Below are 144,179 nucleotides of genomic sequence, written 5' to 3'. Positions count from 1 at the left end.
GCCGAAAATGAAACGGAAATTACTATGAGACGTCGATTACATTTAATAAGATTAAATCCTTTCAATACTTTCATAATTAAATAGCTATGAAGAAATTTTTATCAGTTTTAACAGCAATGGCGTCGCTTCAACAATGCAGTTACAAATGGCCAGGGCAACATTTAATTGTCATGTAATTAATTCAATAAAGGGGACAGGGTAGGTGCTTTCTTGCTACTAACAAAAACACATACTGCATTACTTCATTAGATACTGACATATATATTTTGCAAAAATTTAAATACGCTACATATGGTAGAAATAATTTCTTTTATCGACTGTGATCCCTATCTGCGACTTCAGAACCAACCAGGCACAGAAGACAAAGAAGAAGAAGGCCAGAGAAGACAATGAAATCTTTTCTTATACACTACAATACAGAGATAATATTAGTTACAATTCTCGGAGCACGTATAGCAGCTCTATTGTAGTCATATTTCGATAAAAGAATTTACATTACCTTTTTCAATAAGCGACGCTATACACTCTCCTGTTGCTCGAAGCTCTGTCAGCAGATTTTCTTTTAGCTCCTCTATCGTTGCAAATCTTCGTCCTTTAATGGGGTTTTCAACTTTGGAAATAGGAAAGGCCCGCAGAGGCTAAGTCTGGAGAGTACGGAGAATGTGGCAGCACAGTGATTTCGTTTTTTGTGCAATAGTCACGCGTCAACAGTGATGAATGTGCAGGTGGGTTATCGTGAAGCAACACCCATGAATTGTCTCGCAACATTTCAGTCCGTTTCCTTCTTTCTCCAAGGCGTCGCAACACGTTGCTTAACAGTTTGTCCTTGTTGCACAAATTCATGATGTACTAATCCTTCAAAGTCAGTGAAAACTATCAGAATAGTTTTGACATTTGACCTGACCTGGAGAGCTTTGTCTGGTCCTGGAGAACCTTTCCCGATCCACTGTGAAGATTGCCCGCAGCTCGTGGTCGTGCGGTAGCGTTCTCGCTTCCCACGCCCGGGTTCCCGGGTTCGATTCCCGGCGGGGTCAGGGATATTCTCTGCCTCGTGATGGCTGGGTGTTGTGTGATGTCCTTAGGTTAGTTAGGTTTAAGTAGTTCTAAGTTCTAGGGGACTGATGACCATAGATGTTAAGTCCCATAGTGCTCAGAGCCATTTGAACCATTTGAACCACTGTGAAGATTGAACCTTGGTCTCAACATCATAACCGTAGATCCATGTCTAGTCACCAGTTATGGTTCTGTTAAGGAACACGTCGTTCTTATTTTCGCCGTCCAAAAGCTCTTCGCAGATTCCGAGGCGAAAGTCTTTCTCGTCTTGTCTCATGAGCCGTGGGATGATCTTGGCAGTAGCACGATGCATTCCAAAATGCTGTGTCAGGATTTCATGACATGATCCAACTGACGCGTTACATTCTTCGGCAATCTCTCGGACAGTCAGCCGGCCGCTGTGGCCGAGCGGTTCTAGGTGCTTCAGTCCGGAACCGCGCTGTTGCTCCGGTCGCAGGTTTGAATCCTGCCTCGGGCATGGATGTGTGTGATGTCCTTAGGTTAGTCAGGTTTAAGTAGTTCTAAGTCTAATGGACTGATGACCTCAGAGGTTAAGTCCCATAGTGCTTAGAGCCATTTGAACCATTTTTTTCGGACAGTCACTCTTCGATTGGTACGCACAATTTCGTTGACGTTCCCGACATGAGCGTCACCGGTAGACGTCGAAGGGCGCCCTGAACGAGGGTCATCTTTAACTTCCGTCCGGCCATTTTAACCCATTAAGTCTCAAATTAATTTTTTTTAAATTGAATTTTTTATTCCTTAATTATAATGTAGATAGTGTATGAACCACAATAAGTACAAAAATAGTCAAAGAATATTTATACATGCTGATATAATGCCCGTCCTCAAAATAGGACACTGGGATCTAACAGTATCGTATAGCATACTAAACTGTATTCTAGTCTCAACTATTTATTTCTTGTGAAATGGTACAATCCACTTCACACACAGTGTTACACGGCATTTAACACAATATGTTTTTGGTTTCCCGTTGCATTTAGCTCTTACACATCTTCTTTTCGTGCTTCTTTTGTCAATCATATGACCAATTCCATCAAACCTGATGTCTGACACTCTCAACTGACTTGATGGCTATTCCATTGGACGTCCAATATTCGGTCTTCCAGTTCCAGGTATGTAACTGTAACAGTACGTCTGAAATCCAGTAAATCCTGTGCATTTTTCCCATGTACTAGTCTGCAGAAGAGTCAGGCATTTAAGAGGGCCATTTACAGCAAACGTGTAATAGGACCCAGCACTATTTTTTCCCTCTAATTACAGTCGCATATTTTCCAACTAACCAGTCATGGTGGTCAACACCTTCCATGTACGCGTTATACGACTTCAAAACGACAGGTTGTTACACTGGTCTTCTTACTTGCTTGTCTACTGTACCGCATAGCTGCTCCCAAAGGTTCAACTTGGTCAAAATTTGTATCAATTGTAACGCATCTGTTGTCGTGCCATCGAACAAATAAGACTTCACCATTCCTGTCGAACTGGTAGTCATAGTTTCCTCGAACTGTCTTCTTCAGTTCGTTGCTGCTTAGTTGACAGTCACCGACTCGATTCTCCCTGACAGTCCCAGTTGCTCGAAAACCCAAATTTCTCAGATGAATCAGAAGATCTCTACTAGTGAAGAAGTTGTCAAAGTACACACAATGATTCTCGGGTTTTTCAATGCAGTCCAACATGTTTAGGTCTACTCTTGATCCCAATAGTACGTCATCCCTTGCAGTATCTTCTGGATCCTTTCCACAGTATAAATCAAATTTGAAACAGTAGCCACTTGCTCCACAAAGAGACCACAACTTATAGCCAATTCTAATAGGCTTGCCTCGGATAAACTGTCCATCTGGAACTGTATTATTTACTAATGGGTAAGATATTCATAAATATACTTACATAATACACTGTAAATTTCAAAGTAACTTCATATCCTGTAATTTATACATAAAAGAGGGGTCGTCACTTACCTCAGCAACAAAATCTGGTAAAATTACCACGTTCTAAAAAGAAAATACATCAGCAGTAGCAGAGTTTCATATTGGAACGTGCAGCAATACAAATAACTGAATTGATAACACCAAGTCACAGTGTCCTATTTCGAGTACACCAAATTTTATAACAATGGAAAACAATGAATATAACTCCAATTGAGCTAACAATGCAAATAGTTTAAAAGACACATTGTTGACTACAAATTATCGCAAAAAGATCTCTGCCACATATTTCAAATATTACTAAATTGTCGATAAAGTAAATACCTGTAATAACGAAAAGTGTGCCTTAGTATTCAATAATCAATGAATGGTAGGATTTATTGCTTTTAATTTCCTCTAAGCATACATTTGTTATAAAAAGCATCAACAAATGACGTAGAACAGTAATAGATGCAAATTAATAATTTATTGTGTATTTATAAATAAATATGTGCTCTGTCCTCAAAATAGGACACTGGTACTTAATGGGTTAAACCATGTCAGCCATTCGTAACGAGTCCGGCTTAAGCACTCACAACCATAGGCTTCCTGCATCATTTGGTGTGTCTCTGTAAAGGTTCTCTTGAGTTTCACGCAAAATTTAATGCAGACGAGTTGCTCCTCTAACTCTGTCATCTTGTAATACAGCACTGAACAATAGCTAACAGACGTACAACAATGAAACTTTCGGCAGCTACCACATTAAATACAGACATGTGCAGGGATGCAAACCGCATTTCGCTCAAACACACCATTGGCACGAAATTACGAATTTTCTGGAATTTTTTGAACAGACCTCGTATATTGTAGCCATCTTAATTTTATGCTGAGAATAGGCGCCGGTATTGGCGTGCCAGACTGCTGGAACGGTCCCCTTCTGGAGCTCGATAAGAACTGTACGAGGAAGGGGCAGAGAGTAGCTTGGGGACTGCATTTTGGCAAAGTTATGCAAATTATTACATCCGCATTGAATGCAGGACAACACCGAAACCACCTCTGCCCAAAGAAATGGCATAGTTTCCGCCGAACAGCTTGTGTGAAAATTCTGTATCCTAAATTCCAGGAGGCAGCAATTGCCCCCTCTTGTCTCTCCCTTGCGGACGTCTATGAACGGCCGTGTAACATTTTTACATCTACATCCTTAGTCTACAAATCTCTGTGAAGTACATAGCAGAGGGTATTTTCCGTAGTAGCTCGTTCAACTTGCGTATGAAGTGCGAGAAAAATGACTGTTTAACCCCGTGGTGCACGCTTCTTTGGCGTTCTCAATCACTTTAGTAGACACTGGTGCTGTGCCCTGGGAGCATTTGCAGCCTAAGCAGAATAAGCGACAATTAACAGCAGTCCGCTGCAGAGGACATTGCAGGGTAAAGTAGGTAGTTCGTCTAATATTATACATGTACACCGCAGGGTTAAGTAGGTAGATCGTCTAATATTAACGTTGCCGTCCCTATAGCAGCGATACATAGGACTGTAGTAAATTCCACGTTGGTACCTAAACTTTGTGGGGAAGCCTTGGTGGGATACTTTACGTGTGTCTTCAAGTGCCTGCCATTTCCGATTTTTCGGCATTTCTCTGACCATCTGCCAAGGGTGAAACAAACCTGTGTGCATTTCTCCTGCCGCTTCTTTGTCCACCTTAAATATCCCCTGATAACAGGGCAGATTGGGGCTAGTTGTTACATGAAAAAAACTTTTTATATGCGAGTTTTAGGCTAACTGCTCATTGCAACGCGTTTTCTTTCCAGTAGATGGTAGCGCCCGATAGCACAGTTCCTGCCAATCGCTACAGCAGTTAGCAGTAGAAGGTCGCAACATTGTTTCTCTGTCTGTAATTTTTTCTTCGCAGAGTACTTTTTTTAAATAGAAACGCCACCTTTCTGTATATTAGTGCAAGTGCTGTAGCATCTGGAAATCTCAACTTCAGACAAGTAATGAAATGTTTAAAATTTCTCTGCAATTAAAAGTTGACGCTTATTTGTAACCAAATATGAAATTGCGATGTACGGGGGCAATTTGTACAATTTGGTTGGGGACTAGTTGTTACGTGCAACAACCTGCCCCGTGTCACGCGCAGTTTCTTATTCGAGTGGTCTAAGGCGCTGCAGTCATGGACAGTGCGGCTGGTCCCGGCCGAGGTTCGAGTCCTCCCTCGGGCATGGGTGTGTGTGTTTGTCCTTAGGATAATCTAGGTTAAGTAGTGTTTAGGCTTAGGGACTGATGACCTTAGCAGTTAAGTCCCATAAGATTTCACACACATTTGAACATTTGAAGTTTCTTATTATGTATTTTCCTTATGAACGCAACATGAGAAATTACGAAAAGGAGACAGGAGCACAACACGAAAAGAAACATATAGTGAAGCAACAAAGGATGTAATGTCAGATTACCAGTAAATCGTAAGAACAAAACAGACTTTCCTGTAATATTCATCACAAATTACATGTAATTTTATTAGCAACTTAGCCTTTCCGTATGTCTGTGCAAGTGCTCTAACATGTGGAAGTCTTAACTTCAGGTGAGTGATATAATGTTTAACAATTTCTCAACAGTTTAAAACTGATGCTTATCTCCAACCGAATTTGGAATGACGATGTATACGGCAATTTGTTATGTGCAGTTTCTTATTATTTATATTCCTTGTTAAGGCAGCATGAGAAATTACAAAAGGAAGACAAAAGCACAACACGAAAAGAAACATATTGTGAAGCAGCAAAAGATGCAATGCCAGATTGTCATGAATTTGTAAAAACAAAACCGATTTTCTATAATATTGGTCATGAATTACATATAAGAGAATAAACAATAAATTATACAAAACTATGCCATTTTTGGCCACCGTTTAAAAGGCAAGAGGAAGAATAGCTTCATGTTCCCTCTCCTTTCCTCTGCGACTTGGTTTAGTAAATTTGGACGCGTTGCATTTCTAGAAATGATCATCTATGACACTACTGAGCCACGGGTGTTGCGTATCCTGGCACTGCATTACCAAGCACAATCAGAATACTTACGCAGTATCTGCGCAGTTTACATTTATTTGATGGTCGCACTGCACAGAGGAAATAATCCCACTTCTATTAAGGTGGCGACCTTTCGGTACTTTCTTCCACTCAAGAAATTACGAAAATATGCAGAGCAGTGGCGAATATAGAACCCCACCCGCCAACATATGCAGAGAAGTGACAAATATAGACTCCTCTCCCCGCCTTCCTGCCTCCATTCTCCCCCAAAATCTATTCACTGCCCTTAACATCGAACTGAAGAGAAGACTTGATCCAAATCATTGGTGCGCAAAGGAATGGGAGGCAATCCGAGACCAAAAACGTGTCGTTTCCAAATGTATTCGGTGTTCTCGAGAAATGGTTCCAAGTATTGGAATATCACTGCAGAGAACACACCCGCCCGTTTTGCGTTGTGGATCGGCACTTGTTGACAGAGCTCGAGACCAGAGCGACTACTTTTCTTTAATATACACGAGACTACAGCGTTTTCTTGTGCCTTGAGGAACTCCGGCTCGTTGCAAGAATCAGGGCAACATGGACACTCACGCAGATTTAATATTATCCATTACGGACGTGAGGTAACGGTTGTTAAGTTTTTACAACAGTAATTTGTTGCACTCAACCGCATTTCTGCCCTACACACAGCTCAACAGTGCGTCTGATCATCAGGTTAACTTCATGAGCTAAGTCTTACAACATGATAGAGCATTGTCTCTCGAAACGCGTTGCTGAGCTGTGTGTAGGACAAAAATACGATTGAATGCTACCAGTTATTACTGTACTCTCAAAGATGTTTCGTTGTCTGTAGACTTCAGCTTAGGTGTTGGTGGAGTATATGCAAACGAAGAAAGTCTAAGAAAATGAGCAGCACCTGTATATGGCTGTAACGTGGCTGCAATAGACTGAACACATGAGATTCATTTACTATTTAACTGTCAATGCAACACTTGTGTACATGTTCAAGAAAAGTGTCATAACACAATGTCATAAAACACACTGAAAGTTATTTGCAGTAACTTACATTGCAATGTTAAAACTGTGTCGCCAAATAACGTAAAGCCCGTCCTGTGTCACGCTAATTAAGACACAAGCTATAAAGTAACGGAACCGTTAGTGTTCACACATAGAAACGAAATGCTTGATTCATTTGTAATGTCTTACTTGCCGTCACTAGTACAATACAGTATACTATCAAGAATGCAACATACTAGCTCACCGTTTAATTTCTAAAATTTTTGGTACCAGAATTCACTTCTTCAACCATATTACCCCCCCCCCCTGCCTTTTACTCCGCCCTCCAACCAATAAAATTCACAAGTTTCTATTTTTGAAAACGTATAATAATACTCAACAATAAGAAGTCATTTTTTGCAAGGTACTATTCTAAAGTTCAGGTTTTTGAAACATAAGTTCTTATAATTACAACAAGAAAACCACAAGATTTAATATAAACAACAGGTGTTATCGTCTGTCGCTGGGGCACTGTTACTTTGCTCCGTAGTTCTGCTCGATACATATCAGCACGAGTCGGTGGTTTTCGTGACTATGATGTCATGTTTTCAACTGTTGCCAGCTGCAACATTCGAACAGATACCGATATGTACCGATCACAATTTTGGAACGTAGCTCAACTTATCAAACGGTTCAAATGGCTCTGAGCACTATGGGACTTAACATCTGAGGTCATCAGTCCCCTAGAACTTAGAACTACTTAAACCTAACCAACCGGACATCACACACATCCATCCCCGAGGCAGGATTCGAACCTGCGACCGTAGCATTCAACTTATCTTCGGTATACTGTATACACTTAGACACACACACACAAACGCCTCTTCTCACCCCATCAAGCTGGTCAACCATGTCAAGAGACTACACCTTTCTGAAATTGTATCAGAAACTATTGAACGTATTTTAAGTCTGTCTTTGCAGCTTATTTATTTATTTATTTATTGTTCCGTGGGACCAAATTAAGGAGAAGTCTCCATGGTCATGGAACGAGTCAATACATAAAATTATAACACGATATTAGAAACAGATAAAATGAAATATAAAAAAACATATTCAGGTGACAAGTCGTAAGTTTAAATAAAGAAAATCAACAATGTAACACTGGAATTTGCTTAATTTTTTACCTGTTCCAGGAGCTCCTCGACAGAATAGAAGGAGTGAGCCATGAGGAAACTCTTCAGTTTAGACTTAAAAGAGTTTGGGCTACTGCTAAGATTTTTGAGTTCTTGTGGTAGCTTATTGAAAATGGATGCAGCAGAATACTGCACTCCTTTCTGCACAAGAGTCAAGGAAGTGCATTCCACATGCAGATTTGATTTCTGCCTAGTATTAACTGAGTGAAAGCTGCTAACTCTTGGGAATAGGCTAATATTGCTAACAAGAAACGACATTAAAGAAAATATATACTGTGAGGGCAATATCAGAATTCCCAGACTATTGAAAAGGGCCGACAAGAGGTTCTCGAACTTACACCACATATAGCTCGAACAGCCCGTTTTTGAGCCAAAAATACCCTTTTTGAATCAGAAGAATTACCCCAAAAAATAATACCATACGACATAAGCGTATGAAAATATGCGAAGTAGACTACTTTTCGTGTTGAAGTGTCACTTATTTCAGATACTGTTCTAATGGTAAATAAAGCAGCATTTAGTTTCTGAACAAAATCCTGGACATGGGCTTTCCACAACAGCTTACTATCTATCCGAACGCCAAGGAACTTGCACTGTTCCGTCGCGCTTATAATATGCCCATTCTGTCTGATCAAAATATCGGTTCTTGTTGAACTGTGAGTTAGAAACTAAAAACTGAGTCTTACTGTGATTTAGCATCAAATTATTTTCCACAAGCCACGTACTTATTTCATGAACTACATTATTTGATACTGTTTCAATATTACACACAAGATCCTTCACTACCAAGCTGGTGTCATCAGCAAACAGAAATATTTTTGAATCACCTGTAATACTGGAAGGCATATCATTTATATAAATAAGAAACAGCAGTAGCCCCAACACCGACCCTTGGGGAACGCCCCACTTAACAGTGCCCCATTGGGACTGAACATCACTACCACTCTCAATATTGCGGAGAATTACCTTCTGCTTTCTGTTCTTAAAGTAAGAGGCGAACCAATTGTAATCTACTCCCCTTACTCCATAATGGTCCAACTTCTTCAGTAATATTTTGTGGTCAGCACAGTCAAAAGCCTTCGTTAAATCAAAGAAAACACCTAGCGTTCGCAACCTTTTATTTAATCCGTCCAAAACCTCACAGAGAAAAGAGAATATAGCATTTTCAGTTGTTAAACCATTTCTAAAACCAAACTGAACATTTGACAGCAAATTATGTGAATTTAAATGCCCCAGTAACATTGTATATACAACCTTCTAGATAACTTTATCAAACACCGATGGCATAGAAATAGATCTAAAATTGTCAACATTATCAATGTCTCCCTTTTTATAAAGTGGCTTCACTACCGAGTACTTTAATCGGTCAGGAAACCGACCACTCCTAAAGGAAAAGTTACAGATATGGCTAAGAACTGGGCTAACATACATAGAACAATACTTCAGTATTCTGCTAGATACCCCGTCATATCCATGAGAGTTCTTGGTCTTTAGTGATTTAATTATTAACTCAATCTCCCTCTTGTCAGTATCATGGAGGAGCATTTCAGGTAACAGTCTCGGAACACTTTTTTCTAAGAGCGTTATATGATTCCCTGTTGGGACTAGGTTTCTATTTAGTTCACCTGCTATATTCAGAAAGTGATTATTAAATACTGTACATATATGCGACTTATCAGTAACACGGACATTCCCACTACGCACTGATTCTATATTCTCGATCTGTCTCTGCAGACCAGCCACTTCCTTTACGACTGACCATATGGTTTTAATTTTATCCTGAGACTTAGCTATTCTATCTGCATACCACATACTTTTTGCCTTCCTAATAACATTTTAAGCACCTTACAATACTGTTTGTAATGGGCTGCTGCATTTAGATTTTGACTTTTTCTAACGTTTTGATATAATTGCCACTTTGTTCTACGAGATATTCTTATCCCTCTGGTCAGCCACCCAGGCTGCCTGTTTGTGCTAGTACCCTGTTTTGAACGTTATAATGGAAAGCAACTTTCAAAGAGCACGAGAAAAGTCTTGAGAAAAGCATTATATTTATCGTCTACTGTATCAGCGCTATAAACATCTTGCCACTCTTGTTCCTCGATAAGGTTTACAAAGGTCTCTACAGCAACTGGATCAGCTTTCCTAAACAGCTGATGACTATATTTAACACGTGTTGCAGCACAAAAATCTTTTAGAGTTAAAATTTGTGCATCATGATCTGAAAGGTCATTCACCTTTTTGCTAACAGAATGACCTTCTAGTAATGAGGAATGAACAAAAACGTTGTCTACGATTGTTCTACTGTTCCCTTGCACTCTCGTTGGAAAGAATACGGTTTGCATAAGATTATATGAATTAAGGAGGTCTACCAGCATCCTCTTCCTTGCATAATCACTTATACAATTAATATTGAAGTCACCACAAATAACTAACTTTTTGTATTTCCTATAAAGTGAACCAAGAACCTCCTCTAGCTTTAGCAAAAATGTTGTGAAATCGGAGTCTGGGGATCTATAAATAACAACAGTTAGAAGTTTAGCTCCATTAAATTTAAACACACCCACACAACATTCAAACACCTTTTCAGTGCAGAACATCGAAACATCAATTGACTCAAATGGGATGCCGTTTTTCACATACATGGCTACTCCCCCACACCGCAAAGAGCTCCTCGAAAAGCTGCCAGCCAACCTGTATCCTGGTAAAGGAAGCCTCTGAATTATCTCCTTATTTAAGAAGTGTTCAGATATACCAATAATTTCAGAGTCAACATCTATAAGCAGTTCACTAACTTTGTCTCTAATACCTTGTATATTTTGATGAAATATACTAATTCCCTCATTACTCGGATACCTAAGCTTTGTCAAAAGTGGTTCCTTTGTTATAGAGACTTCCCTTAAGCAGGAATACCTATCAGCTGACTTCAATCTAAAAAAGATGCAGCTCTAACACCCACTACTGCAGGAATTTTCCCATGAGTGACCCCACCAACTCCACCTATGCTGTCACCTGTAAGCTTTGCCAACCTCCCCTTCCCATACCTGTTGAGGTGCAGGCCATGTCTAGTGAAACCCGTCCTGCTGATAGACCATCTGTCATCAGCGCACCCCCAAGTCTCATGTTATTACGCCTGACGGCTGTATTAAGATGAGGCCGACCGAGAAAATGCGTATTTTTATCACCAAATGCGTTTTGTTTTATTGAAATAAAGCATTATCAGTGGTCTGTGAAACTTTTATACGTTCTGGCTCGCTTTTTTCTTCTAAAAACAGTTCACTACATTAGATGTTGAAGCTACTTACTATATATTATGCCCGATTTTCGTTCACATCAGGAAACGGTGCCTGCTTGAATGTTTATGAAGTGTTCCCTCGTTCGGAAATGTTGTTAGTTTTTGTAACACTTTGTTCCACAGCTGGGATACTGTCTAGAAATATTTCAATCATCTCTTTGTATGCCCTATTTTTTATATTCTTGTTTCTGTAATATCCATGGGTGTTTCCCGGTACAGTTGTATAAGTTTTTCAAAGTGGTCATTTTTACTATACTTGTAGCAACTAATACTTGCTGCAGCGTGAACACCACACATTCATAAACGGCTAATTTCGAGTATCACCTATATTACTCTTCTTGCGATGTTAAAATTTGCTTCTGTTGTCAGAACAAAGTGAATTTTAGACAGTGCCATCTCGCGACTCGTAATGAAGTTGCGAATGCGCCAGAATCCCGAAATAGTGGTTTATTAAACAAGTAACTGAGGACAAAGCAGGTACAAAGCTTATGAAAGAGTACATTCTCGGTATAAACATAAATGTGTAATTTCTTTACTTCCCTTGTTGCAAAGCAACACCAATCCTCGTTTCACCACCCACCGCAAAAAAATATATTATTCCATTGCAGAAGTCTGCTATTACTCGTATATCGCGGTAGATGAGAAAATTCCGCTTGTCTACCATATGGCAAAATACTCTTCTGTCATTTGCCAGCACCTCATTTCGATATCTCAAACTGTTTCTGATGTATGAGTATTTCATTTTAGTTATAATGCTGGCGTGCGCAATCGCAGATGAGTGTGATACATAACATCAATTTTCTCGAGCCCGGTGATAGATAGAGATCTCCTCCCGCGTCTAAAGAAAAATTCAATATGTTAGCTAAATTCAATAGGAAGCAATTACATGGTCTAATACACTGAGGTGACAAAAGTGATATGCACATATACAGATGGTGGTAGTATCGTGTATTAAAGGAGCAGTGCTTGTACAGGTTTCCGACGTGACTATGGCCGCACGACGCGTATTAACAGACTTTGAACGCAGAATGATATCTGGAGCCAGACGCATGGGAAATTCCATTTTGGAAATCGTTAGGGAATTGAGTATACCAAGACCCACAGTGTCAAGAGTGTGCCGAGAATAACCTTAACGACCGAGAGATATAGCATATGCGTAGACTTATCAGTGATAACAGACAAGCAGCACTGCGTAAAATAACCCCAGAAATCAATGTCGGACGTACGACGAACGTATGCGATAGGACAGTGCGGCGAAGCGTGACGTTAATGGGCTATGGCAGCAGACGACCGACTCAAGTGCCTTCGCTAACAGTACGGCATGGCCCGAAGCGCCTCACCTGGGCTTCTGACCGTATCGGTTCGACCCTAGACGACTCTATGGACTGGTCAAATGAGTCCCGATTTCAGTTCGTAAGAGCTGACAGTGGGGTTCGAGTGTAGCGCAGACACCACGAAGCCGTAACCCGTCAACAAGACACTGTTAAATCTGGTGATGGTTCCATAATGGTGTGGGCTGTGTTTATATACACTCATGCTCATAAATTAAGGATAATGCTGATACATAATGAAACAACGTTCTGGTGGGCGGTTTGTGGATTTAAATCACCTCGGGGTATGAGCATGCGGTGCATTTGAACTGCGGTCGTCGCACGGTGGCGCTGGCAGCAGTCCACATACGCAGAGGTGTGTTGGTGCATGTCAGACTACGGTGCAGCGAGTAAGTGTGCAGATGTTTTCAGACGTGCTAACGGTGACTGTGTGTTGAAAATGGCTCAAAGAACACATATTGATGACGCTGTGAGGGGTAGAATATAGGGCGAATGGAGGCTGGTCAAATACAGCAGATCGCAGCACGGGCCCTCCGTGTGCCACAAAGTGTGATCTCATGGCAACGATTCCAGCAGACAGGAAACGTGTCCAGCCGCTACATTACGGGACGTCCACAGTGTACAACACCACAAGAAGACCAATATCTCACCATCAGTGCCCGCATACGGCCACGGAGTACTGCAGGTAGCCTTGCTCAGGACCTTACCGCACCCACTGGAACAGTTGTCTCCAGACACACAGTCTACAGACGACTGCAGAGACGTAGTTTATTCGCCCGGAGACCTCCAAGGTGCATTCCACTGACCCCTGGTCACAGGAGAGCCCGTAAAGCCTGATGTTAAGAACACAGTACATGGTCAATGGAACAATGCTCCCAGGTTATGTTCACGAACGAGTGCAGGTATAGTCTGAACAGTGATTATCGCCAGGTTTTCATCTGGCGTGAGCCAGGAACCACATACCAACCCCTCAATTTCCTTGAAAGGGACCTGTATGGAGGTCGTGGTTTGATGGTGTGGGGTGGGATTATGTTTGGTGCACGTACACCCCTGCATGTCTTTGACAGAGGAACTGTAACAGGTCAGGTTTATCGGGACGTTATTTTGCACCACTATGTCCGCCTTTTCAGGGGTGTAGTGGGTCTCACCTTCCTCCTGATTGATAATAACGCACGGCCCCACCGAGCTGCCATAGTGGAGGAGTGCCTTGAAACAGAAGATATCAGGCGAATGGAGTGGCCTGCCTGTTCTCCAGACCTAAACTCCATCGAGCACGTCTGGGATGCTCTCGGTCGACGTATCGCTGCACGTCTTCAAACCCCTAGGACACTTCAGGAGCTCCGACAGGCACTGGTGCAAGAATGGGAGGCTATACCCCAACAGCTGCTCGACCACCTGTTCCATAGTATGCCAACTCATTGAGCGGCCTGTGTACGTGTGCATGGTGATCATATCCCATATTGATGTCGGGGTACATGTTCAGGAAACAGTGGCGTTTGGTAGCCAATGTGTTTCGGGACGGTTTTCTCAAGTTATCACCAATACCGTGGACTTACAGATCTGTCTCGTGTGTGTTCCCCATGTGCCTATGCTATTAGCGCCAGTTTTGTACAGTGCCACGTTATGTGGCACCACATTCTGCAATTATCCTTGATTTATGAGCATTTATGAGCAGGACTGAGTCCTCTGGTCAAACTGAACCAATCGTTGACTGGAAATGGTTATATTTGGATACTTGGAGACCCTCAGACATTAATGGCCGTCATGATTCCAAACAACGATGGAATTTTTATGGATTACACTGCGCCACGTCACTGGACCACAGCTGTCCTTGAGTGGTATGAAGAACATTCTGGACAATGCGAGAGAATGATTTGGCCACCCACCTGATACATAATGAAACAACGTCCTGGTGGGCGGTTTGTGGATTTAAATCACCTCGGGGTATGAGCATGCGGTGCATTTGAACTGCGGTCGTCGCACGGTGGCGCTGGCAGTAGTCCACATACGCAGAGGTGTGTTGGTGCATGTCAGACTACGGTGCAGCGAGTAAGTGTGATATGCATCCCAACGAACATTTATGGGACATAATCGAGAGGTCAGCTCATGCACAAAATCCGATACCAGCAAGACTTTAACAATGTCGGACGGCTGTAGAGGCAACATGGGTCAATTTTTATGCAGGGGACTTCCAACGACTTGTTGAGTCCATGCAGCGCTGAAAAATGGTTCAAATGGCTCTAAGTACTATGGGACTGAACAAAAAATGGTTCAAATGGCTCTGAGCACTATGGGACTCAACTCCTGTGGTCATAAGTCCCCTGGAACTTAGAACTACTTAAACCTAACTAACCTAAGGACATCACACACATCCATGCCCGAGGCAGGATTCGAACCTGCGACCGTAGCGGTCGTGCGGTTCCAGACTGTAGCGCCTTTAACCGCTCGGCCACTTCGGCCGGCAGGGACTGAACATCTGAGGTCATCAGTCCCCTAGACTTAGAACTACTTAAACCTAACTATCCTAAGGACACCACACACATCCATGCCCGAGGCAGGATTCGAACCTGCGACAGTAGCAGCAGCGCGTTTCCGGACTGAAGCGCCTAGAACAGCTCGGCCACAGCGGCCGGCTGCAACGTCGGGCAAAAGCAGGTGCGACACGATATTAGGAGGTATCCCATAACTTTTGTCCCCTCAGTTTACGCATCAAACGCAAATTCGTAGCGACCCTGTTTTTCATTGCAAACTTTTCGAATTTTACGCAGTGTGTTATTGATATGCGAAATATCACTGTAACCATGAGCATTAGTGAAATGATAAGCACTTCATCGTGAAGCTTGAAAGGCGGCTACACTGAGCAACAGCGCCAGAGATCGCGCTAGAGAGTATTGTTCCGCCGCCTCCACTGGCAGTGATTATTGAGAACTCATAGTGGGCAGTGCTTTGGGAGAACTCGTGGTAGTCAGTGCTGAGATGTCGTAGTGAGTAGTGTTTGTTGAGATGAGCTAGTAGGCAGTGCTTGCTGAGATGTGATACTAAAAAGTTCTTGTTGAGATGTGATAGTAGCGAGTCGGTGTGGAGAGATTGTAATGTCTAGAGTGCCTTTCATCAATATAAATTAAGGTAACAAACTACTTTTCTTTTCTTTCTCATTATTTCAATGTCCTGAATAATGCGTAATTACAGGTTCAGTCAACAAAGCATCTGGCTTGTGTTCTTGTATTAGAGTGTAATTCTGGTTTTCTTGAGTAATTATGGTATTTCTATTTTCTTTAATTAATTCAGTATAAATGATATTTAAAATTTCTTGTGTTGTTGAAGAAGAACCGTGCCAGATGCGTACGTTGAGTCATACTTCCACACACAGAACAGTTACACTTGTGCTTTGGTTTCGTAGGTTTTATAGTTGCTGGGGACTTAATTAATTAATTGTGTTAATGAAAATTTCCATTTCATTCTTTGTTGTTGTTCTATGCAGTCAGATTGCGTAATAATACTAGTCAGGGCCAACCGTTACGAGACTTCGTAACCGAACAGACAGCTACTGAATCAAAAAACTAAAATTATTTTCATTACATTTAATTAAGCCCCCATGCACGTGGCGACCACTGCTTCGGATCGTCCCTTGGAATTTTTCTGATTGTAAAAATAGTAGACAGTAGTATTGTTGTAGTAATTTGTAGTTTAGTAATTGTAGTCTATATTGCATGTGTAGATTTGGTAATTAGCATTCTTCTAATGGTATTTTTCAAAATTTAATTTTTATTGCCTTGTATACGCGTTTGACGATTTAGTGCAATTATTTCAATTGTTCGTTAATCGTGTTTGAGGGAAACATTTCGTGTGAATGGTATTGTTGGAGATAAAGTGTCATTGTGGGTAATTTTCATATAGTGACGAGTTTTGTATTTGTAAATGATTACGCGATCGATGAAAAAGGCAAAAATGATGGATAGTCAGAATGACGAAATTGTTGACATGGCGAGCTCGCCAACACAGGAGAACAGTATGTTGAATAATGAAGTGGAAAACAATGTAATAAGTCGGGAAAATAGTCCGGAACCATTTCAAAATTTTTCTCAATCAGGAAATTCACAGAATACGAGATTAACGATAGAAGATTCTGAAATAGTATCGAACACAGATAGCTTTACAGCTATGACGAATGAAACTGGTTTTGCGGGAAATGTTAGGGGCGAAAGGAATTTCGAACAAGTTAATACGGAGCAGTTGATGGGTGTAATATTAAATTTGGCATCTGAATTTAAAACACAGATGGGAACAATGGAGCAGTTACGATCTAAATTAAAAACAGATAGGGAAACAATGGAGCAGTTACGATCTGAATTAAAAACAGATAGGGGAACAATGGAGCAGTTTCGATCTGAATTTAAAACAGAGATAGGAACAATTAAAACAGAGATGGGAACTTTGGGATCTGAATTAAAAACTGATATGGGAACAATGGAAACACAGTTTAGATCTGAATTAAAAACACAGATGGGGACAATGGAAACACGGTTAGACTCACGAATAGGGACATGTTTCAAAAACATGAAAGATGAATTTAAGAAAGAAATCAGAGAAGAAGTACAACCGATTTTGAATTCTCACAATAATAGATTAATTGCAGTAGAGATTAGACAAAGGGAACAGGATAGAGAACAGGAGGAGAGAGATCGCGTGATAGTACAGAAATTTTCAGAGTTAAATGTACAATGTGCACACGATAAGGAAGAAATATTTGAGAGAATCGAGGAATCCGTACCAAATGACAGAATAAATAATCTAACACAACAATATGAACAGTTAACTACCAAATGTGTCAACACTGAAACCCGAGTCGCGACACTTACGGAAGACGTAAATAAACAGAGAGAAAAAATAGGTGACTTATCGGAAAGAGTTGAGGAAATTTCAGATAAATTGACAAATCTTAGTTTACATGGGGACAGAGATTCGGATGATACAGCTCCATTACCATTTGCAGAAACCGAAGAGTACCAGAACATAAATAAGCATGTTGAAAATCAGGGAAAATTTAATGAACGCGTTAAAAGGGAAGTTGAGGCATTACGAAAGCAAGTCAAACAAATTGAAGGCGAAATCGTAGGAAAAGACAGCAGAAGAAATTTAGAATCACAGATAGCAGAGGGCTTTGAAGAAGATAATTTGTTTCATTTACGGGACGCAACAACAGAGCGCCAGGCGCGCGAACTTGACAATAATCGACATTCAAACTGGGACAGACGTGGTAGGTCTTTGTCGCCACGAGGCGAAAACTTTGACTATAAACACTTTTTGACTGTTCGGAAATTTAAGATCTTCCGCAATTCTAAGAATGACATACGTCCATGTTCATGGTTGGATCGATTTACGTGCGCACTTCCGCCAGATTTGCCACTGAGTCACAAACTGAAATTTATGTGCAGTTATTTAAGTCCTCAGGGGATTCACTACACTAAGTGAATATGTGTCGTAGCGTTCACAGGGCCCCGAGCTGTAGTGGTGCTATTTCCCTTTTAGTTTTCTGCACCGCTGCCTACTCTTTCACTATTCTTTGCATCTATAAAAAACAATTCTTCTACTATCCATCTATCTAGACAATAGGTAAAGAATAACCGGATTTGACTGTTTTACCCAAAAGTGACTTTGGAAATTACCGTTTGGACTTATTATATTTTCTGCAGCATTCATTCGTAGTTTAAATGAAATTTTACCTGTTTATCTTCGTTACAATATTACTTCATATGTTGACGACATTCTTATTGCTAAACGTTCTTGGAGTGAGCACAACAAAAATTTGGATTCATTATTACGTATTTTTGCACGAGTTGGCATGACAGTGAACTTGGAAAAATCTGAATTTGGTCGTTCTCAGGTGAAATTTCTCGGTCACATTATTTCTACAGAAGGTATTCTTCCTGATCCAGAAAAACTAGACGCTATTCGTAATTATGCTGTTCCTACCACAAAACGTGATGTTCGTAGTTTCCTTGGTGTCTGTAATTTTCTTAGACGCTTTGTTAGATTGGACAATTTGGCCACACCTCGTTTATGTGAACTATCTGGAAAGAAATCTAATTGGTGTTGGGATGAGGAAGCTCAATCAGAATTTGAACAACTTCGTGATGCTTTAGCTGCTGCTCCACTTCTTTCACATCCGTATCTATCTAAAGATTTTTGTTTGGCGACGGACTCATCATACAAAGGCCTAGGTGCACATTTATTTCAAGAGATAGAAGAAAACGGCGTTGTAGTACAGAAGACTATTGCATTTGGAAGTCGTGTTCTCTCTAAATCCGAAAAGAATTATTCGATTACGGAACTTGAAGCTTTGGCTGTTGTTTGGGCTTTCACAAAATTTCGCACATTTTTGTTTGGTAGACATACTAAGGTTTACACTGATCATCGAGCTTTGGAATTTCTTATGTCGACAAAATTAACTCATGGCAGATTGTCACGATGGGCGTTGTACCTACAGGAATTTGATTTTAGTATTGTTTACATACAGGGATCTTCAAATATTGTTGCTGATGCTTTATCACGTGCACCTATGGGTTTGAAACAAAGTGCTGAAGAGGACTGCAAAGAAAACCATTATTGTTTGATGTACATTCAAGGTGTTGCGTTTGAGAACTTTATTTCATCTTCGCTCCAGGACATCGCTAAGGAGCAAAATAAGGATCCAATCTGGAAGGACATTAAGGAGAATTGGAGGAGAAAGGAAAGCGTTGCGATCAGACAGTATTATTTAGTTCGCAATGATATTCTTTTCAAACGAAAATCGGTCGACAACTCTGTTTGGTTAGTTTGTATTCCTGATGAGTGGGTCAATAAATTGATTTGGTACACACATTTCAGTTATGCACATTTTGGTCCCAGAAAATGCTTTCATAAATTACGAGAAAATTGCCACTTCAGTAATATGGAAAAACGTATTCGATCTGTTCTTGCCAAATGCAAATTATGTCAACAGGCAACGTTAAAATTTTTGTGGAATGACATACTTTTGAGAAACCAACAGTTATACGTAAACAGGTGGAGAATGCAAGGATACCGCGCCGTGTTCCGGCGGCGGCAGATACTCAAAGCAACAGTGAAGTCTGCGCGCCGCAAAAGGCAGTCGTTGACCGCAAACAATTACTTCATACGTCACGCGCCTACAGCTGATCGAGCGCACAGTGTGAATGCACTGACAGCCGTAAACAAATACACAGTCTAATTTTTCCGACTAAATTCTGTATAAAGCTATGGTGACTTTATAAATTATGTTATTAACGTTCAGTATTTTTCAGGATACGGTTGTGTAAAATATTTAAGACCTTTAGGTAAATTCTGTGCGTGTCCGACGTTAAGACGACTTGCTATGGAGAAAATTTCAGGAAGAAAGTAATTTCGAAGAAAAAAAAGTAATAAACTAAAAAGGGTAACTATTAATTGAGTTTATTTTTCAGGTAACATATTTCCACTTAGGTACGTACTTTAGACGTAATTTGCTGCTTGCGATTACGTGACTCATACTTTGTGCTAAATTTCATGTTCTATGAATTTACTTGTGAAGCGACGTGCTTGTGTACATTTACTGATTTTGACAATGTATTATTAATGAACAGTGTTATTACTTGCGTATATTATGCATCGCATGGCTGCTATGCTTTTTCACTGATGTCATATTTTTTTATTATGTGCCTGTTGTGTTTATTTATTTAAATTATAATTGTCACCTGATTAATTGTGCTGACTGTAGTTAGGTATGTAGGTTATACTTTGTGATTTATCTGCTTGCGCCTTCATGTTTACTTATTAAGATTACATATGAACATTTATTTGCTTATGCTGAATGATGCTAATGACTTGTTTATTACGTAAGATATATGTTTGCTGCTGTGCGTATGGATTGCATATTTACACACTTCTGTTTTGTTGTCATAACTACTCTTTAATTTAGAATATAGAAATGCTGATATACTGTGTACGAACATAGAGTTTAGGTTACACTGTGGTATTAATTATAGATTGTTTGCTTGGCAGAGCCTCGTTGTAGGGATTGTGCTGCATCCACTTGTTGACATTCTGTTCTCTACTGGTATATTTACTCGCTATTGCATGTTTTGATTACGTTCAGTGCCTTATATTTTTAAGATAAGAAAATGAAATGCTATAATTCGACGAACGACATTAGTACGAGAAACTTCATAGAAGTCACATGAGCTGGAGGTTTTATGGAAGCTGTATAAATTTATGCTAATAGGAAGGAAGATAACGACATGACATACCAACACTAGGTTTAGACCATCGACAGTTATTACACTGCATTTTTCGTGAGTAATTGAAATAGGAAGTGACACTTGACACAAGAAATACTCCACATGTTTGCTTCTGCCATGATTTTTGAAGTGGTGTACACACTGAAATATCACGATCATTAACACTTCGTAATCGTACTTAATTACTGAGAGTTATTCGAACTAAGTCTGTTAGAGGTCATGTATGCATTTCTTTTATTTAATGATGGACAAGGAACCAAAATGTATCTTATAATTTATAATGAGTAGAAAATTTGGGTCAGATGGATTACACAGAGGTTGTGTGTGGACACTGTGTCTTCGGATTGTATGGGATGCTGAACTGAAGTTGCACTAGGATTTTGTCTGTACTTGTTCGAGGAGACTGACTAGAGGAAAGAGTTGTTATGGAAGTGAAATGATATTGGTGCTGAGGTTTATATGTATCGACGTATTATTGAGGTATTGAGATTATGTGAAGTTGATGATTATTGGAGTTTCGTGGACAAGAGGTAAGGTAAATGAGGTATTATTGAAGTATTGAGATTATGTAATGCTGATGATTATTGGAGTTTGGTGGATAAGAGGTGAAGTAAGTGAGGAGCATATTTTTTTCGTTGGTCTATATGGAACAAGGAGGATAAAGATGGCAGACTAGAACACTAAAGTAGCAGGAAGATTGTCTACAAACACACTTTGTTAAATCACTAAGCAGTATATACTTTTTTTTGGAGAGAGGAAGTAATTGCATATCTTGGCACACTGACAGTTGTTCAGCAACCGTACATTTTGATCTGGCTTGGCAAACATTGGTCTTCACATGATGACTATGACGTTGACTAACTATTATTGACTGTTATACATTGCTGCCACTACTACTTGATACACATGATGAACATAAAATTTTGACAGAATTGCATTTACACAGTTAACACTATTCAACTACACAGTAGCACTAAATGTGGATGAAAGATGAGTGAGTGTGTTTTGTGTGTTTTCCTTTTATAATCCCAGAGAAGTGATCCCAACCTATCTCCTAAATATTATTTTACTTGTTGTTGTGGCTTGCACTGACACCCATAAATATTATAGGTTTACTGGCATTTGTGTATTGTAATAGTTAATAGGACAATTATCTGATATCATTTGTGTGTTTGTTATGATTTGTTTGTTTAGTGTAAAAGCATTGTATGTGTATTCAAACTATTGTTCATGCCTGAACTGTCTGATTAGTGATGGTGCTGCACTTTTCAACATGGTGGATGCCACCTGGACATGTTTAATTTCTGCTGATGAACTGTGTGATTAGTGATAGGGAATATTATGAACTGTTATTTGCACTTTTTCTACATGATTGGTGCCACTAGGACATGTTTAATTTCTGCTGATGAACAGTGTGATTAGTGATAGTGAATTTTATGGACTGCGGTCAGCAGCTGGTCAACATTACTGGGTGCCACTGATGGACTGCTTCTACCGAAATGGTGTTACTTGTTGATGTCTGCACCTGCTCAACATTGCTGGGTGCCACTGATGGACTGCTTCTACTGAAAAGATGTCACCTGTTGCTGTGTGCACCTGCTCAACATTGCTGGTGCCACTAATGGAACTGCTTATACTGAAATGGTGTTACTTGTTGATGTCTGCACCTGCTCAACATTGCTGGGTGCCACTGGTGGACTGCTTCTACTGAAAAGATGTCACCTGTTGATGTCTGCACCTGCTCAACATTGCTGGGTGCCACTAATGGAACTGCTTATACTGAAATGGTGCTACTTGTTGGTGTCTGCACCTATTTAACATTGCTGGGTGCCACTGATGGACTGCTTCTACTGAAAAGATGTCACCTGTTGATATCTGCACCTATTCAACACTGCTGGTGCCACTGATGGAACTGTTTATACTGAAATGGTGTTACTTGTTGGTGTTGGCACCTGCTCAACATTGCTGGTGCCACTAATGGAACTGCTTATACTGAAATGGTGTTACTTGTTGGTGTCTGCACCTATTCAACATTACTGGGTGCCACTGATGGACTGTTTCTACTGAAAAAATGTCACTTGTTGGTTTTTGCACCTGTTGACCATTGCTGGGTGCTACTGCTGGAACTGTCAACTACTTGTTTCTTGGGCTATGGAAAGCGTTTATGTGAATATTTGTATAAACTGATTTTTTGTGTATTACTGTTTGTGAAAAGTTATGAGACTCTTACCTGCACATATTCGTCATTGCTGACGCTATTGATTGAACTGTTTAACCACATAATACTTGTGTAAACTGTTATGTAAAGGCACATGTATGAAAGAATTTGTATTGCTTACTGTATTTTATATATTAGGTTATTGAAAGGTCAGTGCAAAGCCAAAATTTTATCTAGTTATATGATATTTACGCATTAATATTATCTTTTATTTTTGTCTGTATTTTTTTGAAGAATTTGGTGGTATTTTCACCACCAATGCTGGCAAAAATACCATCAAATTCTAGCCGTGGAGGAAGGGCATATGAAAGGTGGCTACACTGAGCCACAGCGCCAGAGATCGCGCTAGAGAGTATTGTTCCGCCGCCTCCACTGGCAGTGATTATTGAGAACTCATAGTGGGCAGTGCTTTGGGAGAACTCGTGGTAGTCAGTGCTGAGATGTCGTAGTGAGTAGTGTTTGTTGAGATGAGCTAGTAGGCAGTGCTTGCTGAGATGTGATACTAAAAAGTTCTTGTTGAGATGTGATAGTAGCGAGTCGGTGTGGAGAGATTGTAATGTCTAGAGTGCCTTTCATCAATATAAATTAAGGTAACAAACTACTTTTCTTTTCTTTCTCATTATTTCAATGTCCTGAATAATGCGTAATTACAGGTTCAGTCAACAAAGCATCTGGCTTGTGTTCTTGTATTAGAGTGTAATTCTGGTTTTCTTGAGTAATTATGGTATTTCTATTTTCTTTAATTAATTCAGTATAAATGATATTTAAAATTTCTTGTGTTGTTGAAGAAGAACCGTGCCAGATGCGTACGTTGAGTCATACTTCCACACACAGAACAGTTACACTTGTGCTTTGGTTTCGTAGGTTTTATAGTTGCTGGGGACTTAATTAATTAATTGTGTTAATGAAAATTTCCATTTCATTCTTTGTTGTTGTTCTATGCAGTCAGATTGCGTAATAATACTAGTCAGGGCCAACCGTTACGAGACTTCGTAACCGAACAGACAGCTACTGAATCAAAAAATTAAAATTATTTTCATTACATTTAATTAAGCCCCCATGCAAGCTGACACATAACGCTACAACTGACGTGAAAAACAATTTTTTTTCTACCGAACAGTTTCTTTTAAAATCGTTTGAGAAGGTTGAGGGGTAGCCGACGTGAGCGCGTCGTTATGCTGGAGTTGCGCGTCGGCCACCTGCTCGCCGAAAACTAACTGACTTGGCTGAACGATGCCCATCATTAAAATCCACCCGTGTATGTACTTGCTGAAATGCCGGATCGGCAGTTCCCAGAACTGAGGGTAAGGGTCTGAAGGTCGTTCTCCACTAACGCACTGGCGATGATTGTGGGTATTCAAGAATCAACCTAGAATATCCGTGGCCGGTCGTGGAAATCCGCTCGTTTATGGCCAGCTATTTATCACGTTCACTAGGGCCGGTGCAGCAGCAAATCGTAGTCACGCTGCGGTTTAATACGCGTTTACTATTTCCTCCTCCGGTGCCGGTATGTTTCATTGAGTTAAAAAAGCCTGGGAGCCGCTGGACCACCATACCAGCCGACATTAAGTCCTGTACTAACATCTTTAATGAATCTTCATATGCGTCTATTTCAGTAAGAACCATCTTTTCGCGTAGGGGCACTCTACAAAGGACTGCACAGCTTATTTCTGTTTTCAGATCGATGTAAAAATGATACACTGAACTGGTATTTACGCTGAGATTCCAGTAATTAGTACGCTTAAGCCCGCCCGGCTAGCCGCGTGGTCTAACGCGCATTTTCCCGGGCGGGAAGACTTGCCGGTCGCCGGCACGATTCCGCCCGGCGAATTATTGTCGAGGTCCGGTGTGCCGGCCAGCCTGTGGATGGTTTTTAAGACGGTTTTCCATCTACCTCGGCGAATGCGGGCTGGTTCCCCTTACTCCGCCTCAGTTACACTGTATCGGCGATTGCTGCGGGAACACCGTTTCCACGTACGTGTACACCATAATTATTCTACCACGCAGACATTTCGGCTTACACTCATCTGGTATGAGACGTTCCCGGTGGGGGTCCACTGGGGGCCAAACTGCACGATAACCCTGGGGCGGCGGTGGGATGGGTGGACTGCTGTGGCCTGTTCTGGGGTTGTGAACCATTGAGGGCTCCGGCGGGACGAAGCCTCGCCGTCGTTTCTAGGCCACACATACATAGGAGGACAATGGAATGTAGTCGAATTAAGTCGGGTGATGCTGAGGGAATTAGATTAGGAAATGAGACACTTAGAGTAGTAAAGGAGTTTTGCTATTTGGGGAGCAAAATAAATGATGATGGTCGAAGTAGAGAGCATATAACATGTAGATTGGTGATGGTAAGGAAAGCGTTTCTGAAGAAGAGAAATTTGATAACATCGAGTGTCAGGAAGTCGTTTCTGAAAGTTTATGTGTGGAGTGTAGCCATGTATGGAAGTGAAACTGTAAGTAGGCTGTTTAGGTTTTTTTATTGGTAACGCCACCTCTGTATGAAAATCACTGGCTGTGCTGTGTGCAGTCTGTGACTGCTTTGCATTGTTGTAATACTCGCCACTGTAGTGTTAGGCAGCTGGCTGTGAACAGCGCGTAGCGTTGCGCAGTTGGAGGTGAGCCGCCAGCAGTGGTGGATGTGGGGAGAGAGATGGCGGAGTTTTGTAATTTGTCATGAACTGCTATATATATGATGATATCAAGGTAAATACATTGTTTGTTCTCTATTAATATCTTTCATTTGCTAACTATCCCTATCAGTAGTTAGTGCCTTCCATAGTTTGAATCTTTTATTTAGCTGGCAGTAGTGGCGCTCGCTGTATTGCAGTAGCTTGAGCAGCGAAGATTTTTGTGAGGTAAGTGATTTGTGAAAGGTATAGTTTAATGTTAGTCAGGGCCATTCTTTTGTAGGGAATTTTGAAATTAAGATTGCGTTGCGCTAAAAAAACTGTGTGTCAGTATAAGCACAATCGTATGTATAAATAGATAAAAGGGGAAGTTTCAAAACATGTACGACAAATAGTTTGGACAAGAAGAGAATAGAAGCTTTCGAAATGCGTTGCTACAGAAGAATGCTGAAGATTAGATGGGTAGATCACATAACTAATGAGGAGGTATTGAGTAGAATTGGGGAGAAGAGGCACAACTTGACTAAAAGAAAGGATAGGTAGGTTGGACATGTTCTGAGGCATCGAGGGACCATCAATTTAGTATTGGAGGCCAGCGTGGAGGGTAAAAATCGTAGATGGAGACCAAGAGATGAATACACTAAACAAATTCAGAAGGATGTAGGTTGCATTAGGTACTGGGAGATGAAGAAGCTTGCACAGGACAGAGTAGCATGGAGAGCTGCATCACACCAGTCTCGGGACTGAAGACCAGAACAACAACAACAACATACATACATACAACTAGTATGCTTACCCTATCCTTCAAATACACATGCTGCAGAATCATGTATTAGCTACGAAAATTTTTAACAGTCATATATAAAAAACTTACGCTCTATAAACCTAATGTATATTACACATTAAAGGAGTACACTAACATTGTTGTACAGGATACCAGAAGATGATCAGAAGACATAAACCAATAGTATACATGCACCGGTGACAGAGGTCATTGGATAGCAATACGTAAATACATAAGTGGCGATAGTAAGACGTGCACAGGGTACAAAAGGGCAGAGCTTTCATTTGTACTTGGGTGATTCATGTGAAAAGGTTTCTGACATGTTTATGGCAGCACGACGGGAATTAACAGACTTTGAATGCGGTTTGGTAGTTGGAACTAGATGGTTGGGACATTCCATTTTGTAAATCGTTAGGAAACATATTATTCGGAGAGCCACAGTGTCAAGAGTGTGCCGAGAATACCAAGTTTGAGGCATTACCTCTCGGCCATGGACAATGCAGTGGCTGACGGCCTTCACGTAACGACCGAGAACAGCAACATTTGCGTACTAACAGAAAAGTAGCACTACGTGAAATAACCGCTGAAATCAATGTGGGATGTACGAAAACGTATCCGTTAGGACAGTGCGACGAAATGTGGCGTTAATGGGCTATAACAGCAGATGACCGAGTGAGGGCCTTTGCCAACAGCGCGACATCACCTGCAGCTCCTCCTCTAAACTCGTAACTATATCACTTTGACCCTAGGCACCGGAAAACCGTAGCCGGTCCACATGAGTCCCAATTTCAGTTGCTAAGAGCTGATGATAGGGTTCGAGTATGGGGCTGATCCCACGAAGCCCAGGACCTAATTTGTCAAGAAGTCATCGTGCAAGCTGATAACGGTGTGAGGCTGTGTTTATATGGACCATTGATTGGGAAAGGTTATGTACGGTTACTCGGAGAGCAATTGCAGCCATTCATGGACGTCATGTTCCCAAAAAAAAATGGAATTTTTATGGATGACAATGCGCCATGGCACTGGGCCACGACTGTTCGCGATTGGTTTGATGAACATTCTGGACAGTTCGAGAGAATGATTTGGCCACCCAGATCGCCAGTCACGTGATCCATCGAACATTTATGGGACATAATCGAGAGGTCAGTTTGCGCACAAAATCCTGAACGGCAACACTTTCGCAGTTACGGACATTTATAGAGGCTGCATGGCTTAGTATTTCTGCAGGAGAGTTTCAACGACTTCTTGAGTCCATGCCAAGTCGAGTTGCGGCACTATGAAAAGGTGGTCCGACATGACATTAGGAGCTATCCCATGACTTTTGTTACTTCAGTGTAAATAATGATGTTACCAGCAGCTCTTGGTTGTTTTAAAAGATAGCCTCTTTTTTCGAGTGCTGTTTCTGGCTGCACGCTTAAAAGTTCTGTGTAGTCGTATTGTATCTGTTTTCATTGGGGCCTGGTCTCGTAAAAAAGTTCTTAGTTCAGGGTTGCGTATTCCTTTCCGTTTACCCCACGCCTAGTGAAGATCACACATGTGTTTGCTTCTGTTTATCTCACTCTGAGGCCACAAAATGGAGATAATGAACTAAAAAGCAAAGAATCACTTTGGTAAAAAAATTTTTACTTCTGCAATTTTTATTATTCCCTTCGTAATGTTCGATCGCTAATTACTTGACATGGTGCTGCATTTACTGACAGCAGCAACTGTAATCAATTGTCAGTAACAAGTCACAACACCCGTCTCTGGTCTCTGTCAGATATGATTTTTTTACGACCACTTTTCTTACGACATGTTATTTGGTTGAAAGCGATACCGCAATCCTTGTAGACACGTTGGTCTCTCAGCACTATACATACATAAATCGGGCAACTTCGTTCCCTGTTACTCACAGGCATGTCCAACTTCCTTTTTGCCATCGTCACGCCCCTACGTCAACACATCTTTCAGCAACGATTCCATATCAATGGCTGGCATTTGCACAACTATATGGCCGCATTCCTGGTAAGATGGAAACAAATTTTCACGTGTGGTACAATGCTTTTAACCGCGTTATGGATTGAGCAGTATTTTACGTGCAGACGACGTTGTTACTTTTTAAAATTTTGTAAACTGAAAAAACAGCACAACAGTTGCTTAACCCAAAATATTTTGTACACGACCGGTTCCAGAACGCTTAAAGTTACATAATCTGGTGTAAAAGATAAAAACACTTAACTATCTGAGGCTATACTCCCCTCAATGTTGTCATGTAACCAAACATTTCGTGTCAAAAGGATAAAAGAGACATAAATTCCATTCGAACCGTTTCCCTGTGCTGCATGACTGGTAACACAAATAGGAAAAGACGTTCTTATTGTGTGACAGGATAATTTATAAAGGGGCTATACTCTTAAGAAATATAGCAGAAGAATATGGACTGAAAATTTCCCCACATAAATCAAAAGCAATGGCGTGTTATGAAAAAAAACGAGATGATCCAAAATTGAGAAAAATGGCAAAATATTGGAGAGGGAATCAATCTTTAACTAACTTAGATGTGAAATATCGCCAACGGTAGATCGTGACATAGAAACAATACTTCGTAAATTTTATACATATAATAAAAGAATATGTATAATATAAATAATATATAATATAATATAATATGTGTGGCTCAATTTACAGAACTCCGAAAAACAGAAAGGAGACTATGCTGAAGCTTTATAAGGCAACAGCGGTACGAAATTTCTCAGGGCAGTTAAAAGCAAACTACGAAACACAGAAACAAGATAAGGGGTACAGATCTGCGATTTGGGAAGAAAAATTAAAAATTATAAAGTGAACTAGTGTAACCATTTAGAAAGAATGCAGCAAAACCGCCTGCCCAGAATCGCCTTGAACTAGACAGCGATGTGTCTTTCGGACGTCGCAGGACGAGATTTTTCCGGTACAAGTTGTGCGGCTTACTCCACAAAATGAAGATGATGATGATGGTGACTGGCACATACGCACCACTTGAATGCCACGACTTACTTCAGCTGTTGAAGGTCATGTGAATGCCTCACGGTCGTACACCATCTGCAACACTCCAAAGTATGTCCTCTTTTGAGTGAGTGACTGGTATTTTTTCCGGTGACGTCATCGAAGTACTGCGTCGACATGGTTCTGTAGCTTCGACTCTTCAGCCTTGCCGTTGCCCGCGCTGACTCACGCTGCATGCAAGGCAGGGGAAGTACTGTTCCGTATTGTTTGTGCTGAGCAAATCAGCGAGCACTACGGAGAACATCCCCACCACTAGGTTGGCGTGTGGCGAATAAAGGAGCGCGAACAGAACTGTCTGCATTGAGTACATGTCGTCAGTCGGCAAGATGCGCATTCTCAAGGCGGTGAGCGGCTCACAGAAACATGGATCCGTTGAGATCCAGCAGGATGGTGGCAAGTACACACAGTAGTTTAATAGTCAGCCGGGCTTGGCGAGTGTTATAAGCATTGTTTACACCTAAACACAAGCGAATGAGCATTCGCTTGTGCTTGTGAAGGGCGGGAATGGGTGTCACAGTTTCTTACTTTCTCTTCCGCTGCCCCCACCCCCGTCTTAATATAGTATCTTGTTTCCCCACTTTTTAACATACCTTAGCTGCTTTAGATTTTAATAATAAAAACAACATAACAAGTAACATTTTAATACAATGGTCAAAATAAATGTCGCACTTCTCTGAAACTTTAATATCGAACGTTGCGATGCAGAAATGCGTTACGATATCTACATTGGTTTGTTTTGTAATGCAAGTCTAGCAGAAACAGTTCATGTTTCTATCGTGAGGGAGCAGTATGTGCAGTCTATGGTAACCATTTCACCTGTAAAGATTGTAGTACTTTGAGCTACGTGTAATCAAGAGGCCGGCCGGAGTTGTCGTGCGGTTCTAGGCGCTTCAGTCTGGAACCGCGCGACCGCTACGGTCGCCATTTGAACCATTTTTTTTGTAATCAGGAGATTTGTGTTGCTTCGGGATGGTTCGGAGAACAATAACGTACGGTCAGGGGCACCGTTTAGTCACTCTAACGGAGGAGAGAATGAGACAGATGGATGTTGCAGAAAATCTTCATATGAGTCAGTCGGACAAGTTTCTAGCGACCTCAGTTAAGGATCTTCAAGTGGCCGCAGATGAAAAACAACAGGAGTGCAGGACCGATATCTGCGTATAGCGGCAGGCACAAACCTACAATACAACGCAACGCGTCTACGACGACAGTTACAAACAGCTATAGGAGTGTAGGTGTCAACTAACAAGGGGAGGCCGCCAATTGTGAAATTCAGATTCAATTCATACTGCGTATAATAAAAGCTCATGGCCAGAGGTGTAATGTGGCAAAGCACCAAGATGCACTTCTCAGCCGTTGTCGAGAAAATCGACAGTTAAAATAAACCGTTGCGGTGAAATACTCTCTACGATTAATAGTTTTTTACAGCGTCGTGGCGCAGCGGTAAGCGCTCGGGTTCGTAATCCGAAGGTCGCCGGATCGAATCTCGCGCCATGAAACATATTTTTATTATTATTTTTTTTTGTAATTCATATATATATATATATATATATATATATATATATATATATATATATATACAAACTATTAATGAATTGCTTATGCATGTTGGTGAAGGCGGATCGCCTCCATTTTTCCGTTTGTTTAACAGGGTGTACCAAAGCTCTCACGTCCGCACTGATTTTCGACGATAAGTTGCGCTAGGGACCGCATCTACCTTCTTTCGAAGTTAGCAGGCAACTACGCTGTTATGCGGCGGCTCGTTTCGGCCCATTCAACATATGTCCTTCAAGTGTAACGAGCGAGTAACGGAGTTTATGTTTCATACCTGCCACAGCAAATTTGTGTTCGTGGGGTCTCTATTCTAACTCGAACGTTTGACTTACGCTATACGTATTCGTTTCGGAACATCGTTTCTACGTCTTCCGTTAACTATACGTGGTTAACATTATGAAGACAATTAATAACATTTGTAAAATACAACTTTGTTTGCGGAAAACATAATGATGTTCGAAGTCGCCAGTTTTTCCACGACAAACGACTTTCAACAACTTATTATATGAATAATTGTTGCAACTGATTACCGGGAATTTTATATATATATATATATATATATATATATATATATATATATATATATATATATATGTGTGTGTGTGTGTGTGTGTGTGTGTGTGTGTGTGTGTGTGTACACACGCATTTGAATTACAAAAAACAAATACTAAAAAAAAAAATTGCATGGCGCGAGATTCGATCCGGCGACCTTCGGATTACGAACCCGAGCGCTTACCACTGCGCCACGACGCTGTAGAAAGTTATAAATCGTAGAGAGTATTTCACCGCAACGGTTTATTTTAACTGTCGATTTTCTCGACAACGGCTGAGAAGTGCATCTTGGTGCTTTGTCACATCACACCTCTGGCCATGAGCTTTTATTATGCGCAGTATGATTCGAATCTGAATTTCACAATTGGCGGCCTCCCCTTGTAAGACGATACGAAATAAGATCCATGAGCTGGGATTGCGTGCCAGAAGACCCCTCCAAGCTCCTCCTCTAAATGGGTTTCGGTGAAGCACTCGTGTATCATGGGCACAAAGTCACTCTTTGTGTTCTAGGCAGCAGTGGGGCACACGCTCTTTTCTGTTGACACCCGTTTCGGTCTGCGCGCTGACAATACTGATACTTGTGCCTGGAGGCAACGAGAACAACGTTTACAATCTAACTGTATCGCAGACCGCCGCCCTTATAATGGCGATTCCGTCATGTTTTGGTGTGGAATCGTGTGTGGCCGCAGACAGCCCATGTGCCAACACATTGGAGGATGACTGGGTAAAGTAACGGGACGACATCTTTCCACGCATTGTGGCCCCATTTGAGCTACACATTGGAGCGTGATTCAAGCTGATGGATGACTACGCACGCCCCAGTCGTCACAGTCTTGTGAACGTTTCCCTAGAGGAGCATATACTCAGTTGGATGGAAAGGCTTCCATATTCAATGAATTGGATGCAACGGCTTCCATATTCTCCAGATCTCAGCTGCATTGAGAATGCATTGGCCATGTTAAACGAGCGGTTTGCAATCGTCCTGTCCCACCACAGACCTTACAGGGCATCAAAGAGGCCGATATGGAGGAATGGGTCAATATCCCACAGGCTTCTCTGAACAGTTTGGTAAGGAGTTTGCCTAAACTGCATTCCAAAGTCTCTCCAATTACGAGGAGGGTCGATTGGTCCAAGAACAATGTGACAGTGAAAAGAAACGGTAGTGTTTGTAGTGGAATCTTTTGTGAGGTTTTGTTTTTCTTTTTTGTTGGTGTTTACCAAGCTGATATGTGTCTATCTTCTTAGTTTTTCTTTTCTTATGTCTGTACTTGGCAGAACAAAATCAGTTTTGTTTCCTGTTATATCGATGATTGACACTAACGGAATATGCAACATTTATTTTAACCACTGTATTGTAATAATAATTTGTTTAGTTTTGTGCTTAACACATCACTTCAATTAATAGATCTAAAAGATAAGCTTTTTTAGTGAATGTATAAGTAAGCTTTTTTAAAAAAAAATCTCACGAGATAAAATAAATAAAAACTCTAAGAAGATCAAAATATATAGTATTGAGAATCGGAGGGTGCAACAGAAACCTTTACAAAGTCTACGTGAGTGGCCCAGACAGCATCCCAGAGTGCCCCAGAGAGCTAAAACACCAAGAAGAATCGCTTCTCGGCTTTTGGCAAGATCAATGAATAGAAGTACATATGAAATAATAAACACAATAAATATACACGATATAAATAGAAGAAGGCGCTACACATTACCAGTATTTCACTTAGCAGTGCGATTATGAACACCAGTCTGCAATCTATAACTATGCGAGCATGTGAAAGGCAGGACTGCTGTTTCTTTTAGTTGTTCCCATCTACGGCTAGTGTTTCTTCTATTGTTCCCTTGCAGTAGGGCCTGTCCGTTTCTGTTGCCGCACTCAACTCCTTGTGGTTTTGCCAGTTCTACCTGTAAACTCAAGGACAGTATCCGATTTGTTGTTGGTAGCACGTGCGGACAGCCTGTGAGTGAATGACCGCCTTTACTCAGCTGGAACGCTCTCTGTGGCCGGTCAGCCCGCTTGTGATCATCCACAATTTCTTGTAGCACAGTGGGCGATCATGACGCCTATGACACGTGCCCCATTGCCCTTGGCCGTGAGCAGTCATTTGCACTGGGTGGCTGGAAGGGGGGGGGGGGAGAGGAGCGGGAAGGAAGACAACACGAGAGGACGAGCGCACGCTGCCTATTCTGAAAACGCTGCCGTTTTTTTTTCTTTTTTCGGTAGTGATCGGCGCATTGGTGTCACCTTTATACGGGCCAGATACACAGTCCAACCACATTAACGTGACCGCTAGACTTGGCCACTGTTTCTATGTTTCGATACAGTGTATCGATACGTGGAACTGTTTCAGTGTTTCGGAACGGCTGTGGTTCACTGTTTCGAAACAGTGGTGTTTCATTCCGCCCCTGTCACGGATAACCGCATCAGATTCGATCTCGAGCCAGACACAGAAACTGTATCGTTGTTTCAAAATAAGGCTGTTTCAGTCCACCTGCGCTTGGAACGGACTAATTGTATCGAAACAGTGATGTTTCATTCCGCTCTGTGTCGTACGAGATTCGGGCTCGGCACAGATACTGAAACACAACATAACACTTAATGAAACACTTTCAAGAGTGGCGAAATATTTTTGACAAGCAACAGAATGAAGCTTAAGATATCCGAAAATAAAGCTTCGTTTCTAGCTGACTGTCCTATTACGAAATGGCGTAGCATCTGCTTTATAAACACTAACCGAACAATAAAACAACGCATACTCTTCACATTCAAAATAGTAAATATGTGAAAATCATTCGATTAAATTACACTTTTTTTATAACATACGCTTCTCTTTTCATGTACAGTAATCGTATTAAGAAACGCAAGTAAACCTACAACATTTTGAATAAAAAAAGGCGTAGAGTGACAATTATTAGACATATACATAAACTTGATCTAGGTATAATTGCAAGCAATCTGTTTAACATATTACTGATAGTGTAGAGGTGAACGGGAAGGGCTGGGAAACATGGTGAGTTTATAGTAACGGTTCGAAACACCTTGAAAGAAAATTTTTTTCTGTTATATTTTGTTATTTATTCGAATTATTTGGCGTTATTTGTGAGTCTATAGTCACTGTGCGTATTATCCACAATGATTCCCTTTGTGTGCATGGAAATTAGCAGGATGGGTATATTACCCATACTAACGGAATGTGGGAATCCCAGTAGCATATCCGTTGTTTCTGCAGTTTGCTCCTACCTCCAGTTCCGTTCGTGGTGGTTCATCTGTCTTCAGCTATGGCTGTCCTCAGCCAATTGAAAAGTATGTAAGTCACACAACACGAAAGCAGCGCATTTGCTGCAGGAAATACGAAACTACCAAGACGCTCAAGTGATAGTTTAATACTTTCTGTGAAATGATTAGTGCTCTCGCACCTCATTTGTGTTTATATGGACATACTTATACAGTAGACATTCAAGATGATAAAATGTGTAGGTTTATTAGACTACAAAACACAAACTGTTTCACTGTTTCGAAACAGCGTATCGAAACATTACATTGTACTGTTTCATTTGTTTCGAAACAGTTAAGTGTTTCAGTTTGCCCATCTCTAGTGACCGCCTCCATGTTCAACGTCAACGTGCAGTAACCACACACAGACGGCAGATGGCAGCACTAATAGTGGACGGTATAAAAACTGTCGGGGGACTTGGAAAACAGTACAGTCGTTGTCGTAAGGCGAAAACGGAGCGATTTATCTGACGTCCACAATCATTGGGTTTCGGGCCAAGGGTGGAAACATTTCGGAAGCAGCTAAGTTTGTAAATTGTTCGCGTGCCACTGTGGCTGAAGTACACCGTGCATGGCAAAATGGCGCTGGCGCCGAGGTAACTGTGGTGCACCACGGGCCATAGATGACAGCGGTGAAGGACGGCTGCGGAAATGTGTACGGGCAAATAGGCGAGCAACTGTTGAGCAGCTGACCGCACAGTTGAATCAAGGGGCTACCAGCGGTGTCTCCATAACGACCGTTCAGCGAACGTTGCTGCGTTTGGGCATCTGCAGCAGGCGCCTGGTTCATGCAACCCATGCTGACTGCTGTTCCTAGGCGGCGAAGGGTGGAATCTGCACATCAGTACCGAAACTGGAAGTCCGCCTAAAGGCGACAGGTGGTCTTTTCAGATGAATCACTTTTTATGCTGTAGTGGATGGTGATTCGGATTCTCCACCAGTCTTGAATCTTGATTGGAGGGCAGGTCAGAAATATTCAGGCTATACACTTCGATTTTACCACAGAAAGAAAATGGTTGTTAGATTGCATTTTACCTCACAATGGTAACTGTTCAGAGGCGGGACATATGAGACAGGCTACTGTGGTAGTAAAAATGATCACGCTTAGTTTGCAGTTAGAATTGAATTCAAACAAAAATCCACATTGAACCTGAATCTGCGATTTGTTACTTGTTGAATTTCCTTTTATGATGAAACCAGGCGCAGATATCACTGTAGGAGAGCGATTTGTTGGGTGATGGCGGACTACGTTGACATGCAGTACAATGCTACGAATACGTCGCTGTGTACAGCAAGAATAACCGGACTTCAGGCATAAAATGATTTAGATTGCAGGTTCTAATAGAAAGAATGCAAGCATTCGTGTGATAGCACGTAATTGTCGCATCAACAGACTCGCTTCTCAGCGGAATTAAGCTGCCGAAAAATTAAAATTAAGTATACACATATACTTAGTGATGTTCAATAACATAACTCATTTTAACCCGGTATTGATATTATTGTTCGCAGCTAGCCAAAGTGGCTTTCTTACGTTCAAAGAGACAGAAGAAAGGGTATGTAGCAAGAAGCACTCTAAGAGGGCCTCCTTTTTCATATAAATAAAAGAACAACGTAATAATTCCATCGACTCTAACATACTGAGTCATACTGATTTACATATTTCCCTGCATGCTGCTTAATTACACGACAAAATTGACCGTGTTATAATTAGATCGCGGATTTTAGATAAAAACCTATTTTGTTCCTGAGTTCCTATTTGCATAAAAATTTGTACTTATGCATTTCATGACTATTTACACTTAATAGCGTTAATTCTATAGGACCTAAAAAAGCCTATTTCGACGTTAGTGCCTATTTCGGCTTAATATCCTAAAAAGTGCCTATTTCATCATATAAGACAGTGGCTCCAAGTTTTTCCGCACTATACGACAGATGGAAAAAAAAAATATATTTTCTGCCCAGCGTGCAGCAAGGTGGCTTGTTGATATGCGCTCATGCTTCGTATTTGCCTAACACTTCGATTTTTTTTTAATTTTTTTTATATCGCTATCCCTGTTAATACCAAATACTCTTTATAGGTGTTTTATTATTCATATGTAAAAAATAGATCACGGATCTTTAGGTTAAAACCAATTTTTTTCCTAAGCTCCAATTTGCATGTAACTTGGTACTTATCCGTTTCATGACTAACTAAACTGTCCGCAGCTCGTGGTCGTGCGGTAGTGTTCTCGCTTCCCGCGCCCGGGTTCCCGAGTTCGATACCCGGCGGTGTCAAGGATTTTCTCTGCCCGTGGTCGTGCGGTAGTGTTCTCGCTTCCCGCGCCCGGGTTCCCGGGTTCGATACCCGGCGGGGTCAAGGATTTTCTCTGCCTCGTGATGACTGGGTGCTGTGTGATGTCCTTAGGTTAGTTAGGTTTAAGTAGTTCTAAGTTCTAGGGTACTGATGACCATAGATGTTAAGTCCCATAGTGCTCAGAGCCATTTGAACCACTAACTAAACTGAATACCGTTAGTTCTATAGGACCTAAAATTGCGTATTTCGACGTTGACGCATAATTTTGCCTATTTCGGCATCAAAATCCTAAAAAGTACCTATTTCGTTAATCTGACATAGAGTTCTTGTGTTTTCAAAGATTAGAAAAAGGAAGTAAACTTAGGGCTTTACGTCTCGTCGAAGGCGAAGGTCGTTAGAGGCTGTTTACAATTCCTTTGCTTGCCTTACTGCCAACAGCACTCGGCACGGTTGAATGGTCATCCATCCAAGTACGCGCGGTGAGCGAATGGGAACCGGTCAAAGATTTGAGTTACACATTAGAACCGAACGTGGGAGTACTAAATATATTTGAAAATATTTAGTTCGTAGGATTCTGGCCAGCTGTGTATTTTCGCAAAGAAACGGTTTCATAGGCCTTAAGCTGGGCACGGATTAAAAAATCACAATGTTAATCGTAGACGCCCTCTATAGCTAAATTACTGCCCTTCGCGCATTTTCTCGCTGCTGTCTACAGGCAGTCCTATCAAACTACTCTGTTTCGTGAAAGGTATTATACGTGAATTTTCCGGTTCGAAAAGTAATTTGCCAGTAGTGAGACGTTTTGATCTGAAGCACCGGTAGATTCCATTCTCTTGTTCAGAAGGGGCGGCCATCTGTCAGGTGCCGTATGCCCAGCAACGAGTACGGTACTTCCCCTACCGCTCCCATGCACCGCAGTAAAAGGAAAAAAAAAAAAGACAGGTCATCGTTCACATTTTCCCAGCGAAAACAAATCAGTACATTGTGTAGCGATCGACGTGTTAAGTGTTACTGATGTTCTAAGTGCAAAATAAATTCTAGTTTCTGTGTGAGAATACTACGCCATGCCGAAAACAGCTAGTTCAAAGCCTACTCATATAAGGCAGTGGCTGCAAGATTTTCCGCATTATACAGCAGATGGGAAAATTATTTTCTGCCAAGCATTCAACAAGGAGGTTAGTTGATGTTTTTCTTAGATTTCTTATTTTCCTGTCACTTAGGATTCTTTTTTATCGCCATCCTTTAGTAATACGAAATATTCTTTATATGCGATTCTAAACTGCATTTCCCTTTCTCTCGTATTATGTTTCGAGGGTTAAGAAATCTCATTTAACTCAGCATTCAGATGGAATCGCACATAAAGCTAATGTTGAACGAAAGTCAAAATTGAAGCAAACTCTTTTAACCAATAAATCTGCTGAATCCTCCGAAAAAACAAGTTCTGCAGTGATTTGTGTCATGCACTTGTGGCAGCAAACATCCCCTTTCGGAAACTAGAAAACCCTATTTTCAGAGGTTTTCTTGAGAAGTACTGCCATCAGTCTATTCCAGCACAGTCAACTTTATGTAAGAATTATGTGGATTCAGCTTACAATGCTGCATTGCACAGAATCCTAGAAGACGTTGCAGAATCTTGTATATGGATTTCTGTGGATGAAACTACTGACAGTCTTGGCCGTTACATTGCAAACCTGATTATTGGCAAGCTAGATCCAGATGCTCCATCCAGGGCTCATTTGATTTACTCAAAACAGCTTGCAAAAACTAACCAACAAACAATAGCACAGTTTGTGAACAATGGGCTTAAGGTGCTATACCCAAACCGAGTGGATGAGAGAGAATAAGTTGCTTCTGGCCGTCACTGATGCTGCTGCATATACGATTGCAGCGTTTCAACTATTAGAAGTATTCTACCCATTGATGCTGCACGTAACTTGGTAGTGCATGGGATCAACCGCATAGGAGAGCAAGTAAGGCTACAATTTCCTAAAGTAAATAAAGTAATATCTATGGTGAAGAAATTTTTTGTTAAGGCACCATCAAGAATACAGGCATTCAAAGAACAGCTTCCAGAAGTCCCATTGCCGCCAGAGCCTGTTGTCACCCGCTGGCGCACGTGGCTGATAGCAGCAGAATACTATAGTACGCATCTCTCAGCTGTCCAGAAGGTGGTTGAAAATATACCGGAGGATGCTGCATCCGTAACTGCAGCAATGGAGTTACTCAAAGATTCTTCTTTAAAACGGGACTTATCTTACATTGGGGCCCACTACACATTTATGGCAAGAATAATTTCACAATTAGAAGGCTCAGGGAGACCTATCTACGACAATGTTTCTTTGCTTGAAGAAGTCAAAATGAAAATTAATGAAGCGCCAGGTGAAGTAGGGGAAAAAGTATGGGCAAAAATGCAAACGGTTTTGCAGAAGAATACTGGCCTGAAGGAGTTGTGTGCAGCTGCCGACATACTTGGTGAAAAATCCAGCAGTCCTGACTGCAGCATTCCTGTCCAACATGTGCCGAAAATGAAGTACGCCCCTGTCACATCTGTTGATGTAGAACGTTCTTTTTCAGCGTATAAATTGATTCTGACTGACAAGCGCCACAGTTTTTCACTAGAAAACCTAGAAAAGATTTTGGTTATTTATTGTGAAGCCAACTATGGTCAGAATATGTGAAACTACGAATGTATTAATTAAACCATTGCCACATCTTTTTTACGGAGATCTTTATCTTGCAGGAACTCAAAAATATGTTCAACATTAATGTTGTAGATTGCTGCGCTCTGTAACTGTGTAAATATTCATTCTCCTTGTTTTAATGACTAATAAGATGTTCATACTGTCAACACTGTGTATTTTAATTTATTTTTATTTTCTCTGCTTCATTTTTTTAGAGCCTATTTTAGGTTTTATACAGCCTAAATGAACTATTGAAGGAGCCTATTTTCGGTGCCTAAAACACACTTTTTTATGACCTAAAAATCCGTGGTCTAGTTATAATGCTCCGGCCGGAGGTTGCTTTGGGCGAGGCGCTGCCACAGTCGAAAACGTGTCACGTGGAGTCGGCCACTGACGCGAGAGTGCCTGAGAATGCCGGCCACACACTTGCATCAATGTCACTAGAACACTGAAGATTTAGATACGCGCCATTGATTAGTAGACTGTTTGACGTTGCCCTTATTATGTTTTGGATTCTAATTGCTCCCTGAACTGTTTATGTCGACTTTGCTACACTCTGGACTTTGTTTTTGGCTAGCCGTGAACCCCTTTGTCATTGCACTCAGTAACAGCCTGTTTGTTTAATCGATCAAGTGTGAGTGATCATAAACTGTGCTCCAACTACGTAGAGCAGGACAGAACAGTGGCGATGAAGACTTGAGTGCCGTGCAGCTATCCCACTGGGTCCCGAATTTATAAAGTTTTGGCTGCAGCAGTTAACTGCTGCAACAGCCGCAACAGCTTCAGCAACAGCAAGAAACACTGTGGGATGCCAGCAACATCAACTACTGCAGTCACAGCAGCAGCACACGAAAAGCAGTGGGAATTCCAGCACCGACAACAGAAACTGCTGTTACAGCTACTCAAAACCAATAACAGTCTGCAGCTGCAGCTTCATCACCTCCCCCTCCGCCATTCACTTACATCGGCGAGGCAAAGACAAATCAAATAACTGACTCAGGACGTCAGAGAGCGCTCTTACAGCCTTCCAGTCATACACTGTACCAAGTGATGCGAAAACTACGCCTATTCTCAGATACTTGTAGTTACAGCTTTTCTGCTGTTTATGGTTTGCTGATCGACTATTACAATCACCAAAAGCACGTAATTGCATCTATGTTCAAATTTAATCAAAATGTTAAGGAACCTAGGCAGCGCTATGCAGCATCAGTTGACTCGTTGGATTGGTCTTTGGTGTGACGTCATAAGCGCGTGACTGCGTGTGAGATCGCTCGCTAAGTTTTCATCTATTTTTAGGTTTCAGATATATATTTTAACTGTTTTTGTGATAATATTTACTATATAAGTGACTTATTAGTGGTTTCTTCATTCACCTCTGCATTTCTTGTGTTGTGGCCTGATATTTGTGAGTGTTTCGTATCGAGCAACTTAACCTCTTACCCGTGTTTACATTCCGCGCTGACCAGTTGCAGCTGTAGCGGCGCATCGAAAGCTAAGTACTAATTAATTGTTTGTGTATAGTAGTTTATTTAGGAACTTTAGTAGTCTTCAACCGGTGTTCTTGGTGTTTTCCGGTGAAATAACTTCAGAAGAAATTTTTGCGAACTACTTTCAGTTTCGTTACTGTCATTAGACGTTTGATTTTCTTTCTGTGTTAGTATTTTGTTATATTCTCATTTGTTGTTGATTAATACTGTCAATAATAGTAGTTACTTCCCTTGTAGAGCAAGTTTGTGATTATTGTAGCCAGTTTTTAACATCTTATTGTAGTAGCGGAACTTAGATAAAGTTGTTTTCTTGTTTCAATAATTGTAAAATTTTACCATGAGTGAGAAGTGTGGGCTTTGCCGTAGGTTCGTGAGCAGTGGATTGCGGTGTGAGACTTGTTCGAAGTATTTTCACTGGGGGGAATGCAGTGGGGAAGCCAGTGGGCATTCTGGTGAGATCCTCTCCTGGAACTGCAGGTTATGTAGCAAGAGTAAGTTGATAGAGGAGCAGGAGCGTAAGATCTGTGCCCTTCAGGTGCAGTTGAAAAACGCACAGGAGGAGCTAGATAGGATGAGGAGGGAGAAGGGGGTTGGGGAATGGGAGCTGGCTGTTGGCAAGAGATCTGCTAGGAGAAGGAGATTTTCAGATAGTTTTACTATTGGTGTTTGTAATAGATATGACCAACTGTCGGAGTCTAGTGGAGAGGAATCTCTAGTAGCTGTAGATGTAGGAAGTATGCAGCAGACCTCAGCAGTTACGGTGGCTAGGACAGTTGCAAAGTCTAAGAGAAAGAAGAAGGTTCTGCTGTTAGGTAGTTCTCATGGTAGAGGTGTAGGCCAGCAGTTGCAGGAAGTTTTGGGGAGTGAGTACCAAGTCACCAGCATTGTAAAGCCTAATGCAGGATTGGCTCAGGTGACTTTCAACATAGGGGGGTTATGTAGGGATTTTACTAAAGACGATCAGGTAGTGATTGTGGGTGGGGCTGGTAATAGTATTGATAGGGATGAGGAGTATGACATAGATGGTGACCTGGAAAAGATAGCCACTCAGACTGGCAACACGAATGTGCATTTCGTGGAACTGTTTCAGCGTCACGATCGGCCTCATCTTAATACAGCCGTCAGGCGTAATAACAAGAGACTTGGGGGTGCGCTGATGACAGAAGGCATGAGTCACATTTCAGTGGTGTCGGTGGAGTCTATCAGCAGGACGGGTTTCACTAGACATGGCCTGCACCTCAACAGGTATGGGAAGGGGAGGTTGGCAAAACTTATAGGTGACAGCATAGGTGGGGGTGGTGGGATCACTCATGGGAAAATTCCGGTAGTTGTGGGTGTTAGAGCAGTACCTTTTTTAGATTGAAGTCAGCTGATAGGTATTCCTGCTTAAGGGAAGTCTCTCTAACAAAGAAACCACTTTCTACAAAGCTTGGGAATCCGATTAATGAGGGAATTAGTATATTTCATCAAAATATACAAGGTATTAGAGATAAAGTTAGTGAACTGCTTATAGATGTTGACTCTGAAATTATTGGTATATCTGAACACTTCTTAAATAAGGAGATAATTCAGAGGCTTCCTTTACCAGGATACAGGCTGGCTGGCAGCTTTTCTAGGAGCTCTTTGCGGTGTGGGGGAGTAGCCATGTATGTGAAAAACGGTATCCCATTTGAGTCAATTGATGTTTCAAAGTACTGCACTAAAAAGGTGTTTGAATGTTGTGCAGGTGTGGTTAAATTTAGTGGAGCTAAACTTCTTACTGTTGTTATTTATAGATCCCCAGACTCCGATTTCACAACATTTTTGCTAAAGCTAGAGGAGGTTCTTGGTTCACTTTATAGGAAATACAAAAAGTTAGTTATATGTGGTGACTTCAATATTAATTGTATAAGTGATTGTGCAAGGAAAAGGATGCTGGTAGACCTCCTTAATTCATATAATCTTATGCAAACCGTATTCTTTCCAACGAGAGTGCAAGGGAACAGTAGAATAACCATAGACAATATTTTTGTTCATTCCTCATTATTAGAAGGGCATTCTGTTAGCAAAAAGGTGAATGGCCTTTCAGATCATGATGCACAAATTTAAGTCTAAAAGATTTTTGTGCTGCAACACATGTTAAATATAGCTACCAACTTTTTAGGAAAGCTGATCCAGTTGCTGTACAGACTTTTGTAAACCTTATCAAGGAACAAGGGTGGCAAGATGTTTATAGTGCTGATACAGTAGACGATAAATATAATGCTTTCCTCAAGACTTTTCTCGTGCTCTTTGAAAGTTGCTTTCCGTTAGAACGTTCAAAACAGGGTACTAGCACAAACAGGCAGCCTGGGTGGCTGACTAAAGGGATAAGAATATCTTCTAGAACAAAGTGGCAATTATATCAAAACGTTAGAAATAGTCACAATCTAAATGCAGCAGCCCATTACAAACAGTATTGTAAGGTGCTTAAAAAAGTTATTAGGAAGGCAAAAAGTATGTGGTATGCAGATAGAATAGCTAAGTCTCAGGATAAAATTAAAACCATATGGTCAGTCGTAAAGGAAGTGGCTGGTCTGCAGAGACAGATCGAGAATATAGAATCAGTGCGTAGTGGGGATGTCCGTGTTACTGATAAGTCGCATATATGTACAGTACTTAATAATCACTTTCTGAATACAGCAGGTGAACTAAATAGAAACCTAGTCCCAACAGGGAATCATATAGCGCTCTTAGAAAAAAGTGTTCCGAGACTGTTACCTGAAATGCTCCTCCATGATACTGACAAGAGGGAGATTGAGTTAATAATTAAATCACTAAAGACCAAGAACTCTCATGGATACGACGGGGTATCTAGCAGAATACTGAAGTATTGTTCCACGTATGTTAGCTCAGTACTTAGCCATATCTGTAACTTTTCCTTTAGGAGTGGTCGGTTTCCTGACCGATTAAAGTACTCGGTAGTGAAGCCACTTTATAAAAAGGGAGACAGGGATAATGTTGACAATTATAGACCTATTTCTATGCCATCGGTGTTTGCTAAAGTTATCGAGAGGGTTGTATATACAAGGTTACTGCAGCATTTAAATTCACATAATTTGCTGCCAAATGTACAGTTTGGTTTTAGAAATGGCTTAACAACTGAAAATGCTATAGTCTCTTTTCTCTGTGAGGTTCTGGACGGATTAAATAAAAGGTTGCGAACGTTAGGTGTTTTCTTTGATTTAACGAAGGCTTTTGACTGTGTTCACCACAAAATATTACTGCAGAAGTTGGAACATTATGGAGTAAGGGGAGTAGCTTACAATTGGTTCGCCTCCTACTTTAAGAACAGAAAGCAGAAGGTAATCCTCCGCAATATTGAGAGTGGTAATGATGTTCAGTCCCAATGGGGCACTGTTAAATGGGGCGGTCCCCAAGGGTCGGTGCGGGGGCCACTGCTGTTCCTTATTTATATAAATGATATGCCTTCTAGTATTACAGGTGATTCAAAAATATTTCTGTTTGCTGATGACACCACCTTGGTAGTGAAGGATCTCGTGTGTAATATCGAAACATTATCAAATAATGTAGTTCATGATATAAGTTCGTGGCTTGTGGAAAATAATTTGATGCTAAATCACAGTAAGACTCAGTTTTTACAGTTTCTAACTCACAATTCAACAAGAACTGACATTTTAATCAGACAGAGTGGGCATGTTGTAAGCGAGACGGAACAGTTCAAGTTCCTAGGCGTATGGATAGATAGTAAGCTGTTGTGGAAAGCCCATGTTCAGGATCTTGTTCAGAAACTAAATGCCGCTTTATTTACCATTAGAACAGTATCCGAAATAAGTGACATTTCAACACGAAAAGTAGTATACTTCGCATATTTTCATACGCTTATGTCATATGGTATTATTTTTTGGGGTAATTCTTCTGATTCAAAACGGGTATTTTTGGCTCAAAAACGGGCTGTTCGAGCTATGTATGGTGTAAGTTCGAAAACCTCTTGTCGACCCCTATTCAATAGTCTGGGAATTTTGACATTGCCCTCACAGTATGTATTTTCTTTAATGTCGTTTGTTGTTAGCAATATTAGCTTATTCCCAAGAGTTAGCAGCTTTCACTCAGTTAATACTAGGCAGAAATCAAATCTGCATGTGGAATGCACTTCCTTGACTCTTGTGCAGAAAGGAGTGCAGTATTCTGCTGCATCCATTTTCAATAAGCTACCACAAGAACTCAAAAACCTTAGCAGTAGCCCAAACACTTTTAAGTCTAAACTGAAGAGTTTCCTCATGGCTCACTCCTTCTATTCTATCGAGGAGCTCCTGGAAGAGCTAAAAAATTAAGCAAATTTCAGTGTTACATTCTTGATTTTCTTTATTTAAACTAACGACTTGTCGCCTGAATATGTTTCTTATATTTCATTTCATCTGTTTCTACAATCGTGTTATAATTTCATGTATTGACTCGTTCCATGACCATGGAGACTTCTCCTAAATGTGGTCCCACGGAACAATAAATAAATAAATAAATAAATAAATCAGTTGCTGACTTGCTAAGCTTAGCTCGCTAGTGTGATTTTTCCGGCAAACAATGCGGTGCATCGTGTGTGGAGTCGTTAATTCTATGTTATTGTATGTCTCGCTTCTGATAGAGAAGTTTGTGCGAAGACTTTAGACTCATTTGATTCAAACAGGAGCAGCCGGCCTCTGTGACCGAGCGGTTCTAGGCGCTTCAGTCCGGAACCGCGCTGCTGCTGGGGTCGCAGGTTCGAATCCTGCTTCGGGCATGGATGTGTGTGTGATGTCCTTAGGTTAGTTAGGTTTAAGTAGTTCTAAGTCTAGGGGACTGATGACCTCAGATGTTAAGTCCCATAGTGCTTAGGGCCATTATTATTATTCAAACATGAGCGATGTGCTAAAAATTCCCAAAGCTCACGAAGTAACGGCATCAGCACCAGCTATAATTCAAGATACTTCTGGTATCGACTTTCTTAGCAGTAACAGTAGTCGCCGTTCTGTTCTGCGATCAACTGATGAATTCCAGTCAGCGCCAACATCCGATTTACAGAGCACCCGTTCGTCCGGTAGTCCGACGACTCGGGATTCAGTAGTGCAGTAGTTACTGATCGTCCGCACTCATTGTTGGTAGATGCGCAAAAACAGAAGCGCTTTATTCGTCATTGGCGTGTCTTAATGCGAGGAGAGGCTGAGGCAGCAGTTTCCTCACTGTCGTTGTTAAGGGGTCCCTGAAAAGTTCGTGCCGTCAAATCATGTCCAGGTTGCGCTCCACGGCATCAGTGACGTCACTGCGGTTTCTGTGACGTCACCTTTTCTCATGCAAGGCCAACAAGATTTACGGGCTGTGTAACGAACTTGTGACGTCACACTAGTCGGCTTGTCCGCCACACTTCGCGAACGCTCGGCTCCGTGCCGGACGCTCGGGAAATCAATATTTAATTGAGAAGGTACCCACTACAGGTCCTCATTTTGTCTTGTGCTTTAGAGAATTTGCGTGCATTTAACCCGCAGTCCCGAATTATTAAATGCGTCTGAAATAGTTAGTCGCTCCCCGCCGCGGCCTGTCTTTCTCGTGTGCTTCGTTTTGCATGACAAAAACCGGGGCATCTAGCCTTGGCTGGCTTGCCACTTCAACAACGGCCATCAGTACGCTGCAAGCCGTACTGCCGGCTCATTTAACTGCAGCAGACGGGATGCAGAACCTGTTATGTTTTAGCTGGAAATTAATGGAGCAACGGCAGGTTTCCGCATCAACACAGGCACAGCCGCGTTTGTGACTAATGTGGACACATACTGACGCGTGGGCTCTCCAAAGCTGCAGTGTCCTCAGCACAGCTATATGAAGGGCCAGGGAAAGAAGTTAAATTTTATGAAACTCGAGTACAAGCAATTATAATGTTTGAACTGCGAGTACATCAATATCTGAGAACATCCAACACTTTTTATTTCATAAATTAAACATCTTGAGCGCAAAGAATGTGGAAATAGCGTTACTGGCATCCACAGTGTTCGCATAATGAAGTAATTTCCCGAAATGTAGACAAATGTCGCTCTGTAAGGGGAAAGAAACAGGGAAATCAAGCGAAACAGACGCCATAATTCCATAATAATCACGACGATACGAATTTCTGGTTGTGATAATACAGCAATAGTACCGCTATCACGTATATTTAGCTGTGGAACAGCTGACTGATGAACTTCACAGCACTAGGACGGAAAAACTTCATCAGGCATTGCTATTCTTTATATTTTAGCCTGGAAACCGAAAAGCGATCTTGAATAAAGAACGTGTTAGATTACCGCGAACAAAAGATATCTGCAGAGGTATCGTGCACTAGACAAGTAAGGAATTCTGAAGAAACATACCACCATAAGTAGGTAAGGGCAGTTCACACAGACCATCCACTGGTTGACATTGACATGATGTCCTTACGAAGCCAGTCTGCATTCCTCCATGATAGGTCTTTTAATATTTCAACATACGATAGTAGTTGGATTCAGATGATATTTTAATACGCTGAGTTTTGAAAGGGCATTTCGCAGTATACTTTGAGTCCAACAGTGTTTTCTGTTTCTCGATTGACATTGATCACAGTCAAACAAGATTACTTATGAGAGGCACCCACTTGCCTTTCTCATACTGTGGCATCAAGCAGTCAGGCCTGCAAGATGAGTGGTTTGCCAGGCGAGTGGATTCTTCCTTAATTTATCGAGCAACATGAATTCTCGTATCTTACTATTTAGTTACAAATTATCCTCCTGCATGAATAATACGCAACGGAAACACGCATCTGACTATCAGTGATTTATAGAACTCTGACTGCACACTACGCACTGGCAATACCACATTTACTTTTTGTCTCTGATTTAACGGCTTTTATATATATTCGGGACATTATGACAACATACAATTTAATGAAAAAGGCCACCAATCTCTTTCTATTCACTAACTGATTTATTCCTAAACACACAAATTCTACAACCTACAACAAAATCACATGAGAAATTCCGCCCAGAGGGCATGGCTTTACGTTAGTGAATCTCTATACTATGGTCTCGTAATCTATTTACCGCAACAGTGCACTCCCTGGATCGGATGGTGGATCTTTTATTATACCTCACACTTCGCCTCTCACAATCATCCTCACGAAACTTTCCTCCAGATCGAGCGATACAGAAGGAACAGGCATACCCACAAATCTTTCGAAATTACCTTGCTACCCCCATGCAAAACACACATACCCAAATTACATGACATATACAACACAACAATATGAAATACAACACAGAGGACTGTTACAACATCATCACTTTCCGCTTTCCCACTTCAATCAATATCTATCCCAGTTTCACACGACACTGCCCCACTTTGTAATTCTACTTTCCTACTGTGAACTCTGGAGATAAACGCACGTCTTCCTGTGCAATGCAAGCCAAGTGGCGTTGCTGGAAAAACGGCCGACTCACCTTGATTCTCTCTCAGAGTTTAAATTTAGCGTCACACGGAATGATATTTCTTAAATACTTCAACTTACGATACACACGGTATTTCTTAAATATTTCAGCTTATTGTACACACGCTATTAATTCTTAAATATTTCAGCTTATTGTACACACGCTAGTATCTCAACTTATAACTACACGTGGGCTCATTGTGACTGTTGGTTTACTACAATCCCCTTAAAATTACCTGCCTCACTTTGTAATTTTCCCCACAAAAGTTCCTGGGAAAGAGAAATGATTAGTTCTAACTACTCTTAAATATTCCACATCCATACCATGCCTCCACACTTTCATTACGGAGCACAACAAAAAAACAGGTCTTTACAGCAGAAGGTTCAGCGCCAGAGTGCCGAAACATGGCCGTATTCCGGTTCTCTCGCACCTCTGTCGAAGTGGGAGAAGCACCTTGCTACCTTATTGGTCAGCCACATTTCAGACGCTCCAAAGCTCTGGTAACTTCCATCTCTTTGATCTCACCAAAGGTAGCCAAAGGATCAACTCAAAGATGATCATATATTCCGATTCACTATCTGTGGTTAGCAGACGACCATACATTCATTCATTTCACAGATCTCACCAAACTGGATGTAGGGATTTATTTTGAGGGAGTGCACATGTGATCAGTTAAATAAATAAATTGTCATTCTTTCCCACACTGGTATCCGGCTTCGCTGTATTAATTGAAATTGAGTTACTTTTACACAAAAAATGTGTTGTTCTGACAAGAATTTCGTACCTATTTTCAATGTTGGGCGGTACTGTACCCTTTCACCACCGGCTACCCATGCAGAAAAAAATGGCACGGTACTATCCTTGCAATGCGAGGGTAGTTCCGAACATTTTTTTTTTATGAAAACTGTATTTAAAAAAACGTAGCAATTCATCAAAATAACCAGGAGGAGACCTTAGCCCCTGGTGACCCCAAATAGACGACCAAATTATTGACAGTTGTTGCATTATTGAACTCTCCACAATCCGGAGTAACGTACACATACAAATATATAACAATCCACATGACAAATAAAACATCACATCATAGAAATGAAAAAATAATATTGAGATAAAAATTTGCTTTAGTTACTGGGATCTTCGTTAATTTTATGAGTAATCCAAATTTCAATAATTCTAAAACAAATAAAAAAAATACTAATTGTACTCATGAAATTTTAAATAGCTCACCGTCCAAACACAGAGCAAGTAATCTGACATTCATAAATTGCGCTGTAAAAACCCTTACACAGCAAAGTCTAAATACAAAACAAAATCAACAAAAGAAAAAAAATTCGTACACTAGTTACACGTAGAATGTCAGGCTCCATACCATTACTCTAAAATATACCTCAAACCTACAGAGAAATAAAAACTGAGAAGAAAAACAATGAAATATACCACAAGTTACATACTGGTTACGTAATATAGTTCGTCTAAGACATCATGTCATACCTCATTAACTATCATCACCTAAACAATTGCCACAGCTACTCGACAGTGAGTTTAACCTTATCCTATATCCATCAGTACAAATACCTGCTGCTGAGCTAGTCAGTCCATCAACTTTGATCAATACTCGCAATAAATAGTTAGCAATAAGTGCTTGAATCTACCAGTAGCTCCCTTATCTTACTCTACTGTTCATTTCTCTGTTGTCACACATATAGACGACAAGAACTTGCATTTCGACTAGCCTTCGTTACACTTTAATGTGAAATATCACCACTGTGATAATAAAAATAAGTGGCTTCAGTCAAAACACCAACAAGATTATTACTATGCACGACATCAAAATACATCAGTTAATTCCGATATTTGTTGTGCAATGCAAACTCTTGTCCCCTGTGACAATCTTACTGATCAATGCTACATGAACCGCTACGTTAGTATTACGCCACTGGCTTATAATTAAAGCATCATTGTACCACATATTCTAATAAACATGCTACGTGAACTTGATAACCCAGAACAAACAAAAAAAACACTAACTATTCTAAACACAAATATTAATAAAATACAATTACGCTTGCTGTCCCTTCAGGAATGAAACATATAAAAAAAACATTTACACAATTACAAATACATTATTCCCTATCTTGCGAGTCACACGGAAACATTTCATTCTGTGATTTTCTTGGGGTCAAAAGGTTGCTGATAGTTTTCCTAGAACCACTGTCTCGGTGTCAAAGCTCTCCCATGGTTACCCGGACGAAAGTCTTTGAGTCACTCAATTCGGCATTTTGAACACTCACTGAACAGTAAACTGTATCTCTCATTAAACACAAATGTCATAGTCACTCTCAGAGTACCATCCACACGAATCTGTTCGTCCAAAAAATGGCCCTACAACTACTATTACCCACGGTTCTGTCCTTTCAGTTCATGGTGTAATTAAAAGTCGTAAGTTTCAACAAACAGCACTTATTCCCGCGCCAATTCAAGAAATGTCTCCTACTACAGACGCAAATGTCAATGTCCCACTCTAGTTTCTTGTCTTCATACAATAATTGTTCACCAAACGACAACTGTCCTCTTTAAGTATATCAAGCGTCCCACATGCAATTCACAAAGCACACTTAACAAGTCACTGCCAAAAGTTTATGGATCCCACCGTTCAGTGGTCAAGACAAAACAAAACGATCGTCCTGTTTGCTAAAGACAAAATCTTTTCCACCACTCACAACGTGGAAACACCAGTCCTTCACTTTCCACATTATGGAAAGTCGCAGTCATTTTGTTTCACGGCTCCACAGTCCAGTACTAGTTATTAGCTGCTGGTAAAAAAAAATGCTCGCCGGGCTCTGCCGCGCCTCGTCCATTCTGCAGTAGCGCCGCTGCGTGCGCCGTTGAGCAGAAGAAACCACCCGCTGTTGCCGCGGGATACCTTCCCCAGTCGTAAGGGTGGCGGAACTCATGAATGGCCAGTGATACGTGCGTGTCGCCCCAGGTCGTTGACCTGCTGTAGCGGGCACGTGGAGTGTACCTCGTCGGACAGTGGAGTGGGGAGTGCCGCGGCTGTGTCGCCCGTCGCCAAGGCAACGTCAGCTCGGCCCGTTAGCGGTATGGGCGTTACGACACCCAATTAGCCAGCTCTTCCGTGCATCTCGCAACATTACAGACAAAAGGAAATTCTTACATTAAAATTATACACCCTAGTTTTCTACACATACAACATCAACATTTATCTCTTTTCTATAGACAGCCCACACTCGTGCTATTCATTGTACCTGTCGTCCCTCATACAAAACATGAAAGTGTAAAAAAAAAAAAAAAAAAAAACAAAAGGAATAATAAACAATCTATACTGCTCATAATTACAATATCAAATAGTAGGCTACTCTATCATCCTATCACAGTGAAAGTGTTCGAAATTGTTTATTCTAAAACTACAATATACAATGAACTTTTGTGCTTGTGACAGACTGAAATTAATACCCCTTGAAAGTGCTCTAACAAAAAATAAGAATAATCCACAAGGCTCACAATTACCTACCCCATGTTATTAAATAGTAAACTACTTTAACATCCTAACACAACAAACATTTTAGAAACTGATGACTCTAAATCTACAACATACAATGCACCTTTGTGCTTGTGACAGACTGAAATCAGTATCTCTTTACCTATTTTACATTTTATTATATATAACAACATTTCTAGGACACGTATGAACCATCCACATGATGTCAGATCCTGACCTGCCATCGAGGTTCATCCAAATCAAACAATACATAATAATGTTTTGGTTACGAATCGGTAGCATCCCCTTTGCAGGAGTGTGCGCATTGATCACACTACTCTACGACTCTCACTCACCAGACATCACATTTTCCCTCTCATTCAATCCATTAATACACTAACAGAATAGGTCTAGAAGTCAGCTAACCTTAACACCACCACACTCACGACAACATACCATACCTTTGCTCCCTTATACTCAACCACATAACACATGATGCTGTTTCGGAGATTGCATTCCAGTCTCCGAATTCGTCCTTTCACTCTGGCACCTCTCTCCATCGGCTTACCTCTGCATTCACTTTAAGCTAAATATCAACTTAGAATCGCGACATTTCATCTAAGAACAAAAATACACAAATTAATCAACCTGCAAAAATAACTGTACACATTCTTGGTACCGTTTTAATTAGTTATACTGGTACCAGGCTTCAACAACAACAAAAAATATTATTTTTGCAAAATAGCATATTTTATGGTAAGAATTAGATCTACACTTATATTACATCTTACGTCAGTGTTCCACAACGTTCACCATCTGGGTCTCATACTCCCTTTACGTCCTTTCACATTGTGCAGTTGTCCTCATCTCTTCATTCGTATTTCGGCTCTCCGTCCGTCCATTACTCCATCATTTCCTGGTCTTCCTTCGCCATTGGCATCAATCTCTATCGCAGCATACACAGGCCTCTCTGTAACATACATCTAAGACATCTCCACATTATTCAATTCTACTCACCTTTATTTACCACTGTTTCATCACGTCGAATCTCTCTTTATTAATCACCTTGCTTCACGTCGCTTCTCCTCATATACCACCTTTATCCACTACTATTTATCACGTCGCTTCTCTATCTACCATCTTTATTCACTCATTAATCATCACGTCGTTTCTGCTTGATCCTCATTCATATGACAAAAAATACGTACATACACCACTCTGTCGACTCCTGTTCATGACTCATTTGACCAGTCTATTCCGTCATACTTCCTGACATCCCGCCTGAAAATTCTTACGTTCGATTTGACCCTGCACAACGTTACACACCACAAATAAATACACTATTTACCATAAATCGCCTACTTTAGATCTATCCTTAACTTTTCCATAATTTGATGTTAGAAATGTGATGAAGCCCACACGATTGTTTTCCTTTGATCGTCTCAATCAATACAGCATTTTCATGGACAATCCGCCTCACTCTGAATGGTCCACTATACACAATAAAGAATTCGCTAGTTAGGAATATGTGCTTACACGAAAATTAAATGTGTGCAGAGAATATACAAGCTGGGAGAATTGGGCAGCCCAAGTGTTAGTAACTTTGGTGCTAGTGGCCTCTTTCACTAACACCAGATTCCGAACAACCATACACAGCACTTCATTATAGCTGTCACCACGACAATGACATACTATAGATCAGATGGCATCTAATTTAAAAACTTCGATCCCAATGTTTACTTCTTACATTACGTGTTTAGCACCTGCCATAGTCAAATCACACTAATTAAACTGGACTCATTGGCATTATTACATAACATTTCTTTTACTTTACTGTTCGAAATAAAAATTTGCAAATTTTACTGAGATACCAGCCTAACAGATTCCATTACTGCCCTTTTATTCTCTGATCAGAAGTATGGTATTTGCATTCCTACATATTAGTTGAGTTTGTCTGCTACATAGACAATTTTCAGTGCCAGCTGCATGTGTTTTAAGAGCAAGATATTAAGGGCTGATATGTTGGATTAGTTTCTCCTATTCTTGAATCCATTATGACAAGAATGAAATGCCTGGATTCCATGCTCTCCTGTCATTCTGACAGTTTCTGCCGTTCCTACCCTCGACACTAACTGACCTATGAGTCGTGTCTCCGTTCACGATATTGCTCTCATTACCCAATCCTTGTAACAAGTGCTGAAATGACGCGGAATCGTCTAAGCCTCTGCCTGCCATCGCTATACCTCTGCTCAATTTCACTGGCCACTTCGTTATACAGATCCTAAAGAGCTCCCCAGTTTCGTATGGCACATCCAAATACCTGTTTCGTCTCAGCATTTCCTGATAGCACGACACTGGATCTCTTATACCACCTTCGTTACAATTTGGCATCATCAATATGCTTTGCTTAACCTGGTCCTGCTTACTTTTCGACCAGAATTCATTTAAAAATTTGTCACAAAACATCTTGTAGCTACTACAATCTTTAATAACTTCCTGCATTTTCGCTCTAGCCTCGTCCCTCAAATAGTTATACACAAACTTCGTTTTGCGGAGCAGTCCCCTCGATGAAGGTAATGAATCTTGAAACTGAGACAGCCTTGGACTATACCCAGTTGGGTCTGCCACCTGTTTTATCTGACACAACCGTTCTTCTGACTCTCTGAATTCGTCTTCCTCTTTCTGCCTATTTTCGCCTTTTGAGTTTATCTCACTCTCCTCCTGCAATCTACTTGGTGGTGTTTCACCTTCGCTTCTGCACGCTAATTGCAACTGTGCTAGTTCTTCCCCATGTTTCCTATTTGTTTCTAATTGTGCCTCTTTAAACTGTAATGGTGGTCGTATCTCCTCCTGATCGGCACAAACCTCTCGCTGCGTACTGTTAGAACCTGTCTCGCCTCTTGTACTGATCTTTTCTGCATCTGCACTAATCGTATTCTCTCTGACCACTACCTCTTTGATTCGCTCACCTGGCAACACGTCCCTACGCTCAGTAGTATCACTCTCTATTGCATATACTTGTACCTCCAAATTATTATCTTTTTCTTTCACTGCGTCACCTACTTGCTTCAACGCACCCAGATTCTTCTCCCCCTCATCTAAGCGATTATTAACTGCGGGCAGACGCTCATCGGTAACAGAGTGTACCTTCCTCATTGCCTCTTTATTTCCCTTATCCAATGCCTCCATACTTTCCTCACTATCTTTACACATCGCGTCCATCATTTCCATCAACTCCCTATGTCTCTCCTTAGCCTCCCTATCTCTTTCCTTATTATCTCTATCTAATCTTTCCTTATTCTCCCTATCTCTCTCCTCATTCTTCCTATCTCTCTCCTTATTATCTCTCACCAAACTCTGTAACAACTGTAGCATCATATCGTCATTTGCAACTTTCGACGCGCTCACCTCGTTCGCCTGTGAAACCGTAGCCTCGCTAAGAGTAGCTGCACTTTCATTGCATACCTGTCCTAATCTCGGCTCGCCCGCGTCGTCGGGAAAGGCCCGCGTTTGAGGACAAAGCCCGCCGCATAAAGGATCACCCAGGAGCGGTCCAGTGAACAATTCAACCCCTTCCGAGTGTTTGTCTTTCTCGCTCGTTAACACATGGTCAACAGCTACTTCCTGCTGCACTGCTACGTTCACGCCAGAATCGCTATTCTCCATGGTGACTACACTTTTAGACTGCGACCTAGTTACTACGGACATTACGCAAAAAAAATTATACCACGATCTTCCAGCCTTGTAAGATATAGCAATTAAAAAAAATAAAAGATCCTCACCAATCCAGAAAGAAATTGCAAACAAAAAAAATTTTACTTCTTAGCGCTATCACAATATATTCCATCAAAAAATAAAAAGAATCTTAACAGCAATAATCCTGGCAGGGTCGAAATTATGAGAGGCACCCACTTGCCTTTCTCATACTGTGGCATCAAGCAGTCAGGCCTGCAAGATGAGTGGTTTGCCAGGCGAGTGGATTCTTCCTTAATTTATCGAGCAACATGAATTCTCGTATCTTACTATTTAGTTACAAATTATCCTCCTGCATGAATAATACGCAACGGAAACACGCATCTGACTATCAGTGATTTATAGAACTCTGACTGCACACTACGCACTGGCAATACCACATTTACTTTTTGTCTTTGATTTAACGGCTTTTATATATATTCGGGACATTATGACAACATACAATTTAATGAAAAAGGCCACCAATCTCTTTCTATTCACTAACTGATTTATTCCTAAACACACAAATTCTACAACCTACAACAAAATCACATGAGAAATTCCGCCCAGAGGGCATGGCTTTACGTTAGTGAATCTCTATACTATGGTCTCGTAATCTATTTACCGCAACAGTGCACTCCCTGGATCGGATGGTGGATCTTTTATTATACCTCACACTTCGCCTCTCACAATCATCCTCACGAAACTTTCCTCCAGATCGAGCGATACAGAAGGAACAGGCATACCCACAAATCTTTCGAAATTACCTTGCTACCCCCATGCAAAACACACATACCCAAATTACATGACATATACAACACAACAATATGAAATACAACACAGAGGACTGTTACAACATCATCACTTTCCGCTTTCCCACTTCAATCAATATCTATCCCAGTTTCACACGACACTGCCCCACTTTGTAATTCTACTTTCCTACTGTGAACTCTGGAGATAAACGCACGTCTTCCTGTGCAATGCAAGCCAAGTGGCGTTGCTGGAAAAACGGCCGACTCACCTTGATTCTCTCTCAGAGTTTAAATTTAGCGTCACACGGAATGATATTTCTTAAATACTTCAACTTACGATACACACGGTATTTCTTAAATATTTCAGCTTATTGTACACACGCTATTAATTCTTAAATATTTCAGCTTATTGTACACACGCTAGTATCTCAACTTATAACTACACGTGGGCTCATTGTGACCGTTGGTTTACTACAATCCCCTTAAAATTACCTGCCTCACTTTGTAATTTTCCCCACAAAAGTTCCTGGGAAAGAGAAATGATTAGTTCTAACTACTCTTAAATATTCCACATCCATACCATGCCTCCACACTTTCATTACAGAGCACAACAAAAAAACAGGTCTTTACAGCAGAAGGTTCAGCGCCAGAGTGCCGAAACATGGCCGTATTCCGGTTCTCTCGCACCTCTGTCGAAGTGGGAGAAGCACCTTGCTACCTTATTGGTCAGCCACATTTCAGACGCTCCAAAGCTCTGGTAACTTCCATCTCTTTGATCTCACCAAAGGTAGCCAAAGGATCGACTCAAAGATGATCATATATTCCGATTCACTATCTGTGGTTAGCAGACGACCATACATTCATTCATTTCACAGATCTCACCAAACTGGATGTAGGGATTTATTTTGAGGGAGTGCACATGTGATCAATTAAATAAATAAATTGTCATTCTTTCCCACACTGGTATCTGGCTTCGCTGTATTAATTGAAATTGAGTTACTTTTACACAAAAAATGTGTTGTTCTGACAAGAATTTCGTACCTATTTTCAATGTTGGGCGGTACTGTACCCTTTCACTTACATCTCGATTCTTCGATCATTTCGTTGATATCCGCAGGTGTTTCCATCACTGCCTTTGCGTTCCATAATCCATCTTCAAGGAATGTAATTTTTATATTATGAAGCCACTAGTTTGATCATCGTTACATAATGAATGAATGGGAAAACGGCGAAGTTTTAATTTTGACCACCAGCAGAGTCAGTGTCCTCATTCAAAGCATGAGTCACGAAGTGAAGAAGGAATGACGCCTATTTCGCAATGAATTCAGGATAAACATACAGAAATGATTCGCCTGTTGCAGGAACATGGATACTGAACGAATACACCGAAAGTTGCCGCTTAAAGTAATCGTCATTGGCTGCTGTATTTAGCAAACATATATTTTTTGCAAACTCCATCCTGATAGCCACCATCGTTTTCTTCTTCCTTCCCTCCCATTTACTGGAGGGACCGATTGCATCAGAATTCTGTTTGCTCTGCCCTCTCGTAGCTAGATGAGTCACCAGTGACTTGCCTGCTTCTTTCCCCTGAAAAATTGACTTACCTGGTTTTCTTCCACTTTCTGGAAAACTTTGAGTGGTAGTACCTCTGGACTCGCGAGTATTTTTTTCAGTTTTAGCCTCTCAACAGACGCGTACGATCGGTCTGAATCGACCTATAGCAATAACTCAATTTCGAAAAAAAAGTGTTACCTGGTTTTTTTTCCACCGACCCTTCATATAATAGTCCAAGCTAAGTATAAAAATGTAGCTCGGCAACTAACTCTGCTAGTAATCAATTCATGGAGGAAAACAAACATTTTTATGCTTTCTGGTTTCCAAATTCAAGACCACTTTAATCTGGTTTCAACTATTATATCATTCACGGACCTTGATGCCTAATGTGCGCAGTGTAAGTGACTGCTTGAACCTACATTGGGCTGTCCAACTGATTTTCCAAGCAATCAGCAGTGCCTAAGTTTTGTACAGCATGTGCAGTGCATTTCGCCATGTATGATCACAGTAAAGCAGAACTAGATAGATTCTTAACATACCCGGTATCGTCTAGCCAACGGGCAGCACCCACAATCGAGGTTAAGAATTTGAATGGACCACTTAGGATTTGTAGTGAATTTAAGTCTGTCATTAATTCTCGAGCAAATGTCGATTTGTATCCAGTTTCTAGGCTGGAGCAATTGTATATAAAATTGACTGGAGGCAATTATTTTTCAGACAGAACACGCTGACGTCTCCCTTCAATTGATCACATGAAACACTTTTCAGTGATTAATATACCATTTGGCAATTATCTTTATAACTGGTTGCCATTAGGAGTCGGCGTTCATGACATTTCGGCGATACTAATCCAAGGCATCCCCAACAGTGTTAATTATTTAGATGACATGCTGATCACCAGGGCCACACGGAAGAAGCACCTACATCACCTACAGATGATGTCTCAGCTGGTCTGCACTATCGTCGCGACAAATCTAGTTTCTTTGATCTAAGCGTAAAGTACCTGGGGCAATAAAAGAGGAGCTCACACCTAAAGAGGATCATGTGGACGTAATCACCTCCCAAGAACCTCAGCGAGCTATAGTCGTTCCTGGGCAAAGTAAATTACTATGTGTAATTTATTTCCAATGCTGTCCAGATTTCCAATCCTCTTAACCTGTTACGTAAATAAAGTGTTAAATTTGTGTGGTCAGAAGCGTGCCAGAAACATTCTTGCAACTTAAAAAGTGCACATGCCAGCCCCTTCTTTAGTAATATTCAGTCTCAGAAAAAGCTTAACACTTAAATACTAAAGTGACATTGAACAGCCGGACGGAGTGGCCGAGCGGTTCTAGGCGCTACAGTCTGGAACCACGCGACCGCTACGGTCGCAGGTTCGAATCCTGCCTCGGGCATGGATGTGTGTGATGTCCTTAGGTTAGTTAGGTTTAAGTAGTTCAAAGTTCTAGGGGACTGATGACCTCAGTAGTTAAGTCCCATAGTGCTCAGAGCCATTTGACATTGAACATAAAGAAAACTAATGCCACGAATTTCAGTTTGAAGAGGAAAAATGACAATGTTAAATTAAATGTAGATGGCACCTCTATAGACTGTGTAACAAATGCAAAATTTCTAGGAATGAATATTGATTCTCAGTTGAAGAGGTGTGAACACACAAATGTACTTGCAAAAAGAATGTCATCAGCATGCAATGCCCTTAGAATCCATGCAGTGTCTTTTAGTTACATATTATTCATATGTACACTCAGTTCTTAGCTATGGAATTCTTTTTTGGGGAACAAATGCACAAAATATGAACACAATTTTCAAACTCCAGAAAAGAGCCATAAGAATAATAACCAAAAATACTAGTCGAGCTCATTGTAAGGATCTGTTCAGAACACTGGGGATTTTAACTGCTCCGTGTGAATACATTTACCAGTCAGTTGTACACATCAAAAATAACATTGGTAATTACTACACAAACAGCTCTGTCCATGACCGTGCAACAAGAGATAGACTCAGCTTACATTTACCAAGAAAAAATACACATAAAACTCAAAACAGCATTTTCTACCAAGGAATAAAACTGTACAATAAATTACCCAAAGAGATTAAAGAAATTGCCAAAACACACTTATTTAAAAAGGCAGCTAAAAAGTACCTGTTATGCAATACATTTTATACATTGAAGGATTACTTAGCTAAAACAGAATAGGGGTTTGATAAAAAATGTTATACGAATAAATAATAATAATAATAATGGTAGAAGTCTGTAAATATATGTCTATACGAATTAGATTACTTTAAATTTATCTAAATTTGTAAATATTTTGACATGTCCCATATCCTTGTAAAAAGAGATCTACGGATGAATAAAGCTACTACTACTACTTGCTGCTGATTGGTCAGCATTGGTGCCATGCTGTCCCACAAACACATTCACAGGACGGAACTCTGGCATAGATATTAGTTTCCCGTATAACAGTTCTTTGTAGGTCACAACACATTTAATTAATATTTTTAATAATTCTTTTGCAAAGAAAGTTCGTCATTATAAGTTTTTGACACTTTATAACTCTTAACGAAGTTTTTCGTGGTAAATGATGTTCGCTTTCCCGAAAGTTTATCGCACAAGTGTCTGCTTGTGATATTCGCTATTTTTGGCTTCATTAAAACAGAAAATAGTTAATTCTTTCAGCCAGAAGGCAAATACTTGTTTATAAAGAATGATTAACGTATAATAAGGCGTCGCATAGCGACGGTGGAATTTCCTAAATAAAGTAATTCGTCGTCTTTGGGCGGTAACATAACAGAAAAATACGGATAGATATGCGCTCCTTCACAATTTTGTTCGCTGGAGAACAAATGAAGCCTTGAGCGCTAAACACTTGTACTGTTTTTCTTAAGTAAGTCGGACGCAGATTTGTGGCAGTCTGATCTAATTTTTACTAAATGTATAAAAATGTGTTATGTCTAAGTTTGAGTGAAGTGTAAAAAGAAGAACTGTTATAGCTTATCGTGACGACGTACAAGCGACTCAAGACGGCAATGGGTATATAAAAGAGCGCTCAATGGACATGAAACGGACATAAAAATCTACCGTCATTGTAGTACTAACCTTAAGGTACGATATATGTTTTAGTTATAATAAATATTTGTTCTGGGAATACTGAATCATTTAGCAGTGCTGATTCCTATCATCTCCTCAGTATTATTTTCATTTTAATTATGCATTTTGCTAAGATTACAGACACCAAGATCAGCAGTCCAATGTGCGTGTTACATTGACAAAAAGAAAACTGTTTTATCGTCTTCTTGCATCAGCTTTAATATTGAATTTCCCTTTTGTGTGATGTTATAGTTGTTTTTGCGCCCTTAAGAACTTTTTGGTCCCTTAGGCAATTGTTTTGTCATAAGAATAACTTCACGACCGGGTATGATCGTATCTACGATCGTGAAGTAATTAGAAAGACAATAATGTAATTTCTTAATCAATAGCACGCTAGCTGTGACTGCTTCAAGCCACGAGAAACTGCAAGTAAAGACTATTCACATTTCATAATGCAATATTTTATGACAATGGTCAATCCATGATTCTCACGCCAATTGTGATTGATAAAACAGTAAGCGAAATCTCAAAGTCCAACTTTTCCATTGAATAACATCACTTTTATTTTGTTACATCACATGCTCCAGGAGGCAAGCAGTACAACCTTCCATAATGACGAAATCACTCACGGAATGTCACGAAAACATTCCCCGGACCATAATGCTCCCTCCTCCTGCGTGGACCCTTCTGATAATTGTTGCAGCGTGTTTCCCTTCAGTTCGATGGGGCATAAAACGTGACTCACCTGAAAAAGCCGCCTGTCGCTACTCAGTGGACGTCCAGTTGTGGCATTGGCGCTCAAATTTCAGGCTTCGTTGCTGATGAGCAGCAGTCAGCATGGGTACATGAACCAAGCGCAGAGGCTCATACACAGCAATGTTTTCTGAACAGTTGTTGAGGAAACACTGTTGAGAACCCCTTGGATGATCTGGGGGTCAGTTGCTCAACAGTTGCATGTCTGTTCCTCTGTAAACATCTCCGTAACCGTCGTTCGACTGTTTCATCTATGGCCCGTTGTGCACCACAGCTGTTTCGACGCCGGTTTTGGTTAGCGCCATTTTGCCATGCACGGTATACTTCAACCAATGCGACAGGCGAACGGTTTACCAACTTAGTCGTTTCGGAAATGCTTCCACCCTTGAGCCAAAAGCCAGTGATCATGCCCTTTTCGACGCCAGATAAATCGCTCCATTTCTGCATTACGACAACGACTCTGCTGTTGTCCGTGTACGCCCGACGTACTTTATGTACCCCCTTCTCTGATAGTGCTGCCATCTGCCTTGTGTGAGAGGTTCTTGCACTTTGACGTCGAACACAGGCGGGGTCACATTAATGGAACACAGGTGGGGTCACATTAATGTGACTGGACCTTGTAAATCTGACACTCTTCTTTATCTTATAACCACAATGTAATTGTTATTGTGAATATCAACAGAAATAACTGTGAATAACATCAGTGACAGAAGCTTTTATCCGCAAAGTAGTTATTGCTGCAGATATCAGCACATATAACCGCGGATACCCGTATCCAAGCTGACCACTAGCCAGGGCTACATCTACATCTACATGACTACTCTGCAATTCACATTTAAGTGCTTGACAGAGGGTTCATCGAACCACAATCATACTATCTCTCTACCATTCCACTCCCGAACAGCGCGCGGGAAAAACAAACACCTAAACCTTTCTGTTCGAGCTCTGATTTCTCTTATTTTATTTTGATGATCATTCCTACCTATGTAGGTTGGGCTCAACAAAATTCGGAAGAGAAAATTGGTGACTGAAATTTCGTAAATAGATCGCCGCGACGGAAAACGTCTTTGCTTTAATGACTTCCATCCCAACTCGCGTATCATATCTGCCACACTCTCTCCCCTATTACGTGATAACACAAAACGAGCTGCCCTTTTTTGCACCCTTTCGATGTCCTCCGTCAATCCCACCTGGTAAGGATCCCACACCGCGAAGCAATATTCTAACAGAGGACGAACGAGTGTAGTGTAAGCTGTCTCTTTAGTGGACTTGTTGCATCTTCCCCACAATATTATCTATGTGCTCTTTCCAACTGAAGTTGTTCGTAATTTTAACACCTAGGTACTTAGTTGAATTGACAGCCTTGAGAACTGTACTATTTATCGAGTAATCGAATTACAACGGATTTCTTTTGGAACTCGTTATTTAGCGTCAACTGCCACCTGTCACACCATACAGCAATCTTTTCTAAATCGCTTTGCAGCTGATACTGGTCTTCGGATGACCTTACTAGACGGTAAATTACAGTATCATCTTCGAACAACCTAAGAGAACTGCTCAGATTGTCACCCAGGTCATTTATATAGATCAGGAACAGCAGAGGTCCCAGGACGCTTCCCTGCGGAACACCTGATATCACTTCAGTTTTACTCGATGATTTGCCGTCTATTACTACGAACTGCGACCTTCCTGACAGGAAATCACGAATCCAGTCGCACAACTGAGACGATACCCCATAGGCCCGCAGCTTGATTAGAAGTCGCTTGTGAAGAACGGTGTCAAAAGCTTTCCGGAAATCTAGAAATACGGAATCGAGATCCCCTGTCGATAGCGGCCATTACTTCGTGCGAATAAAGAGCTAGCTGCGTTGCACAAGAACGATGTTTTCTGAAACCATGCTGATTACGTATCAACAGATCGTTCCCTTCGAGGTGATTCATAATGTTTGAATACAGTATATGCTCCAAACCCCTACTGCAAACCGACGTCAATGATATAGGTCTGTAGTTCGATGGATTACTCCTACTACCCTTCTTAAACACTGGTGCGACCTGCGCAATTTTCCAATCTGTAGGTACAGATCTATCGGTGAGCGAACGGTTGTATATGATTGCTAAGTAGGGAGCTATTGTATCAGAGTAATCTGAAAGGAACCTAATCGGTATACAATCTGGACCTGACACCTTTCCTTCCGAAGTACTGGCACCTTTTAAACTGAATACAAACCTACGCGGCAAGGTCCATCTAATGAAGAGACCAGTAAGGCAGAGAAGTGTGATGATAAAGAGCTGACCGTTTTTTGTGGTGCGTTTGCAGGACGACGACGACCTGTGCGGATGGCGACAATGATGCTGAATGCCTCTACTGTCTTGATTTTCATCATCTTTGCAGCAGTGGCTTATTTCACAGACTTACCAACAGGTAAGTTTGTAAGATAAACAGAGTGGTAAATTAATTTATTCTTCTTGTTGTGGCTTCAAAACCCAGAGTGCGTGTTCGCCCCCTTGACAATTTCCATCCATTCCGCTCTCTCTGTTTCCTGCAGCTTTGATGTTTTCCTACTCGTATCCTTGTTCCTTAGTTTATTTCGTCTTCGTGAAGGCATCCAGCTTTATCTGTTAAGTTATTAGTAAAAATAATTTTTTCCAAGCCAGCGATTTTGGAACTGCGCTCGGCCACCTATTGTTTGGAGGACCATTTCTCCCACTCTCACCTGCCCTAACCCTGTTTCCCACTGAGGCTGTGTACCCAATCTTCCACAGGGTTGCTCAGGTTCCCGGGGTTAGTTAAATCGTTTTCATGTTTTTATCTCACTCTTCACTAATGACATAACGTTCCTCTTTGGGCATAAACGTGTGTAATACCTCAACTGCAACATGCCTTTGTTATGGTGAATGCTAACATCACTATATGAGGTGTTCATTTGAGTGAAAGACATTGAAATATGTCGTAAACTACACATCCGATGCAAAAAGGTTACAATTCAAATTTGTTTGTCTCGAAGGAGGATGTGACACCCCACCTCCATGTTGCGAGGGTAATGTGAGGTTGCTTTCCACTCGTCTCTTAATTAGATTAGATTAGATTAGATCAGTTTTCGTTCCATGGACCCAAATCGTATAATATTTAATACCTTGATCATTTGTCAGGCGATCGTCGAAACACGTATGTGAATACAATGCGGTAAACGGGAACAGGGTGCCTAAAGGATGCTGCTTTCTCAGATAGCTACACAACAATTCAAGCAAATCACGTTATTGGTTTTTATTACAATAAAGTATATTGACAATATTTAACTCTGGTTTACGAGGGTGAGTCAAATGAAAACCTTAAACATTTTTTAAAATATTATTTACTGTACAGAAGTGGTACAAAGCTGTATCACTTTTCAAAATAATCTCCCCCACGTCCAGTGTAAGTCCTCCAGTGTTTACAAAGTGCATAAATTCCTGTAGAAAAAAATTCTTTTGGTAGTCTGCGCAACCACTCATGCACCACGTGGCGTACCTCTTCATCAGAACGGAACTTCTTTCTTCCCATTGCGCCTTTGAGTCGTCCAAACATATGGAAATCACTCGGGGCAAGGTCTGGTGATTATGGTGGATGAGGCAGACACTCAAAATGCAGGTCTATGATTGTTGCAACTGTTGTACAGGCAGTGTGGGGCCTTGCATTGTCATGTTGCAAAAGGACACCTGCTGACAGCAATCCACGTCGCTTTAATTTGATTGCAGGCCGCAGATGATTTTTTAGGAGATCTGTGCATGATGCACTGGTGACAGTGGTCCCTCTAGGCATGTAATACTCCAAAATGACACCTTTTTCGACCCAAAAGAGAGTCAGCATAACCTTCCCCGCTGATGGTTCTGTTCGAAACTTCTTTGATTTTGGTGATGAGGAATAGCGCCATTCCTTGCTCGCACTCTTCGTTTCCGGTTGGTAGAAGTGAACCCAGGTTTCGTCCCCACTAACGATTCTTGCAAGGAAGCCATCACCTACTCGTTCAAAGCGCCGAAGAAGTTCTTCACAAGCATCAACACGTCGTTCTCACATTTCAGGAGTCAACTGCCGTGGCACTCATCTTGCAGACAAAAAAATTGCTCTGAGCACTATGGGACTTAACTTCTGAGGTCATCAGTCCCCTAGAACTTAGAACTATTTAAACCTAACTAACCTAAGGACATCACACACATCCATGCCCGAGGCAGGATTAGAACCTGCGACCATAGCGGTCGCGCGGTTCCAGACTGAAGCGCCTAGAACTGCTCGGTCACACTGGCCTGCTCTTGCAAACACTTTGTGAAACTGGAGCATATTATGCACAATGTGGTGTGCTGACCCATGACTAATCTGTAAACATGCTGCAATGTCATTCAGTGTCACTCGGCCGTTTTCCTTCACTATGGCTTCAACTGCTGCAATGTTCTGTGGAGTTACAACTCGTTATGCCTGACCTGGACGAGGAGCATCTGCCACTGAAGTCACACCATTTGCGAACTTCCTACTCCATTCGTACACTTCCTGCAGTGACAAACATGCATCACCGTACTGAACCTTCATTCGCCGATGAATTTCAGTAGGTTTCACACCATCACTACGCAAAAACCGAATAACAGAGCGCTGTTGTTCCCTGGTGCAAGTCGCAAATGGGGCGGCCATCTTTATACTGATACTGCGACGGTATGTGTGCATCTGCACTATGCTGCCACCTACAGGCAATTCTGCACGCTGTTTGTAGCACGCTTACCAACTTACAGGATAACGGCGCGAAATTTCGATTTGTTATTACAAATTTAACGTTTTCATTTGACTCACCCCGTAGAATGTCGTGTAGCAAGCTATTGGCGACATGCAAATAATCAATGTCTTTCGCTATATAGAATGTCCATGCAAGTAATGGATATGGATCACAAGTAACAGCTCTACTAGTGCTCTCTTCTAGTCCGGGTCTACTAGTGTCCGTGTTCTACTGTCCGGCCGAGGCTGGCAGGAGAGGCTCTTATATTCTCTTCGGCTAGAGGACGCTCCTGTCCTGGTGTGCTCCTAGTCAGCGAACTATTGGCTGATGTCGTCTCGCAGCCCTCTCTGCTCTTACGTCCTTCATCTTTGTGCCGGCGCTTGTCGTTGCGCCGGAACAGGTACGACAGACCAGTATTTCATAATTTCTAATTGAAAATCCCATTCGCAACGTTGTATTCCTTCGACATATCGAACTGCTCGGTGTGCCACTGTGACCGCGGTTCGAGGCGAACGCTACTCTAATTTTCCAAGGAGAGGTAGTGTTTAAACGTAATACCGTCATCTTCTATACACTGGGCCGATGTATAAAGCATTTAACCTTAGTTTAAGACAGAAAATGACCTTAGATCATGCTTAACCTGAAAATCTGCGTTGTATAAACATGAATCGTAGATCATATCGCTATGAAATCGCTTCATATTTGACTGGCTATAATTCGTGATTAAAATTCAGGTTCAACTCTAATCGCCAGTTTATACTGTAGTGGCACTACGATTCCTTGCTTTGGTTTTTTGTAGATACCAATTGAAATAATGAAAAAAAGGTGTTATCAACACTCAAAACGTCAAGTAAATATCTGACTACGCCATTCCCACGCTGAAGATGCTCAAAACACTTTTTTCGATCTGTAAAGTTAGGATAAGGAAATTACCAGCTACTGCGTGTATTTAACGATCAATCTCATAACAGCTCTTGGCAGGTGATTCGTAATTTATGTGGTTAGTTCAAAGGAACTTAATAGTTACAAAGGAGTTTTATAGACACTTAGCAGCAGAGAAAGAAAGGAAAATTAGTTGTCGGCACGGTAGCTCAGTGTGCGTGTTCGGTCAAAGGGTTAGCTGTCCTCTGTAATTAAAAAAACTGAGTGAATGGGTCAGCGATGAACTTGAACTGGTGTCATGGGACGTCCGCCCTGAAAAATAACGAAGAAAATGAGATATGAGACCTAAAACAAAACTGCAGTAAGAGATCACATGTTAGAACCCACGACAATTCTTGAATTTTTTTTCCATTTGTTACTACTTTCTTTACATTGTTGGTAGTAAAGATAATTATAACAACACTGCCATTCTGTGTGCAATAACCCTATGTGATGTGGATTACATTGTTTCCTGCCGTTTACTTTAGAAGTATCTGAGCATTGAGATGTGTCCACTGACGATGACGAGACCCAGCGATCTCTCTGCACATTTCATGAAAGGCTGAATCCGCTGTTGAAGTTAAATACCAAGTCATGTTAGCTGAGGCTTCGTTTGCAGAAAATTACTGTAGATCAATTGGAAATAAGACTCAGACACTATCTGCTGAAACCAACCACTGATTGCAATGTGCATGTTACTGTTAACCGTAAGATTTTGCGCCACAAAAACCTTTCAAATTATGGTTGGTGATCTGCTGAAAGCAGACACAGCAGAGTTTTTTTTTTTTTTTTTTTTTTTCCTCAGTTATATTTCTATACCGGCCCAACGCAATTTCCGGCAGCAAATCTTCTCTAATTGAAAGAAGTTTGACATTCGCACCTTTCTCTGTTTACTTGCTACCATGGTTATAGCACAACACCTTCGATAACAAATACTGCGTATCTACGATGTACGATAAATATCTGCGGTCGGAGTGGAATAATCGTGTCAATAGCCGATTTTAGACGTGTTGCCAAGCATGTTACGCGCGACCTAAGATCAAATCTGAATCTGCTTCGGTGAATCTCGGTTTAGCGCTATGGAATACAGCTGAGTCCCGTACATAGTTCGATTTTTAATCTAATGTGACATTTGGTCTCCAGTCAGCGATATTTATACAATGGCCCCTTGGTGACTGATGACCACAGATGTTAAGTCCCATAGTGCTCAAAGCCGTCTGAATCCCTTAGTGATCTGCTTTTCAAATGATCGTACACAGAACAGAAGCAAATCTGCGGAAATTTCAGCACAGACGTCTCTGATGCGGTCAATTATATCTTCACGGCCTATTGGCACTTGCTGGTTCACCTTATCTTTTAAATATCCCCATAGAAAGAAATCCGGTGACGTCAAATTTGACGACCTAGAGGGCCAATTAATAGGACCACCTCTGCCGATCCGCCGACCAGTGTAAACACTGTCTAAAACTCCCCTTCTTCAATTGCATAATGCGCTGGCAACCGTCATGCTGAAATCACATACGTTGTCTAACGTCCAGGTCGACATCCTATAGTAGTACCGGTAGTTACTGTTCCGAAAACGTCCGATATTTGCGTCCATTTAGCGTGCCGTCGATAAAATACGGACGAATTAGTTTGTTCCTAATGATGCCACACAATACATTAGTTAACTGATCAAGGCAGTTGGAGGTCAATTTGCTGTAACCAGTGGGGATTGTTTACATTCCAGTGATGCGTGTTATGCCGATTAACGCTACCATGGTATGTGAATATAGACTCATTTGAAAACATTACCTCGGCAAAGAACCTGGGGGTCTTTAGCATTTGTTGGCATCGCCGTTCACAAAACACAGAATACTACTCGGTTATGAAAATCGGCTCCATGAAGTTCTTGAGCAGTGACACGTGGTAAGGATGATACTATGACGATCCAGTGTTGTGACAGTTCTACCTTCAGACATACCAGAATCGTGATATAATTCCAATCCCAAAGAGAGCAGGTGTTGACAGGTGTGAAAATTACCGAACTATCAGTTTAATAAGTCACAGCTGCAAAATACTAACGCGAATTATTTACAGACGAATGGAAAAACTGGTAGAAGCCGACCTCGGGGAAGATCAGTTTGGATTCCGTAGAAATGTTGGAACACGTGAGGCAATACTAACCTTACGACTTATCTTAGAAGAAAGATTAAGAAAAGGCAAACCTACGTTTCTAGCATTTGTAGACTTAGAGAAAGCTTTTGACAATGTTAACTGGAATACTCTCTTTCAAATTCTGAAGGTGGCAGGGGTAAAATACAGGGAGCGAAAGGCTATTTACAATTTGTACAGAAACCTCAATACAGAAGAGCAGGGGCCTATCTCACGATCCCCTTTGTACAGAACTGTACTGAATGGAGGCCAGTCTAACATATGGTTCCCGAAAAGAGTCAGCAACCTTTTCAGTAACTTTCAGGGCAGTGAGATACACTCCTGGAAATTGAAATAAGAACACCGTGAATTCATTGTCCCAGGAAGGGGAAACTTTATTGACACATTCCTGGGGTCAGATACATCACATGATCACAGTGACAGAACCACAGGCACATAGACACAGGCAACAGAGCATGCACAATGTCGGCACTAGTACAGTGTATATCCACCTTTCGCAGCAATGCAGGCTGCTGTTCTCCCATGGAGACGATCGTAGAGATGCTGGATGAAGTCCTGTGGAACGGCTTGCCATGCCATTTCCACCTGGCGCCTCAGTTGGACCAGCGTTCGTGCTGGACGTGCAGACCGCGTGAGACGACGCTTCATCCAGTCCCAAACATGCTCAATGGGGGACAGATCCGGAGATCTTGCTGGCCAGGGTAGTTGACTTACACCTTCTAGAGCACGTTGGGTGGCACGGGATACATGCGGACGTGCATTGTCCTGTTGGAACAGCAAGTTCCCTTGCCGGTCTAGGAATGGTAGAACGATGGGTTCGATGACGGTTTGGATGTACCGTGCACTATTCAGTGTCCCCTCGACGATCACCAGTGGTGTACGGCCAGTGTAGGAGATCGCTCCCCACACCATGATGCCGGGTGTTGGCCCTGTGTACCTCGGTCGTATGCAGTCCTGATTGTGGCGCTCACCTGCACGGCGCCAAACACGCATACGACCATCATTGGCACCAAGGCAGAAGCGACTCTCATCGCTGAAGACGACACGTCTCCATTCGTCCCTCCATTCACGCCTGTCGCGACACCACTGGAGGCGGGCTGCACGATGTTGGGGCGTGAGCGGAAGACGGCCTAACGGTGTGCGGGACCGTAGCCCAGCTTCATGGAGACGGTTGCGAATGGTCCTCGCCGATACCCCAGGAGCAACAGTGTCCCTAATTTGCTGGGAAGTGGCGGTGCGGTCCCCTACGGCACTGCGTAGGATCCTACGGTCTTGGCGTGCATCCGTGCGTCGCTGCGGTCCGGTCCCAGGTCGACGGGCACGTGCACCTTCCGCCGACCACTGGCGACAACATCGATGTACTGTGGAGACCTCACGCCCCACGTGTTGAGCAATTCGGCGGTACGTCCACCCGGCCTCCCGCATGCCCACTATACGCCCTCGCTCAAAGTCCGTCAACTGCACATACGGTTCACGTCCACGCTGTCGCGGCATGCTACCAGTGTTAAAGACTGCGATGGAGCTCCGTATGCCACGGCAAACTGGCTGACACTGACGGCGGCGGTGCACAAATGCTGCGCAGCTAGCGCCATTCGACGGCCAACACCGCGGTTCCTGGTGTGTCCGCTGTGCCGTGCGTGTGATCATTGCTTGTACAGCCCTCTCGCAGTGTCCGGAGCAAGTATGGTGGGTCTGACACACCGGTGTCAATGTGTTCTTTTTTCCATTTCCAGGAGTGTATATGACTGACCAATTGGAATTGTAACATTGGTGAACACAGCCTTGCTATGTCAGTACTGAGAACCTCTGATAGCAAGGAGAAACTGCAGTCATTGAGTTTCCTGCTGAGATGCAGCTCTACCATGTAATTTAATGATGATGGCTCCATGTTGAATAAAATGTTCTGAGATAAACTAGACTTTATTCAGATCTCTGGGCAGGCACTACTGACGAGAATGTTGCCATCAGAAAAAATGAATATGGCATTCTATGGGTCAAGGAACCATGGACCTTGTCGTTGGTGGGGAGGCTTGCGTGCCTCAGCGATACAGATGGCCGTACCGTAGGTGCAACCACAACGGAGGGATATCTGTTGAGAGGCCAGACAAACATGTGGTTCCTGAAGAGGGGCAGCAGCCTTTTCAGTAGTTGCAGGGGCAACAGTCTGGATGATTGACTGATCTGGCCTTGTAACATTAACCAAAACGGCCTTGCTCTGCTGGTACTGCGAACGGCTGAAAGCAAGGGGAAACTACAGCCGTAATTTTTCCCGAGGACATGCAGCTTTACTGTATGATTAAATGATGATGGCGTCCTCTTGGGTAAAATATTCCGGAGGTAAAATAGTCCCCCATTCGGATCTCCGGGCGGGGACTACTCAAGAGGACGTCGTTATCAGGAGAAAGAAAACTGGCGTTCTACGGATCGGAGCGTGGAATGTCAGATCCCTTAATCGGGCAGGTAGGTTAGAAAAGGGAAATGGGAAATGGATAGGTTAAAGTTAGATATAGTGGGAATTAGTGAAGTTCGGTGGCAGGAGGAACAAGACTTTTGGTCAGGTGATTACAGGGTTATAAATACAAAATCAAATACGGGTAATGCAGGAGTAGGTTTAATAATGAATAAAAAAATAGGAGTGCGAGTTAGCTACTACAAACAGCATAGTGAACGCATTATTGTGGCTAAGATAGACACGAAGCCCATGCCTACTACAGTAGTACAAGTTTATATGCCAACGAGCTCTGCAGATGATGAAGAAATAGATGAAATGTATGACGAGATAAAAGAAATTATTCAGGTAGTGAAGGGAGACGAAAATTTAATAGTCATGGGTGACTGGAATTCGTCAGTAAGAAAAGGGAGAGAAGGAAACATAGTAGGTGAATATGGATTGGGGGGAAGAAATGAAAGAGGAAGCCGCATTATAGAATTTTGCACAGAGCATAACTTAATCATAGCTAACACTTGGTTCAAGAATCATAAAAGAAGGTTGTATACCTGGAAGAATCCTGGAGATACTAAAAGGTATCAGATAGATTATATAATGGCAAGACAGAGATTTAGGAACCAGGTTTTAAATTGTAAGACATTTCCTGGGGCAGATGTGGATTCTGACCACAATCTATTGGTTATGAACTGCAGATTGAAACTGAAGAAACTGCAAAAAGGTGGGAATTTAAGGAGATGGGACCTGGATAAACTGAAAGAACCAGAGGTTGTAGAGAGTTTCAGGGAGAGCATAAGGGAACAATTGACAGGAATGGGGGAAAGAAATACAGTAGAAGAAGAATGGGTAGCTCTGAGGGATGAAGTAGTGAAGGCAGCAGACGATCAAGTAGGTAAAAATACGAGGGCTAATAGAAATCCTTGGGTAACAGAAGAAATATTGAATTTAAGTGATGAAAGGAGAAAATATAAAAATGCAGTGAATGAAGCAGGCAAAAAGGAATACAAACGTCTCAAAAATGAGATCGACAAGAAGTGCAAAATGGCTAAGCAGGGATGGCTAGAGGACAAATGTAAGGATATAGAGGCTTGTCTCACTAGGGGTAAGATAGATACTGCCTACAGGAAAATTAAAGAGACCTTTGGAGAGAAGAGAACCACTTGTATGAATATCAAGAGCTCAGATGGCAACCCAGTTCTAAGCAAAGAAGGGAAGGCAGAAAGGTGGAAGGAGTATATAGAGGGTTTATACAAGGGCGATGTACTTGAGGACAATATTATTGAAATGGAAGAGGATGTAGATGAAGACGAAATGGGAGATAAGATACTGCGTGAAGAGTTTGACAGAGCACTGAAAGACCTGAGTCGAAACAAGGCCCCGGGAGTAGACAACATTCCATTAAAACTACTGATGGCCTCGGGAGAGCCATTCATGACAAAACTCTACCATCTGGCGATCACGATGTATGAGACAGGCAAAATACCCTCAGACTTCAAGAAGAATATAATAATTCCAATCCCAACGAAAGCAGGTGTTGATAGATGTGAAAATTACCGAACTATCAGTTTAATAAGTCACAGCTGCAAAATACTAACGCGAATTCTTTACAGACGAATGGAAAAACTGGTAGAAGCCGACCTCGGGGAAGATCAGTTTGGATTCCGTAGAAATGTTGGAACACGTGAGGCAATACTGACATTACGACTTATCTTAGAAGAAAGATTAAGAAAAGGCAAACCTACGTTTCTAGCATTTGTAGACTTAGAGAAAGCTTTTGACAATGTTAACTGGAATACTCTCTTTCAAATTCTGAAGGTGGCAGGGGTAAATACAGGGAGCGAAAGGCTATTTACAATTTGTACAGAAACCAGATGGCAGTTATAAGAGTCGAGGGGCATGAAAGGGATGCAGTGGTTGGGAAAGGAGTGAGACAGGGTTGTAGCCTCTCCCCGATGTTATTCAATCTGTATATTGAGCAAGCAGTAAAGGAAACAAAAGAAAAATTCGGAGTGGGTATTAAAATTCGTGGAGAAGAAGTAAAAACTTTGAGGTTCGCCGATGACATTGTAATTCTGTCGGAGACAGGAAAGGACTTGGAAGAGCAGTTGAACGGAATGGACAGTGTCTTGAAAGGAGGATATAAGATGAACATCAACAAAAGCAAAACAAGGATAATGGAATGTAGTCAAATTAAATCGGGTGATGCTGAGGGGATTAGATTAGGAAATGAGACACTTAAAGTAGTAAAGGAGTTTTGCTATTTAGGGAGTAAAATAACTGATGATGGTCGAAGCAGAGAGGATATAAAATGTAGACTGGCAATGGCAAGGAAATCGTTTCTGAAGAAGAGAAATTTGTTAACATCGAGTATAGATTTAAGTGTCAGGAAGTCGTTTCTGAAAGTATTTGTATGGAGTGTAGCCATGAATGGAAGTGAAACATGGACGATAACCAGTTTGGACAAGAAGAGAATAGAAGCTTTCCAAATGTGGTGCTACAGAAGAATGCTGAAGATAAGGTGGGTAGATCACGTAACTAATGAGGAGGTATTGAATAGAATTGGGGAGAAGAGAAGTTTGTGGCACAACTTGACTAGAAGAAGAGATCGGTTGGTAGGACATGTTTTGAGGCATCAAGGGATCACAAATTTGGCATTGGAGGGCAGCGTGGAGGGTAAAAATCGTAGAGGGAGACCAAGAGATGAATACACTAAGCAGATTCAGAAGGATGTAGGTTGCAGTAGGTACTGGGAGATGAAGAAGCTTACACAGGATAGAGTAGCATGGAGAGCTGCATCAAACCAGTCTCAGGACTGAAGACCACAACAACAACAAATTTCTAAGTTCTAGGGGACTGATGAGGACGGCAGTTAAGTCCCATAGTGCTCAGAGCCATTTGAACTATTTTTGAACGTCCCTTGTGCCATTGGATGTTCAAGGGCCATTGAGCAGCATGTCATAAATTACGGTCGTGTATCAGTTTCTGTTCCACCGATTACAGCGCCAACTGCAGTGAAACAAAGAAAATGCTTCAAACAAAACGTATGTCGATCTTGTAGTAGAATGGTAATCTGCAATGAAAAACAGGGGTTCCCATAGAAGATTTCAAAGTTGCCCTCCACCACCCTCGCGCGTGATATCGTTGGATATCCCCCTGCGAGACAAACAAATCGAAATTATAACTTTTTTTGAACCGATGTGTAGTTTTCGAGGTATTTCAATGTCTTCAGTTTACTCGTTCGGCTGCAGATTGAGAATTTCTAAAAGACAGCACTAACATCATTCCATGTCAGCGCCGGCCGGGGTGGCCGAGAGGTTCTAGGCGCTTCTGTCTGGAACCGGGCGACCGCTACGGTCGCAGGTTCGAATCCAGCCTCGGGCATGGATGTGTGTGTGATGTCCTTAGGTTAGTTAGGTTTAAGTAGTTCTAAGTTCTAGGGGACTGATGACATCAGAAGTTAAGTCCCATAGTGCTCAGAGCCATTTGAACCATTTTTTGTTCACGGTATGAGTGTGGGATCTCCTGACGGTGACTAAACATTTGTCTGTTGTGCTTATACAAGGTACAATAGGAGGAAGGTTTAACATTCATGGATATGACAGGAAGGCTCATTTGAACAAAAAACTTCATATGGAGTTCCAAATAGTTTTTCCGAGATACAGGACATTTAATGTACACTCATATAAAAAAAAAGGCAACGAACCACGAAAGAATTATACGAATGGGACGGAAATACGTAGATGCGATGTACATGTACAAACAAATGATTACACTTTCACAAAAAAATGGATGATATGTTCAAGAGAAAGAGTCAATAATGCGTTGGTCCATCTCTGGCTCTTATGAAAGCAGTTATTCGGCTTGGCACTGATAGAATTATTACATGCTCTCCTGAGGAACATCGTGACAAGTTCTGTCCAATTGGCGTGTTCAATTTTTAAAAATCTCGAACCGGTTGGATGTCCTTGCCCATAATGCTCCAAACGTTCTCAGTTGGGAAGAGGTCCGACTTCCTAGCAGACCACGGTAGGGTTTGGTAAGTACGAAGAAAAATTAACGGGCGGGCGTTATCTTGCTGAAATCTTTGCCCAGAATGACTCGCCGTGAAGTGCAACAAAACGAGGCATAAAAAAAAAGTATCGTTGATGCACCGATATGCCGTAAGTGTGCTTCGGATGACAACCAAAGGGGCCTTGCTATTGAAAGAAATGGCACTCCAGATCATCACCATTGGCTGCTGGGCCACATGGCAGGCAACAGTGAGGTTGATATCTCACCGCTGTCCGGGGTGTCTACAGACAGGTCTTCACTGCTCATCGGGGCTCAGTTCGCAGTGGGACTAATCACTGAAGACAATTCTAATCTATTCAAGAAGACGTATCTGCAGACGCCCTGAACAGCGTTGGGATTTGACTGTCGCCCGTCATACGACCCGACAACCAGGAGTTGTTATCCCCAGCACCTTTACAGCAGAACGATACTTCGACGATATTCTACGTCCTGTTTTGTTGCACTTCATGGCAAGACATCATGGGATTACATTTCAGTAAGATAATACCCGGCTGCACACGGCAAGAATTTCTACTACCTGTCTTCGTGCTTGCCAAACTGTACCTTGGCCAGCAAGGTCGCCGCATCTCTCTCCAATTGGCGCATTATGGGCAGTGTCCTCCAACGATTTCGGGATTTTGACGATCTATTGCGTCAGTTGAACAGAAACTGTCATTATATCCCTCAGGAGAACATCCAACAACTCTGTCAGCCAATGCCAGGCCGAATAACTGCCTGTATAACGGCCGGAGACGGTTTAACACATTATTGACTTACTTGATTTGTGAAGCGCTTTATCTTAAATAAATTATCCAGTATTTCTGTGATGCATCTTTCTTTTTTTTTCGTCTCAGAGTGTATATTTGTTTTTGGGCTAGCAACGCGCACATGTCTCTTTCCCACCCAACCTCTTTGGCGTATCATTCAACGCTGACCTTCCTCATTCCTTTCAACCTCTTTGCTCGGCAAGTGTTTCTGCCATTAAATTAGGCCGTTTAGCACGCACGTCTCCATAGTGCATTGTGAGTGAAGTAGTGTGAGGGACTGAGAATGTGTCACAGAGAAGCGTCGATTAACTATGTTTGCATACGCGCTGGCTACAATGCCACACACATGCACACATGAAGAATATGCAGATATGGTTCATGTTTACGGCTTTTGTGATTGTGTTGCTTCCGCTGCTTTCAGAGAATATCGTCGGCGCTTTCCACAACCTCAAATTCCTAATCGTAGAGTGTTTACCAGAGTTTTCTGCACATTGTGTGAAACAGGTATTCTTCCAAGTTCCCATTTTTGTTCTGGACATGTAGTTCAGCAACATATGCTACGACGCAATTTCACATAAAGCGTGTCCACCGTCTTCACATTGGTGAGAACTGGACCTGATATTTGTCACTGGTAAAATAGCAATAGTCATTCGCCTCCATTAATATTATACACTCCTGGAAATGGAAAAAAGAACACATTGACACCGCTGTGTCAGACCCACCATACTTGCTCCGGACACTGCGAGAGGGCTGTACAAGCAATGATCACACGCACGGCACAGCGGACACACCAGGAACCGCGGTGTTGGCCGTCGAATGGCGCTAGCTGCGCAGCATTTGTGCACCGCCGCCGTCAGTGTCAGCCAGTTTGCCGTGGCATACGGAGCTCCATCGCAGTCTTTAACACTGGTAGCATGCCGCGACAGCGTGGACGTGAACCGTATGTGCAGTTGACGGACTTTGAGCGAGGGCGTATAGTGGGCATGCGGGAGGCCGGGTGGACGTACCGCCGAATTGCTCAACACGTGGGGCGTGAGGTCTCCACAGTACATCGATGTTGGCGCCAGTGGTCGGCGGAAGGTGCACGTGCCCGTCGACCTGGGACCGGACCGCAGCGACGCACGGATGCACGCCAAGACCGTAGGATCCTACGCAGTGCCGTAGGGGACCGCACCGCCACTTCCCAGCAAATTAGGGACACTGTTGCTCCTGGGGTATCGGCGAGGACCATTCGCAACCGTCTCCATGAAGCTGGGCTACGGTCCCGCACACCGTTAGGCCGTCTTCCGCTCACGCCCCAACATCGTGCAGCCCGCCTCCAGTGGTGTCGCGACAGGCGTGAATGGAGGGACGAATAGAGACGTGTCGTCTTCAGCGATGAGAGTCGCTTCTGCCTTGGTGCCAATGATGGTCGTATGCGTGTTTGGCGCCGTGCAGGTGAGCGCCACAATCAGGACTGCATACGACCGAGGCACACAGGGCCAACACCCGGCATCATGGTGTGGGGAGCGATCTCCTACACTGGCCGTACACCACTGGTGATCGTCGAGGGGACACTGAATAGTGCACGGTACATCCAAACCGTCATCGAACCCATCGTTCTACCATTCCTAGACCGGCAAGGGAACTTGCTGTTCCAACAGGACAATGCACGTCCGCATGTATCCCGTGCCACCCAACGTGCTCTAGAAGGTGTAAGTCAACTACCCTGGCCAGCAAGATCTCCGGATCTGTCCCCCATTGAGCATGTTTGGGACTGGATGAAGCGTCGTCTCACGCGGTCTGCACGTCCAGCACGAACGCTGGTCCAACTGAGGCGCCAGGTGGAAATGGCATGGCAAGCCGTTCCACAGGACTACATCCAGCATCTCTACGATCGTCTCCATGGGAGAACAGCAGCCTGCATTGCTGCGAAAGGTGGATATACACTGTACTAGTGCCGACATTGTGCATGCTCTGTTGCCTGTGTCTATTAGAGATGGGCAAAACTGTTCTTTTCAGAGATTGGATCAGAACTGTTCACTCCCTGAAATGAATTAGCTGTTTTTCATGACTCACCACTCATTTACAAAAGAAAATAAATGAAAGGCACATTGCCCTTTAAACTTGGTTTATTCCAGTACTATACCTGTATTTTGATCTTATTTGATCCTATTTTGAAGTAACATAGATAATGAGTAAGAATTTTGTATTGTTTATTGAAATTTCCACGATATGACAAAGTTTTTGATTATTGATTTATTTTGCACTAGCGTGGTTTTTTGGGTGATCGGAAAATGTTGTAACTTGAGATTTACATTAACAATATATTTGGCTATAATGTATTAAAATTTCATTAACCTCATACAAATACATCGCAAGCCATATATTTTTCCTTTCGAAGACGCCTAAAATCGCAAAATCCGTACCAGAATAAGAAAAAAAAAATATAAATTTGTCTGTAAAACGAAAGTGCTGCATATAGCCTTACGCAGAATAAAACAAGGAAAATATTGGTGTATCACATTTTGCGATACGTTTATCGGTTCGCTCGTAATTAAAGCGTAAATTCGAGTGTCCATAATAAAAATCCTATAGTAAGAGTAGTCATCAGGAACCTAATCTAATCAGTTTAAACAAATAAAAATAAAATAAAAACAATTGATGTATACATAACATAATAATGTAATATACATAGCGGTATTACTATGAAGAACAATATCCAGTGGGGACAAACTCCGATGCAGAGGCGCTGAGTCGAGCAGGTCGAGCCGCGAGCTGTATTACTGCGTGAGCTGAGACCGCAGAGACCAGAGTGACACCAGAGTCGCTTTGCTCGACGCTCTGGCTAGAGTCGAGACGGTGGGGTGAGCGTTGAGCGGGCGAGTTCCGAGGGTGGGGGGAGCTCACCCGCTCCGAGACAAATCGTCCGCTCCCTTGCGAGCAGGTTTTTGCAAGTAGTTCCTATGTTATCCGCTAGGTGGCTCTCTGTCCTGTTGCTGGCATCAACTGCCCAGAGGGCAGGACGTGCGACTGAAACGATCGCCGACAGAGTGCGATGCGAAGTTAAGCTGCGCCAGACACTGCACAGTGCACACGGCAGACGACGCACAGAGACGGCCCGGCATATGTGAAACACAAAATCCAATGGGGCACTGCACAATGCAGGCAGCCAAGGTAGAAGCAGGGCAGAGGCCGGCGCTGGCTGTGTTGTGTGGCGTGCACTGTGCTCTGACCAGCAGAGGCGCTGCTGATATGCTCCGTCTCTCTCTCTCTCTCTCTCTCTCTCTCTCTCTCTCTCTCTCTGCCTGGGAAACGTTTGGAGCTACCGTTCTTTTTTTCTGAATCACTGATTGTTCACTCCTTTGAAAGATTGAACTCTATGAATTAGTTCAAGAGCGGATCCCCCATCTCTAGTGTCTATGTGCCTGTGGTTCTGTCAGTGTGATCATGTGATGTATCTGACCCCAGGAATGTGTCAATAAAGTTTCCCCTTCCTGGGACAATGAATTCACGGTGTTCTTATTTCAATTTCCAGGAGTGTATAATATATAACGGAATGGAATTAACAACTCACATAATAATCCGATGGTCGCAGGAAAATCCACATGCTGCAATAAAAACCACTTTCGAAGTTCCTTTTTCCATCAATGTTTGATGCGACATGATCGGTAATATGTTGACTGGTTCAATAATTGTGGACAAGGGAGTAACGGGACAGACGTATTTACATTTGTTGAAAAATTTGTTTGTTGAACAACTTGAGGATGTTGGTCTGGGCACACGGACAGCAATGTACTTCCAGCAAACAGAGCCCCTCGACATTTTACCAGACGTGTGAGGGAACATCTCAACGAAACCTGCCCTAATCACTGGATTGGTCGTGGTGGTACAATGACTGCCCACCAAGATCGCCAGACTTTACACCATAAGATTTTTGTTTATGGGGTTGGATCACGTCTGAGGGTACAAACGAAAGACGAAAATGTTGGACGAACTACTTAGTCATGTCAAGGATGTATAGGAACGCTTAGACAAGCAATACAATACGTTCTCCCAGTAATCCACAAATTCATTGACGGTGGGATATACGAAAACTTATTATGAACTGTCCAACAGCTGTAATGTGACGTATACGATAATGCTTAGAGGTGAACGTGTTAAAAATACGTATTTTTCAGATGATGCCTTGTAAAACCCATGTTGAAATGTTTACTACCTGCTGTACATGTGTAAACCTGACAATGTATTGAATAATACAGAAAATCAGTCACAGTGTACATTAAATATGTTCTACCTCGCAAACCTTTCGGAATAGGGCCTATGTCCATATGAGGTAGTATGCTTCAAATTGTCGTTCCGCCATATCCCTGAGTATTGGCCATTCTTCCTGGGACACCTGCATGAATAATATCGCCAACAAATATTTCACAGGAAACTTCAAAAGTTCAGGCAGGATTCGACACCTTAATGTGCTGTGCATGCGTGTATTTAATGTTTATTTTATTTTTATTTCACACGTCTTGTCCCGTAAGATCAAATCACCGCGGTCACTGCACGAGTCAGTACATGAAACTAATAAAAGAAAAGCTAACAATAGATGAGACGTGGGACAACCGTCAAGGATACTTCAGATCAGTAAATACAAGGCAATAATTATCAATCAAACACAAACTCTGGCTTGTTATTTCCAACAGATTTTATTTAACTATTGCATCACAACAGCAGACTGCTATTTTCCTAGAATCTGAAACATTACTAAAGAGACAAAATGTCTATGGGCGTCAAAGCACACCACAAATAATAAATAATTTTAAAACCATCTTTACCCAAATCTTAAGAACCATACAAACAATAAATGGTTTACCAAGAAAAATTCCCACAGAAGCAGGACACCTTTTAAGATATAACAGCAGAAACAACTCACAATTTCTCTTTCTTAATAAGATATTAATAAACCTAGTACAATGAAAGGCATTTTTAAGGTATTACAAAATTTCAGTGACAAGTAACGGCACATCAGAGGTGCAAGGAAACTGAAACTCAGATCGAACCTGAATGAAAGATGAAAGGATCGGTGAAGAAGGAAAGACGGACGCCTCGGCGTCACCAGGAACAAATAATAAAATACTCAACTTAAATTGGCCGAAGAACTGGAGTCTGCTGATAAACACAGCGACCGCGCTATCGGTTACAATTCAAACTGGCCGCCGCCAAGGCATCGTCCCCAGTAAACGATCAGCTACAAGGGACGAAGAGCACCGCTGAATATACCATAAAACAACAACATGAAACCACACAGCAACTGGGCAGTATCCAGAGTAAAACAATCCTTAAAACATTAGAAAAATTTCAAAACAGGAATCTAGCACACAATAAATTTTTTATCATTAAGCCCCTGCTTGTTTACCTCTGAACACATTACCTAAATACCAGCAGACAGCCAGAAAATCGAACCTGTGGTTATTTCGGAGTGCACGGACACGCACTTAGATACATGCTCCTTGCCCGTATCTCAAGTGCGTCCAAAACAGGCAAACCTCATTCACACAGGTAACCGCTGTTCAATAAGTTGTGCACCAGTGGTATATATGAAACAGATAACATGGGCGTCCAAACACTGGGAGAGCCGTTAACTGCAAACAGCACGAAATTCAATACACATATATACAGCAGGACTTAAGAACCTGAATAATTCCCACCATTTCATTCTGTAGCGTATCTGGTTGCAGGTTGATACATTCTAAAGCCCCTTTCACATGTTCACACCGCTTAGCAGCACAGACGAGACCGTCGCCCACCCACTAGAGAGACGCAGTACACACCCGCCGACCTCACACCCGTCTACGTCTGCAGCCCCTCTGCCCACGTGACAGAAAAGAGGCAGAGGAGCGCAAAGAGCGACAGCCGACAACCAGACTACACACCGGAGCGCCAACCAACCGACCAAAACCAGCCCTCTCCCCACAGCGTCGTGCGCTTAAATAGCCTGAAAGCGACCAAACAGGAAAGCCGCGGCCACGCGATACAGATTCGATCGCGCAGATCTTAAAATGAATACAGAGGAGCGACTAGCGCCAGCGGCGTCACATATCGATAGATAAAATAAAATTTATACGAATTCTATGCAGACGACAAGCAGCTGAGTACATATCAGAAAAATAAACAACATAAGAGCTCCTCAACAGAACAGAAGAACTGAACCACGAGGAAATTCGTAAGTTTAGACTTAAAATTACGAGAATTACTGCTAAGATACTTTAAAATCTTTGTGTCGCTTATTGAAAATGGAGACAACGGAATACTCGTCTTTCTGCAGAAGAGACAAGGAGATTGCGATTCAAATGCTGACTGGATAGGCGAGTGTAAGCTACTAATTTTAGGGAATAAGCTCATACTGTTAACAACAAACGACGTTAAAGAAAATATACATTGAAAGGCCATTGTCAGAATTTCCAGGTTCCAGAACAGCAATCGACAAGAGTATCTCGCATTTATACAACATGTTGCTCGAACTGCCTGTTGCTGACCTAAAAAAACCGTTAGTGGTCCAGAACAATTATCCCAGTATATAATGCTGTATTTCATATGCGAATGGAAATAAGCAAAGAAGACTCATTATCGTATTCGACTTTCACTTACTGCAGATACCATATTAATTGTAAATAAACCAGCATTTAGTTTTTGAACAAGATTCTGAACATGAGCTTTCCATGAAAGCTTACCATCCAAGTGAACATCTAGGAATTTGGGTTATTCAGACTCACTAATCAAATGCCCGTTCTATGCAATCAGAATGTCAGTAGTAGTTGAATTATATGTTATAAACTACAAAAACTTTGTCTTACGGTGATTCTCCATCGATTTGTTTTCTATTGTTTGCAGTTTCTCCTTTCTAAATGTTTCTAAATAGTATTCGTATCTCTTTTTACAGTTACTACTTTACTGTCATTTGTTTGATAGATGATAGAATGAGTTTGCCGTACTCTTCTGGTCACCAAACTCTCCGGATTAAAAACCAATCCAGCATCTGTAGGACCACTTCCATCAGGCTTTTCGCGCCAAGAGTCCTCAACCCAGAAACCTAGCGCAGCTGGGCACGGTACTGGAGTCAGAATGGCTCCACGTCCCTATGAGTACCTTCCAGAACCTCACTGACTCTTTTTCTGCACGTATTGCAGCTGTCCGTCCTGCAAAATGTGGTTATTCAGGATTTTGAGAGGTAGTGATATCAACAAGGCTGGGCAGTGTAATATATCTGGAAACAGACGCCATTGATTGTGGATGAGAGGCGCTACCGTCAGACTCAGTCAGGCGCCACCAGAGGAACGATCGCCGGGTAATTTGGTCCCAATCCATCCTACGCGAGTGGCCTTAGCCCCAGGAACAGTGCCCACCTTCGCAGCCGTTGCGTCGTCTTATGGGGAATTTTGGAATGGGGATCGAACATCTACATCTACACGAATACTCTGCAAATCACATTTAAGTGCCTGGCAGAGGCTTCATCGAACCACCTTCACAATTCTCTATTATTCCAATCTCGTAAAGCGCACGGAAAGAATGAACACCTATAGCTTTCCGTGCGAGCTCTAATTTCCCGTATTTTATCGTGGTGATCGTTCCTCCCTATGTAGGTCGGTGTCAACAAAATATTTTCGCATTCGGAGGAGAAAGTTGGTAATTGGAATTTCGTGAAGAGATTCCGTCGCAACGAAAAACGCCTTTTTTAAAATGATTTCCAGCCCAAATCCTGTATCATTTCTGTGATACTCTCTCCCATATTTCGCGATAATACAAAACGTGCTGCTTTTCTTTGAACTTTTTCAATGTACTCCGTCAGTCCTATCTGGTAAGGATCCCACACCGCGCAGCAGTATTCTTAAGGAGGACGGACAAGCGTAGTGTAGACAGTCTCCTTAGTAGGGCTGTTACATTTTCTAAGTGTCCTGCCAATAAAACGCAGTCTTTGTTTAGCCTTCCCCACAACATTTTCTATGTGTTCCTTCCAATTTAAGTTGTTCGTAATTGTAATTCCTAGGTATTTAGTTGAATTTACGGCTTTTAGATTAGACTGATTTATCGTGTAACCGAAGTTTAACGAGTTCCTTTCAGCACTCTTGTGGATGACCTCACACTTTTCGTTATTTAGGGTCAACTGCCACTTTTCGCAGCATTCAGATATCTTTTCTAAATTGTTTTTCAGTTTGTTTTGATCTTCTGGTGACTTTTATTAGGTGATAAACAACAGTGTCATCTGCAAACAACCGAAGACGGCTGCTCAGATTGTCTCCCAAATCGTTTATATAGATAAAGAACAGCAAAGGGCCTATAACACTACCTTGGGGAACGACAAAAATCACTTCTGGTTTACTCGATGACTTTCCGTCAGTTACTACGAAGTGTGACCTCTCTGACAGGAAATCACATATCCAGTCACATGACTGTGACGATATTCCATAAGCGCGCCATTTCACTACGAGGCGCTTGTGCGGTACAGCGTGAAAAGCCTTTCGGAAATCCAGAAATACGGAATCGATCTGAAATCCCTCGTCAATAGCACTCAACACTTGATGTGAATAAAGAGCTAGTTGTGTTTCACAGGAACGATGTTTTCTAAACTCATGTTGACTGTGTGTCAATAGACCGTTTTCTTCGAGGTAATTCATAATGTTCGAACACAATATACACTCCTGGAAATTGAAATAAGAACACCGTGAATTCATTGTCCCAGGAAGGGGAAACTTTATTGACACATTCCTGGGGTCAGATACATCACATGATCACACTGACAGAACCACAGGCACATAGACACAGGCAACAGAGCATGCACAATGTCGGCACTAGTACAGTGTATATCCACCTTTCGCAGCAATGCAGGCTGCTATTCTCCCATGGAGACGATCGTAGAGATGCTGGATGTAGTCCTGTGTAACGGCTTGCCATGCCATTTCCACCTGGCGCCTCAGTTGGACCAGCGTTCGTGCTGGACGTGCAGACCGCGTGAGACGACGCTTCATCCAGTCCCAAACATGCTCAATGGGGGACAGATCCGGAGACCTTGCTGGCCAGGGTAGTTGACTTACACTTTCTAGAGCACGTTGGGTGGCACGGGATACATGCGGACGTGCATTGTCCTGTTGGAACAGCAAGTTCCCTTGCCGGTCTAGGAATGGTAGAACGATGGGTTCGATGACGGTTTGGATGTACCGTGCACTATTCAGTGTCCCCTCGACGATCACCAGTGGTGTACGGCCAGTGTAGGAGATCGCTCCCCACACCATGATGCCGGGTGTTGGCCCTGTGTGCCTCGGTCGTATGCAGTCCTGATTGTGGCGCTCACCTGCACGGCGCCAAACACGCATACGACCATCATTGGCACCAAGGCAGAAGCGACTCTCATCGCTGAAGACGACACGTCTCCATTCGTCCCTCCATTCACGTCTGTCGCGACACCACTGGAGGCGGGCTGCACGATGTTGGGGCGTGAGCGGAAGACGGCCTAACGGTGTGCGGGACCGTAGCCCAGCTTCATGGAGACGGTTGCGAATGGTCCTCGCCGATACCCCAGGAGCAACAGTGTCCCTAATTTGCTGGGAAGTGGCGGTGCGGTCCCCTACGGCACTGCGTAGGATCCTACGGTCTTGGCGGGCATCCGTGCGTCGCTGCGGTCCGGTCCCAGGTCGACGGGCACGTGCACCTTCCGCCGACCACTGGCGACAACATCGATGTACTGTGGAGACCTCACGCCCCACTTGTTGAGCAATTCGGCGGTACGTCCACCCGGCCTCCCGCATGCCCACTATACGTCCTCGCTCAAAGTCCGTCAACTGCACATACGGTTCACGTCCACGCTGTCGCGGCATGCTACCAGTGTTAAAGACTGCGATGGAGCTCCGTATGCCACGGCAAACTGGCTGACACTGACGGCGGCGGTGCACAAATGCTGCGCAGCTAGCGCCATTCGACGGCCAACACCGCGGTTCCTGGTGTGTCCGCTGTGCCGTGCGTGTGATCATTGCTTGTACAGCCCTCTCGCAGTGTCCGGAGCAAGTATGGTGGGTCTGACACACCGGTGTCAATGTGTTCTTTTTTCCATTTCCAGGAGTGTATGTTGTAAAATCCTGCTGCATATCGACCATAACGATGTGGGGCCTGTAATTTAGTGGATTACTCCTACAAACTTTCTTGAATATTGGTGTGACCTGTGCAACTTTCGAGTCTTTGGGTACGGATCTTTCGTCGAGAGAACGGTTCTATATTATTGTTAAGTATGGTGAAATGAGGGGATTGTCATCGGTGATCAAGTGAGACACAGAACAAGAGTGATATACGTGAAACTTCTCGTCGCGGCGGGGTGAGTTTACTGTTCTCCCCTGGCCACCAAACTCTCGGGGTTTGATCCTAGTCCACAATCAGTGCGACCACCTCGATTGGGCTGTAAGCACAATGCATACTCAACAGAGAAATCTAGCGCAGCTGTCCATGACACTGGAGTTAGCATGGCTCCACACCCCTGAAGGTTCTTTCCAGAACCTCACTGACTCTCTTCCGGCTCGTCTTTGTCTGTGGTCTGCGCTGCTAAAGGTGGTTATTCTGGCTTTTGACAGGTTGAACACTAATGTGACTGGACAGTGTGTATGCTTTTTATGGTGAAGTGCTGACTGACGAATATTTAATGCAGCTGGTTAGTTGGAAGGTAACAGATTGGTTATTAGTTGGTCAGGCCAAAGAATTTCAATTTCAATATCAGATTGCCGTGAGAGACCGATTTGTGGTGCAGTTTGATGTCAAGTTTAGGTCGAAAGCTGATAGTTTTATTTGCTGCAAAGGGAAACGACTCCTGTGACCACGTGAATGTAAGAGTTCGTCGCGTGGTCGATAGGAAATGAACCCGTCGCGACATCATTGGATACCGAAAAGCAGGCGCCACTCCGCTAGTTCGCGTCATCGCTCGCAGCAGTCGTTATCGATACACAATCTAGGTAAGTTAGTGGATACCCCCTCGTACATTACGGCTGGTTTGGTGCTGTCGAGGTTAGGTTATATTGTGGTTTAGTAGCGCCTTTCCACGCTTGTTGCACTTGGTCGGTCAATACAGCGATGAGTAATGCTGGTTGTGGGTGACGCTGGAATTTCCTTCCGATGATGTCCCATATAAGCTCGATTGGAGACGTATGCTGTGGCCGAGCAGGCGAAGGCAACATGAGGGGACGCTCTCTCGAGCATGTTGGATTACGACAGCGGATGTGGGCGAGCGTTATCCTGCTGGAAAACACTCACTGGAACGCTGTTGATGAATAGGAGCACAACAGCTCGAATCACCAGATTGATGTATCCGTCTGCAGTCATTATGCATAGATTAACCACGAGATTAGAGATTAGATTAGATTAGTTTTTCGTTCCATAGATCCGTGCTGAGGAGATCCTCGTGGATGTGGAACATGAGCTTCTGCTGCCAAACGATATCGCACCCCAGAACATAGCTCCAAGTGTAGATCCAGTGTGTAGGGCAAACAAACAGGGTGGTTGCAGCCCTCAGCTGGCCTCCTTCTAACCAACACACGACCATCACTGGCTCCGACACAGAAGGGCCTTCACCCAGTCCTCCAATGAGCTCTCGTTTGACACCACTGAAGTCGCAATGGCGCCCAGTCATTCTGCGACCATGCATACCCGTGACCACCACTGCCAGCAGTCATGTGCAGTGGCTACATTCTTGCTAAGTCTTTTTACAGTATCGAAGAAGGATCGTTCGGCTTCGTAGCCCTATCACACGATCTCGTTCAACCTCAGTAAGATAGTGATATGGATCTTTGTTGCCTTAAGCGCATTCCTGGCTAGCATAAACTCACCACGTCCAGTCTCAATGATAACTAAAGCTCACGACCGTTACAGCGTATATTTATAGCAAACCCGATCTGGGCCTTTATAGTGCCGCAGACCATTGCAGGTCTGCACTGCAAGAGGTGGTTATTCTGGCTTTTGAGAGATGGTGACATTAATGTGACTGGACAATGTATATGCTTCTTATGGTGATGTGGATGATAATTAATTCGTGGTTGTGCTGACGGAAGGATCTATAAAGCAGGTGGTTAGTTTGGAAGGTAACAGATCGATTTTTAGTTTGTGAGGCCAAATAATTTGAATCTCAAAATCAGATTGTGGTGAGAGAACGATTTGTGGTGCGGTTTGATTTCAAGTTAGGTCGAAAGGTGATAGTTCTGTTGGCTACAAAGAAAACGACTACTGTAACCATGTGAAGGCAAGCGTTCGATAGGAAATGAACCCTTCGAAACACCATTGGGTACAAAAAGCAGACGCCACTCCGCCAATTCGCATCATCGCTCGCAGCAGTCGTTATCGATACATATTCTAGGTAAGTTACTGGATACCCTCTCGTACATTACGCATGCTTTGGTGCTGTCGAGGTTAGATTATATTGTGGCATAGTAGCCGTATATGAAAGGTAGTGTCGCACTGTTGCCACGTGCAGTTTGCGGGAGCGGCCACACAGCGACACTTCCGGTGTACAGCTCAGAGCGGCGCATCGTGCCACACTCGTCTTGGAGCCTGCGGCAACAGACCCACACTATCCAGTTGGGCCATCCGACGCCGTACGTGGTGGTGAAGCACACAGCGGGACCGGAGTGTTTCGGCCTGAACAACTGCACTTCCGTACTGCGAGCCATACAGGTATGTCTGTTCTACTTCAGCATGTTTTCAAGCTCCCTGGGCCAGCAGTTCGACACCAGCTCTCACTAACACCGCTACTTTTACCTGCTCCACACACGAACTCCGCAACTTGTCAGTTTGGAAACGCGCGACCGCTACGGTAGCAGGTTCGAATCCTGCCTCGGGCATGGATGTGTGTGATGTCCTTAGGTTAGTTAGGTTTAAGTAGTTCTAAGTTCTAGGGGACTGATGACCTCAGATGTTAAGTCCCATAGTGCTCAGAGCCATTTGAACGATAGCAAAGTCACAGGTTAATGTATTCGCGAGGTAAGCCATTGCAAATGTGAAGCACTGGTACAATAATCACCAGTGTAGCAGCCTGGATGTTGAATGCAAGCTTGCAAATGTCCATGCATTGTGTCGTACAGGCGCCATTCCATTCCTGTTGCACTTGGACGGTCAATACAGCGATGGTTAATACTGGTTGTGGATGACGCTGGAGTTGTCGTCCGACGATGTCCCATATGAGCTCGATTGGAGACGGATCTGATGACCGAACAGGTCAAGGCCACATGAGGACGCTCTCTAGAGCATGTTGGATTGCAACACTGGTATGTGGGCGAGCGTTATCCTGTTGTAAAACGCCCCCCTGGAAGGCGGTTCATGACTGGCAGCACAAGAGGTCGAATCACCAGACTGACGTAACACTCTACAGTCATTGTGCGTGGGATAACCACAAGAGCGTTCGTGCTGTCTACGATATTGCACACTAGAGCATAGCTCCACGTGTGCATCCAGTGTATCTAGTACACAGGCAAGTTGGATGCAGGCCCTCAACTGGCCTCCTTCTGATCGACACACGACCACCACAGGCGCCGAGGCAGAATAGATCCCGAGCGGTCTAGGGCGCTGCAGTTATGGACTGTGCGGCTGATCCCGTCGAGGTTCGTGTCCTCCTTCAGGCATGGTTGTGTGTGTTTGTCCTTAGGATAATTTAGGTTAAGGAGTGTGTAAGCTTAGGGACTGATGGCCTTAGCAGTTAAGTCCCATAAGATTTCACACACATTTTTGAACAGAATAGATCTCCACCCAGCCCTCGAAAGAGCTCTCGTTTGACACCACTGAAGTCGCAATGGAGCTCAGTCTTTTTGCGACCATACATACCCGTGACTACCACTGCCAGCAGTCATGCCCAATGGCTACATTCCTGCCAAATTTTTCTGCAATATCGCAGAAGGAACGTTGAGCTTCTCGTATCCCTGTCACACGACCTCGTTCAAACTCAGTGTGATGTTGATACGGCGTTTTTGTCGCCTTAAAAGCATTATTGGTTAACATCAACTCACCACGTCCAGTCTCAATGGTAACTTATATGTATAAAACGTATGTTTGACCCTCAGCCGCTTTTATTTCAAACCCAAATATCGACTGATTTCAGTCATGAACCATCTTCATGGATAAAGTTTAAAATGGTTTAAGCCACAACATTACATCTGCCATTACTTAAATAATGTGTAGAGCATTTCATGAATATCAGGCTGGCCGGAGTGGCCGAGTGGTTCTAGGCGCTACAGTCTGGAGCCGCACGACCGCTACAGTCGCAAGTTCGAGTCCTGCCTCGGGCATGGATGTGTGTGAAGTCCTTAGGTTAGTTAGGTTTAAGGAGTTCTAAGTTCTAGGGGACTGATGACCTCAGCAGTTGTCCCGTAGTGCTCAGAGCCATATGAACCATGAATATCAGTGTATGATACAGAACTTTTAGAAGCAAACATACTAATAACAAATGTATACAGAATACTGCTCTGTATACCTATTAATATTCATGACATGCTCTAGGCATTATTTAAATGATGACAAATGTAATGTTGTGGCTTAAACCATTTTAACCCTTATCTGTGAAGATGGACCATGATTGAAGCTGGTCGATTTTTGGGCTTAAAATAAAAGCTGCTGATGGTTAAAAAATGCATTTTATGCATTACTTGACGGCTGTAGATAGCCACCTCCCAAAAATGTTCCCTGGTAATTAAAGATCACGACCAGTACATCGTGTATTTATAGCACGCCTGCTTTGGATCCTCATAGTGGCGCTAATACCGCCACTCTTATGCGACTGGCTTGAAATATGAATAGACATAATCTTTCAGGCGCAAAAAAAAGGCCTATCAATTTTTGTTTATGTCGTACAGCTTCTTCTTGGGGTGGCGATTTTTTTCCGTCGGTGTATTTATTACAAAACTAAAAAATGAAAAATTGTTATCTCAGAAAATCTGATAGAATGAGAACGAAAAGGTGTTTGAAGAAAAGAAAGTGTATAATAAAGAGCTGCGGTTGCAAGAGGTTTTATTCTGAAAATAGTTTTCAGCTAATTATAACATTTCAGCTTTGCACGAAACACACGCCAATAAATGTAGTCTATTCATGTCACCATTACTCAATTTTGTTCCCAGTAAATAACCGTCTGTTTTTGTTTTTCTTATCAGTCTGTGGTGCGTCGCCAGAGTCGATACTATTTCACCAAACGTGTTCTCAAATTACTCGCAAAATGTAGGCCCAGTCGTTAGTAAAGCAGCAGGCAGACTTCTGTTCATTGGCAGGATACTGGGAAAATGCTGTCAACGTACAAAGGAGACTGCTTAAAAATTACTTAAAATATTGCTAACGTCCGTGGTACCTGCACCAAATACGAATAATAGGGTATATTGAACTTATGAAAAGAAAGGTTGCCCAAATGGTCACATGTTTGAATCATGGAAGAGCTTCAGAGAGATACTGAAATAAAAAAACCAAAATTGTCAGGTTTTGAAGATAGACACTTATTATTCAATGAAAGCGCGTTTACAATATTTCGAGACCCAGTTTAAGTGAACAGTCTAGATATATTCTCAAGCCCGCTACATATCGCTCTCATAGGGATTCTGAAGCCAAGATAAGACTAATCATAGCAGGTATAGTTGCCAGGTATTCTTCCCACACTCTGTATACAATTGGAACAGGAAGAAAATGTAAAATGTAATAAAATACTAACCATCATCTGTCTTGCAGTTCACAGTGGTTATATTTCTTTGGTAGACTATACTAGAATTGTCTTTATAAATACAGCTATAGCTTTAATTTTTTAGGAGTGATTTTTATTCTTTTCTATTTTTTTGTTAAAATTGTGGTGGTATCTATTGATTTTATTTGGATTAGTGGAACTTTACCATGGTCGCTTTATAATAAGTTAATATACTTCACTTGCAAGTATTTTTCATCTTTATCTTTAAATTTTTTATTTTGTTTATTGTTTTAAAGATGTTATTGATTTTATTTATTTACTGGAATTTTTTGGGAATTAAGTGGTTAATAGGAAAGATAAATTCTAGTTTTATATTTTCAAGACATATGTTTTTCCTAAGCTAATTAACTACACTTAAAATGTCTTCCTCAATTATTTTATCTCATGCATTTGCTACAAGAACATTAATTAGGAAATTAGTAAAATAAGTGATTGTTAGAATTTGTCTGTTATAAAGTCACGTTCTGGAAATGGTTGTTTTCTAGTTCAGGTTAACCCTTCCCTCAAGACATGACTTTTCTGGAATGTACACTATGAGCTGGGGTCTGTAGGACCCCCATCTTTAAACCAAGATTTAAGATGACAGTCACTTGAAATTTATAATTTAAATTATACAGCATTTATTGTTATGTATATTTAGGTGTTGTTTAAATACTTTTTTTGATTTCATTGCATGTAATAGCGTCTCCAATATTTTTCTTTTCATCACATAGAATAAAATAATTTTGGTCAGTTTGTTAAACAGTACATATAAATGAACTGCTAGCGAATCGCACATTTTAACGCAAAACTGAATTCCAGGCTTTAAATTTGCATATAAAAATTGTCATGGATATCTACAAAAAGAGTCTGAAAAACTGGCATTCAGTGGTGGGTTCTACATTTCTCTTTATTACCACTTGGACCACATTTATTTTTAGCTAACATTTCAAGTATTTTATTGGAAAAGGGCAAAGGTCACCACAACAATTTTCCTGAAATTCTTCCTCTGACTGATCCTCCACTGACAGAACTGTGATCACTGGCTATTGTGTAAATAATATCGTAGTCTTTTTCTTTTATTTTTTATACATATCACTAAAATCTTTCTTCATCCACCGATTAACAGTTTCACCCAATTTGGGATTATTAAAATTGACACATTCCTGTGAACGTATTTTGTATTCAGCTGGAAAAGATTGGTATGTAGTTCATGAGGCAGGGTCTATAACACTCCAACATCTGTCAGTAGCAAATGTCAACACCAAACAAAGAAAGTGATAATGCAAACTGCAGCAAAATGTTCTATGGATCGCTATTTAATAAGGTTAGAGGTAGTATAGAAGCATACCAGAAGTGACTTTTGAGCCCGAGTTCAAAAATTTTTTGAGCAGTTCAAGAAACCATACCTTGTGAGTTAAGGGTTAGTACTACTGTACAGTAACTACTGTAATTCAAAATAATGTGGTTAACATGATAAAATTGAATGCACGGAAATGATGTTTTTTATTATATATTATGAAATGATAAAATTATTACATTTCTAATAGATAAGAATAAAACAGTAACTCCTCCTAGCTTGTATGTAATTGATCATAGAAGTGCACAGGCAAATAAGAAATATCAGTCTGTTGAATATATACTGGTGTTCAAGACGATTTGCTGATACAACTTTAGCTGGATTTTCTAAAATGGTAGGTATTAATTAACCATAATGTAATTAATATCTTATTATAACAATTGTAATTGAATATTTAAAAGTAAAGTGATGGCGAAATGGACATTTTTCAATGTGTTCATGAGTCCCAAGGGTTACTTGATCCTGTTTCAATAAAAAAAAGGAACTGTAGTTACAGATGTGTATATATATATATATATATATATATATATATATATATCTGTGTGTGTGTGTGTGCGTGTGTGTGTGTGTGTCTGTGTGTGTCTGTGTGTGTGTGTGTGTCAACCATAAAAACTCCTCACCTTATGTGCAAATAAATAGTATAAAAATTGTAGACACACAATTAGCATATAAAGTTCAGATGATTCAACCATTGTTTACATGTGAAGTATACTTATAAATCAACCAAAGAGTTATTAAGAATTATAATTAACAGGTATGTTATTAATGAGAATTTCTGGATTAGTACAATTATCATAGTTTAAAAATATGTTCTTCATTAATATTAACAATTTCCACTACTGCTAATATGCTAGGAATAGATGCATTATTATTACTGTAATAATAAATGTTGGATTATTATATACCTTTCCTGCAGAATTTATTTCTTCATAATTAATTACATTATTAATATTTTCAGTTTCTATGTTTTCCAAATAGGTTTGTGATTAATATTAATAGTTTTAATTACCACTAATAATGTTGGAAATAGATTAATTATAATTAGTATTGTAATAATGAAAGCATAGTCACTATATAGAAATCTACACATATTGTTATTTCTCGATACTCAATTCAATTATTAATAGTTCCCATATGTTTATAGAATAGTTCCTTTATCTATAAAAATTAATGTGAGTATAATAATGATGTATATTGTTGAAGCAGATATTATAGCACTTGACTTTGGGTGAAATATTTCGTTTGATGTAATTCTGGTGATAGAAATACACAGACAGCATCTAGAAATGTTGAAAATAAAATATATGATAAGGACAAACTTTCATATTTTCATTCATTTTACTAAAGCAATAACGCAAATTTGTAAAATAATATGTTTTTATTGATATAGAATGTCCTAATTTTTAAAATATATTACATTTGATAGTGCTGTGAGTATTATTTTAATCATTTCAGGTATTAGTTTATTAAAATATTGGTGTTGGGGAGCAAGGATACAATATTTCCCTACCACTGAAGTTTTAAAAGTGGGGTGTAGTCTTATTTCTGGTTTGCATAGTTCGAGTTGTTTTTAATTATTTAACTGATGTATATATGTTCTGTTTTTCTGTTTGGGTTCATTTTGTCGTCACATACGCTTTTTCAATAAGTGTAGAGATTTATGAATGGTTTTGTTACGATTAGAGTTCCATTATAATTTCTTGTAATGTTTCATAACATCAGAGTCCACTGCAGAGTGAAAACGTTTTTTATTTTGTATGTTCATTGTGCACACCAAAAGAAACAATTGTGCATTTTGTGTATTGAATGAAAGGCAACTTACATAAATCCAAAACAATAGTGGCCCTAGAACTGATATTTGGTAGACTCCAGAACTGTCTGCCCTGTTTGCAGGAGCTGCACTGGCAGATGTATGATCAACCAGAGATCTCCTACAACTTCTTGATCGACAGTGATGGCAATATCTATGAAGGCCGAGGGTGGAACAGCACAAACCCCAGTAAGGATATTGGGCTGCGCTGCAATGTTGATGTGGCGCTCATCGGCAACTACGTCGAGCGCAACATGACTAAGGGGATGTCATCAGCACTGCGCTGGTTGCTGGAGAAGGGTGTGAGCATGGGTATGCTGGCGCCCGACTACCGCCTGCTGGCACACAACCAGGTGAAGAACACGCTCAGCCCAGGGCGCTGGGCCCTCCTGGAGATCGCAGACTGGCCACACCGCTGCCTAGAGCACTGTGACCAGGGCGTCGTCTGCACCCATCCTGCTGACAGCGACGACAGCTCCGGCCACTAGATCTGTTTGGTCAAGAATCCTACCATTTAATCATAAAATATCTTTATGAGTGAATAAATGCAAACTTTCGTGATAAATCCACTGTTTATTGCTGTTACAAATCACTATAATTCCTGAAAAAAAACATAAAATATTGTTTCGACGACAGCAAAACCCATTGTCTTCCATTTCAATTCTCAACAGTGCTCACCAGATAAAATATTGGTCACCCTCCATAAAAGAGCGCAATGATCATCTTTAGGCACTGTAGATAGTGTAGTATTGGTACCAGGTGGCTATGCCAGAATCCACCACTGATATATCACAGCAGTGAAGTGTTGTTGTAACCCCCCCCCCCCTCCAATTTGCACAGGTTATTTAACCTTCACTGTGATTACATATAGTTAGTAATTTGTTGAGGCATCAAATCCGAAGTATTTTGATCAAAACAGTATTTGAAATTAGACAGCTAATCACCAGAATCGCAATTTATTATACAATGTCACTGAAGAATTAAAAGGAATCGCAATTATATAGTTCAAGTTAGAATGGTCAGCTAAAAGTATGATTAATTGTAATTCTTACTTCACTGAAATATAAGTAATAGCAGAACCTAGTCGCCAGTCCTGTTCTTAAACTAATTAATTTGATTAAAATTGTGTTCAGACAGTAGTCAAGTTCTACTCGTTCTGATGACGTGAGTCACTACCTGTGCAAAAGCAAATTTCGTACCTCCAGGTTAGTAAAAATTAGTTCAGTCAACATTTTGAACAATAAAATTTTGAGTTCAGTGATTAATACACTGATAAACGATTAATTGATGTATTGTAGTAACGAACCTGAATAATCTCACTGTGGCTCTTATTGCCACGAAGTAAAAAAAAACAAATCTGTTCAAATATTCAGATATCATCAGCAGCTCAAATATCATCAGTAACACATTAAAGGTATTCCCTGTTGCGAATATGGACAACAGTCAGCTGTAGAATGGAATGACGACAATGAAAATTTGTGACGGACTGGGATTCGAGCCCGATTTCTCGCATATCGCAAGCAGTCGCCTTACCATTTGGCTATCCAGCACGACTCACGGCCAGACCCAAACGTCCATAAGTCGCCAACCGTGCTTCTCCAACCAGTACTCATACATCCATTATCTATATTCCTGTACAAGTGAGACACATTATTTGAAAGTCCCTTTCCCAGTGTCGGCGGATAAATATGATATTGCAGTCCAAAGGAACTTTGCATCGTAATTCAGAATAACACTGGCACTTCAATATCGTTATCGTTAGTAACAACCCTACATTGAAATAATAAGGCCTTTAAATGAGGTGGTGGCGGTAAGTTCCTATGGGACCAAACTGCCGAGGTCATTGGTCCCTAGGCTTACATGCGGTAGCGTTCTCGCTTCCCACGCCCGGGTTCCCGGGTTCGATTCCCGGCGGGGTCAGGGATTTTCTCTGCCTCGTGATGGCTGGGTGTTGTGTGCTGTCCTTAGGTTAGTTAGGTTTAAGTAGTTCTAAGTTCTAGGGGACTTATGACCACAGCAGTTGAGTCCCATAGTGCTCAGAGCCATTTTGAACCTAGGCTTACACACTACTTAACCTAACGTAAACTAACCTACACTAAGAACAACACACACACCCATACCCAAGGGAGGACTCGAACCTCCGACGGGGGGAGCCACCTTTAAATAAGCAACCAAATACTATTGCAGTGCTGAAACTTGACAGCGAAGGCGTCAGTACAGCTGATCACAGTGAATACAAAAAAATGATATATTTAAAAAATAAAAAAATTTGCCAAATTATGCTCTTTTAAATAGCTCTTGTAAACACTGACATCAGTTTGCAATTGCTAGTGTTTGCTTTCTATTTCAGATTAATGAGTCTAATTAATAACAAATAGTCTGAACTTTCATACTTAGAAATGTTTTTAATTTTATCTCTAGGAACACTAAACAGTCTAATGAACTGTCAGAAACCATCGTTCATGGAATGACACTGTGAAAACAGATCAGTAGGACTTGGATCCTGTTCCACTTAATGACAAGTAGGAGAAATAATTACTTCCGTCTACATTTATATTTGATAAAAATTGTACTGTTTACATATACATTTGATAAAAACTGGCAAGCCTTTTACACTGCTAAATGTCTGCGAAGGTTAGATCTTAGGCACGGATGGCGATGTAACACGGTAAAATAAAGGTCATGCGATGCAATTCTTATTTGCGCAACACTTGTGTTCCTATTGGAGTGACATGATAAGCAACAAGACAACTCGAATACGTTGGTGGCAACATGCATTATCATTTCTTACAAGATGTAACAAAGAGTATCGTTCCCAAGCTCATTTCGTGAATGAGCGACAATAACGGCGTTAATGCCTTTGCATAATATGAATTAAGCTACATTATTTCCTTGTATAATTCCATTACTGGAAACAGTGATCCTTGTTGTTGTGGTCTTCAGTCTGAGACTGGTTTGATGCAGCTTTCCATGCTACTCTATCCTGTGCAAGCTTCTTCATCTCCCTGTACTTACTGCAACCTACATACTTCTGAATCTGCTTGGTGTATTCATCTCCTGGTCTCCCTCTACGATTTTTACCCTCCACGCTGCCCTCCAATGCTAAATTTGTGATCCTTTGATGCCTCAGAACATGTCCTACCAACTGGTCCCATCTTCTTGTCAAGTTGTGCCACAAACTCCTCTTCTCCCCTATTCTATTCAATACCTCCTCATTAGTTACGTGATCTACCCATCTAATCTTCAGCATTCTTCTGTAGCACCACATTTCGAAAGCTTCTATTCTCTTCTTGTCCAAACTATTTTTCGTCCATGTTTCACTTCCATACATGGCTACACTCCATACAAATACTTTCAGAAACGACTTCCTGACACTTAAATCTATACTCGATGTTAACAAATTTCTCTTCTTCAGAAACGCTTTCCTCGCCATTGCCAGTCTACATTTTATATCCTCTCTACTTCGACCATCATCAGTTATTTTGCTCCCCAAATAGCAAAACTCCTTTACTACTTTAAGTGTCTCATTTCCTAATCTAATTCCCTCAGCATCACCCAACTTAATTCGACTACATTCCATTATCCTCGTTTTGCTTTTGTTGATGTTCATCTTATATCCTCCTTTCAAGACACTGTCCATTCCGTTCAACTGCTCTTCCAAGTCCTTTGCTGTCTCTGACAGAATTACAATGTCATCGGCGAACCTCAAAGTTTTAATTTCTTCTCCATGGATTTTAATACCTACTCCGAATTTTTCTTTTGTTTCCTTTACTGCTTGCTCAATATACAGATTGAATAACATTGGGGAGAGGCTACAACCCTGCATCACTCCCTTCCCCACCACTGCTTCGCTTTCATGCCCCTCGACTCTTTATAACTGCCATCTGGTTTCTGTACAAATTGTAAATAGCCTTTCGCTCCCTGTATTTTATCCCTGCCACCTTTAGAATTTGAAAGAGAGTATTCCAGTCAACATTGTCAAAAGCTTTCTCTAAGTCTACAAATGCTAGAAACGTAGGTTTGTCTTTCCTTAATCTTTCTTCTAAGATAAGGTCAGCATTGCCTCACGTGTTCCAACATTTCTATTTCTACGGTATCCAAACTGATCTTCCCCGAGGTCAGCTTCTACCAGTTTTTGTGTCAACACCTGCCTTCTTTGGGATTGGAATTATTATATTCCCTCCTTACATCAATAAAAATGGAACAGTAAACAAACCACATTCAGTATACACTGCTCTAAAACGAATTGCTTTATAGTGTGAAGAAGAGTCAGCAGTAGCAGATTGGTTTGTTTTGTTATGTTTTAGAAGAATTTACAGATACAACTATAGTAAATAACAATTAAGATGGAACAAGAATAATAATTTAAGAAATTTGTACATGGAAAGGGAGATGTGTATGACAACTCATATTCTGCCTTATGTAAGACGACAGATTTTGGGGTCCTGCCAAGGCACTTAACCAGTCTCACTTATAAAATAACTAACCACTGGATCTTTGTTTCTTATTGCTTACACATTTCTTCTTCTTTCATTCAAGTTTTTGGCAAATTCAGATCCTTAAATGTGTCAGGTTTGTGACACCCAGACCACAGTATGCTTTAGTTATATCGATAGCAAACTCCAGTTTCACGTTCATCGCTGAAACATGTGCAATGTTTTCGACAATATGTGAACAAAAACTGTTACTGAATGTTTCAAGAACGAAAATATCAGTGAAGATGGTAAAATTTGATGCATGCTGTATATACAGGGTGGAGCAAATAAAGTGGCCCAGACGAGTAAATACATTCTGAAACCATTTGTGGCAGTATTAGTGGAGAAGTAAAAGACCTAAAATTACTTCCAGTAGGAGGAGCACCTTTAAACACTCTTCACGCCTGACAGAGTTGTTAGCAGAGGACGGTCTGGTCGCGGCTCTACCTGGCCACCCAGGTCACCTGATCTGTCAGTGTGCGATTACTTTGTATGGGGCGCCCTCAGCTGTAAAGGATATCGCAACAACTCTCATAGTCTTTGAGAACTGCAGCAGAACATTTCAGATGGCATTGCAGCAATTCCGGTAGTGCAGTTTCGATCTGCCTTTAGAAATTTGCTGCCAAGGTCGCAAGAATATCAAGAGATGAATGGTGGTCACTTTCTGCAACTGCTATAGTCAGGTTAGTACTATATTTCCTTTCCTCTGGTGTGTTTCTTTGTGCCCTGGAACTCTGTTCTCTGGGCCACTTTTATTTGCTCCACCCTGTAGCTAACCCTGCCTCTGAATCTGCAATTGTCTACCTCTAACTTTAAAATGATAATAACTCTTAATACAATTGAAACATCCCCTTAGAAAATTATGACTGACAGTGCTGGTAAACTTTTTACATTATTTGATTTTGAAACAGCTGAGCAAAATTCAACGTACTCACACAGTTTTTTCTTTAATTATACTGATCATCACTAAACTGACACACAATATTTTTAGCGCAACACAATCTGACTCTCAATAATCCCTACGAAAGAATGGTCCTGACTAACAATAACATATACCTTTCATGAATCACTTACCTCACAAAAATCTTCGTTACTCAAACTACTGCAATACAGCGAGCGCCAATTCTGCGAGCTAAATAAAAGATTCTAACTGCTGAAGGCACTAACTACTGATAGGCATAGTTAGCAAATGAAAGATTTTGATAGACAACAAACAATGTATTTACCTTAATAATGTTCAAAAGTCATCATATATGTATCTATCAATTCATGACATCGATCTTTACAAATTTCCTTTTTCTGGCGGACACATGTCCAGATCGTCCACTCTCAAAACTCTGGCATCTCCCTCTCCACATCCACCACTGCTGGCGGCTCACCTCCAACTGCCCAACTCTACGCACTGTTCACATCCAACTGCCCAACACTACACAAGCGAATATTCCAACAATGAGTCCAAATAGCCACAGACTGCACACAGCACAGTCAGTGATTTTCATACAGAGAGCTACGTGGCGTTACCAACATAAAAACCTAAACAGCCTACTTACACAATGTTAACTTAAAACGTGGTTGTAACTAACTTTATGAACCACATACGAAAGTTTAACAAGAGTCACAACTCCGCATTATGTGCAGCCTACCATCGAATGTGGCACGTCGTAGCACACCACGGCCACGACTAAATACGAGTGTATCACTTATTGACTCAGATCTGAAAAGATATGCCTCTCCTTCCAGCATTAAAAACAATTTCGATATGTTAGCTTCATTTCGTATACACTACTGCATGAATTAAAATGCACCAAACAAACCAACCAGTGCCTACTTCTTCACTGAAAACTTTTCAAAGTACGTCTGGCAGTTTACTTACTTGTTACGTTCACATTAACTATGGCCAATAGCGAAAATAAAACCAGTTCATTGGCAAGCTGTAATGTGGGACCATAAAATGAAAAATGAACTTTTTTTATCGTATAGTTTCCTTACAATCGAATGAGAAAGACTGCATAGCGGACAACATTCGCAAGTCTAAATACCAACGGTTTTTATTTTTTGCACAAAAAGTAAATAAAGATACGTATGTAGTTTTGTTTTATTTACGTAAAACATCTTTTTTTTTTTTTCGAGGCACAACTGATACTCTCCCCGTCGCTCACCGTGTATCATGTGACAAAGTCGCATGCAGCAACCAGCTGTCTGGCTTGTGCTGAGTGGTGCGATAGAGAGAAATGTATTAATGTTATACAGGATGTAACAAGTATAAGTGCCAGTATTTCTATTGGTGACTGAGGACGGTGTACTGAACATCACATCAGTATTTAATCCATTTTCAGACTAATAATTATAGCTATTACAAGTTGTATGTTTTTTAGAGCACAACATTATTGCTTATTTTCCTCTGGGCAATAGTGTAGGTGTTAAAGTGCGGTAATGTGATCGCAAAATGGTAAGTGTATACTGACAAGAGTAGATCAGTTAGTGGTGCGGTTACGACCGTGAAGAAAAGAGCGGGTAGAAAATTATATGAGCAGGCTGTGGGAAGACTGTTCGACGTGGAGAAAAAACAACCAACACGCTGATGTGTGTACATGTTAACGCATCACATATAAAAATAACTGCACTTGTATCCACTACACCCTGTAAAGCTGTCACCCCAGGGTGAACCAGTTAAGTCGCTTCAACTGCGTTTCTATGTACTCCAGCAGTGCGGCTTGCTTCTGTGCCATATCACGAGTTGGATCACGTATCGTATCACATATCGCATCACCTCGTGAGAACTGCGAAGTACTAGCTTGGTGGCATTATGTTCCTTCTTCTTCATGTGCCGTCTCCTCTAAGAAGGTTGGCTGTCATCATGGCAATTTCTGATCTTGATTTGGCCGATCTAAGGAGTTCTGACGTTGAACAGTTGTACCAATTTTTTAGATTGTCAATCCAGGATGTCCGTCTTCTACCCCTCGTTCTCTTCCCACAAATTTTCCCTTCTAGTATTATTCGCAATATTTTGTAATTTACTCCCCTAATAACATGGCCTAAATATTGTAGCTTCCTTACTTTAATAGTTTTAATTAATTCTTTTTCCTTTCCCATTCTTCTTAGGACATCTTGATTAGTAATCCTCGACACCCAACTAATTCTAAGTATTCTTCTATATGCCCACAGTTCAAAAGCTTCTAAACTGTTCATGTCCTTTTTCAATGTCCACGCTTCCATTCCGTATAATAATTTTGAGAATACATAGCATCTTAGCAACCTCATTTTTGTGTTTAAACAAATGTCTCTCGAACAGAATGCATTTTTCATCTTATTAAAGATACTTCTGGCCTGTCCTATTCTCAATTTAATTTCTTCTGAGCTTTCAATCTCCTCATTTACAATTGTTCCGAGATATTTAAATTTACGTACTTGATCGACTCTTTCCCTATTGCTTGTAAGATTTTCTTGTTGGTGTGTTTTAGATATCACCATGAACTTAGTCTTGCTTACGTTAAGAGTCAAGCCAAATTCTTCACTTTTTTCTGCGACTTTGTCAAGAAGTAATTGCAGATCTTTGAGGTTTCCAGCTAGTAGTACAGTGTCATCAGCAAACCTAACATTGTTAATGTTTAGCCCATTCACTTTAATGCCAGCTATTTCATCTGATAGAGCTGCCTGGATTATGTCTTCTGAATACATATTAAACAATAAGGGTGAGAGAACGCAACCTTGTCTCACACCCCTCTTTATTTCTATATCATTCGATAATTCATTTTCTACCTTCACGGTTGCGATTTGATTGTAGTAGAGGTTGTATATAATGCGGATGTCTTTCTTATCAAGTGTTTTCTTTTCTAACAATTCTATGAGATGATCATGACGAACTTTGTCAAATGCTTTATTATAATCCAGAAAGCACACATATAGTGGCTGGTTAACCTCCATACATCGTTGCGCTAATATGTTAAAAGCAAACAATGCTTCTCTTGTACCGAGGGAACTTCTAAAACCGAATTGTGTTTCACTTATACCTTCTTCTACTTTTTTGTATATTCGTTGGTGTATAACTTTTAGAAATATCTTTAAGGTGTGACTCATTAAGCTTATTGTACGGTGATCATTACAAGTTTTGGCATTAGCCTTTTTGGGTAATGTAACAAAGGTAGATGTCAACCAATCCCTAGGAATAATTCCCAAATTATAAATATCATTAAACAATTGTACAAGTATATCTATATGGTCTATTCCTATGAGTTTCAGGATGTCATTTGGTATCTTATCCGGTCCAGGGGCTTTTCCTGTCTTCGATTTGTTGATAACATGTAATATTTCTTCTTTCGATATGCTTGGTCCTCGTTCTCCAATCATGTTATCATAAAATTTTTGATCTTTTCTTGTGTCTTCAAATAGTTCTTTGACATATTCTGTCCACCTGTCCAGTTTACCTTTAACATCAGGAATTATTTTGTCATTTTTATCTAACAATAAACTTGTATTTTTCTTTTTATTAAGTCCAGCTAAATCTTTAACTTTTTTGTGTAAGTTGAAACTGTCATGTCTTGTTTCATAACTCTCAATTTCAGAGCATTGTTCCTTGTACCATTCTTCTTTTGCTCGCCGTGTTTCTTTTCGTATTTCTGCATGTAATTATGTTCCATTCTTCCACAATGTGGTAGCGTTCCTGGTGCTGACTGTTTTGGGCTTGGAGTGACCAATTACTCGGGAGATCTCTCCTTTCCACATATCTCGGGGCCTCATACACTGAAGTGCCAAAGAAACTGGTATAGGCTTGCATATTCAAATACAGAGATATGTAAACTGGCAGGATACGGCGCTGCGGTCGGCAACGCCTATATAAGACAACAAATGTCTGGCGCAGTTGTTGGATCGGTTACTGGTGCTACAAACGTATGTCGCAAAGATTTAACTGAGTTTGAACGTGGTGTTGCAGTCGGTGCACGAGCGATGGGACACACCATCTCCGAGGTATCGATGAAGTGGGTTCAAAATGGTTCAAATGGCTCTGAGCACTATGGGACTCAACTGCTGTGGTCATAAGTCCCCTAGAACTTAGAACTACTTAAACCTAACTAACCTAAGGACATCACACACATCCATGCCCGAGGCAGGATTCGAACCTGCGACCGTAGCAGTCGCACGGTTCCGGACTGCGCGCCTAGAACCGCGAGACCACCGCGGCCGGCGATGAAGTGGGGATTTTCCCGTACGACCATTTCACGAGTGTACAGTGAATATCAGGAAACCGGTAAAAGCTAGCCAGTGTGGCCGAGCGGTTCTAGGAGCTTCAGTCTGGAACCGCGCGACCGCTACGGTCGCAGGTTCGAATCCTGCCTCGGGCATGGATGTGTGTTATGTCCTTAGGTTAGTTAGGTTTATGTAGTTCTAAGTTCTAGGGGACTGATGACCTAAGATGTTAAGTCCCATAGTGCTCAGAGCCATTTGCACCATTTGAAACCGGTAAAACATCAAATGTGCGATGTCGCTACGGTCGGAAAAAGATACTGCAAGAAAGGGACCAACGACGACTGAAGAGAATCGTTCAACGTGACAAAAGTGCAACCCTTCCCCAAACTGCTGCAGAGCTCGTGGTGGGACATCAACAAGTGTCAGAGTGTGAACCATTCAACGAAATATTATCGATAAGGGCTTTCGGAGCCGACGGCCTACTGGTGCACCCTTGATAACTGCGTGACACAAAGCTTTACGCCTCGCCTGGGCCTATCAACACCGACATTGGATTGTTGATGGCTGGAAACATGTTGTCTGGTCGGATGAGTCTCTTTCAAATTGCGTCGAGCGGCTGGACGTGAATGGGTATGCAGATAACCACATGAATCCATGGACCCTGCATGTCAACAGGGGACTGTTCAAGCTGGTGGAGGCTCTGTAATGGTGTGGGGCTTGCGCAGTTGTAGTGATATGGGACCCCTGATATGTCTAAATTCGACTCTGACATGTGACACGTTGGTGAGCATCCTGTCTGGTCACCTGCATCCGTTCATATACATTGTGCATTTCGAATAACTTGGGAAATTCCAGCAGGGCAATGCGACATCCCACACGTCCATAATTGCTACAGAGTGGCTCAGGAACACTCTTCTGAGTTAAAAACTTCCGCTGGCCACCAAACTCGCCCAGACGTGAACATTATCGACTATATCTGGGATGCCTTGCAACGTAATGTTCAGAAGAGATCTCCACCCCCTCGTAATCTTGCGGATTTATCGACAGCCCTGCAGGATTCATGGTGTCAGTTGCCTCCAGCACTACATTAGATGTTAGTCGAGTCCACGCCAGGTCGTGTTGCGGCACTCCTGCGTGCTCGCGGGGCCCTACACGATATTAGGCAGGTGCACCAGTTTCTTTGGCTCTTCAGATTAGTTAATATACGATAGAACTTCGGTCCCTGTCTCCTGCTGTGCACCTCTCAACGACAAGGAAACGATGTGCTCGTCTCCGCCACGTTAGAGCCACCGACACCTAACGTCCGTTCTCTCTCGAAGTTCCATCACTACTCTCTCTCTCTCTCTCTCTCTCTCTCTCTCTCTGTCTACAGCCTAGCAGTCGTTGATTTCAAACGTTTTATCCCGATACTTAACATTTCCAGAGCGTCTACTACACATCTTAACAAATTAATTTTATGTTTTCAGTTACAACAAACACATGGTGAATAATTATTTCACGATATTTGTAGAATCATCGCTTTAAGGTGGATCGAAATGGAGACAGGACAGGATCTCAGAAAGGAGCTCTCGTGTTTGGACCTGACCATACCGGGATTGAACCTGTCCAATTTGTTGGTATATGAACTAGGGCTGCATATAGAAAGTCGATATATCGACGTATCGATACATTTCCCAGAAATTATCGATGTGCACAAGCGGTATATTTTCCATCAATTTGTCGAATTCGAAAGGGAAATGTCGAGGGCTGCTATTTTTATTTTTTCGCAATTTTCAGTAAATATTCCAAATTGTTCTTTTGAAACAGTAGTAGAACATCATTTCATATTCACTGTGTGGAGGAGTCTGTCTACTTTTTGAGCCTTCATCACACCTATTCTTTTCCTTTGGCTGTGTGAAGCAAGTATAGGTAGCACAAAGAAGAAATCTGATTGCACTGGCGGGTGGCGGTGTGAATGGAATAAGATTTCTGATGTGGACAAATAGCACACCAGTTGCGTTAAAAATCAATTTTTAACGCTACTAGTATGCAATTTCTTCACGTCAGCATTCTTCAAAAACAGTTGCTGAGAGTGATGAACAAAAATCTTAACAACAAGATTGGTCTTTGCGGTGGGCGGAGAGGTGCGAGGGGAAATGCTGAAGTAATCGACGCTCGGCATTACCAACAGAAACTGCAACGTTTAACTTCACCACGCAGTTTTGACACTACTACTGCTATGTCGGTGGCGTGGGCAGAGAGTCCAGAAGGAGAAGAAACATTTCAATGACCGCACGGATAGTTCATAATGCAGTGGGAAAAAAAAGATGGCACGAGGGAGTTTTGAAGACAGCTCGTTCGCGTTGCAGTCCAACACCAGGACCACTTAGCCGCGACGCTTTGCTTCTGCCTTTCCGATTGATGTTGCTCTTCTGGTCTTGGACGGTTCATTGTTTCTATTTTGCTATTTTTTTATTACATTTCAGTACACCTTCTTCCTGTTTTCATGCTTGAATTGTGGTCAGTCTATGACGGGGCTACTCACTGGGCCTTCTTACTACTAAATTCCGACGGGGATGCGATGGGGAGTTTACCTTGTGAAGAGCCTCTCCGGGCACAGTTCCGGAGGCCCGGCTTTCCGAGCGGGTCTCGCCTATCGAGCTGTCAGCAAGAATACATCATCTGTCATCACACCGGCGGCCCATGGGTCGAGTATGCCATATGCCTCGACCTGCCGACAAGTTGTACTTACCAAAAAGACTTCCAGCCGACATATTACCTTGAACCGGTGTCGGCACAGTCTGGTTTGTATGAAATGGAGCTCAAGTGTATCGGTTCACGTAAGACAGTGCGCGGTACCAATATGTTCCAAAAAGCTGCGTGCCAAAATGCCATTTTTCAGGAGGTCATACCTCCGGTTCTGTCGATCACAGAGATAAGAGGTCAAGTGTTTTGGATATCCTTCGGTCTAGCGATCATTTGTACACCTATTGGAAGAACGAGCATACTCTAGCTACCCTACAGAACTGGATCAAAATTTAAACATACATGCCTCCGAGTCCAGGCAAACTGAGCAAATTGGATCTTTTACACAGAACAGCCAAGGAAACCGGTACACCTGCCCCCGCGAGAACGCAGAAGTGCCGCAGCACGAGGTGGCTTGGACTCCACTGATGTCTGAAGTAGTGCTGGAAGGAACTGACACCATGAATCCCGCAGGGCTGTCCGCTAATCCGTAAGAGTACGAGGGAGTGTAAATCTCTTCTGAACAGCACGTGACAAGGCATCCCAGGTATGCTCAATAATGTTCATATCTGGGGAGACTGGTGGCCAGCGGAAGTGTTTAAACTCAGAAGAGTGTTCCTGGAGCCATCCTGTAGCAATTCTGAACGTGTGGGGTGTCGCATTGTCCTGCTGGAATTGCCCAAGTTCATCGAAATGCACAATGGATATGAATGGATGCAGGTAATCAGACAGGGTGTTTACGTACGTGTCACCTGTCAGAGGCAGGGGCCCCATATCACTCTAACTGCACAAGCCCCACACCGTTACAGAGCCTCCACCAGTTTGAACAGTCCCCTGTTGACATGCAGGATCCATGGGTTCATGAGTTTGTCTCCATACCCGTACACGTGTACACGTCCATTCGCTCGATACAACAAATCACTGATATTTTAACTAAATTTCTTTAGACGTCATCTAAAAACGCCATTTTCCCGTTTTCGTAAATATGTGTCCGTTGATTTTTGCATACCAAAACTACCTGTTGCGGTGTTGGCCATTTCTATGACTTTTCTTTCTGACAAAACGTCGAAATTTTCACCATATCTTGTTCAGGTGATGTTCTCGAGGAATCCTGATACACTTTTCGATATCATTATCTGTTACCAAGATCCAGAGGTTCAAAGTTACCACATTTATACACGTAAAATACGCACATAATAATGGATCTGTGGCGTAAAAGTAGTTTTAACTGACGTGACGAACACATGGCGAGGCTTCTAGGGTCATCGCAAGTGATCTGAGATGTATGTGATGATGTTTGGATTGTGGGGCGCTCAACTGCGCGGTTATCAGCACCCGTCCAAATTCTCTATCTTTGCTTAGCCCAATCTCGACACTTTCATGAATGATGATGAAATGATGAGGACAACACAAACACCCAGTCATCTCGAGGCACGTAAAAATCCCTGACCCCGCCGGTAATCGAACCCGAGACTCCGCGCTCGGGAAGCGAGAACGCGACCGCGAGACCCACAGCTGCGGACTGAGATGTATGTGTGTTTGCAGGTGGGAATATTCAGATTCCAAACGTTAAAATTCATGGTGAAAACTTCAGCTGTCATTTATTTTGCACAGTTCGCTACTAGTTTCGGTCAGTGACCATTATAGAGCTCCACTGGCATAAACGGTAAAAAGTTATACCATAATTTGAACAAAAGAGCAAATTACTTTTGTTCAAATTAAGGTATTAGTTTCCTGCCGTTTATGCCAGCTAAGCTTAATAATGGCTACTGACCTAAATTACTACCGCATTGTACAAAACAAATGACAGCTGAAGGTCTCACAATGAATTATAACAAAGATCTCAGATCGCCTAACTACGTTTAGAGTCATCATTTTTTCACTGAAGTATAGTGGGCACTTCACGCCTATGAAAATATGCTCACAGAAGTACTGCAGTGATAAACAGTGGGCTAAAAGGCTCTCAACATGTCTGACAAGAACTTAAAACGACTACCAAATATTATGTGAAACTCGAAACACTGCAAATTAAGTGAAATATTTCTAATAACGCTTTCACTCTTTTAAACCACAAATCATAAGCTGAGCGTTTTCGATGAATTGTTTTCTATGAGCATAGTATCTAGAAAAAATGTGAAACAAACGATTTTGTGTTATCAAGTGTGTGAATCGGTATGTCAATACAGCGTACTGCCAATGTAGCAGAAGGCACTAATCACGCGTTGCCACACAACATCTGAGGGAGGCAAGCAGATGAGCAAACACCGCAATACATCATAACAGGACACTGAGCCGTGCCGGTTCTTATCGATATTGCGCGTGTTTACGCTCTTTGGCCATTGCCGAGCAACGGCTTCGCATGTGGCGCGAGCGCGGCAAATTCTGAGCCTTTTACAGCCGCACCCGGCTCGCGGAGAGACGTCTCTGCCTGATAGATCGAAAAGGAAGGTTCCATCTGGAAACAGGAGCGCCGAGTCCGTTCCGAGCGGAAAAGGGAGTGGGCGCCTCTGGAGCAGCACGTGGTCGAGTGCACGATGCCTATGGAACCGTACGGACAGAAAGCGAAATGGGTGGCTGTGCATCTACATCTACATCTACATGGATACTCTGCAAATCACATTCAAGTGCCTGGCAGAGGGTTCATCGAACCACCTTCACAATTCTCTATTATTCCAATCTCGTATAGCGCGCGGAAAGAATGAACACCTAGTACGAGCTCTGATTTCCCTTATTTTATCGCGGTGATCGTTCCTCCCTATGTAGTTCGGTGTCAACAAAATATTTTCGAATTCGGAGGAGAAAGTTGGTGATTGGAATTTCGTGAGAAGATTCCGTCGCAACGAAAAATGCCTTTCTTTTAATAATTTCCAGCCCAAATCCTGTATCATTTCTGTGATACTCTCTCCCATATTTCGCGATAATACAAAACGTGCTGCCTTTCTTTGAACTTTTTCTATGTACTCCGTCAGGCCTATCTGGTAAGGATCCCACACCACGAAGCAGCATTTTTAAAGAGGACGGACAAGCGTAGTGTAGGCAGTCTCCTTAGTTGGTCTGTTACATTTTCTAAGTGTCCTGCCAATAAAACGCAGTCTTTGGTTAGCCTTCTCCACAACATTTTCTATGTGTTCCTTCCAATTTAAGTTGTTCGTAATTGTAATACCTAGGTATTTTACGGCTTTTGTTTACGGCTTGAGTTTACGGCTATTGAATTAGACTGATTTATCGTGTAACCGAAGTTTAACGAGTTCCTTTTAGCACTCATGTGGGTGACGTCAGACTTTTCGTTATTTTGGGTCAACTAGCACTTTTCGCAGCATTCAGATATTTTTTTCTAAATCGTTTTGCAGTTTGTTTTGATCTTCTGATGACTTTATTAGTCGATAAACGACAGCGTCATCTGCAAACAACCGAAGACGGCTGCTCAGATTGTCTCCCAAATCGTTTACATAGATAAGAAACAGCAAAGGCCTATAACACTACCTTCGGGAACGCCTGAAATCACTTCTGTTTTACTCTATGACTTTCCGTCAGTTACTACGAACTGTGACCTCTCTGACAGGAAATCACAAATCCAGTCACGTAACTGAGACGATATTCCATAAGCACGCAATTTCACTACGAGCCGCTTGTGTGGTACAGTGTCAAAAGCCTTCCGAAAATCCAGGAATACGGAATCGATCTGAAATCCCTTGACAATAGCACTCAGCACTTCATGTGAATAAAGAGCTAGTTGTGTTTCACAGGAACGATGTTCTCTAAACCCATTTTGACTGTATGTCAATAGACCGTTTTCTTCGAGGTAATTCATAATGTTCGAACACAATATACACTACTGGCCATTAAAATTACTACACCACGAAGATGACGTGCTACACAGGCGAAATTTAACCAACAGGAAGAAGATGCTGTGATATGCAAATGATCAGCTTTTCAGAGCATTCACACAAGGTTTGCGCCGGTGGCGACACCTACAACGTGCTGAGATGAGGAAAATTTCCAACCGATTACTCACACACAAACAGCAGTTGACCAGCGTTGCCTGATGAAACGTTTTTGCGATGCCTCGTGTAAGGAGCAGAAATGCGTACCATCACGTTTCCGACTTTGATAAAGGTCGTATTGTAACCTATCGCGATTGCGGTTTATCGTATCGCGACATTGCTGCTCGCGTTGGTCGAGATCCAATGACTGTTAGCAGAATATGGAATCGGTGGGTTCAGGAGGGTAATGCGGAACGCCGTGTTGGATCCCAACGGCCTCGTATCACTAGCAGTCGAGATGACAGGCATCCTACCCGCCTGGCTGTAACGGATCGTGCAGCTACGTCTCGATCCCTGAGTCAACAGATGGGGACGTTTGCAAGACAACAACCACCTGCACGAACAGTTGGACGACGTTTGCAGCAGCATGGACTATCACCTCGGAGACCATGGCTGCGGTTACCCTTGGCGCTGCATCACAGACAGGAGCGCCTGCGATGCTATACTCAACGACGAACCTGGGTGCACGAATGGCAAAACGTCATTTTTTCGGATGAATCCAGGTTCTGTTTACAGCAACATGGTGGTCGCATCCGTGTTTGGCGACATCGCGGTGAACACACATTGGAAGCATGTATTCGTCATCGCCATACTGGCATATCAACCGGCGTCATGGCATGGGGTGCCACTGGTTACACGTCTCGGTCACCTCTTGTTCGCATTGACGGCACTTTGAACAGTGGACGTTACATTTCAGATGTGTTACGACCCGTGGCTCTACCCTTCATTCGATCCTTGCGAAACCCTACGTTTCAGCAGGATAATGCACGACTGCATGTTGCAGGTCCTGTACGGGCCTTTCTGGATACAGAAAATATTCGACTGCTGCCCTGACCAGCACATTCTCCAGATCTCTCACCAATTGAAAACGTCTGGTCAATGGTGGCCGAGCAACTGGTTCGTCATTACTCTTGATGAACTGTGGTATCGTGTTGAAGATGCGTGGGCAGCTGTACCTGTACACGCCATCCAAGCTCTGTTTGACTCAATGCCCAGGCGTATCAAGGCCATTATTACGGCCAGAGGTGGTTGTCGTGGGTACTGATTTCTCAGGATCTATGCACCCAAATTGCGTTATAATGTAATCACATGTCATTTCTAATAAAATATATTTGTCCAATAAATACCCGTTTATCATCTGCATTTCTTCTTGGTGTAGCAATTTTAATGACCAGTAGTGTATGTTCTAAAATCCTGCTACATATCGACGTTAACGATGTGGGTCTGTAATTTAGTGGATTACTCATACTGCGTTTCTTTAATATTGGTGTGACCTGTGCAACTTACCAGTCTTTGGGTACGGATCTTTCGTCGAGCGAACGGTTGTATATGATTGTTAAGTATGGAGCTAATGCATCAGCATACTCGGAAAGGAACCAAATTGGTATACAGTCTGGACCAGAAGACATGCTTTTATTAAGTGATTTGTGTTGCTTCACTACTGCGAGGATATTTATTTCTACTGTTACTCATGTTGGCAGCTGTTCTCGATTTGAATTCTGGAATATTTACTTCGTCTTCTTTTGTGAAGGCATTGCGGAAGGCTGTGTTTAGTAAGTCTGCTTTGGCAGCACTGTCTTCAATAGTATCTTCATTGTTATCGCGCAGAGAAGGCACTGATTGTTTCTTGCCGCTAATATACTTCACATACGACCAGAATCTCCTTGAATTTTCTGCCAGGTTTCGAGACAAAATTTCGTTGTGGAAACTGTTATACGCGTCTCGCATTGAACTCCACTGTACATCTGGAGAATGAATCAGGGGCGCAGATAATTTGTTCTTCTGGTGGGAGGGGAGGTGTTGAGTTCTGTTGAAGAGCAAGATATTCATTCAGATACGTATCGCAAAATATCATCAGCTGAACAGTCATAAACTGTTTCAGCGTTTAAAATTCGAACAGAGGTTGCGTCAGCTGAAAATTCTGTTGCTAAGGTGGTGAATGGTGGTACCCGATTGAGAGGTGTGCAACAACGTCCAGGAAACATTTTTATTAATCCCATTAAGTCTTAACTGACAAATCGAAACAAAGAGATTCCTCTTGCAGTTAACCGTAGAATACAACAGCGACATCAAAACGCAGCAATTATAAGAAAAATTCAGAACGGAATAACTTATACAGAAATATGTCTCACTGAATTCTCACAGTGGCCATTTGTGAATGCAACAATTAAAATACCCTGAAAATCTCAGATGTATGGCGCCATTTACATTTGCGTTTTTAAAACATTTAGATAATGAGCATTATTAATTTTTGAGGACATTTCTCGTGGATAACAGCGGTTATACGTAGTACTTTAAAATGAAGTCTCGACCGCAAGAAACCTTTATTTTTGTAGTTACCGGTTTCGGTCAGTTACTGACCATCTTCAAACCTCATAACATGAGCAGGTGACGTTCGTGGAGTTTGCCTGCTCCGTTCACCGCCGCCGCCTACCGACGTGATGTGAGGTCTGCAGATGGTCAGTAACTGACCGAAACAGGTAACCATAAAAATAAAGGTCTCTTGCGGCCGAGACTGTTCATGTTCATTTTAAAGTGAACAGTATTATTTGAAATCCAGTTAGATCCTTAAAAACAGTGGATTTTTTGAGAAACACAGTATAGTAAAAATAGGGCCACACAAAATACTTAATACTCAAAACATTAGGAACAAGGATGCCTACCAATTACCACAGAGGGGCTCAGAAAAAAGCAAGTACTGCCTTTCAAATGACAACGTAAGTTAACTTGGAAATGTCATGATGTCAGTAACGAATAGCAAAAATTTGTACAAATAAAGAATAAACTCACGTTACTTGACGATGGGACGTTCGTAACCGAGTGCCCCTGACATTCAACAAGTTTCTAGCGAGGCAAAAATACAGATAGCGGAAAAATGCTTCTACCAGAGCACAAAAAAGGCGAATATTTCTTCTTTAAAAGACTCTGACAGAAAAGTAGGAAACCAACTGCTTCAATCCTCATTTCACCTTTCTCACCAAAACTTTCGCTCTACATCTACATCCACACGGTTACACTGCAATTCACACTTAAGTGCCTGGCAGAGGATTCATCGAACCATTTTCATACTAATTCTCTACCATTCCACTGTCGAATGGCGCGTGGGAAAAAGCAACACCTAAATCTTTCCGTTCGAGCTCTGATTTCTCTTATTTTATTATGATGATAATTTCTCCTTACGTAGGTTGGTGTCAACAAAATAATTAGAGAAAGTTGGTGATTGAAATTTCGTAAATAGATCTCGCCGCAAAGAAAACCGCCTTTGTTTCAGTGACTGACACCCCAACTCGCGTATCATATCAGTGACACTCCCACCCCTGTTGCGCGATGACACGAAACGAGCTGCCCTTCTTTGCACTTTTTCCATGTCCTCCGTCAATCTCACCTGATAAGGATCCCATACCGCGCAGCGGTATTCCAGCAGAGGACGGACAAGTGTAATGTAGGCTGTCTCTTTAGTGGGTTTGTCGCACATTCTGAGTGTTCTGTCAACAAAGCGCAGTCTTTGTTTCTCCTTCCCCACAATATTATCTATGTGGTCTTTCCAATTTTAGTTGCTCTTACTTGTAATTCCTAGGTATTTAGCCCTTAAATTTGTGCGATTTATCGTATACCCAAAATTTATCGGATTTCTTTTAGTACCCATGTGGATGACCGCGCACTTTTCTTTGTTTAATGACAATTGCCACTTTTTGCACCATACAGAAATTCTCTCTAGATCATTTTTTAATTGGAATTGTTCGTCTGATGATCTTACCAGACGGTAAATTACAGCGTCATCTGCAAACAATCCAAGGGGGCTGCTCAGACTATCACCTAGATCATTTATATAAATCAGGAACAGCAGAGGGCCTATGGCACAACCTTGCGGAACGCCAGATTTCACTTGTGTTCTAGTGGATGATTTACCGTCTATCACTACGAACTGTGACCTCTCTGAGCGGAAATCACGAATCCAGTCATACAACTGAGACGATACTCCATACACACGGCCGGCCGGTGTGGCCGTGCGGTTAAAGGCGCTTCAGTCTGGAACCGCGTGTCCGCTACGGTCGCAGGTTTGAATCCTGCCTCGGGTATGGATGTGTGTGATGTCCTTAGGTTAGTTAGGTTTAATTAGTTCGAAGTTCTAGGCGACTGATGACCTCAGAAGTTAAGTCGCATAGTTCAAATGGCTCTGAGCACTATGGGACTCAACTGCTGTGGTCATCAGTCCCCTAGAACTTAGAACTACTTAAACCTAACTAACCTAAGGACATCACACACATCCATGCCCGAGGCAGGATTCGAACCTGCGACCGTAGCAGTCGCACGGTTCCTGACTGCGCGCCTAGAACCGCGAGACCACCGCGGCCGGCTAAGTCGCATAGTGCTCAGAGCCATATACACGCAGTTTGGTTAACAGTCGCTTTTGAGGAACGGTATGAAAAGCCTTCTGGAAGTCTAGGAATATGGAATCGATCTGAGATCCCTTGTCGACAGCACTCATTAATTCATGGGAATAAAGAGCTAGCTGTGTTGCACAAGAACGGTATTTTCTGAATCCGTGTTGGTTATGTATCAATAAGTCATTTTCTTCAACGTGATTCATAATGTTCGAGCACAGTATTTGCTCCAAAATCCTACTGCAAATTGAGGTCAGTGATATGGGTCTGTAATTCAATGAGTTATTCCTTTCTTCAATATTTGTGTGACCTGTGCTACTTTCCAGTCTTTAGGAACAGACTTTTCACCAAGTGAGCGGTTGTATATCATTGCTAAGAAAGGTGCTATTGTGTCTGCATACTCTGAGACGAACCTGACTGGTATACCATCTGGACTGGAAGACTTGCCTTTCTTAAGTGATTTGAGTTGTTTCCTAACACGTAAGGTATCTACTTTTATGTCACTCATGCACTCATGCTAATAGCTGTTCTGGTTTCGAATTCTATTAACAAAGAACATTCTGTCTTTTTGTAATTCACCCAATCCGTCTTTGTAATTAAGGATTCATACTAAGCATCTCGCTCTCTCTCACTGCTGCTGTCTACAAACATCTCTCTTAGATTATCACCTTTTTCTTCCACTGATTTCCGATGTATGCCACTGCCGCTGTCTCCTCTCTCAATTACAATGCCTCATTTTTTCTTTCTTTCCCACTGTCTCCTCCATACCTCGGCACCTCAAAAATCCTGGGAAGTCCAACTTATACACTCCTGGAAATGGAAAAAAGAACACATTGACACCGGTGTGTCAGACCCACCATACTTGCTCCGGACACTGCGAGAGGGCTGTACAAGCAATGATCACACGCACGGCACAGCGGACACACCAGGAACCGCGGTGTTGGCCGTCGAATGGCGCTAGCTGCGCAGCATTTGTGCACCGCCGCCGTCAGTGTCAGCCAGTTTGCCGTGGCATACGGAGCTCCATCGCAGTCTTTAACACTGGTAGCATGCCGCGACAGCGTGGACGTGAACCGTATGTGCAGTTGACGGACTTTGAGCGAGGGCGTATAGTGGGCATGCGGGAGGCCGGGTGGACGTACCGCCGAATTGCTCAACACGTGGGGCGTGAGGTCTCCACAGTACATCGATGTTGTCGCCAGTGGTCGGCGGAAGGTGCACGTGCCCGTCGACCTGGGACCGGACCGCAGCGACGCACGGATGCACGCTAAGACCGTAGGATCCTACGCAGTGCCGTAGGGGACCGCACCGCCACTTCCCAGCAAATTAGGGACACTGTTGCTCCTGGGGTATCGGCGAGGACCATTCGCAACCGTCTCCATGAAGCTGGGCTACGGTCCCGCACACCGTTAGGCCGTCTTCCGCTCACGCCCCAACATCGTGCAGCCCGCCTCCAGTGGTGTCGCGACAGGCGTGAATGGAGGGACGAATGGAGACGTGTCGTCTTCAGCGATGAGAGTCGCTTCTGCCTTGGTGCCAATGATGGTCGTATGCGTGTTTGGCGCCGTGCAGGTGAGCGCCACAATCAGGACTGCATACGACCGAGGCACACAGGGCCAACACCCGGCATCATGGTGTGGGGAGCGATCTCCTACACTGGCCGTACACCACTGGTGATCGTCGAGGGGACACTGAACAGTGCACGGTACATCCAAACCGTCATCGAACCCATCGTTCTACCATTCCTAGACCGGCAAGGGAACTTGCTGTTCCAACAGGACAATGCACGTCCGCATGTATCCCGTGCCACCCAACGTGCTCTAGAAGGTGTAAGTCAACTACCCTGGCCAGCAAGATCTCCGGATCTGTCCCCCATTGAGCATGTTTGGGACTGGATGAAGCGTCGTCTCACGCGGTCTGCACGTCCAGCACGAACGCTGGTCCAACTGAGGCGCCAGGTGGAAATGGCATGGCAAGCCGTTCCACAGGACTACATCCAGCATCTCTACGATCGTCTCCATGGGAGAATAGCAGCCTGCATTGCTGCGAAAGGTGGATATACACTGTACTAGTGCCGACATTGTGCATGCTCTGTTGCCTGTGTCTATGTGCCTGTGGTTCTGTCAGTGTGATCATGTGATGTATGTGACCCCAGGAATGTGTCAATAAAGTTTCCCCTTCCTGGGACAATGAATTCACGGTGTTCTTATTTCAATTTCCAGGAGTGTATTTTTCCCTGAATCACATTTAAAAATTTCGGTTCAAAATGCGCGCTGCCCTACACCTACGTGTTATAGTTCACCAGTCAGGGAGAGTCCAGACCCCCAAGCTCGTGGAGCGAGAGGATATTGGTGGATGGAGTGACAAGCACGTCCCCGCGACCCATCGCGCACGAGTGGAACGCGTTGGGAACATGTACTGCAGCACGTCCACATCACCAACCAACATTCAGCAGATGTCAACAGCGCTGGTGGAGGAATGGATCGCCCTGTCACAAGAACAAATTCTTACCAATCTTGTGGCCACCCAACGAGCACTTCGCACAGTGTGCATTGTCAGTGGTGTTCTCGCACCCTGTTGAGAACCATGTCCCGCCTTTTGTAATGTCCGTGGGACCAAAACAAATAGAGGTGACTTCAGTGCAATTATTATCTTTGAATAAAAGTGTCATTCCATTTCGTCTCACTGCGTATTGCTTTCGGTTACGTTCTATACTACACTATAGCAGTACTTTCTGTAGTCCAAATTTCATCGAGTTATGTTCCCTGGCAGTGACACATTATACGAAAGTTACTTTCGTCCTTAGGTTTTTAGAACACTGTCCGTTCAGTCTTGGACTCGGTCTATGTTCCTCCTCAACTGCTTCGTGGTGCAGCTCACCAATGGAGACGGCTGCACGATGTACGCAGGCATCTACAGTGCGCCACAGACTTCCTCAAGCCTGTTGCATGAAGCGATCTCGCTGTACTGCATTTTGAGAAGACATTGTGTAGTCCTTAGGATGAGGCTGGTATCTGACCAGCGCCAGCTGCGACTAAGGAACTAGCTGTTGGCGATTTCATCCACTGCACTGTCAGTAGACCACTGAAGACAATTATTTGGTGAGAAGCCTGTTAAAACACTCGCTTTCGGCTGTTTGGTGGCCCACAGTGAGTGACTTGTGTTTTATCAGAAGACAAATCTTGGTCAAATTTATTTGTACGTTAAGGACATTTTATGTAAAATCCTTTAATACTCCAGATCGCAATATCTTAACAGTCATTGATTACCGCTTTCGGCTGAGAAATCAGCCATCTTCAGATCAACTAATAAAACTGAAAGAGGACATGTCACTATTTCAATTATTTTCATATTCAAGGCTATTCTTTAGTGGCCGGCCGATGTGGCCGAGCAGTTCTAGGCGCTTCATTCTGGAACCGCGTGACCGCTACGGTCGCAGGTTCGAATCCTGCCTCGGGCATGGATGTGTGCGATGTCCTTAGGTTAGTTAGGTTTAAGTAGTTCTAAGCCTAGGGGACTGATGACCTCAGATGTTAAGTCCCATGGTGCTCAGAGCTATTTGAACCATTCTTTAGTGTCGGTATTACATCCCAGACATCATTTTCTGTGAGACGACAGGAGGTTATCAACATAAGTTGGCACTGATGGGAGCATGTACATTGTTAACGCATATGCTGTTTCTTTATGATAGCTCTCTTTTAACACTATATCTTCAGTGGACATTTGGGCTTGGAAGAGAGATGCAGCTCTTAGGAACATCTCAAAACACTTACTGTGGACAGAATGCTGGTCCTAAGAATTTCTCTCACTGGTATGCAGACAATGCTTTCGGGCGAAGAGGTGAAAAACAGCCTACCTAGTTCTACTTATAGGCGTTTCTGCCTACAGCAGGGACAGGGACTCACGAGAGAAAGTAGGTCGCCCAGCCGAGGCGTTTAGACAGTGTCATAAACGCCCATTGTGTACAGAGCAAGCCTCCATAAAAATCTGCGAGTTTCCATGTTTACCTTGGACCAGATACTGTAGACGGAGCCATCAGCTGCTGTCCCTCTGCCTGCTGAGTTTTTTGGGAAGCCTCAGGCCTTCAAAGAATTTCAGGATGGAACGCAACATTTATGGCGGCTTTGAAACGGTCTATGTTGGGATACAAAAGCACATCTCTTAGTTTAGGCAAGGCCCCTGATTGGAGATGCTGTAATGTTTGGCCCAAGAAGATAATAATCTCTGTGATAAATGTATTGTTCACTTTAGGCCTAAATGAAAGGTCTCAAAATATGCTGCCTAAAGTGGCCATGGGAAACACAATTCGGGAGAGTAACGTCTTTTTCTTCCTGAGTGGAAATTTACGGGTCAGGGTTTGCCTGCTTCTCCAGCAGCGAAAAGAATATTATTGACTTTGGTTAACACTGGCTAGGAGGTTGAGGAGATGAGCTGGAAGGGAGATGTGGCGCTCTTGAAGTCTTGTGAGTGGCATGAAACCCTTGTGGGACATTTTCATTGGTGCACTTTTCCAGTTTATCGAGTTTTGATGGAAAGACGATGAGGGGAGAAATGGTCTGATTCAGACTCCGGTCTGTAGAGGAAATGCTGATCTTGACTCTTATTATGAGTGGGTTGCATTTGGGACACTCATCCTGAGCGTGGTTCTTCACTGGCACTGGTCTAGACTGGGGCGCCCGTGCTGAAGTCCTAGCTGTACCAACAGTTTGGACTTCAACCATCTTGGACAACTCGTTGTGCCGAGGACAATCTTATTCGTAACAGGGCTGCGCCTTGATGTTTGATCTTGTGTGCACTGCTGTATAAGTGAGTCAAATTGGTCCCTGGTGTGACTAGCGAACAGGAGCGTCACACGATGGGATCTGCCGAGATTTCAGAGCTCCATTAGGGAATACTTGCGATCCATCTGACAGATCGCCTGCCCACGACTTCGCACATTTCGTGCCCAGGATAACGAATTACAGGCGCCACATGTCGCTACTCTGCCAACGACTGCGCCATGACGTTCACCTGAGACAGCACTGTGCATCGAGAAAGGGGTATCGTATTGCTGCTCCCACTTGTTAGGGCAAACAGAATCACAGTCTCGCCACTTGTTCTTAGCTGCACCAACATAGTGTAATTTCTACGTAGAACAAACCCATCAAAGTCCATCCATTGCGTTATTCTTGTTTTGAGCTGGGGTCAATCGATTAAACAGATAAACCTTAATCTTGAATGAGATTTTCACTCTGCAGCGGAGTGTGCGCTGATATGACACTTCCTGGAAGCTTAAAACTGTGTGCCGGACCGAGACTCGAACTCGGGACCTTTGCCTTTCGCGGGCAAGTGCTCTACCGACTGAGCTACCCAAGCACGACTCACGCCCCGTCCTCACAGCTTCACTTCTGCCAGAACCTCGTCTCCTACCTTCCAAACTTAACAGAAGCTCTCCAGCGAACCTTGCAGAACTAGCACTCCTGAAAGAAAGGATATTGCGGAGACATGGCTTAGCCACAGCCTGGGGGATGTTTCCAGAATGAAATTTTTACTCTGCAGCGGAGTGTGCGCTGATATGAAACTTCCTGGCAGTTTAAAACTGTGTGCCGGAGCGAGCCTCGAACTCGGGACCTTTGCCTTTCGCGGGCAAGTGCTCTACTGACTGAGCTACCCAAGCACGACTGATGCCCCGTCCTCACAGCTTCACTTCTGCCAGTACCCAGTCTCCTACCTTCCAAAGCACAAATATGTGAAAAACGCAAATGTGTGAAAAACGCCGGCCGCGGTGGTCTAGCGGTTCTGGCGCTGCAGTCCGGAACCGCGGGACTGCTACGGTCGCAGGTTCGAATCCTGCCTTGGGCATGGGTGCGTGTGATGTCCTTAGGTTAGTTAGGTTTAAGTAGTTCTAAGTTCTAGGGGACTTATGACCTAAGCTGTTGAGTCCCATAGTGCTCATAGCCATTTGTGTGAAAAACGCAAATGCGGGCCAAACGCAAATGCGGGCCAAACGCAAATGCGGGCCAAACGCAAATGCGGGCCAAACGCAAATGCGGGCCAAACGCAAATGCGGGCCAAACGCAAATGCGGGCCAAACGCAAATGCGGGCCAAACGCAAATGCGGGCCAAACGCAAATGCGGGCCAAACGCAAATGCGGGCCAAACGCAAATGCGGGCCAAACGCAAATGCGGGCCAAACGCAAATGCGGGCCAAACGCAAATGCGGGCCAAACGCAAATGCGGGCCAAACGCAAATGCGGGCCAAACGCAAATGCGGGCCAAACGCAAATGCGGGCCAAACGCAAATGCGGGCCAAACGCAAATGCGGGCCAAACGCAAATGCGGGCCAAACGCAAATGCGGGCCAAACGCAAATGCGGGCCAAACGCAAATGCGGGCCAAACGCAAATGCGGGCCAAACGCAAATGCGGGCCAAACGCAAATGCGGGCCAAACGCAAATGCGGGCCAAACGCAAATGCGGGCCAAACGCAAATGCGGGCCAAACGCAAATGCGGGCCAAACGCAAATGCGGGCCAAACGCAAATGCGGGCCAAACGCAAATGCGGGCCAAACGCAAATGCGGGCCAAACGCAAATGCGGGCCAAACGCAAATGCGGGCCAAACGCAAATGCGGGCCAAACGCAAATGCGGGCCAAACGCAAATGCGGGCCAAACGCAAATGCGGGCCAAACGCAAATGCGGGCCAAACGCAAATGCGGGCCAAACGCAAATGCGGGCCAAACGCAAATGCGGGCCAAACGCAAATGCGGGCCAAACGCAAATGCGGGCCAAACGCAAATGCGGGCCAAACGCAAATGCGGGCCAAACGCAAATGCGGGCCAAACGCAAATGCGGGCCAAACGCAAATGCGGGCCAAACGCAAATGCGGGCCAAACGCAAATGCGGGCCAAACGCAAATGCGGGCCAAACGCAAATGCGGGCCAAACGCAAATGCGGGCCAAACGCAAATGCGGGCCAAACGCAAATGCGGGCCAAACGCAAATGCGGGCCAAACGCAAATGCGGGCCAAACGCAAATGCGGGCCAAACGCAAATGCGGGCCAAACGCAAATGCGGGCCAAACGCAAATGCGGGCCAAACGCAAATGCGGGCCAAACGCAAATGCGGGCCAAACGCAAATGCGGGCCAAACGCAAATGCGGGCCAAACGCAAATGCGGGCCAAACGCAAATGCGGGCCAAACGCAAATGCGGGCCAAACGCAAATGCGGGCCAAACGCAAATGCGGGCCAAACGCAAATGCGGGCCAAACGCAAATGCGGGCAAAACGCAAATGCGGGCCAAACGCAAATGCGGGCCAAACGCAAATGCGGGCCAAACGCAAATGCGGGCCAAACGCAAATGCGGGCCAAACGCAAATGCGGGCCAAACGCAAATGCGGGCCAAACGCAAATGCGGGCCAAACGCAAATGCGGGCCAAACGCAAATGCGGGCCAAACGCAAATGCGGGCCAAACGCAAATGCGGGCCAAACGCAAATGCGGGCCAAACGCAAATGCGGGCCAAACGCAAATGCGGGCCAAACGCAAATGCGGGCCAAACGCAAATGCGGGCCAAACGCAAATGCGGGCCAAACGCAAATGCGGGCCAAACGCAAATGCGGGCCAAACGCAAATGCGGGCCAAACGCAAATGCGGGCCAAACGCAAATGCGGGCCAAACGCAAATGCGGGCCAAACGCAAATGCGGGCCAAACGCAAATGCGGGCCAAACGCAAATGCGGGCCAAACGCAAATGCGGGCCAAACGCAAATGCGGGCCAAACGCAAATGCGGGCCAAACGCAAATGCGGGCCAAACGCAAATGCGGGCCAAACGCAAATGCGGGCCAAACGCAAATGCGGGCCAAACGCAAATGCGGGCCAAACGCAAATGCGGGCCAAACGCAAATGCGGGCCAAACGCAAATGCGGGCCAAACGCAAATGCGGGCCAAACGCAAATGCGGGCCAAACGCAAATGCGGGCAAAACGCAAATGCGGGCCAAACGCAAATGCGGGCCAAACGCAAATGCGGGCAAAACGCAAATGCGGGCCAAACGCAAATGCGGGCCAAACGCAAATGCGGGCCAAACGCAAATGCGGGCCAAACGCAAATGCGGGCCAAACGCAAATGCGGGCCAAACGCAAATGCGGGCCAAACGCAAATGCGGGAAAAAGGCAAATGCGGGAAAAAGGCAAATGCGGGAAAAAGGCAAATGCGGGAAAAAGGCAAATGCGGGAAAAAGGCAAATGCGGGAAAAAGGCAAATGCGGGAAAAAGGCAAATGCGGGAAAAAGGCAAATGCGGGAAAAAGGCAAATGCGGGAAAAAGGCAAATGCGGGAAAAAGGCAAATGCGGGAAAAAGGCAAATGCGGGAAAAAGGCAAATGCGGGAAAAAGGCAAATGCGGGAAAAAGGCAAATGCGGGAAAAAGGCAAATGCGGGAAAAAGGCAAATGCGGGAAAAAGGCAAATGCGGGAAAAAGGCAAATGCGGGAAAAAGGCAAATGCGGGAAAAAGGCAAATGTGGGAAAAAGGCAAATGTGGGAAAAAGGCAAATGTGGGAAAAAGGCAAATGTGGGAAAAAGGCAAATGTGGGAAAAAGGCAAATGTGGGAAAAACGGAAATATGGGAAAAACGCAACTATGAGAAAATCGGAAATATGGGAAAAGAGAAATTTGTGGCTCAACTTGAATAGAAGAAGGACTCGGTTGGTAGAAGATATATGGGAGAACCGCAAATATGGGAAAACCGCAAATATGGGAAAACCGCATATATGGGGAAACCGCATATATGGGGAAACCGCATATATGGGGAAACCGCATATATGGGGAAACCGCATATATGGGGAAACCGCATATATGGGGAAACCGCATATATGGGGAAACCGCATATATGGGGAAACCGCAAATATGGGGAAACCGCAAATATGGGGAAACCGCAAATATGGGGAAACCGCAAATATGGGGAAACCGCAAATATGGGGAAACCGCAAATATGGGGAAAACGCAAATATGGGGAAAACGCAAATATGGGGAAAACGCAAATATGGGGAAAACGCAAATATGGGGAAAACGCAAATATGGGGAAAACGCAAATATGGGGAAAACGCAAATATGGGGAAAACGCAAATATGGGGAAAACGCAAATATGGGGAAAACGCAAATATGGGGAAAACGCAAATATGGGGAAAACGCAAATATGGGGAAAACGCAAATATGGGGAAAACGCAAATATGGGGAAAACGCAAATATGGGGAAAACGCAAATATGGGGAAAACGCAAATATGGGGAAAACGCAAATATGGGGAAAACGCAAATATGGGGAAAACGCAAATATGGGGAAAACGCAAATATGGGGAAAACGCAAATATGGGGAAAACGCAAATATGGGGAAAACGCAAATATGGGGAAAACGCAAATATGGGGAAAACGCAAATATGGGGAAAACGCAAATATGGGGAAAACGCAAATATGGGGAAAACGCAAATATGGGGAAAACGCAAATATGGGGAAAACGCAAATATGGGGAAAACGCAAATATGGGGAAAACGCAAATATGGGGAAAACGCAAATATGGGGAAAACGCAAATATGGGGAAAACGCAAATATGGGGAAAACGCAAATATGGGGAAAACGCAAATATGGGGAAAACGCAAATATGGGGAAAACGCAAATATGGGGAAAACGCAAATATGGGGAAAACGCAAATATGGGGAAAACGCAAATATGGGGAAAACGCAAATATGGGGAAAACGCAAATATGGGGAAAACGCAAATATGGGGAAAACGCAAATATGGGGAAAACGCAAATATGGGGAAAACGCAAATATGGGGAAAACGCAAATATGGGGAAAACGCAAATATGGGGAAAACGCAAATATGGGGAAAACGCAAATATGGGGAAAACGCAAATATGGGGAAAACGCAAATATGGGGAAAACGCAAATATGGGGAAAACGCAAATATGGGGAAAACGCAAATATGGGGAAAACGCAAATATGGGGAAAACGCAAATATGGGGAAAACGCAAATATGGGGAAAACGCAAATATGGGGAAAACGCAAATATGGGGAAAACGCAAATATGGGGAAAACGCAAATATGGGGAAAACGCAAATATGGGGAAAACGCAAATATGGGGAAAACGCAAATATGGGGAAAACGCAAATATGGGGAAAACGCAAATATGGGGAAAACGCAAATATGGGGAAAACGCAAATATGGGGAAAACGCAAATATGGGGAAAACGCAAATATGGGGAAAACGCAAATATGGGGAAAACGCAAATATGGGGAAAACGCAAATATGGGGAAAACGCAAATATGGGGAAAACGCAAATATGGGGAAAACGCAAATATGGGGAAAACGCAAATATGGGGAAAACGCAAATATGGGGAAAACGCAAATATGGGGAAAACGCAAATATGGGGAAAACGCAAATATGGGGAAAACGCAAATATGGGGAAAACGCAAATATGGGGAAAACGCAAATATGGGGAAAACGCAAATATGGGGAAAACGCAAATATGGGGAAAACGCAAATATGGGGAAAACGCAAATATGGGGAAAACGCAAATATGGGGAAAACGCAAATATGGGGAAAACGCAAATATGGGGAAAACGCAAATATGGGGAAAACGCAAATATGGGGAAAACGCAAATATGGGGAAAACGCAAATATGGGGAAAACGCAAATATGGGGAAAACGCAAATATGGGGAAAACGCAAATATGGGGAAAACGCAAATATGGGGAAAACGCAAATATGGGGAAAACGCAAATATGGGGAAAACGCAAATATGGGGAAAACGCAAATATGGGGAAAACGCAAATATGGGGAAAACGCAAATATGGGGAAAACGCAAATATGGGGAAAACGCAAATATGGGGAAAACGCAAATATGGGGAAAACGCAAATATGGGGAAAACGCAAATATGGGGAAAACGCAAATATGGGGAAAACGCAAATATGGGGAAAACGCAAATATGGGGAAAACGCAAATATGGGGAAAACGCAAATATGGGGAAAACGCAAATATGGGGAAAACGCAAATATGGGGAAAACGCAAATATGGGGAAAACGCAAATATGGGGAAAACGCAAATATGGGGAAAACGCAAATATGGGGAAAACGCAAATATGGGGAAAACGCAAATATGGGGAAAACGCAAATATGGGGAAAACGCAAATATGGGGAAAACGCAAATATGGGGAAAACGCAAATATGGGGAAAACGCAAATATGGGGAAAACGCAAATATGGGGAAAACGCAAATATGGGGAAAACGCAAATATGGGGAAAACGCAAATATGGGGAAAACGCAAATATGGGGAAAACGCAAATATGGGGAAAACGCAAATATGGGGAAAACGCAAATATGGGGAAAACGCAAATATGGGGAAAACGCAAATATGGGGAAAACGCAAATATGGGGAAAACGCAAATATGGGGAAAACGCAAATATGGGGAAAACGCAAATATGGGGAAAACGCAAATATGGGGAAAACGCAAATATGGGGAAAACGCAAATATGGGGAAAACGCAAATATGGGGAAAACGCAAATATGGGGAAAACGCAAATATGGGGAAAACGCAAATATGGGGAAAACGCAAATATGGGGAAAACGCAAATATGGGGAAAACGCAAATATGGGGAAAACGCAAATATGGGGAAAACGCAAATATGGGGAAAACGCAAATATGGGGAAAACGCAAATATGGGGAAAACGCAAATATGGGGAAAACGCAAATATGGGGAAAACGCAAATATGGGGAAAACGCAAATATGGGGAAAACGCAAATATGGGGAAAACGCAAATATGGGGAAAACGCAAATATGGGGAAAACGCAAATATGGGGAAAACGCAAATATGGGGAAAACGCAAATATGGGGAAAACGCAAATATGGGGAAAACGCAAATATGGGGAAAACGCAAATATGGGGAAAACGCAAATATGGGGAAAACGCAAATATGGGGAAAACGCAAATATGGGGAAAACGCAAATATGGGGAAAACGCAAATATGGGGAAAACGCAAATATGGGGAAAACGCAAATATGGGGAAAACGCAAATATGGGGAAAACGCAAATATGGGGAAAACGCAAATATGGGGAAAACGCAAATATGGGGAAAACGCAAATATGGGGAAAACGCAAATATGGGGAAAACGCAAATATGGGGAAAACGCAAATATGGGGAAAACGCAAATATGGGGAAAACGCAAATATGGGGAAAACGCAAATATGGGGAAAACGCAAATATGGGGAAAACGCAAATATGGGGAAAACGCAAATATGGGGAAAACGCAAATATGGGGAAAACGCAAATATGGGGAAAACGCAAATATGGGGAAAACGCAAATATGGGGAAAACGCAAATATGGGGAAAACGCAAATATGGGGAAAACGCAAATATGGGGAAAACGCAAATATGGGGAAAACGCAAATATGGGGAAAACGCAAATATGGGGAAAACGCAAATATGGGGAAAACGCAAATATGGGGAAAACGCAAATATGGGGAAAACGCAAATATGGGGAAAACGCAAATATGGGGAAAACGCAAATATGGGGAAAACGCAAATATGGGGAAAACGCAAATATGGGGAAAACGCAAATATGGGGAAAACGCAAATATGGGGAAAACGCAAATATGGGGAAAACGCAAATATGGGGAAAACGCAAATATGGGGAAAACGCAAATATGGGGAAAACGCAAATATGGGGAAAACGCAAATATGGGGAAAACGCAAATATGGGGAAAACGCAAATATGGGGAAAACGCAAATATGGGGAAAACGCAAATATGGGGAAAACGCAAATATGGGGAAAACGCAAATATGGGGAAAACGCAAATATGGGGAAAACGCAAATATGGGGAAAACGCAAATATGGGGAAAACGCAAATATGGGGAAAACGCAAATATGGGGAAAACGCAAATATGGGGAAAACGCAAATATGGGGAAAACGCAAATATGGGGAAAACGCAAATATGGGGAAAACGCAAATATGGGGAAAACGCAAATATGGGGAAAACGCAAATATGGGGAAAACGCAAATATGGGGAAAACGCAAATATGGGGAAAACGCAAATATGGGGAAAACGCAAATATGGGGAAAACGCAAATATGGGGAAAACGCAAATATGGGGAAAACGCAAATATGGGGAAAACGCAAATATGGGGAAAACGCAAATATGGGGAAAACGCAAATATGGGGAAAACGCAAATATGGGGAAAACGCAAATATGGGGAAAACGCAAATATGGGGAAAACGCAAATATGGGGAAAACGCAAATATGGGGAAAACGCAAATATGGGGAAAACGCAAATATGGGGAAAACGCAAATATGGGGAAAACGCAAATATGGGGAAAACGCAAATATGGGGAAAACGCAAATATGGGGAAAACGCAAATATGGGGAAAACGCAAATATGGGGAAAACGCAAATATGGGGAAAACGCAAATATGGGGAAAACGCAAATATGGGGAAAACGCAAATATGGGGAAAACGCAAATATGGGGAAAACGCAAATATGGGGAAAACGCAAATATGGGGAAAACGCAAATATGGGGAAAACGCAAATATGGGGAAAACGCAAATATGGGGAAAACGCAAATATGGGGAAAACGCAAATATGGGGAAAACGCAAATATGGGGAAAACGCAAATATGGGGAAAACGCAAATATGGGGAAAACGCAAATATGGGGAAAACGCAAATATGGGGAAAACGCAAATATGGGGAAAACGCAAATATGGGGAAAACGCAAATATGGGGAAAACGCAAATATGGGGAAAACGCAAATATGGGGAAAACGCAAATATGGGGAAAACGCAAATATGGGGAAAACGCAAATATGGGGAAAACGCAAATATGGGGAAAACGCAAATATGGGGAAAACGCAAATATGGGGAAAACGCAAATATGGGGAAAACGCAAATATGGGGAAAACGCAAATATGGGGAAAACGCAAATATGGGGAAAACGCAAATATGGGGAAAACGCAAATATGGGGAAAACGCAAATATGGGGAAAACGCAAATATGGGGAAAACGCAAATATGGGGAAAACGCAAATATGGGGAAAACGCAAATATGGGGAAAACGCAAATATGGGGAAAACGCAAATATGGGGAAAACGCAAATATGGGGAAAACGCAAATATGGGGAAAACGCAAATATGGGGAAAACGCAAATATGGGGAAAACGCAAATATGGGGAAAACGCAAATATGGGGAAAACGCAAATATGGGGAAAACGCAAATATGGGGAAAACGCAAATATGGGGAAAACGCAAATATGGGGAAAACGCAAATATGGGGAAAACGCAAATATGGGGAAAACGCAAATATGGGGAAAACGCAAATATGGGGAAAACGCAAATATGGGGAAAACGCAAATATGGGGAAAACGCAAATATGGGGAAAACGCAAATATGGGGAAAACGCAAATATGGGGAAAACGCAAATATGGGGAAAACGCAAATATGGGGAAAACGCAAATATGGGGAAAACGCAAATATGGGGAAAACGCAAATATGGGGAAAACGCAAATATGGGGAAAACGCAAATATGGGGAAAACGCAAATATGGGGAAAACGCAAATATGGGGAAAACGCAAATATGGGGAAAACGCAAATATGGGGAAAACGCAAATATGGGGAAAACGCAAATATGGGGAAAACGCAAATATGGGGAAAACGCAAATATGGGGAAAACGCAAATATGGGGAAAACGCAAATATGGGGAAAACGCAAATATGGGGAAAACGCAAATATGGGGAAAACGCAAATATGGGGAAAACGCAAATATGGGGAAAACGCAAATATGGGGAAAACGCAAATATGGGGAAAACGCAAATATGGGGAAAACGCAAATATGGGGAAAACGCAAATATGGGGAAAACGCAAATATGGGGAAAACGCAAATATGGGGAAAACGCAAATATGGGGAAAACGCAAATATGGGGAAAACGCAAATATGGGGAAAACGCAAATATGGGGAAAACGCAAATATGGGGAAAACGCAAATATGGGGAAAACGCAAATATGGGGAAAACGCAAATATGGGGAAAACGCAAATATGGGGAAAACGCAAATATGGGGAAAACGCAAATATGGGGAAAACGCAAATATGGGGAAAACGCAAATATGGGGAAAACGCAAATATGGGGAAAACGCAAATATGGGGAAAACGCAAATATGGGGAAAACGCAAATATGGGGAAAACGCAAATATGGGGAAAACGCAAATATGGGGAAAACGCAAATATGGGGAAAACGCAAATATGGGGAAAACGCAAAATGGGGAAAACGCAAAATGGGGAAAACGCAAAATGGGGAAAACGCAAAATGGGGAAAACGCAAAATGGGGAAAACGCAAAATGGGGAAAACGCAAAATGGGGAAAACGCAAAATGGGGAAAACGCAAAATGGGGAAAACGCAAAATGGGGAAAACGCAAAATGGGGAAAACGCAAAATGGGGAAAACGCAAAATGGGGAAAACGCAAAATGGGGAAAACGCAAAATGGGGAAAACGCAAAATGGGGAAAACGCAAAATGGGGAAAACGCAAAATGGGGAAAACGCAAAATGGGGAAAACGCAAAATGGGGAAAACGCAAAATGGGGAAAACGCAAAATGGGGAAAACGCAAAATGGGGAAAACGCAAAATGGGGAAAACGCAAAATGGGGAAAACGCAAAATGGGGAAAACGCAAAATGGGGAAAACGCAATATGGGGAAAACGCAAAATGGGGAAAACGCATTATGGGGAAAACGCATTATGGGGAAAACGCATTATGGGGAAAACGCATTATGGGGAAAACGCATTATGGGGAAAACGCATTATGGGGAAAACGCATTATGGGGAAAACGCATTATGGGGAAAACGCATTATGGGGAAAACGCATTATGGGGAAAACGCATTATGGGGAAAACGCATTATGGGGAAAACGCATTATGGGGAAAACGCATTATGGGGAAAACGCATTATGGGGAAAACGCATTATGGGGAAAACGCATTATGGGGAAAACGCATTATGGGGAAAACGCATTATGGGGAAAACGCATTATGGGGAAAACGCATTATGGGGAAAACGCATTATGGGGAAAACGCATTATGGGGAAAACGCATTATGGGGAAAACGCATTATGGGGAAAACGCATTATGGGGAAAACGCATTATGGGGAAAACGCATTATGGGGAAAACGCATTATGGGGAAAACGCATTATGGGGAAAACGCATTATGGGGAAAACGCATTATGGGGAAAACGCATTATGGGGAAAACGCATTATGGGGAAAACGCATTATGGGGAAAACGCATTATGGGGAAAACGCATTATGGGGAAAACGCATTATGGGGAAAACGCATTATGGGGAAAACGCATTATGGGGAAAACGCATTATGGGGAAAACGCATTATGGGGAAAACGCATTATGGGGAAAACGCATTATGGGGAAAACGCATTATGGGGAAAACGCATTATGGGGAAAACGCATTATGGGGAAAACGCATTATGGGGAAAACGCATTATGGGGAAAACGCATTATGGGGAAAACGCATTATGGGGAAAACGCATTATGGGGAAAACGCATTATGGGGAAAACGCATTATGGGGAAAACGCATTATGGGGAAAACGCATTATGGGGAAAACGCATTATGGGGAAAACGCATTATGGGGAAAACGCATTATGGGGAAAACGCATTATGGGGAAAACGCATTATGGGGAAAACGCATTATGGGGAAAACGCATTATGGGGAAAACGCATTATGGGGAAAACGCATTATGGGGAAAACGCATTATGGGGAAAACGCATTATGGGGAAAACGCATTATGGGGAAAACGCATTATGGGGAAAACGCATTATGGGGAAAACGCATTATGGGGAAAACGCATTATGGGGAAAACGCATTATGGGGAAAACGCATTATGGGGAAAACGCATTATGGGGAAAACGCATTATGGGGAAAACGCATTATGGGGAAAACGCATTATGGGGAAAACGCATTATGGGGAAAACGCAAATATGGGGAAAACGCAAATATGGGGAAAACGCAAATATGGGGAAAACGCAAATATGGGGAAAACGCAAATATGGGGAAAACGCAAATATGGGGAAAACGCAAATATGGGGAAAACGCAAATATGGGGAAAACGCAAATATGGGGAAAACGCAAATATGGGAAATACGCAAATATGGGAAATACGCAAATATGGGAAATACGCAAATATGGGAAATACGCAAATATGGGAAATACGCAAATATGGGAAATACGCAAATATGGGAAAAACGCAAATATGGGAAAAACGCAAATATGGGAAAAACGCAAATATGGGAAAAACGCAAATATGGGAAAAACGCAAATATGGGAAAAACGCAAATATGGGAAAAACGCAAATATGGGAAAAACGCAAATATGGGAAAAACGCAAATATGGGAAAAACGCAAATATGGGAAAAACGCAAATATGGGAAAAACGCAAATATGGGAAAAACGCAAATATGGGAAAAACGCAAATATGGGAAAAACGCAAATATGGGAAAAACGCAAATATGGGAAAACCGCAAATATGGGAAAACCGCAAATATGGGAAAACCGCAAATATGGGAAAACCGCAAATATGGGAAAACCGCAAATATGGGAAAACCGCAAATATGGGAAAACCGCAAATATGGGAAAACCGCAAATATGGGAAAACCGCAAATATGGGAAAACCGCAAATATGGGAAAACCGCAAATATGGGAAAACCGCAAATATGGGAAAACCGCAAATATGGGAAAACCGCAAATATGGGAAAACCGCAAATATGGGAAAACCGCAAATATGGGAAAACCGCAAATATGGGAAAACCGCAAATATGGGAAAACCGCAAATATGGGAAAACCGCAAATATGGGAAAACCGCAAATATGGGAAAACCGCAAATATGGGAAAACCGCAAATATGGGAAAACCGCAAATATGGGAAAACCGCAAATATGGGAAAACCGCAAATATGGGAAAACCGCAAATATGGGAAAACCGCAAATATGGGAAAACCGCAAATATGGGAAAACCGCAAATATGGGAAAACCGCAAATATGGGAAAACCGCAAATATGGGAAAACCGCAAATATGGGAAAACCGCAAATATGGGAAAACCGCAAATATGGGAAAACCGCAAATATGGGAAAACCGCAAATATGGGAAAACCGCAAATATGGGAAAACCGCAAATATGGGAAAACCGCAAATATGGGAAAACCGCAAATATGGGAAAACCGCAAATATGGGAAAACCGCAAATATGGGAAAACCGCAAATATGGGAAAACCGCAAATATGGGAAAACCGCAAATATGGGAAAACCGCAAATATGGGAAAACCGCAAATATGGGAAAACCGCAAATATGGGAAAACCGCAAATATGGGAAAACCGCAAATATGGGAAAACCGCAAATATGGGAAAACCGCAAATATGGGAAAACCGCAAATATGGGAAAACCGCAAATATGGGAAAACCGCAAATATGGGAAAACCGCAAATATGGGAAAACCGCAAATATGGGAAAACCGCAAATATGGGAAAACCGCAAATATGGGAAAACCGCAAATATGGGAAAACCGCAAATATGGGAAAACCGCAAATATGGGAAAACCGCAAATATGGGAAAACCGCAAATATGGGAAAACCGCAAATATGGGAAAACCGCAAATATGGGAAAACCGCAAATATGGGAAAACCGCAAATATGGGAAAACCGCAAATATGGGAAAACCGCAAATATGGGAAAACCGCAAATATGGGAAAACCGCAAATATGGGAAAACCGCAAATATGGGAAAACCGCAAATATGGGAAAACCGCAAATATGGGAAAACCGCAAATATGGGAAAACCGCAAATATGGGAAAACCGCAAATATGGGAAAACCGCAAATATGGGAAAACCGCAAATATGGGAAAACCGCAAATATGGGAAAACCGCAAATATGGGAAAACCGCAAATATGGGAAAACCGCAAATATGGGAAAACCGCAAATATGGGAAAACCGCAAATATGGGAAAACCGCAAATATGGGAAAACCGCAAATATGGGAAAACCGCAAATATGGGAAAACCGCAAATATGGGAAAACCGCAAATATGGGAAAACCGCAAATATGGGAAAACCGCAAATATGGGAAAACCGCAAATATGGGAAAACCGCAAATATGGGAAAAACGCAAATATGGGAAAAACGCAAATATGGGAAAAACGCAAATATGGGAAAAACGCAAATATGGGAAAAACGCAAATATGGGAAAAACGCAAATGTGGGAAAAACGCAAATGTGGGAAAAACGCAAATGTGGGAAAAACGCAAATGTGCGAAAAACGCAAATGTGGGAAAAACGCAAATGTGCGAAAAACGCAAATGTGGGAAAAACGCAAATGTGGGAAAAACGCAAATGTGGGAAAAACGCAAATGTGGGAAAAACGCAAATATGGGAAAAACGCAAATATGGGAAAAACGCAAATATGGGAAAAACGCAAATATGGGAAAAACGCAAATATGGGAAAAACGCAAATATGGGAAAACCGCAAATATGGGAAAACCGCAAATATGGGAAAACCGCAAATATGGGAAAACCGCAAATATGGGAAAACCGCAAATATGGGAAAACCGCAAATATGGGAAAACCGCAAATATGGGAAAACCGCAAATATGGGAAAAACGCAAATATGGGAAAAACGCAAATATGGGAAAAACGCAAATATGGGAAAAACGCAAATATGGGAAAAACGCAAATGTGGGAAAAACGCAAATGTGGGAAAAACGCAAATGTGGGAAAAACGCAAATGTGGGAAAAACGCAAATGTGGGAAAAACGCAAATGTGCGAAAAACGCAAATGTGCGAAAAACGCAAATGTGGGAAAAACGCAAATGTGGGAAAAACGCAAATATGGGAAAAACGCAAATATGGGAAAAACGCAAATATGGGAAAAACGCAAATATGGGAAAAACGCAAATATGGGAAAAACGCAAATATGGGAAAAACGCAAATATGGGAAAACCGCAAATATGGGAAAACCGCAAATATGGGAAAACCGCAAATATGGGAAAACCGCAAATATGGGAAAACCGCAAATATGGGAAAACCGCAAATATGGGAAAACCGCAAATATGGGAAAACCGCAAATATGGGAAAACCGCAAATATGGGAAAACCGCAAATATGGGAAAACCGCAAATATGGGAAAACCGCAAATATGGGAAAACCGCAAATATGGGAAAACCGCAAATATGGGAAAACCGCAAATATGGGAAAAACGCAAATATGGGAAAACCGCAAATATGGGAAAAACGCAAATATGGGAAAAACGCAAATATGGAAAAAACGCAAATATGGGAAAAACCCAAATATGGGAAAACCGCAAATATGGGAGAAGAGAAATTTGTGGCATAACTTGGGTAGAAGAAGGTTTCGGTTGGTAGGATATATATGGGAAAGACGCAAATATGGGAAAGACGCAAATATGGGAAAGACGCAAATATGGGAAAGACGCAAATATGGGAAAGACGCAAATATGGGAAAGACGCAAATATGGGAAAGACGCAAATATGGGAAAGACGCAAATATGGGAAAGACGCAAATATGGGAAAGACGCAAATATGGGAAAGACGCAAATATGGGAAAGACGCAAATATGGGAAAGACGCAAATATGGGAAAGACGCAAATATCGGAAAAGAGAAATTTGTGGCTCAACTTGAATAGAAGGATTTGGTTGGTAGGAGATATATGGGAAAAACGCAAATATGGGAAAAACGCAAATATGGGAAAAACGCAAATATGGGAAAAACGCAAATATGGGAAAAACGCAAATATGGGAAAAACGCAAATATGGGAAAAACGCAAATATGGGAAAAACGCAAATATGGGAAAAACGCAAATATGGGAAAAACGCAAATATGGGAAAAACGCAAATATGGGAAAAACGCAAATATGGGAAAAACGCAAATATGGGAAAAACGCAAATATGGGAAAAACGCAAATATGGGAAAAACGCAAATATGGGAAAAACGCAAATATGGGAAAAACGCAAATATGGGAAAAACGCAAATATGGGAAAAACGCAAATATGGGAAAAACGCAAATATGGGAAAAACGCAAATATGGGAAAAACGCAAATATGGGAAAAACGCAAATATGGGAAAAACGCAAATATGGGAAAAACGCAAATATGGGAAAAACGCAAATATGGGAAAAACGCAAATATGGGAAAAACGCAAATATGGGAAAAACGCAAATATGGGAAAAACGCAAATATGGGAAAAACGCAAATATGGGAAAAACGCAAATATGGGAAAAACGCAAATATGGGAAAAACGCAAATATGGGAAAAACGCAAATATGGGAAAAACGCAAATATGGGAAAAACGCAAATATGGGAAAAACGCAAATATGGGAAAAACGCAAATATGGGAAAAACGCAAATATGGGAAAAACGCAAATATGGGAAAAACGCAAATATGGGAAAAACGCAAATATGGGAAAAACGCAAATATGGGAAAAACGCAAATATGGGAAAAACGCAAATATGGGAAAAACGCAAATATGGGAAAAACGCAAATATGGGAAAAACGCAAATATGGGAAAAACGCAAATATGGGAAAAACGCAAATATGGGAAAAACGCAAATATGGGAAAAACGCAAATATGGGAAAAACGCAAATATGGGAAAAACGCAAATATGGGAAAAACGCAAATATGGGAAAAACGCAAATATGGGAAAAACGCAAATATGGGAAAAACGCAAATATGGGAAATACGCAAATATGGGAAATACGCAAATATGGGAAATACGCAAATATGGGAAATACGCAAATATGGGAAATACGCAAATATGGGAAATACGCAAATATGGGAAATACGCAAATATGGGAAATACGCAAATATGGGAAATACGCAAATATGGGAAATACGCAAATATGGGAAATACGCAAATATGGGAAATACGCAAATATGGGAAATACGCAAATATGGGAAATACGCAAATATGGGAAATACGCAAATATGGGAAATACGCAAATATGGGAAATACGCAAATATGGGAAATACGCAAATATGGGAAATACGCAAATATGGGAAATACGCAAATATGGGAAAACCGCAAATATGGGAGAAGAGAAATTTGTGGCATAACTTGGGTAGAAGAAGGTTTCGGTTGGTAGGATATATATGGGGAAAACGCAGATATGGGGAAAACGCAGATATGGGGAAAACGCAGATATGGGGAAAACGCAGATATGGGGAAAACGCAGATATGGGGAAAACGCAGATATGGGGAAAACGCAGATATGGGGAAAACGCAGATATGGGGAAAACGCAGATATGGGGAAAACGCAGATATGGGGAAAACGCAGATATGGGGAAAACGCAGATATGGGGAAAACGCAGATATGGGGAAAACGCAGATATGGGGAAAACGCAGATATGGGGAAAACGCAGATATGGGGAAAACGCAGATATGGGGAAAACGCAGATACGGGGAAAACGCAGATACGGGGAAAACGCAGATACGGGGAAAACGCAGATACGGGGAAAACGCAGATACGGGGAAAACGCAGATACGGGGAAAACGCAGATACGGGGAAAACGCAGATACGGGGAAAACGCAGATACGGGGAAAACGCAGATACGGGGAAAACGCAGATACGGGGAAAACGCAGATACGGGGAAAACGCAGATACGGGGAAAACGCAGATACGGGGAAAACGCAGATACGGGGAAAACGCAGATACGGGGAAAACGCAGATACGGGGAAAACGCAGATACGGGGAAAACGCAGATACGGGGAAAACGCAGATACGGGGAAAACGCAGATACGGGGAAAACGCAGATACGGGGAAAACGCAGATACGGGGAAAACGCAGATACGGGGAAAACGCAGATACGGGGAAAACGCAGATACGGGGAAAACGCAGATACGGGGAAAACGCAGATACGGGGAAAACGCAGATACGGGGAAAACGCAGATACGGGGAAAACGCAGATACGGGGAAAACGCAGATACGGGGAAAACGCAGATACGGGGAAAACGCAGATACGGGGAAAACGCAGATACGGGGAAAACGCAGATACGGGGAAAACGCAGATACGGGGAAAACGCAGATACGGGGAAAACGCAGATACGGGGAAAACGCAGATACGGGGAAAACGCAGATACGGGGAAAACGCAGATACGGGGAAAACGCAGATACGGGGAAAACGCAGATACGGGGAAAACGCAGATACGGGGAAAACGCAGATACGGGGAAAACGCAGATACGGGGAAAACGCAGATACGGGGAAAACGCAGATACGGGGAAGACGCAGATACGGGGAAGACGCAGATACGGGGAAGACGCAGATACGGGGAAGACGCAGATACGGGGAAGACGCAGATACGGGGAAGACGCAGATACGGGGAAGACGCAGATACGGGGAAGACGCAGATACGGGGAAGACGCAGATACGGGGAAGACGCAGATACGGGGAAGACGCAGATACGGGGAAGACGCAGATACGGGGAAGACGCAGATACGGGGAAGACGCAGATACGGGGAAGACGCAGATACGGGGAAGACGCAGATACGGGGAAGACGCAGATACGGGGAAGACGCAGATACGGGGAAGACGCAGATACGGGGAAGACGCAGATACGGGGAAGACGCAGATACGGGGAAGACGCAAATACGGGGAAGACGCAAATACGGGGAAGACGCAAATACGGGGAAGACGCAAATACGGGGAAGACGCAAATACGGGGAAGACGCAAATACGGGGAAGACGCAAATACGGGGAAGACGCAAATACGGGAAAGACGCAAATACGGGGAAGACGCAAATACGGGAAAGACGCAAATACGGGAAAGACGCAAATACGGGAAAGACGCAAATACGGGAAAGACGCAAATACGGGAAAGACGCAAATACGGGAAAGACGCAAATACGGGAAAGACGCAAATACGGGAAAGACGCAAATACGGGAAAGACGCAAATACGGGAAAGACGCAAATACGGGAAAGACGCAAATACGGGAAAGACGCAAATACGGGAAAGACGCAAATACGGGAAAGACGCAAATACGGGAAAGACGCAAATACGGGAAAGACGCAAATACGGGAAAGACGCAAATACGGGAAAGACGCAAATACGGGAAAGACGCAAATACGGGAAAGACGCAAATACGGGAAAGACGCAAATACGGGAAAGACGCAAATACGGGAAAGACGCAAATACGGGAAAGACGCAAATACGGGAAAGACGCAAATACGGGAAAGACGCAAATACGGGAAAGACGCAAATACGGGAAAGACGCAAATACGGGAAAGACGCAAATACGGGAAAGACGCAAATACGGGAAAGACGCAAATACGGGAAAGACGCAAATACGGGAAAGACGCAAATACGGGAAAGACGCAAATACGGGAAAGACGCAAATACGGGAAAGACGCAAATACGGGAAAGACGCAAATACGGGAAAGACGCAAATACGGGAAAGACGCAAATCTGGGAAAGACGCAAATATGGGAAAGATGCTGAAACGTCCCGTTATAACAATTATACAGGACTGTGCTTAAGCTGACACACAATATTTTTTTTTAGCGCAACGCAATCTGACTTTCAAAAAATCCCTACAAAAGAATGGCCGTTACTAACATTAACCTATACTTTTCACAAATCACTTACCTTACAAAAATCTTCGCTACTCAAGCTACTGCAATACGGCGAGCGCCACTACTGCCAGCTTAATAAAAGATTCAAACTATGGAAGGCACTAACTACTGATAGGGATAGGTAGCAAATGAAAGATATTAATAGAGAACAAACAATGTATTTACTTTGATATCATCATATATATAGCAGTTCATGACAAATTACAAAACTCCGCCATCTCTCTCCCCACATCCACCACTGCTGGCAGCTCACCTCCAGCTGAGCAACGCTACGCCTTGCCACAGCCAGCTGCCTAACACTACAATGGCGAGTATTACAACAATGTAAAGCAGCCACAGACTGCACACAGCACAGCCAATGATTTTCATACAGAGGTGGTGTTACCAATAAAAAAAACCTAAACAGCCTACTTACATAGCCCCTATGCTACCCACAAAAAATTTTACAAATTTTTTGGGCACTGGCCAATACCTATTTGTTAAAAATTTTTTTCACAATTACAATAACAAAGAAATCTAATGCACACACTTATTGATACAATGTTGGTCAAAAGCTAAAATTTTCTCACAGTCCATAAAGACAGTCCTGATCGTTGATCACACTAAAATTCCGTGTTTTTCTCAAAGTCTGAGCAGTAAAAGACAATGCACACAGATGTAGTGGATTTCCATGCAGTCTTGAAGAAGTAGTGTTGTCCTTCCAATGAGAAGACAGTGCTGACTCGGCATGCAGACAGGTAATGGGCCACAACAGAGTAAACCCACAGCAGAGTCAGTCGACGTTTTCAAAAACATTGGTAGGTAGGTCATCACAGATTAGACCCACTGTAGTCCTGGTAGAGATTGTGGTATTGGTGGGTCGTCAAAGATGCAGACCCACTGTAGTCCTCGCAGAGATTGCCAGCAGCCATCTGTTGTGACTGTGCAGGTGCACAATCACCATTGAAGAGTCTTGCGGATAATATAGTAAGTCCATAACCACCACTTGTGCACTCACAAAGTTTTTGGAATTGTCCTTAGAACCAGCAATGCTGTTAGCCAGTCCCTTGCTGAATTATTAACACACGTGCAAACACTAACAGTCCCTACTTCTCACATATTGTCCATATACTATGACCAACAGAAACGTGTGCAGTGAAATGTAACTTACAAGTTAATAATATGATGAACTGGTGTCAATTACAATTTTATAACATAAGAATACAATTACAAAGGTACAAAATACATCATTAAAGAACATAATACAGATAACATTTGTAGCACAGGCTTTACAACAGAATAGAAATAAACATATACATCAATGTTACAGGAATTATGAGATAAGTAGATACATAAAAGATCAGAATAAATTTTGAAACATCAACTTCACACATGAGCATTAAAACAAAACAGAATAAATAATGTCTAAGCATATTTACAAGGTAAATAACATTATTAATGCCAATTATATTTGAGGACAACAGTATCCCTCATCATAGTTCATGTAGCTGAGTATTAGAAAAATTCTACAACATCAGTCTTATCAGATAAACATATAAAGACAGGAAGAACATAAATACACAAGGGTACACAAACAGATAGTGGGATAACACAAGGAAAGGACAGGGTTTATTTTACTGCAGTATTTTGCAAACAAAACTTTCTTTACTTCTTGGAGATCTCCCTTCATTCATCATTATTCCCAAAAAGTCCTATCTATACCTGCTTTCTTTATTCTATTCATATTTCTTTCAAAATAATTTTGTCCCAAATCTTTTTTTAATATAACTTCTCAATGCATTCTTTCCCTATTGTCCATAGTCAGTTTCTTGTATAGTCTGCCCCCTCTTAAGCTAACTTAAATCTACTGAGCTCAGATGCTAAACTAAAGGATGAGGCAATGCAGCAGCACAAAACAATTAACACAAACAGCAATGATCAAAAATACAAATGGCGAAGCAAGCAGCATAAATTACAACTAACATAAGGCAATGAGCAGCAAACAAGAAAAATAAATCAGTAGTAAACTGGCTTAGCAGAGTAACACAAAGTCAAATTCAGTAACACTATGCCTGGCAAACAGCAGCTTATATTTAAACATGACAAAGCTCAAGCAGAAAAAATATTACACTAAAAATGGCCATGTCTAATACCTATGTCACATCTTAACACTACAGTGATAGTCCGCCCCAGTAGCTGAGTGGTCAGCGTGACGGATTGCCGTCCTCTGGGCCCGGGTTCGATTCCCGGCTGGGTCGGAGATTTTCTCCGCTCAGGGACTGGGTGTTGTGTTGTGTTCATCATCATTTCATCCCCATCCGGCGTGCAGGTCGCCCAATGTGGCGCCGAATGTAATAAGACCTGCGATATGGCGGCCGGACCTGCCCCGCGAGGGGCCTCCCGGCCA

General features: G+C 42.4%; 1 protein-coding gene across 2 annotated transcripts; it reads left to right on the top strand.

Moving 5' to 3' along the window:
- Positions 1-30,016: 30,016 nt before the first annotated feature.
- Positions 30,017-96,902, top strand: LOC126260840 (peptidoglycan recognition protein 1-like). Of its 2 annotated transcripts, XM_049958241.1 has the most exons (4): positions 30,017-30,132; positions 64,720-64,824; positions 89,952-90,151; positions 96,421-96,902. In XM_049958241.1, exons 1-4 carry the CDS (start codon positions 30,048-30,050, stop codon positions 96,823-96,825), a joined length of 795 nt encoding a protein of 264 aa, XP_049814198.1. In that variant the 5' UTR covers positions 30,017-30,047; the 3' UTR covers positions 96,826-96,902. The 2 variants fall into 2 exon arrangements, with proteins under 2 accessions (XP_049814198.1, XP_049814199.1); XM_049958242.1 differs by lacking the exon at positions 64,720-64,824 and having other exon boundaries at positions 30,032-30,132.
- Positions 96,903-144,179: the final 47,277 nt, after the last annotated feature.

Source organism: Schistocerca nitens, chromosome 5, assembly GCF_023898315.1.
Source record: "Schistocerca nitens isolate TAMUIC-IGC-003100 chromosome 5, iqSchNite1.1, whole genome shotgun sequence".
Lineage (NCBI taxonomy): Eukaryota > Metazoa > Arthropoda > Insecta > Orthoptera > Acrididae > Schistocerca > Schistocerca nitens.
The sequence above is the reverse complement of the archived record's forward strand: the minus strand, read 5'-3'. Positions and strand labels throughout refer to the sequence as shown.

Bases quoted from the DNA above. Each gene is read 5' to 3' on its own strand.
- LOC126260840 (XM_049958241.1), top strand. From the start codon at position 30,048: ATGTCGTCAGTCGGCAAGATGCGCATTCTCAAGGCGGTGAGCGGCTCA. The intron at 30,133-64,719 runs GCAAGTACACAC...GTGCGTTTGCAG, and splicing joins TGAGATCCAGCAGGATGGTG to GACGACGACGACCTGTGCGG. The intron at 90,152-96,420 runs GTATGTCTGTTC...CCCTGTTTGCAG, and splicing joins CCGTACTGCGAGCCATACAG to GAGCTGCACTGGCAGATGTA.